Source organism: Somniosus microcephalus, unplaced genomic scaffold (assembly GCF_052327205.1).
Source record: "Somniosus microcephalus isolate GS21.2 unplaced genomic scaffold, FLI_Smic_1.0 unresolved_chr2, whole genome shotgun sequence".
NCBI lineage: Eukaryota > Metazoa > Chordata > Chondrichthyes > Squaliformes > Somniosidae > Somniosus > Somniosus microcephalus.
Genome location: NW_028225180.1, coordinates 54,128,457 through 54,272,635, shown reverse-complemented (window position 1 = coordinate 54,272,635; position 144,179 = coordinate 54,128,457). Strand labels below are relative to the sequence as shown.

The window sequence follows — 144,179 nt, the reverse complement described above, 5'->3', positions numbered from 1 at the left end:
GAGTAGGCCATTCGGACCCCTCGACCCCTACTCCGCCATTCAATGAGATCATGGCTGATCATCCAAATTCAGTACCCCTGTTTGGTTTGGTTGGGTTGGGAATTAAATGGAGAGACAGAACTACAGAATTTGTTCATTCCCAGTTTGGCATAAAAATAAAAATAAACAGGTGACTCAACCGTGGCTAACAAGGGAAATTAGCGATAGCATAAGATCCAAGGAGAAGACATATCAATTGGCCAGAAAAAGCAGTACACCTGAGGATTGGGAGCAGTTTAGGATTCAACAAAGGATGACAAAGGGATTAATTAAGAGGGAGGAAATAGAGTATAAGAGTAAGCTTGCAGGGAACATAAAAACTGACTGTAAAAGCTTTTATAGATAGGTGAAGAGAAAAAGAGTGGTGAAGTCAAGCGTAGGACCCTTGTAGTCAGAATCAGGGGAATTTATAATGGGGAACAAAGAAGGAAGTAGAGGCCAACTCATTAAATATATTCAAGAAGGAGTTAGATATATTTCTTAAGGCTAAAGAGATCAAGGGATATGGAGAGAAGGCAGGAACAGGGTACTGAATTTGGATGATCAACCATGATCTCATTGAATGGCGGAGCAGGCTCGAGGGGCCAAATGGCCTACCCCCTGCTATCTTCTATGTTACTATGATTCTATGAGAGAAATGTCCCACAGCAGGAGATGCTCTGAAACACCCCACAAACTTTACCCGATAAAGTCCAGTCCAGTATAAAATCAAATGGCTTGATGCATATATGTAGCTTTGATTTTTACAAAAGTCTTGTTAAAAGGCAAAGTAAGATCCCACAGCAGCACGGCCTGGATTGAAATCAGTATTATCTAATGGTGTTTACTTTCTGCTTTTTTCAGGCATGAGATGCAGTACCAATGCACACGGCAGGTAACTTGATATCAGACAAGCCCTGCATACACAGCAGCTTTTGCTGTCTCTCTCTCTCTCTCACACACACACACAGGCCAGACTGCAGAATTGCCACACAACACTGTCAGCAATGAAAGAAAGTTTATTCCTCTTATTTTCCTGCTGTGTTTGGCAGATTAAAAGCAAAACAGACACTTTTGCGTAACTGGGCCTTTCATTTTGCGGCCTACAGGAACAGGCTTTCTATTCTGCATCATAACCAAAACACTGAGGATGTGGGGAATCTGAAATAAAATCAAAAAATGCTGGAAATACTCAGCAGGTCGGGCAGCATCTGTGGAGAGAGAGAAACAGAGTTGGGCTAGATTTTCGGGGAGCCGTCAGGTGGGGTTTCAGGCATGTGGAGGGGGGGAAATCCCAACTTTGGGGGTCCTGCCACCATCCCACCCAAAACCCCGGCCCACGTAATTTTCAGAGGCGGCGGGTACCCACCCCACACTGGGACCCGCCAAAACCAGGTGGGAAGGGATTAGTGCCAATTAACTGCCTGTTAACAGGTAGCTAACAGTCAGTTTTTAGCCTAATCCCCATTTTGAGGGGTTTCGTATGGGTTTCCCGACGGCTCCAAAACACGCCAGGTTGGAGCGGCCGGCCGTCGGGTTGAATGAGTTGGAGGGGTCACGATGTCGGCGCTCAGGTGAGTGATGGGTGCATGAGTGTAAAGGTAAGTGCGTTTGGTGTGTCTAAAGTATGTAAAGAACTTTTACTTACCTATACTTACCTTCACAGCCTTTCTTCCTCTAGGCATCGGGAGCGCATCAGTCAGCCGGAACGTAAAGCTGAACGGCTGCAATCTGTCAAAAGTGACAGCCTGCAGCTTTTAGTGCTGCTGAGATTTCTAACTGAGTCTGCGTATAAGGACTCAGCTTAGATCTCAGAGTGTCAGTGTTTCACAGCTTCAATCATCTTGACAGATGAAATTGCAGTCTGTGACGTCACCTGTTGCCGGGTGGCCCATAATTGGCCTGCTGAGCCCGCTGGGCAGGCTCAACAAGGTCAATCAAGGGACAATCGCGCGGATTGGCTGGACATCAAATTAGGCGGGTCAGAAACCCGAAAGGGGAAGTCCCGCCTTCTTCCCGACAGGTTCCACAAGATCGACCCCAATGTTTCAGCTCAATGACCTTTCATGAGATTCTGGCAAGCTTCTGATGAAAGGTCATCGAGCTGAAACAATAACTCTCTTTCTCTCTCTCTCCACAGATGCTGCCTAACCTACTGAGTATTTCCAGCATTTTCTGTTTTGATTTCTATTCCGCATGTTGTCTTGATTTCATGTAACTCTCTCACTGCCTGCCAGGCTGCCTGCCTTGTCTTGATTTGAGTGGCGTGGAATAAAAAGAATGGAAAATCCCAGAATAGCTTTTACTGTCAGACAGTCCACAAAGACATTTTTCAGTATCTCACTGACTGGCTCTCTGTCTTGAAGTGATGTGAAATGAAATAAAGTGCAATAAAGTGATACACAACAGCATTACAGGTGGACCAGGCCAGAATGAAATCAATAGGGTTTAATACAACAACTGCAGGTAATAAGGTACCACACCACATCTCACACAAACACCTGCTATTGCTAACTCTCTCTCTCTCCCTCAAACAGACACACAGCCTGCAGAGGGATCACTTCCGTGTTGGAAAAATAAAATCAAAATTATACTTTTCAGTATCTTATCTTTTCACTTTGTGGCTCGCAGAAACATACTTTCTATTCAGCATCTTGCCATTGATTTCATGTCTCTCTCTCACTGACTTTCTGTCAGTCTCTCACACACTCAGTCTGCCTCCCACCTTACAGTGACAGGACACACAGACTCAAACAATCACTGAAATTTGCAGAATCACAGATATACCCACGCAATTACAGACACTCACACAGACTCTGCAATTTGCAGAAACAAAGACACACACGCACATACCGACACATTCACAAAGTCCCTGCAATTTGCAGAAACACAGACACCCACACACATACAGACACACTCACACAGACCCTGCAATTTGCAGAAACACAGACACCCATTCACATGCAGACGCACTCTCACAGCCCCTGCAATTTGCAGAAATTCACACTCGCACACGCACATCCACTTTGAAAGGGGTGCAGCCTGGAAGTGCCAATTTTTGATTATGTGCCTTCCTGACTGGGCGGCCATGTATGATGAGGGCAATCCAACAGGAAGAAGTGAAGCCAAGGCCCCAGGAACCCGGGCCCCCGCGAGCAAATGAAAGCCCGGGAGGGTGAAAATAAGTAAATACAATAAGGAATGAATTATATATCTACTTTACTTTTGTTAACTAAATGTCTGTCTGTCTGTGATTTGCATGGAGTGGAATAAAATGAATGGAAAGATCCCACAGCAGCTTTTGCTCTGAAAACACCCCAAGCACATTTCACAATAAAGCCGAGTGAAGAAAAAAATCAGTTGGATTATTCTGAAAATATTTTTTTTTATATTATAATTGTACTTTGTTTTTATAAAAGTCTTGCCTTGTATGGGTTGGGCTGAAGGGGCGAGAAAGATCCCACAGCAAGACATGCCATGAAACACTCCACAAACATTCCCCAATGAAGTCCAGTCCAGAAATATATCAAATGACTTGATGTACAAAATTCTTGAAAGTAAGGCAAAGTACGATCCTACAGCAATGCAGTCTGGAATGAAATCAATATGATCTAATGGTGCATACTTTCTGTTTTTGTCAGACTTGAGATGCAATACCATTGTAGGTAACTAAAACTCAGTCAAGCCCTGCATACACACCAGCTTTTGCTGTCTGTCTGTCTCTCTCTCTCTCTCACACACACACACACACACACACACACATACACATACATATACTCACACAGAGACCAGCCTACAAAATTGCCACACCACATCGTTAGCAATGAAAGAAAGTTGATTTCTCTCATTGCTCAGCTGTGTTTGGCAGTTTCAAAGCAAAAAGACGCTTTTAAGTATCTTATCTTTTCATTTTGCGGCCTACAGATAGAGGCTTTCTATTCTGCATCAAAAGCAAAATGCTGCTGATGCTGGAACTGGGAAATAAAAAGAGAAAATGCTGGAAATACTCAGTAGGTCAGGCAGCATCTGCGGAGAGAGAGAGAAACAGAGTTAATGCTTCATCTCAATGACCTTTCGTCATATTCTGGCGAGGTTCCCAGGAAAGGTCATTGACCTGAAACATTAACTCTCTTTCTCTCTCTCTCCACAGATGCTGCCTGACCTGCTGAGTATTTCCAGCATTTTCTGTTTTGTTTTCTGTTCTGCATATTGTCTTGATTTCATGTGTCTCTCTCATTGCCTACCTGCCTTGTCTTGATTTGAGTGGAGTGGAATAAAAAGAATGCCAAGATCCCAGAGCAGCTTTTACTGTCAGAAAGCCCACAAAGACATTTTTCAGTATCTCACTGACTGACTGTCTGTCTTGAAGTGAAGTGAAAGTAACTAAAGTGCAATAAAGTGATGCACAACAGAATTACATCTGGACCAGGCCAGAATGAAATGACTAGGGTTTAATACAACAACAACAGTTAATAAGACTCCAGACTGCATCTCACAGAAACATCAGCTTTAGCTCCCTCTCTCTCTCTCACACACACACACACCCTGGCCAGCCTGCAGAGGGATGATTGCCGTGTTGGAAGATTAAAACCAAAAAGACACTATTCAGTAGGCTATCTTTTCACTTTGTGGCCTACAGAAACAGGCTTTCTATTCTTTTTTTTTAATTCGTTTATGATATCAGAGCAGCGCTGGCAAGGGCAAAATTTATTGCCCATCCCCAGTTGCCCTTGAAAAGGTGGTGGTGAGCCTCCTTCTTGAACCGCTGCAGTCCGTGTGGTGATGTTACTCCCACAGTGCTGTTAGGTAGGGAGTTTCAGGATTTTGACACAGCGACAATGAAGTATCGGCGAAATACTTCTAAGTCAGGATGGTGCGTGACTTGGTGGGAAACTTGGACGTGGTGGTGTTCCCATGTTCCTGCTGCCCTTGTCATTCTAGGTGGAAGAGATCGTCGGTTTGGGAGTTGCGGGTGAGCAAGCCTTGGCGAGTTGCTGCAGTGCATCTTGTAGATGGTACACACTGCAGCCACGGTGCACCAGTGGTGGAGGAAGTAAATGTTTAAGGTGCTGGATGTGGTGCCAACCAAGCGGGCTGCTTTGTCCTGGATGGTGTCGAGCTTCTTGAGTGTTGTTGGAGCTGCACTCATCCAGGCAAGTGGAGAGTATTCCATCACACTCCTTACTTGAGCCTTGTTGATGGTGGAAAGGCTTTGGGGAGTCAGCAGGTGAGACACTCGCCGCAGAATACCTGGCCTCTGACTTGTTCTTGTTGCCACAGTATTTATGTGGCTGGTCCAGTTAAGTTTCTGGTTAAAGGTGACGCCCAGGATGTTGATAGTGGGGGATTCGGTGATGGTTATGCCATTGAATGAAAAGGAGAGGTGGTTAGACTCTCGCTTGTTGGAGTAGTCATTACCTGGCACTTCTGTGGGGCGAATGTTACCTGCCACTCATCAGACCATGCCTGAACGTCGTCCAGGTCTTGTTGCATGCGGGCATGGACTGCTTCATTATCTGTGGTTTTGCAAATGACGCTGAAAACTGTGCAGTCATCAGCGACCATCCCCTATTCTGACCTTATGTTGGAGGGAAGTGTAGGGGGTGGTGTGTGTGGTCAGCTTTGCCACTGACTCGTGAGTGGTTATAATCACTCCCACTCCCTTGGTTCTAAACCTTGGGCTTATTTGGGGGTTGTAATGAAATTGCAGCAGACAACTGAGTTGGTGATGAACTTGGATTTTATTTGAGACAAGAAAATATACACAACACAACAATCTTATCACTCTAAAAGGGGGAACACTTTGGAATATATGAGAGAGAATAACAATAGACAGAATACTTTACCCCTCCCAATCCCACTACACTAACTTAGTTGGACGCCAGTGAACCAGGGATAATGCTCAACAAACGACTTCTTTTGACAGTTGTAGATGTTCGTGATTTTGGGGTTCTATAGATGTGGTGGTTGGGGCCTGCCGTACCCCGGATGTGGTAGAAGACTTCACCTGCATTGCTGTTTCAGTCTCTGCGTGTCCACTGATGCAGTCGGGTGTGTATTGGATCTATCAGGTAAGTACCCAATTTCTTTTGGTCAGAAATAGAGTTTAGAGTCTTTCCATCAAATCTTACCCAGGGGTAAGTCAGAATAGCTTGTAGAGTGGAAACAAACTTGCGAATCTTCGGTTTCTTCCAGGTTGGTTTCTTGTCGGTCACGGTGGCCCAATATTACCTAGTTTCTGGTAATATTTTCGGCTGTTTGTTTCTTCGGGCCTTTGGTTGCCGTGAGGCATTCGATGATGTCTTCTCCTGGCTCGGACTCCTGATACTTTTGTGACTTGACGTGATTTTTGAAGTCTTCTTCTTCTTCTCTTCTACACGAGCCGTGCTGTATCGAATGGGCCGAAACCGGACTGCTCTCTTCTCCCGGACTGTACAGAACCGAACTCCTGGACCGAACGAACCGACTCACTAACCAACTGTAAAAGTAGGCCCCAATTATACCATTTGTGGCCTTGCTTATCTGCACGCCAAATCTTCTCTGGCCCATTGTCTTTTTTGGTGGGCTCGTTAACATTAATAGTTTTTGAATTCTTTAACGGGTTTCGAGCTGGTCCCATCTATCTTAATTGGTTTATGTTGGTGTGAATTAGTTTTGGAATGGTCCATCGAAACCTAAATTGGCTTTATATGACTGTTTAATCTCTGTTTTGATGGGTAAGATTTGTCTTTTCCTGCTGGGGTCAGGGTCCCTTTTGTTGACCAATGGCATGTTCTGCATTATGCATACTTTGGATGGCTCTCTAGTTTTTGGTGGGAATGGCTCTTCCGCTGGTCTTTTATCATTATGTAAAATGACTGAGACAGTCCAGAATGTTCCCAGACAGTTTGGCTTATGCCAATATCCAAACTGCTCGTTTTACAGAGGCCCTCCCCAATCCCTTTGTCACAGCCTTTCACAGGCTTGAACATGCCTTTTAAAATAACCAAAATCCTGGTGTTTTGATTTAAGCCCCTTTTAGGCCCAATATTCTTATACCATTCTGACATGGTTTATTAACAGTCCAAAAATTCCTTCTTTAGGGTAATCTTCTTGGTTTTGGGGGATCTGCTGAATTTTGAGAATCTTACATTCCCCCCTGTGATACTCTATTCGCTAGAGTATCATACTGGGTGAGCAAAATTTCTGAGCCCTGAGAGTCAACCTTCCCCTGTATTATCTAAACTAAAACGGCAAACAAAACACTCTCCCGTTCCTCTTTAGGTGTAGTGTTTAACAGATATACATACAAGGCAAGGTTACATTCACATCCAAGCACGGAGGGGGTCCAACAGACCTGCAGCACTTGAACAAAAAATTACACACACATAGGCAAAATAACAACACACAGTCACCAAACTTTATTTTTAATACCGGTTAAGTTTTGTTTTTTACCTGGTCATAGATTTTATTTTGATGCTGGCCCCATGCTCTCTCATGTTGAGATTGGAGCATCCTGTCCCTCCCCTTGCACTTTGTGCACAATCAGTAGAAAACTATACTGAGCTGGCAGACCACTAAATTTTGGGAAGCCATTCTGCTCCAAGAAGGGACCTCTATATTTTCAAAAATGTCCCACCAATGTGGAACTATGATATCCAAGATCTTGTCCCCTAACTCGACTGTCTCCTGCTCTAATGTGTAGAAATGTTTCTGTGAGATCACAGCTGTTTTTAATAGGTGGTAAGATGCTCCAGTAGAGGGGGAATTTCATAGCTGTAATTTTGCAGGTTGGTAATATTTTCCCTGACAATGAGGGAACAGTTGAGGGTTCAGGGATGGGGACAACCCGTTCCTGGGCCACTTGAACTTCTGCCTCGGGTTTAAAGCAGAAACTGCTGTCACTCACCAGACAACAGATGTACTGTCCATGCTGGTAGTGGGGCGCACTTGTGATGACACAATATGTCCCACCCGCTATGAATGCTACCTGTGGGGGAACATGGCCTTGTGCTATTACCTCCATTGTACAGTTAAGAGATCGTGCGCCAGCAGCTTTAAACCTGCGCTGTGGTCTCAAATAGGTGTTCAAGTGCTGGGGACACAGTACTTTGTGTGCTCCCCGGCTCCGGCACCCGGAGACGTCTGTACCTGTCATAGCGTACTCCCACTTTATGACATAAGGTGGGACCTCTGCGAAACGGACGTGGGAACCCCCTTGAATGACTCCAATGTTCTCCACCCTGTATACCGGTGCGGGTCAGACCTTCACACCCATGACCAGCATCCTCCTACTATCCCCATGAGAGTATGGTTGGAACCTCCACAGTTTACTGTGACAGGGTAGGCTTCAGAGGCTAGGCGGAGCTGACATGGGCTCAGCGAATTACTAAATGGGTGGAGGGCTGTGAGGTGCTTGTTGCTAATCCAGGAGGGGATGAAATCTTGTTTTAAATCCTCCAGGTTGCTACGGCCCTCGCCTAGCAACCATGGCACGTATAGCATGCACACCTCATTCTGTGCAGCCTGATCCGAAGCATTCCTGTCTTCCCATATGAGTGCATTTACTGTTTTGGCGTATCTCTCCAGCTCAGTAATCCTCTCTTTTAAATGGACTGTCATAGCTTGGTCCTCGTGTAGCTCTGAGCCTACCACTGTGTTCTCCACTGTTAGGATTTTTCTTAATTGGGTCTTTACACCATTTATCTGTGTTTGTAACTCTATATCATCCAGGCTATTTATTACCGAGGATCCTGTACTATAGGCAGTGAAAATATCATTCCAGGTTCCCCTTCTTTGTCTCCCCACACCCATATTATGCTCAGGGTGTAAACTGTACATTTTCGCTTTGTCTATGGTGGCAAAGTCGAATTCATAAAACTTCCTAAACATTTCTTTCAGCAGGGCCTGATATAGCTGCTCTGTCTCCTTAGGACACCATTCAGGTAAGTGTTCCTCGGTCAGGATCAGGATCACTGAGGCCACGGCACAGTGTACCCCCTGGTACAGAAACTTGTCGGTTGGCACTAGGACTAACCCATTCCCTGGTCCCTTGGTGGTGGTAGGACACCTCTGTACTATAGTTTGTGATGTCGTGGTCGTGGGCAGGAGCTTTCTGGTGCATACTACTAGTTCGGTGGCATTGACTGGGATCGGGGAGTGTGGGACCACGCACGCATGCAAGCTAAAATCCCACCGCATCCCCTCCCTAGCATCTTGCCATTGTCTGTGGAAGATGATGGATATGCCTGCGGGACAGACTTTATCTGACTCCCACATACAGACATAAATTCCCTGTACCGACTCCCACCACTTATCCCAACATACACACACTCCCCCTCGGGTCCCTGTAATCGTCCGATGGGTGTTGTTCCCCAATCGTTGCCAGTCGACTGCAGGGTTTCCTATGTCCCTGCTCAGCTTTCTGAGCCACCACCACCTCTCCAAAGGAATCTGTCCCTTACATGTCAAACACACACGTTTCCCCTTGGTGACGCTGACCCTTGTAGCAACGATCTGTACCCTGGGGCACGAGATGGAGGCCTCCCCGTATGTGAACCCGGTCTGGCTGGAGTACTGAGTGGAGTTTGACCCCAGCCACCCTGGCCACCTTCACTCATGGAAGTAGATAGTGAGCTCCTCCGCACCCCATTCACCACCCGCAGTGGTAACGATCAGTGCTCTCTCTCCCGAGCACCCGTTGATGCGGGAATTCTCCACGTCGCCTCGGTGACCGATGCTCACCCCTACCAGGGCGAGCAGGAGCAGAACCCTTCTCATGCCAATTTCCTCTCTGCAGGGGCACATAAAACAGATAGCCATGTTCTGAGAAGGTTCTCTGGCCTGACACAGTTAAAGAAATTTTCAAAAACTGAAACTTATCATAAACTAAAATTAGACTATTAAAATTCCAAAACCTAAGAAACTGTAAAGCACTCTTAAACTAAAAGCTATATACATCTGCCGCTTGGCTCCAGATGGCCAGGCTAATCCCTGTTAGGCCTCTGCATTTTGTGGAATCTGCCCAGCTTTTACGGTTGGGCATAAGGTGACCTGTGCCACCAGACCCAGAGAGTCCTTCTTAAAAGAACTGTTTCTTTTTCCATTTCCCAACTGATTGGGGGAGTATGCCCTCCTGTGCTGCAACACACTACCCTCTTCTGTGTGGCTGCTGAGTCCCTATCCTGTCCTGTGGGTTCCGCACAACCTGATGCCGCAGGCTGGGGACCCTTCTCTCTCTCTCTGCCCAACGCTACCTCTCCTGTGTGTCTCTCACCTTTGGATGTGGCAGGCTGGGGATCTGTGTCCTTAGACTGGTCCCTGACCTTGGTTTTTCCCTTTCTGATACTCGGGTGTCCACGGTAGTTTAGTTTGTGGTATGCAAGGAGACCTTCTTAAGGTCTCTTACTGGGGGTGTACCTGAATCCCACATAATCGGTGGGAGGGCCTCTCCAGTCACACACATCACTGCCCCCACCTTTGCGGTCTGTGAGTCTGTCACAACTGCAGGCTGATGCTCTCTACCTTTAACACGGTTCGCCCTCGCTGGCCGTTCTCCACTCTCAGTTTTGAACAGCTTGCACTGGTTAATGTGGAACCACTTTGTGCGGCGAGGCATCTTTATTGCATAGACCATGGGGCTTGCCTTATCCACAATGCTGTACGGCCCCATATACAATGGTTCAAAACTTCCCAACTGGGCAAAGTTCCTCACCATGACCTGATCCCCTATCTCCCACTCGTGGTGCCTGTTGGGTTCTAGCAGCAGTCGGTTACTCCAGTGCTGATTTCCCATGTTGCTAGCAGCCTGCCAGTGAATCTGTTTAAGGTGTTCAAACAGATTCCTGACGAAGCTGTCCCAGTTCACCTCTCTGAGCTGACCTTCCGTGAACACTGGGGCTAGTACATGGGTGGGGGTCCGCATAACCCTGCCAGTCATCAACTCGTGTGGGGAATACCCCATGCTTTTTGACTGGTTGACTCGGATCCCCATTAGTACCAATGTTAAGACTTCTACCCACTTCTTGTGTGAGTCTGCCGTCTCCTTGCACAGCCTTTCTTTAATGGTGCGGTATAAATGCTCCACAGGACCCGATGACTGCGGGTTGTAGGCGACGTGCCATTTCCCCTCGATGTCGAGTACTATGAGGGCCTTTTGCATGAACTGTCCGGTAAAGTGACTCCCTTGGTCAGATTCCACAGACGGTGGGAGCCCCCATCATGAGAACACTTCCCTCACTAGGACCTTAGCTGTACCCAATACAGTAGCTGTATGGCAGGGGAAAACTTCCAACCACTTTGAAAACACATCCACCAGGACTAGGCAATGCTTTTAGCCTCCCTGGGCGGTGGGTAGGGGCCCAATGTAATCGATCTGGATCGACTGCCATGTTCCCTCTACCCTCCTGGTGTGTCCCAAAGATACCTTCCTTTTCTGGGGGTCAGGGTTATTGGCAGCAGACACCAGACAGCCGGCACAGAACTCGCGGACATGCTCCCTCAGTCCTGGCCAACATCCTGCCTGTTCCACCCGCTGCCATGTAGCCTCAGGCCCGGGATGCCCCGCTCCTGGAGCCTCATGGGCCAGTTGGAGAAATTACCTTTGGTGCTGCTGCGGCACTACCCATTGCTCCCCCCCTGAACATCATGCCTTCCTTGACGGTGATGGCTGCTGTAAAGTATGGGCCCTCTACTTTATCCCATTTTGTGAGAGCATTCAGGGCGGCTCTGAGGACAGGATTCCATACGTGGGCCTGCTTTAGATCCGGGACCAAAGCTACACCTTGTGTACCTCCCTTGTCCTGGATTGCGGCTACCGAACCTGTCTGGTAGGGGTCTCTAAACTCTCCTTCCCTAGCTCCCTGCTTGGCCAATTCATCTGCCTTTTGGTTGCCCTCCCGCATGGGTTCTGTCTTCGAATGGCCTTTGCCCTTATGGATATAGACCTTCACTTCCTCCCCTACGGCTGTCATGATTTTCTCCAGCAGAGGCTTGATTGCCAGGGGTCTGCCGTCAGTGGATGTGTACCCTTGGTGGGACCAGATGGTTAGGTATTCCATACACGAATTGCATGTGATCATGCTGTCCGAGCAAATCGTGTATGGGGTAGGGAATTTCTCTGGGTGTGTAACCACGTACAGTACCGCGGAGAGTTCAGCCTGCTCGGCGCTCAAGATGCTGGGGAGTTTAATTGCCAGGGCAATGTCCGCCACTGGGTCATAAACTCCACACCCTGTGAGTCGTTCCCCAGCAGATACTGTGCTCGATCCGTCTACATAGATCTCGTGGCCTGTGGGGTGTATCCCGGCCTGAAAACCAATGTTGACGTCCCATACTCCTTCAATGGAACACCGGTGGGCCGTCCCTGGATAACTCATGTTGGCTGCGAGCTTCGGCTCTCAGAGACCTATCACCCTTAGATCCATCTGGGAGAGAAGCAGGGTCCAGTGAGCAATGCGGGCACTGCACACTGTTCCACCTTTAATTCTCCCATCTAGAAGCATTTGGGTGGGCGTGTGATAGGTGAGGATGGTGATGGGCGAGGTGCCTGTGAAAATCAATGATCTTTTCACAGCCCACAGTTGGAATAGCCCTTCTCCACATCCATGAGTATCCTGGAGGAGTAGACCACCGGTCTCAGCTGACTGTGCCGCTCCTGGAGCAGCACTGCATTCAGACTGTCCCCGCTGGCTGCTTCCTCCAAGAAAAACTATTTTACCCCATCAATAGCCCCTAGAGCTGGCGCAGTCTGCAGATTTTGCCTGAGTTTAACAAATGCTGCCATGCAACCCTCATCCCAAACCCACTCCACTCCCTTGTGTAGGAGTCAGGGCAGAGGGGCTGCTGATATGGCGTAATCCTCAATAAAATCTCTGCAGTAACCGGTTAGCCATAGAAAAGATCTCACTCCTGTCACTGTATTGGGGGCTGGTAACTCCTGTACTGCCTCCCTTCTGGCTTTGTCGATGGCCCTTTCCCCTGTGCGCACAACCAGCCCTAGGAATTTCACTTCCTGCTGGCCGATCTGGGGATTTACTTTAAAGCATTCCTGCCTGAGCAACTCCAGCAGTTCAGCCAGTAGTGGACCGTGTTCCTCTCCATCATCGGTGAATAGGAGCAGGTCATCCACATACTGAACTAACTGTCGGGGCCGGCTGAAGCCCTTTAAACAATCTGACATACATTGGTGGAAAATACTGGGGCTATTGTGGAACCTCTGAGGTAGGCATTTCCAGGTGTACTGTTGGCCTTTAAACGTGAAGGCGAACTTGTACTGCTCCTCTCTCCGTAGAGGGATGGACCAAAACCCATTGGAAATATCCAGCACCGTGAAGCTGGTCGCGGAGGCTGGAATACTTCCAATGAGGTTGGTGACAACTGCGACCGTGGGGATGGTGGGGATGTATTGATTGAGTACCCGATAGTCCACTGTGGCTCTCCAGGAGTTGTACGGTTTTCTAACCGGCCACAGTGGAGAGTTTACGTGGGTGGCTATCGGTCTCAAAGCCCCCTGTTTGACCAGAGGGGTCATGGCCATTTCCATGTCTGCCTCCACGTCTTTGTGGAAATTATACTGCTTTTGTGGTCGGGTCATGGGGTCCCCATCTACACTTCCTTCGACCCCGTTCACCCTCCCACAATCATGCTTGTGAGTGGCCAATGCGCCGAGGTGTGCTCGCACAAATACCCGGTACTCCACTGGAGTGTTACTGATCATTTGTTCGAGGTCGTAACCCTCCTTGGGTTTTAAGGTACACAAGGTCCCCTTGCCCTGTTTCTCTGGGATGACTGCCACTTCACTTTCTTTCCCGGTGCATGCTCCCCACAGACAGTGGTTCCTAAGATCCACTGAAATCCTGTGGCCTATGATAAAATCAGCCCCCAGGATCCCTTTCCTTTCCTGCTCCCACTTCATTAAAGCACATGTCCACTTGGTGTGGAGTGCTCCTCAATGAATGGACAGCAGGATAGAGAACGAGCCAGCCTGCTCTTTACCTGTAAACCCCACTAAGCTGTATGGGACCCCATTAGACAGAGGTGAGGTGGCTGGGTTATCTGAATAGACTATGGTGCTCGATGCTCCTGTGTCCAACAGATAGGTCCCTTTCACCTTTTCCACCTCCATCTTAACAAGCGGTCTTTTCCATACATTGCACTCAATGGGACACAGATAAACAGGCTGTGCTGGCTCTAGTCATAAGTCTGTGTTAGGTGGGGCAGATGGAGTTAAAGCACCCGTGGCTGTGGCTACCCTCCCTGTGCTAGCCAACAAAACTCAAAGTGCAGCTACTATCGAATCTACGGTAGGGGGAGAGATCAGTGTTTCTGTCTTTGGGGCAGGAGCTGGGGAGTTTTTCCCTACACTATCCTTGCAAGGATTTCTACAGTCCCTTCTCCAGTGCCCACTTTTCCTACACCCGAAGCAGTTACGCTTCGTATCGGAAGGGTTACCCCCTTCCCGGTGCCACTCCTTCTTACTCTGGCTTGGTTTTAATTCGTGAACCTTTCCTTTTGTTTGTGCTTCTCCTGCCCCTCTACCGTTGCGGTAAGCCAGGGTCAGTTGTCTGACCACTGTCTCCTCGGTGACTTGGGGGCCTTTTGGGTCAAACCATAGCTTGGCCTTGGCTCTGATCCATGGCAAGCTGTTTGCCACCAGACTCCAGAGCCAGTGGGCCAGCTCGTCCTGCTTCACATTAGTGCAGTCGAGATCCCCATTGCAGGCACTCCTGTACACAGGCCACCGCCTGTCTGCGAAAGCCTGTGGGGTCTCCCCTGCTAATTGTGTAGTCTTCTCCACCCGGGAGAAAGGGCGACCATCGTTCATCCCCATCGCTTCAAGAACTTGCTCCCGGATGGCAGCGTACCTGCCCTGTCCCTTCTTGCTCTCAGCAGAGACTGGTACAGCTTGCCATCCAAAGAGAACCGAAGCATTTTGGCCATTTCAGAGTTGTCGCACTCATTGATGCCTGCTGCTTGTTCCACTTCCATGAAGTGGACTGAGGGGTCTCCCTTGTGCGTGAGTCTGTTCAGGTGGCTTACCATAGCCCTAAGCTGTTGGGTACTGTGGGGAATCACGAATTGGCTTTCAAGGGGCCCCTGGCCCCCACCACCACCGGGTGGGCCAAACTTTTGCTGCCGAGCCGGGCCCATCGGCCCTGGCTCCGACCTTTCCTGCATTGGCTTGCCCACTTCTCCCTGCTGCCAAACCGAGTTAAAACCCGGTGACACAGGTGGTAGTGTGCACTCCTCCCTGCCCTCCCTACAGATTGCCTGTCCTTCCTGCTGCCCAACCTAGTCATTCCCCAGCGCCACAAGTGACGTCTGAACAGTTTCCCCTTCTACTTCCAGGTCCACCCGGGCCGCACCCGTGCTCACTAGGCATACCATGCCTTTGGCCCTGGACAGAGCAAGTTTTAAAATGTCGATCTGCTTTTGGCAGGGGCCTTGATCTCCCACTTCAGAATCCCTAGTGCTTGCTACATTATAAGCTTCCTGCATGTCTCTTAACCTTTCCTCCTGTTCTTTTAACTGTCTGGTTAGGCGAGCATTCTCCTCTCTTAACACTAACTCATTGCTTTCAGCCTTGGTGACTTGACACCGAAAATATTCTTGTCTGTTCCTGTGTTTTTCCGCTATCTGTAACTTCTCCTGACTTTGGGCCTGTAATTCCTGCAGTAATCCCTCCCCTGCTATAGCTCTTGCTTGAGACAGTTTGGCTGCCTCCTGCAGCTCTTCTGTTAACACCTTAATGTGCTGATCTAAAAGCTGGATCTGTCGTTGGGCGCAGACCAACCAGATGGCCTTTTCCACTGACTTCTTATGATCCTTGCTCTCAGTCCATTCGGCTGCAGCGTCCATGGAACTGTCAGTGCACAGCAGACTGGTCACCCATTTCTTGGTGATATTCACCTTTTCAAACACATAAGAGGAAATCCTCTTTTCTATCTTCGTTCTTTCGTCAAACACATGGTCTATTGCATTACGTCCCTTTTGCTTAAGTCCTGTCACGGTCGCCATTTTCTGCAGGGGTTGGTGTTTGTGGTCAGCTTTTCCTCTGACTCCCTGAGCAGTTCGAATCGCTCCCACTCATTTGGTTCTAGACTTTGGATTTATTTGGGGGTTGTAATGAAATTGCAACAGACAACAGAGTTGGTTAAAAAAACTTGGATTTTATTTGAGATAAGAAAATATACACAACACAATAATCTTTTCACTCTAAAAGGGGGAACACTTCGGAATATACGAGGGAGAATAACAATAGACAAAATAATTCACCCCTCCCAATCCCACTACACTAACTAGGTTGAATTCCAGAGGACCAGGGAAATACTTACCAAACGACTTTCTTGACAGTTGTAGACATTCACAATTTTGGGGTTCTCTTTAGGTGTAGCGGTTGGGGCCTGCTGTACCCCGGACGTGGTGGAAGACTTCACCTGCATTGGTTTTTCAGTCTTCGCATGTCCGCTGATGCGGTCGGGTACGTATTGGATCTATCGGGTAAGTACCCAATTTCCTTTGGTTAGGTATAGGGTTTAGAGTCTTTTTCATCTATTCTTACCCAGGAGTAAGTCAGGATAGCTTGTAGAGTGGAAACAAACTTGCAAATTTTCGGTTTCTTCCAGGTTGGTTTTTTGTTCGTCACGGTGGCCCAATATTAGCTAGTTGTTGGTATTATCGTTGGTTGTTTGTTTCTTGAGGCCCTTGGTTGCTGCGATTCCTTTCCGTTCTCCTTCAGTTGTTTGTCCCGAGGCTGAATGAAACTGCTTCTTCAATTCACTGACTGTCCGAATGACTCTCTGTCTGAACAACTCATCTGTGTGTAAAAGCAGGCCTCAATTATACCATTTCACGCCTTGCTCATCTGCCCACCAAATCTTCTCTGGCCCATTGTCAATTTTGACGGGCTCATTAACTTTAATAGTTTAAATATCTTTACCGAGTTTCGAGTTGCTCCCATCCTTTTTTAATTGATTTTAAACTAGTTTCCGGAATGCTTCAAAATTGGTTTAAGTGTGTGAAGTGGTTTTGGATGTCTCTCTGAGTGCTTAAACTGTTGTTCGATTGTCTTCTCCTGCTGGGGTCAGGGTCCCTTTTGTTGATCAGTGGCATGTGCTGTATTATTCATATTCTTGATGGCTCTGTAATTTTGGCGGGAACTGTCCTTCCGGAGGCCTATTGTCTTTATGTGGAATGACTGAGATGGTCTGTAACATTCCCAGACAATCTGACCTATGCCAATAATCAAATTGTTTGTTTTACAGGGGCGCATCCCAACTCCTTTGTCGCAGCCTTCCACAGGCCTGGACATGCCTTTTTAAAATAACCAAAATCCTGGGGTTTTAAACTTTAAGCCCCTTTTCGGCCTAATATTCTTTAAAACAGTAACCTTCTTGGTTTGGGGGGAATCTGTAGAATTTTGCAAACCTAACAGTGGCCATGTTTGATGAGGACAATCCAAAGGAAGACTTGAAGCCGAGGCCCCAGAAATCCAGGTCTCCGATAGGAAATGAAAGCCCGGAAGGGTGAAAATAAGTAAATACAATCAGGGATAAATACTAATATATATACTTTACTTTTGTAAATGAAATGGCTGTCTTTCTGTGATTTGTGAGGAGTGGAATAAAATGAATGGAAAGATCCCACAGCAGCTTTTGCTCATAAAAAATACCAAGCACATTCCCCAATAAAGCCCAGTCCCAAAAACATCAAATGGATTATTCTGAAAATAATTTAGAAATATATAATATATATATACTGTTTTTACAAAAAGCTTGTCTTGGGTTTGTTGGGTTGGTAATTAAAGGGAGAATAAGATCCCACAGCAGGATATGCTCTGAAAAAACCCACAAATATTCCCCGATTAAGACCAGTCCACAATATAAATCAATTGGGTTGATGTATATAGGCAGCTTTGACTTTTTCAAGTCTTCAAAGAAAGGCAAAGTAAGTTCCCACAGCAGTGCAGTCTGGAATGAAATAAGCATGATCTAATGGTCTATACTTTCTGTTTTTTTCAGGCATAAGATGCAGTACCAATGCACACGACAGATAACTTGAACACAGACAAGTCCTGCATACACACCAGCTTGTGCTGTCTCTCTCTCTCTCTCTCTCTCTCTCTCTCACACACACACACACACACACACACAAACACACTCAGGCCAACCTGCAACATTGCCACACTATCAGCATTGAAAGAATGTTGATTTGAGTGGAGTGGAATAAAAAGAAAGGAAATATCTCAGTGCAGCTTTTACTGACAGACAGTCCACAAAGACATTTTTCAGTATCTCACTGACTGTCTGTCTGTCTTGAAGTGAATTAAATAAAGTGCAATAAAGTGACACACAGCATCATTAAATGTGGACCAGGCCAGAATGAAATCAACAGGGTTTAATACAAAAACAGCAGGTAATAAGACACCAGACCACATCTCACACAAACACCAGCTTTTGCTCTCCCTCACTCTCTCACACACACACACCCTGGCCAGCCTACATAGGGATGACTGCTGTGTTGGAAGATTAAAATCAAAGACACTTTTGAATATCTTATCTTTTCAATTTGTGGCCGACAGAAACAGGCTTTCTATTCTTCAACTTGCCTTTTGATTTCATGTCTCTCTCACAGTCTCCCTGTCTGTCTCTCACTCACACAGTCTCCCTCACACCCACATTGAACTAAAATTTACAGTAACATGACACACACTCACACACACTCTGCAATTTGCAGACACACAAGACACCCACGCACATACATACACACTCACTTAGGCCCTGCAATTTGCAGAAACACAGACACCCATGCACATATAGACACACTTACACATACTCTGCAATTTGCAGACACCCACACACAGACACACTCACACAGACTGCAATTTGCAGATACAGACACCCATGCACATACAGACACGCTCAAACAGACTCTGCAATTTGCAGACACACAGACACCCACTCACATAAAGACATAATCACACAGACCCTGCAATTTGCAGACAGACACCCACGCAGACACACTCACACAGACCCTGCAATTTGCAGACAGACACCCACGCACATACACACTCACACAGACACTGCAATTTGCAGACACAGACACCCACGCAGATGCTCACACAGACCCTGCAATTTGCAGACACAGACACCCACGCAGACACACTCACACAGACCCTACAATTTGCAGACAGACACCCACGCATATACACACACTCACACAGACCCTGCAATTTGCAGACACAGACACCCACGCAGACACACTCACACAGACCCTGCAATTTGCAGACACAGACACCCACGCACATACACTCACACAGGCCCTGCAAATTGCAGACACAGACACACACGCACATACAGACACACTCACACATACTCTGCAATTTGCAGACACCCACGCACAGACACTCACACAGACTGCAATTTGCAGACACACAGACACCCACGCACTTAAAGACCCACTCACAGACTCTGCAATTTGCAGAAACAGACACCCACGCACATACAGACACACTCACACAGACTGCAATTTACAGACACCCACGCACATACACACACTCACACAGACTCTGCAATTTGCAGACACCCACGCACATACAGACACACTCACACAGACTCTGCAATTTGCAGACACCCACGCATATACACACACTCACATAGACCCAGCAATTTGCAGACACAGACACCCACGCACATATAGACACACTCACACATACTCTGCAATTTTCAGACACCCTCGCACAGACACACTCACACAGACTGCAATTTACAGACACAGACACCCATGCACATACAGACACACTCACACAGACTCTGAAATTTGCAGACACACAGACACCCACGCAGATACATACACTCACAGACTCTGCAATTTGCAGAAACAGACACCCACGCACATAGAGACTCACTCACACATACTTTGCAATTTGCAGACAGACACCCAAGCACATACAGACACTCACACATACTTTGCAATTTGCAGACAGACACCCATGCACATAGACACACTCACACAGACTGTAATTTGCAGACACCCACGCACATAAATACACACTCACACAGACTCTGCAATTTGCAGAAACACAGACACCCACTCACATACACATACTCACACAGACTGCAATTTGCAGAAACTCACACTCACACACATACAGATACACTCACACAGACTCTGCAATTTGCAGAAGCTCACACACACATCCATTTTGAAAGGGGAGCAGCCCTGGGAGAGGCAATTTTTGATGATGTCCCTTCCTGGCTGGGCGACCATGTTTGATGAAGACAATCCAACAGGAAAAGGTGAAGTGGAGGCCCCAGAACTCCGGGTCCCCGAGAGGAAATGAAAGCCAGGGAGGATGAAAAGAAGGAAGAACAATCAGGAATAAATAATAAATATACTTCACATTTGTTATCAAAATGGCTGCCTCTCTGTGATTTGAGTGGAGTAGAATAAAATGAATGGAATTATCCCACAGCAGCTTTTGCACTGAAAAAACCACGGTGGCATAGTGGTTAGCACTGTTGCCTCACAGCGCCAGGGACCCGGGTTCGAATTCAGCCTTGGGCGACTGTCTGTGTGGAGTTTGCACATTCTCCCCGTGTTTGCGTGGGTTTCCTCTGGGTGCTCCGGTTTCCTCCCACAGTCCAAAGATGTGCGGGTTAGGTTGATTGGCTGTGATAAATTAACCCTTAGTGTTAGGGGGATTAAATACGTGGGGTTACAGGGATAGGGTGGGATATGTGTTGGTGTAGGGGTTACGGGGATCGGGTGGGATATGTGTCGGTGCAGGCTCGATAGGCCGAAATGGCCTCTATCTGCACTGTGGGGTTTCTGTGATTCTGTGATTCTGTGAACACCCCAAGCACATTCCCCACTAAAGCCCAGTCCGAAAAAACATCAAATGGATTATTTTGAAAATAATTTTTAAAGATATAATATATATATTTTATTGTTACAAAAATCTTGTCTTGGGTGGGTTGGGTTGGGAATTAAAGGGAGATTAAGATCCCAAAGCAAGATATGCACTGAAACATCCCACAACCATTCGCCGATAAAGTCCAGTCCAGAAAAAAATCAAATGGGTTGATGTATATATGTAGCTTTTAGTTTTTCAAGTCTTGAAAGGCAAAGTAAGATTCCATAGCAGTGCGTTCTGAAATGAAATCAGTATGATCCAATGTTATATACCTTTTGTTTTTTTCAGACATGACATGCAGCACCAATGCACACGGCAGGTAACTTGAACTCAGTCAAGCCCTGCATACACACCAGCTTCTGCTGTCTCTCTCTCTCTCACTCACACACACACACACACAGGCCTTCCTGCAAAATTGCCACACAACACTGTCAGCAATGAAAGAAAGTTGATTACTCTCATTGTTCTGCTGTGTTTGGCTGTTTAAAAGCAAAAATACACATTTCCATACTATATCTTTTGATTTTGCGGCCTACAGAAACAGGCTCTCTATTCTACATCAAAAGTAAAAGACTGCGGATGCTGGAAATCTGAAATAAAAACAGATAATGCTAGAAATACTCAACAGGTCAGGCAGCAACTGTGGAAAGAGAAACAGAGTTAATGTTTCAACTCGATGGCCTTTCGTCAGATTCTGGCAAGGTATTTCCTGCATTTTCTGCTTTGATTTCTATTCTGCTTGTTGTCTTGATTTCATGAGTCTCTCTCTCTGCCAGCCTGCCTGTCCTGTTTTGATTTGATTTGAGTGGAGTGGAATTAGAAGAATTCAAAGATCCCATAGCAGCATTGACTGTCAGACCTCTTCCAGCGGAGCCTGACCGAGACCTCCTCCAGAGGAGACCGACCGAGACCTTCTCCAGAGGGGACTGGTTGAGACCTCCTCCAGAGGAGACTGACCGAGCCCTCCTCCAGAGGAGACTGGCCAAGGCCTCCTCCAGAGGAGACTGGCCGAGGCCATCTCCTGAGGGGACTGACAGAGACCTCCTCCAGGGGGGACTGACTGAGACCTCCTCCAGAGGGAATTCATCGAAACCTCACCAGAGGGGACTGACCAAGACTTCCTCCAGAGGAGACTGACCGAGGCCTCCTCCAGAGGGGACTGACCGAGACCTCCTCCAGAGGGGTCCGACTGAGATCTCCTCCAGAGGGGACTGACCGAGACCTCCTCTAGAGGGGACCGACCGAGATCTCCTCCAGAGGGGACTGACCAAGACCTCCTCCAGAGGGGCCTGGCCGAGTCCTTCTCCAGAAGGGACTGACCAAGACCTCCTCCAGAGACTGACCGAGGTCTCCTCCAGAGGGGCCTGACCAAGTCCTTCTCCAGGAGGGACTGACCGAGATCCCCTGCAGAGAGAACTGATCGAGACCTCCTCCACAGCTTGTACCCAGTGGGCCCACGTGTGTTCTGTCTATTTATTACCTGCGGTTCAATTTCCTTTCTGGGCCCTGGTTTTGTGGCCTCAGGTTAACAAGTTGCTGTTCGATTGTGGCCCTTGTGTTTTAAAGAGGTTAAAACCTGAGGTTAAAGCGGCCCGACCTGCAATGTTATAAATACACGTTCACTCGGTGTGTGATGAACAGGGGCTAAGAGGAAATTAAAGCCGGAAACGTGACCCCAAGGATAGACATTTCAAAATAATGCTTGTGTTTTGGAGCGATGCAACAACTTTGAGCGGACATGGAGGCTATTTGAGGGGTTTTGATGGAGTAAATAGGGAGAAACTATTTCCAGTGGCAAGAGGGTGGGTAACCAAAGGACACAGGTTTAAAATAATTGGCAAAGAACCAGAGCAGAGATGAGGATTTTTTCTGCAGCGAGTTGTTCTGATCTGGAATGCACTGCCTGAAAGGGTGGTGGAGGCAGATTGTACTTGTATACTTGCAAAGACAGTCTGCAGAGCTATGGGGAGGGAGAGAGACTAATTGGTTTGCTCTTTCAAAGAGCTGGCACAGGCAGGATGGGCCGAATGGGCTCTATGATTCTATGATTTGTTGCAGATTGATCGAGGCCATTTTGCTGCAGAGTGATGTTGACCATTTTGCGACAGGTTCATGGCGGCCATTTCCCGTTGCCTGCGGGGTCCCAGCTGCACTCTTTTGCTGACACTCAGTCTCACCATCTTGTGTAAATTGTATATCCAGCCTCCCGAGTAAGACCCACCCACTTCAATAGACCGACAGGTCACATCTACAGTCATACTGTAATCCTCTGTCATCGAATTACAATATGCAGACGATGCTTGCACCTGCGCACACTCGGAGGCCGAACTCCAAACCACCGTCAACACCTTCACCAAAGTGTATGAGAGCATGGGCCTTACACTAACCATCCGTAAGACAAAGGTCCTCTACCAACCTGCCCCCGCCACACAGTACTGCTCCCCGATTATCAAAATCCATGACTAGGCCTTGGACAACGTGGACCACTTTCCATACCTTGGGAGCCTACCGTCAACAAGGGCAGACATCGATGACAAAGTCCAACACTGCTTTCAGTGTGCCAGTGCAGCCTTCAGTTGCCTGAGGAAGAGAGTGTTTGAAGACCAGGACCTCAAACCCGGCACCAAGCTCATGGGCTACAGAGCAGTAGTAATATCCATCCTCCTGCATGCCTCAGAGACATGGACCATGTACAGCAGGCACCTCAAAGCACTGTTGAGGTACCACCAATGATGCCTCCGCAAGATCCTGCAACTCCATTGGCAGGATAGGTGCAGCAATGTCAGAGTTCTCACTCAGGCCAACATCCTCAGCATCGAAGCTTTGATCACGCTCGAGCTGCTCCGATGGGTGGGTCACATCGTCAACATGCCCAATACGAGACTCCCAAAACAAGTGCTCTACTCGGAGCTCCGACACAGCAAGAGAGCCCCAGGTGGGCAGAGGAAATGCTTCAAGGACATCATCAAACACTTCGACACCTGGGAATCCCTGGTCCAAGAGCGCACAAAGTGGAGGAGAAGCATCCGGGAAGGCGCCGAACACCTCGATTCTCTTCGCCGGGAGCAAGCGGAAGACAAGCGCAGGCAGCGCAAGGGGCGCATGTCAACCTGAGCACCCCGCCCACCTGCCCCTTCAACCAGCGTCTGCCCCACCTCTGACAGAGACTGTAGGCCCCGCATTGGAATCATCAGTCACCTGAGAACTCATTTTTAGTGTGCAAGCAAGTCATCCTTGGTTCCGAGGGACTGTCTAAGAAGGAAAGAAGTGTCGTTTGGAGAAAGTGGGATGAACATTTGAGGAACCTTTATTTAATATATTGAAAGAATGAAGCCAGTTTGAATGAAGCCAGTTTTTATGAAAATAACGAGGAGGCCAGGCACGAGCTGAAGTAAGCGGTGGAGTTTTAGTAACACAACACAGGGATAACAAAAATAACTTGCATTTATATAGCGGCTTTAAAGTAATGAAACGTCACAGGGCAATTAGCAGACACAATTTGACACTGAGCCGCTGGTAGGTTTTAAGAAGCATCTAAAGGAGGAGGAGAGGTAGAGCTACACAGAGGTTTAGGGAGGGAATTCCAGAGTTTAGGGCCTTGGCAGCTGAAGTCATGGCACCAATGTAGAGCAACGAAAATCGAGGATGTGCAAAAGGTCAGAGGAGTGAAGAGATCTCGGAGGGTTATAGGGACACTTGAGTCCGACTCCTCACTGGGAGAGACACAGACTGTACACTGTGACACTTGTTACAGAGTCTGACTCCTCGCTGGGAGAGACACACACTGTACACAGGGACACTTGTTACAGAGCCTGACACCTCGCTGGGAGAGACACACACTGTACACAGGGACACTTGTTACAGAGCCTGACACCTCGCTGGGAGAGACACACACTGTACACAGGGACAATTGTTACAGATTCCGACTCCTCACTGGGAGAGACACACTGTACACAGGGACACTTGTTACAGAGAGCGACTCCTCACTGGGAGAGACACACACTGTACACAGGGACACTTGTTACAGAGTCAGACTCCTCACTGGGCGAGACACCCACTGTACACAGGGACACTTGTTACAGAGTCAGACTCCTCACTGGGAGAGACACACACTGTGCACAGGGACACTTGTTACAGAGTCCGACTCCTCACTGGGAGAGACACCCACTGTACACAGGGACACTTGTACAGAGTCCGACTCCTCACTGGGAGAGACACCCACTGTACACAGGGGCACTTGTTATAGAGTCTGACTCCTCACTGGGAGATACACACACTGTGCACAGGGACACTTGTTACAGAGTCCGACTCCTCACTGGGAGAGACACCCACTGTACACAGGGACACTTGTTATAGAGTCTGACTCCTCACTGGGAGAGACACATACTGTACACAGGGACACTTGTTACAGACTCCGACTCCACACTGGGAGAGACACCCAGGAATACTCAGTGCAATTGTCAGTGTCCCACTGCAGCCCACACTGAGCCCCACCCTGGGTCCTTCCTGTCTGTTAATTTCCCCAGTGCCCCATTGGGGAACATTCAGCCCCGGATATTCTGCAGGGTCTCGTGACCCTGTGGCTGGGCCTCTGACCTCACAATGGGAGATGACGCTCGCTCAGCTCGAGCTGGAAACCGTTAAAGGGGCTGAAAGGATTTAAACATGAAGCGCGACCGCTTAAAGGGGAAGAGCAGAAAATCTGCCAAGAATGGTCATATAATGAGACCAGTGATGGTCATCAATTGAAATGTTCACACATCCACACGCAATCTGGGTCTTGTTCCCTGCAGCGACTTCAGCTGTTTCTCTCCGGTTGAACTGAGCTGATTCCTCCCCAGCCTGAAACAGATTAAAGAGGAAATAAACAGATTGAACATCAGTGTATATAACAGGGAGAGTGGGGTTATTGTTTCAATAATAATTACAGACAAATATTACCCATAAAAGTGACTGAATCACATTTAAATTTCATTTATTACATTAAACATTAACAAAAGCACTCACTCGATCCGCTCCAGAATCCTGCAGGTTAGTATTAGGTGGCGGAGAGTGGGGACAGATCGGTCTGTGAAGGAGTTTGAACCCAGGGTTAGAACCGTCAGTGACCGGTTTGTACTGAGAGCAGAGGCGAGATCCTCGGCACAAGAATCTGTGAGACCGACACCACCCAGCCTAGGGATCAGAGAGAGAAATAACAGGAATCAGAGTAAATACCCAGTGTTTATCAATTTCAATATTACTGATACTAATAATAATGTACAGTGTTAGACATCCAGTTATTATAAACACAATCTCACACAGTCTGGTACTTACCCCAGTTCCTGCAGTTTACATTCTGGGTTCCTCAGAGCCGCAAACAGTTGTTTCACTCCTGAATCTCCCGATTTATTATTACCCAGGTTCAGAACCATCAGAACCACAAGAATCTGTGAGACCGACAGAATTCATCCTGGGGATCAGAAATAACAGGAATCAGTGTATCTACCCACAGTTTATAAATAACACTATTACTGATACTAATAATAAAGTACAGTGTCAGACATCCAGTTATTATAAACACAATCTCAGAGTCTGATGTTTACTGCAGTTCCTGTATTTTACATTCCGGGTTCCTCAGAGCCACAGACAGTAGCTTCACTCCTGAATCTCCCAGTTTTTTACCACCCAGGGTCAGAACCATCAGTGAGCGGTTTGTAGTGAGAGCGGATGCGAGATCCTCGGCACAAGAATCTGTGAGACAGACATCATCCAACCTGGGGATCAGAGAGAGAAATAATAGGAATCAGACTAAATCCCCAGTGTTTATTAATAACACTATTACTGATACTAATAATAATATACAGTGTCAGGCATCCAGTTATGATAAACACAATCTCTCACAGTCTGGTACTTACCCCAGTTTCTGTATTTTACAGTCCGGGTTCCTCAGAGACGCAGACAGTAGTTTCACTCCTGAATCTCCCAGTTTATTTTTACTCAGGGTCAGAGCCATCAGTGACCGGTTTGTACTGAGAGCGGAGGCGAGATCCCCGGCACAAGTATCTGAGAAGACCGACAGCTTCCAGCCTGGGGATCAGAGAGAGAAATAACAGGAATCAAAGTAAATCCCCAGTGTTTATTAATAACACTGTTACTGATACTATTAATAATGTACAGTGTCAGACATCCAGCTATTATAACCACAATCTCAAACAGTCTGTTACTTACTCCAGTTTCTGTATTTTACAGTCTGGCTTCCTCAGAGCTGCAGACACTAGTTTCACTCCTGAATCTCCCAGTTTATTGCCACTCAGTCTAAACACAAACTGAATCAAAGCCCAGGTCTGATATATTTTTCTCTCTGGGATATTACAGCAATCACTGAAAGTACTTCAGGAAATTAATAACCCGGTTCCCCCCCGCGATTTCCCTGCCTCGGTGGGTTGGGTGCGGCCGGGGGTCGGTGGTGGAACGCGGCCCCGCTGTGTAGAAGGACTTCCACCTGGTTGGCTTGTTAAGCCCCGCCCAGCGCGTTTCCCGGCCAATTAGAGGAAGCGGGTCTGGTGACGTCACTGGATGATGCGTTAGCAGCCAGTTTCCTTCAAGGGCCCATGCGCAAATTGATTTTGACAGTTGTGCTGTCAGAGTTCTACAGTATTGATGTGCTGCAAACACTGACAACCTCTGCACAGAGGAGCACGGCTGCACCCAGGTTCTCCCATAACACCCTCCATATGGTTATGGAGGGAGCCACAGCACGCAGGGAGGTTCTCTTTACTTCCAATGGGCGGAAGAGACCAACACAGCCTGGTTGAACATTGCACAGTGGGGCTCAAGCAGGGATGTCGTCAGGAGGACCAGGCTGCAGTGGCACAAACCTTTCAATGATCTCCGTAGATCACGAAACGTTACTGCAAAGCCACCCTCAACCTCATCCTGCTGTGCCACTCATCACATCCCCAACACTCTGCCTTCCCTAACTAACCTGCACATTCTTACTCACACCAACTTACCTCCACACATCCCTCTCTATCTATGTTATCACATCCCCATCTCACTAGCCACCCCTCACACTCACCCTCATCCTCGTCAAATCATACCAACTAACAACATACAAGGGTAGGCAATTGTGTGTTTTAGCCAATGTTCATGTGAAGTTTCTGTTAATGTGGTGTCAAACATTGAACTCTTTATTTTCAACGCTTTTCGTTCTTGGACAGATTTGTGTGCACCTTTGGAAGTGGCTGAGTGAGTTGCAGTGAATGGTGAGACATAACGTCCACCCCCACCACCCCCCCCCCCACAACGGTGATGAATGTGAAAGGAATGGCTTGGCCATTGTAGGGAGATGCTTTATGTTGTTGGTGTGGGGTGGTGCCAACCTGGCACATCAGGTGTCAGCCAGGATGTGCAGCGTCAAGTGAAGAAAATCTGGCCATGGTGAGGCCATCCCTGGCGTCCCGGGCAGCAATGTGCTCAGGTGCTGATGCCCATTGTTTTGTGCAGCTTCAGGAGTTGCGGAGAAGGTTGGTGTTGTTGTGGGTGCTGCTGGTGCCTGGTGCTGATGATGTTGGGGCTGATCATGGTCAGAATCTGATGTAATAAACGGCAGCTGAACTTGAGATGACAGAAACAATCTGTCAATGGTGAGAGAGGTTGTTCCAATGAGGTGACAGTGGATAGAGAGTTTACTCCAAACAGTTGCAACAATCTCAATCTGTCATCCAAATGCAGGAAGCAACAGTTTCTGAGGTTGGAGAGTGAACGGCTGTGGTATGGGAGCTTTTATGCAGGTACTGCAAGCAATTAGGAAAGCAAATGGTATGTTGGCCTTTATTACAAGAGGTTTCATTATAAGAGTAAAGACGTCTTACTGCAATTATATAGGGCCCTGCTGAGACCACAACTGGAGTATTGTGTACAGTTTTGGTCTCCTTACCCAAGGAAGGATATACTTGCCATAGAGAGAGTGCAACAAAGAGTCAGCAGACTGGATCCTGGGATGGGGGGATTGTTCTATGAGGAGAGATTGCGTAAACTAGGCCTATATTCTCTAGAGTTTAGAAGAATGAGAGGTGATCTCATTGAAACATGTAAAATTCTTGCAGGGCTTGACAAGGTAGATGCAGGGAGGATGTTACCCCTGGCTGGGGACTTTCGAACCAGGGATCACAGTCTCTGAATAAGGGGTCGGCCATTTAGGACTGAGATGAGGAGACATTTCTTCACTCAGAGGGATGTGAATCTTTGGAATTGTCAACCCCAGAGGGCTGTGGAGGTTCAGTCGTTGAGCATATGCAAAACAGAGATCGATAGATTTTTGAATATTAAGGGCATGAAGGGATATGGGGATAGTACAGGAAAGTGGAGATGAGGTAGAAGATCAGCCATGATCTTATTGAATGGCGGAGCAAGCTCAAAGGGCCAAATGGCCCACGCCAGCTCCTATTTCTTATGTTATCATTTCCAGCTCTCAAGTAAGGTGATGATTCCATGGCCATTAAGCTCCCAGCCTACTTACCTGACGTGATCCCCGAGCAGCGTGGACCCCGTGCGCAACCTGGTTGTGGTGATTATTCTTTATGTTTAGTAAGAAGTATTGTGATTGGTTGTTTGTTTCCTGCCTTGGGATATGTGCTGTAACCTCATTGGTAGTTGATGTCATGTGATTTGTGGTGGTCATCTTAAATTCAGTTCTTTCCAGCCTTTAGTTGGGACTGGGTGTTGAAGATGTGCTACAGGATTTTTAAGTTAATAAAGCCTAGATTAGAAAGGCAAATCTATTCTTTATTTCAATTTATTAACTTTATGTCAGAATGGAGTGATATCTTCAACCAGAAGGATTCAATGCTGACCCCAATTCTGCAGGAGTGGATGATAAATGGAAACATTGGTATTGTACATTTAAAAACGTTTTGGGCGTGTTGGATCAAGAGTCTCTAAATAAGCTGAATATGCTGATCAACTACATTGCTCCAGATGTGTATAAGTACATTTTGGACTGTAAAACTTACGAAGTGGCTATTTCTACATTGGAAAAGATTTTTGTTAAACCAAAGGATGAGGTATTTGCACGTCACCTTCTATCTGCCCGTAGGCAGCAGGTGGGAGAATCTTCGGATACTTATTTACAAGCACTCGGAGCGTTAGTGTTAACTGTAATTATAAGGCCGTGACGGCTGAAGAATATAAGGAATAATCGGTACGGGATGCTTTTATTAATGGATTACTGTCCAGATCAATTCGTCAGCGGTTGTTAGAAAATAAGACTTTGGATCTTAAGAGTGCTTTGAGCAAGCTTCTACATTGGATGTGGCTCAGAGAAGTTCGGATTCTTATGCTCTTTTTAATCGGCCTGTGACTGTGGTTTCGGCAGTTCCGGATGAAAAGGAATTATGTGGACTTAATAGGAGTGGTTTACTAGATTCTGAAACAGTTTCTACTTCAGCGGCTGTTGCCTTTAGGATTCAGAAGTGTTATTTTTGTGGGAACGTCCGGCACCCTCGTCTGAAGTGTCCTGCTTGGGAGGCTGTGTGTAGTAAATGCGGCAAGAGAGGTCATTACGCACGTGTGTGTAAGTCATTAGGTTAAATTACCTCCTCTGTGACAATTCAGCCTTTAGATAGGGTGTTTATTGCATCAATTTCTGCTGCATTTGCTCATGGCCTAAACAAAGCTATAGTTACGGCCCAATTAATGGGTTGGAAGTGAAGGCCCTTATAGATACGGGCAGTACCGAGTGTTTTATGAGTCTTCAGTTTGTAAAGGAGAAGCATTTGAAAATTTCGCCTGTTTCCTATCAGGTGTGTATGGCTCAGACGACTCTCACTTCACAAGTAGCTGGTTGTTGCCTTGTGAAATTGATTCTTCTAGGTAATACATATACTGATATACGCCTATCTGTTTTGCCTAATCTCTGTGCGGAAATTTTGATTGGTCATGATGTGCTTCAGTTACATGAGTCTCTCAGTCTTTCATTTGGCGGGACTAAGCCACCTTTATCTATTTGTGGATTAACCTCTTTATCCATTTCTCCATTATCACTTTTTTCCAGTTTGATGCCGGATTGTAAGCCAATTGCTACCAAGTCAAGAAGGTATAGCAGTCAGGATAGAGAATTTATTAATTCTGAAGTTCAACGTCTCTTATTGGAAGGAATCATTGAACCTAGTTGTTCGCCTTGGTGGGCACAGGTAGTTGGCACGACTAACGAGAGACGTAAGAAACGAATGATGATAGACTATTCCCAAACTATTAATAGGTATACTCAATTCGATGCATACCCTTTGCCTAAGATTGATGAGCTTATCAATAAAGTATCTCAGTATAAGGTTTTTAGCACTATTGACCTAAAGAGTGCTTATCATCAGATTCCTATTGTTAAGAAGGATCAACCATATACGGCCTTTGAGGCTGGTGGAAAGCTGTATCAGTTTTGCCGAATACCATTTGGTGTTACGAATAGTGTTGCTTGTTTTCAACGGGCAATGGATGCTTTTATAAGAGATAACTCTCTCTCTGACACCTTTTCATACTTGGATGACATCACGGTGTGTGGCAAATCAAGGGTGGAGCATGATTCTAATTTAGAAAGATTCCTTCAAGCTGCGGAAAAAGTTGGTTTAACTTTCAATAAAGAGAAGTGTACCTTTTTGACCACTGAGGTAAATCTACTGGGGTACATTATCTCGGGAAACAAGATTAAACCAGACCCAGAACGTCTGTGACCATCGATTGATTTACCTTGTCCTACTAATTCTAAGGCTTTGCAACGAGTTGTTGGACTGTTTTCTTACTATTCTAATTGGATTGCAAATTTTTCACAGAAGATCCGGCCTCTTATTCGGGTTACGACATATCCTCTATCATGGGAGGCCAGGACGTGTTTTGATAATTTTAAAAGGATATCCTTGGAGCAGTTGTGCATTCTATTGATGAGCAGCTTCCTTTTGTGGTTGAGACGGATGCTTCTGGTTTTGCAATTGGGGCTACACTGAACCAAAATGGAAGACCTGTGGACTTTTTCTCACGTTCCTTGAACAATAGCGAAAAAAGGCATTCTTCAATAGAGAAAGAGGTGTATGCAATAGTAGAAGCACTGCGTAAATGGAGGCATTATTTATCGGGGCGACATTTTACGTTGGTAACTGATCAAAAGTCTGTGTCCTTTATGTTTGATGTCAAACATTTTGGAAAGATTAAGAATGATAAAATAATGAGGTGGAGGATTGAGTTGGCATGTTACCATTTTGATATAGTTTATTGTCCGGGGAAGGATAATGTTGCTGCTGATGCGCTGTCGAGTGCTTATTGTTCTGCGATTCACAGAGATACGCTTATTAATCTTCACAATGCCTTATGCCATCCTGGGGTTACAAGGATGATACACTTCGTACGCAGTAAGAATTTGCCCTTTTCAGTTGAAGACGTCAAGTGGATGACTTCATCATGTTCTATCTGTGCTCGGTGTAAACCGAATTTCTTTAAGCCTCAACGAGCTCATCTTATAAAGGCTACTTCTCCTTTTGAACGTTTGAGCGTCGATTTCAAGGGGCCTCTTCCTTCAACTACTCAAAACCGATATATATTTACTGTTGTGGATGAGTTTTCAAGGTTCCCTTTTGCTTTTCCTTGCGCAGATGTATCAGCTGCTACAGTTATCAAATGCCTGACTCAACTTTTTGTCATCTTTGGGATGCCTGCGTATATCCATTCGGATCAGGGAACTTCTTTATGTCTTCCCAGTTGAAGGAATACCTTCAGAGTCGGGGAATTTCTACTAGCAGAACTACCCCGTATAATCCCCTGGGTAATGGACAGTGCGAACGATACAATGGGGTGATCTGGGAGGCAGTTATGTTGGCTTTGACATCCCGGAACCTTAAGAATACACAGTGGGAAATGGTACTGCCTGATGCCCTGCATTCCACTAGATCATTGCTTTCAACGGCTACTAATGTGACCCCCCATGAAAGGCTCTTTAACTATCCACGGAGATCTACTACGGGATATTCGGTACCTTCATGGCTTACTACGCAGGGACCTGTGCTGCTTCGACGCCATGTTAGATTGTCAAAATATGATCCTTTAGTGGAGGAGGTGGATCTGTTGGAGGCAAATTCCCAATATGCTCATATTCGATTCCAAGATGGGAAAGAAAGTACCGTTTCAATTAAAGACTTGGCTCCTTGTGGTGGCCAGCCCTCTTCTGAGGATATTAACAATAGTCATGATTCAGATAATGTGGATGCTGTTACAGATACTACGAATATTTCCAACCTGACTGCAGATAATTATACTTCTATTAGTCAGCCGTCGATGGATGTTCATGACCATCCCAGTTTACCTCCTGATGGGATTTCTAATCTGGAAACCGTTGAAAACCGGGATATGGATAGCCTTCCTGCAGAAGATACTTCTGTGTCTCCTGGTGTGGGAGGGCAAGGAATTTCACCAAGGTTGAGAAGGTCGACACGAACAAGATATCCGGTCGACCGATTGAAAATGGACTTTTAAATTGATAGTAATGTTTTAAAATTGTTGAAATATTATATTATATTGTTTTAGTTGAGAGATACTTAATACTTATGTGCAATGTTACTAATTGTTGTTGCTCACTTAGTATTGTGTCATGTTGAATAGTTTTATTTTGTCTGTGCATAGTTTTAGTTGTAAATAATTAATTATAAATTGTAAAGGTTATTTAGGTTGGAGTATATTTTAAAGGGAGGGGTGAATGTGGTGATTATTCTTTATGTTTAGTAAGAAGTATTGTGATTGGTTGTTTGTTTCCTGCCTTGGGATATATGCTGTAATCTCATTGGTAGTTGATGTCATGTGATTTGTGGTGTCCATCTTAAATTCAGTTCTTTCCAGCCTTTAGTTGGGACTGGGTGTTGAAGATGAGCTACAGGATTTTTAAGTTAATAAAGTCTAGATTAGAAAGGCAAATCTATTCTTTATTTCACTGGTAAACTCTGAAGTTGAGCTGAAAATAGCTGTTAATGCTTTGTTAACAAGGACATAATGACCTGAATTGCCTCCCCTGCCGCTGCATGTCGGATCTGCTCAGCGCTTACAGACTCCACATTTGGGAAAGGTGCGAGGCGGGGGGTTGACAGCGGGGTCCCGACCCGCTGGGGAAAAAATCAATTTTCCCTCCCGACCCGCCACCGACTGCGCTCGCTAACCCCTCGCAAAATTCCCCCTTCCTGTCACTGGGAATGATTCTCACTCTGTCCAACTCCCCATATATTCAGGGACTGTCAGTAAATGTATTTATTAAATAAACTGCTGTCTGTGTGAAGCCTTTAAATGTCCCTCAGTCCAGTCTCATTCCCTGATGATCAGAATTACCCTCGTGGAGCTCAGGGACCGGCCCCGTCATCTTTGGTAAAACTTGTATCATTTCTGCTGCTCCTCAAATCCCGAATTTTAATTGCATGGGGCAATATTCCCCAAATTAAATGATGAAGCTGTGATTCCCTGTCCTTTATACTCTGTGCATTATATTAATCTGTATAATAACTCGGGGTGAGTTATATTGTGAAACGGCACCAACTGCTGCTGTAAAATCCGCCCCCAGGATTTTATGTAACAAGGAGAGTTTATTCTGTCCCGTTACAAGTTTTAAATGTCCTTGTGCGCCTAGCTTATAGGAGAGGGGAGTCTCTCACTTTATTCCCATTAAACAGGCTCTACATTTATTTCAGGTGTAACTGGCCCAACAGTTTTTGGGTAATTTTCGGAAGTTCCCTCCCCGAGCGGGGCCTCACACACAGGGGGCGGATTATGGGGAATTCCCAGGTTCACTGCCCCCGGTTTACCCAGGAGCCACCCGCTGTGTGCGAGGCCCCACCGCTGACTGGTGTGTGTCTGCACTACGGGGCTCATACCCCACAACACGTTAGATTATGTGCGAGGCCCCACCGCTGGCCGGTGTGTGTCTGTACTCTGGGCTCACACCCCACAACACATTAGATTGGAACCTTTTTACCGGCAGGTTTAAGAACCTGAATGTCAATCTTCACTCAATGTTCAGGACTGTGTACAGTTGTAAACATTTACAGCTGAAAGAATTCCCGATTCCCCAATATTCTCAACCCAGGACAACTCTCCCTTGAGAAGACACACCCTGCACGGTACTGGAGTAAATATCAAACTGTGATTTGAACTCGGGTTTCTTTTCTGTTTCTAGTTGAAATAATGTATGTGGAAAACATTTTGAATTAATTTTATCTTTACTGCTGTATTATATTTTATGTTTACATTCCGCTGCCCAGCCTTATTAAATATGATTTATTGCAATTAAATTATCAGACTCTAAGTGACCTGTATTTGCTGATCCGATAAAGACTGTAAAATCCCTACTTGTTCACAAGGATCCATTTTAGATTCTCCAGTCCTTAGGGAATTACAAACCGAGCCTCTTATTATTGGTCATATGTGCGTTGAAACTGCTTTTCTCTGGTTTAACTGAATGTTTGTTTCCCTTCATTACGGAGCAACAACACAATCCGTGACTGTTCTACAATTCTCCCAACAGTTAGAGACAAATAAACAGTTACCTCAACACCCGGCATTTGTGCAGTACGGGTCCCAGCCGCTGGAGTCCTTCACACTGAATGGAGCAGTCCTGTAGATCGAGGTGTTTTACTGTATCACAGAGTCCAATGACATGAGACAGGACAGCACAGTCAATCGGGGTCAATGTCAATCCGCTAAATGTAAGTGTTTCCACTGATCCCACTGTGGCCCGAGCCAGTGCATAATTTGGAGACTCAAACAGGTAGTGCAATGTGTTCAGGAGGTTCCTTTTACCAGTTTCACTCCCTGTGTTTGCAATCTGTCCTTCAAACGTCTCCTTCATCCAGTCTATGACTCGGCAGGTGGCTTGATGAAGAAATGGACCGAGAAACTCCTCCAGGGTCCGAGCTGACTGTGGGGAGGAGAGACCAGCAACAAAACGGAGAAATATCTCAAATCGTCCATCTTCCTTGCTGTGCGCTTCACTGAGGAGTTTCCGGATGTCCCCGGGATCTGGAGTCAGGAATTGTGCGAGTGCGGCTACAAACTCTTGGATGGTGAGATGCAGAAATGTGTACACCACGCTCTGGGCAGAATCATCTCACTCCAAAAGTTCCATCATGAACCCAGACAGGAACTGGGAAGGTTGCACATTATACTTGATCAAATCTCCATTTCTAAACACAATCTTCTTCTCGGAGACTCCTGTGAAGGCCATCTCACCAAGCTTCAGTAACACATCACGGGGGCTTTCAATCTTTCGGCCGTGGTTTTTCAGAATGTTGTAAATATATTTGGGTGATGGTCTTGGCAACTCGCTGCTGTTTCCGGTCTCTTTGTGTAAAGAAGGGGCCCAGTGACAGCCCGAGGATCCAGCAGTAGGACGGGTTGGAGCACATGGTGTACAGGATCTTGTTCTCCTCCACATGTTTGAAAACAGCTTCTGCCACCGTCTGATCTTCAAAAAACTTCGTGACATATTCCTTCCGTTCTTCACCAACAAATCCCAGGAATTCAGCCCAGACACTGATCTCAGCCTTTTCCAATAAATGTAATGCAGTGGGGCGGCGAGTCACTAGCACTGAACATCCTGGGAGCAGCTTGTGCTGTATTAAACTGTACACAATGTCAGACACTTCACACCAGTCTTCGGGATCTGTGCACATGTGCTGAGGTTCTGTATTACTCCGATTGTCAGTAAAATCGATCCCGTCCTTGAATTCATCCAAACCATCGAAAATAAACAGCAATCCCTCTGGGTTCTTCCAGAGCTCTCCCAGAATATTCCCAAAGTAAGGATACGGATCCAATATCAGATTCCTCAGGTTTCTTTTACAACTAATAGCGTTCAAATCCTGGAATTTGAAACTGAAAACAAATTGAAAATGTGTGTATATTTTCTCACTGGCCCAGTCATGAACAATCTTTTGTACCATTGTTGTTTTTCCAATCCCCAGAACTCCACTCACTGCTGCTGAACACCCAGATTTGGATTTTCTCCGGGAAAAACTGCTCTGGAACAATTGATCAGTTCGGATTTTTTCCAGCTCTCTCCGGAGATGTTTCTCTCTCCACTCTTCATGGTCTCAGCCTTTTGCCAGCAGTTCATGTTTTACAAGTGTCCGATCTCGAACAGTTGAAATGACCGTTAGCTCAGCGTATCGATCAACCAGCTGGAAAATCTTAACCTTCTCCTTTATTAGGATAGTGTTCACTCTCAGTGTTTCAGTTTGTACCCGCAGTGTTTCCTTGTGTTTCTGTTGGACATCTTTAATTAGAACAGACAGAAAGTGGTTCTCAGTGTATAAGGGGTTTCACAGTGTATCAGGATCCTGCCAGGTGTGTATGGGGTTTCGCAGTGTATCAGGATCCTGCCAGGTGTGTATGGGGTTTCACAGTGTATCAGGATCCTGCCAGGTGCGTATGGGGTTTCACAGTGTATCAGGATCCTGTCAGGTGTGTATGGGGTTTCTCAGTGAATCAAATCCTGCCAGGTGTGTCTGGGGTTTCACAGTGTATCAGGATCGTGCCAGGTGTGTATCGGATTTCACAGTGTATCAGGATCCTGCAAGGTGTGTATGGAGTTTCACAGTGTATCAGGATCCTGCCAGCTGTGTATGGGCTTTACAACTGATCACAATCTGCACCTGGATCAACTGGAGTAATTAAAATCTGCAAATTTACAAATACATCTGAGCGAATAGTAACTGCAATTGCTGCAGAAGATTTGAATGTTGAAAATCCAAATAAACATTTACTGTTTCTGCAGCCATTGAAATTCTGATTCCCAGATACTGACAACCTCTAAAAAAATTGGCAAAGTCAATCATTCTGATTCTCAGTGTGAAATAAACGGTTTGAAATTTCCATGTCATCACTTACCTTTCAGGTGACTGGGTATTTCGGATAAACCTTGTGCGATGTTCATGTAATCAAATGGATCAGAACCTGTTTAAATCAATTAACCTTTATGGAATCAGATCTGTTTAATATTATAGTAAAATTTGCAGTGTTTAAATCTGAATTTGACTTCAGTGTGATTTTACCGTACCAATTTCCTGTATTTCTTTCAGTATTTTGTCCAGCTTTGGTACCCCATGGCGCATTTTCACAAAGGATTCCCACATCACCCTTCGGGCCCCACAGCCTTTCTCCATCACCAGATTTAGGAGAAGTTTGGAACTGTCCGCCCGGTTTCCCTGCTCCACGAGATCAGTGACTTTCTGTAAAGAATAATAATGAATGTATTGAGGAGTGGAGTGAAAGACAAACACTGAGAATGAAAATGAGAAGGAAATGATCTGCTCAGTGATGGGATCTCCCAGTTGCTTTGAGCACAGAACACAGTCACTGGGCCGGGTACTGCTCTATTCTGAAATTGACCTGAAAATTCTGCAAGCGCCTTGATTCAAGGCAGTAATGGAAAGTAAATGTGATGGAGCTAAAGCAAAAGGATGCGATACAGGTAGACTAACTTTTATCCGAACTTCCGAAGACCGAAACCCTCTAAAAACTGAAGGTTTTTTCTTTCAGCGTAAGTTGTGCGCACGACATGACCAGAGTGGCGCACGACTTACGCTGAGCAGAGGGTCAGCATAAGTCATGCGCACGGCCCCCCGAGGACCCCCCCGCGGAGCCCCCCGCGGACCCCCGCCGACCCTGATCCCCGCGTACCCCCGCCGACCCCGACCCCCACTGACTTACGCTGAGCAGAGGGTCTGCATAAGTCGTGCGCACGACCCCCCACCGACCCCTCCACGGAACCACCTGACTCTCTTCCAAAGGCTCGAAAGCAACGAGAGGTCTGAGCCCGCGGCGGGGCCGGCCCCTGTTCCGACCGAGCACGATGACCTGTTGGTGGAAATGCGGAACTTCATTGCATTCCAGGCTAGCAGCGACGGACAAGCCACGACTGCGAACCCCCCGCGGACCCCCCGTGTACCCCCGCCGACCCCGACACCCGCCGACCCCCCCGCGGACCCCCCGCGGACCCCGCCGAACCCCCCCGCGGACCCCCGCCGACCCACCTTCCGAAATCCGAAATTTTCCGAAAACCGAAACACGGCTGGTCCCGAGGTTTTCGGATAAAGGATAGTCTACCTGTATTAACAGAAAATGCTGGAAATGCTCAGCAGGTCAGGCAGTATCTGTGGAGAGAGAAACTGAGTTAACATTTCATTTCGCTGACCTTTCGTCAGCAACTGAATGCTCGGCCAACACTGGCAAAGCCGGGGTGGTGTTGCTGGCGGGTTGTACCAGAGGGCAGAGTTAGAGGAACAGATAATTGTAGGGTTGTGGGACTGCTGTAGGTGTGCAGGAGGTTACAGAGATAGGGAAGGACGAGGGCATGCGTGGATTTGAATTGGAGATTGGGAATTTTATATTAGAGGCATTCAAGGACCAGGATCCGCAACAGGTGAGTGAAACATAGAAACATAGAAGATAGGAGCAGGAGTAGGCCATTCCTCTCCTTGAGCCTGTCCTGCCATTTAATGAGATCATGGTTTATCATCCAAATTCAGTACCCTGTCCCTGCTTTCTCCCCATATCACTTGATCCCTTTAGTCTTAAGAAATATATCTAACTCCTCTTGAATATATTTAATTAATTGGCCTCAACTGCCTTGTGTGGTAGAGAATTCCACAGGTTCACCACTCTCTGGGTGAAGAAATTCCTCCTCATCTCTGTCCTAAATGGCTTACCCCTTACCCTTAGACTGTGACCCCTGGTTCTGGACTCCCTCGCCATCGGGAGCATCCTTCCTGCATCAAGTCTGTCCAGTCCTGTTGAATTGTATAAGTTTCAATGAGATCCCCTCTCTTTATTCTAAACTCTAGGAAATATAAGCCTAATCGACCCAATCCCTCCTCACACGTCATTCCTGCCATGCCAGGTATCAGTCTGGTGAATCTTCGCTGCACTCTCTCCATGGCAAGAACATCCTTCCTCAGATAAGCTGACTAAACCTGCACACAATACTCAAGGTGTGGTCTCACCAAGACCCTGTACAAGTGCAGCTTGCTCCTGTACTCGAATCCACTCTCTATGAAGGCCAACATACCATTTGCCTTCTTAACCTCCTGCTGCACCTGCATGCTTACCTTCAGCGACTGGTGCACAAGGACACCCAGATCACGTTGCCCTTCCCCTTTTCCCAATCTACTGCCGTTCAGATAATAATCTGTCTTCCTGTTTTTGCCACTGAAGTGGATAATCTTGCATTCATCCACATTATACTGCATTATGCCATGCATCTGCCCAATCAACCAATCTGTCCAAATCATACTGGAGTTCCTCTGCATCCTCCTCACAGCACACACGCCCACCCAGCTTTGTGTCGTCTGCAAACTTGGAGATTATTACATCTAGTTCCCTCGTCTAGAACATTTATATATATTGTGAGTAGCTGGGGCCCTAGCACCGATCCCTGCGGTATCCCACTAGTCACTGCCTGCCACTCAAAAAAAGACCCATTTATTCCAACTCTTTGTTTCCTGTCTGCCAACCAGTTCTCTATCCAAGACAGTACCTTAGCCCCAATCCCATGTACTTTAACTTCGCACGCTAATCTCTTATGCGGGACCTTATCGAAAACCTTCTGAAAGTCCATATACACCATCTCCACTGGTTCTCACTTACCTATTCTACCAGTTACATCCTCAAAAAATTACATTAGATTAGTCAAGCATGATTTACCTTTTGTAAATCCATGTTGACTTTGTTCGATCCTGTCACTGTTTCCCAAGTGCTCTGCTATTACATCTTTTATAATGGGCTCTAGCATTTTCCCCACTACCAATGTCAGATTTAATGGTCCATAATTTCCCGTTTTCTCTCTACCACCTTTTTTAAATAGTGGGGTTACGTTAGCTATCCTCCAATCCATGGGAACTGTTCCACAGTCTATAGAATGTTGGAAGATGAGCAGCAATGCATCTACTATTTCTAAGGCCACTTCCATAAGTACCCTAGTATGTAGATTATCAGGCCCTGGGGATTTATCGGCCTTCAAGCCCGTCAATTTCCCTAACATCATTTCTCTACAAATACTGATTTCATTCAATTCCTCCCTCTCATTAGACCCTATGTTCCCCGACATCTCTGGGAGGTTATTTGTGTCCTCCTTTGTGAAGACAGAACTAAAGTATGTATTTAATTGTTCGCCATTTCTTTGTTCCCCATTATAAATTCCCCTGATTCTTACTGCAAGGGACCTACACTTGACTTCACCAGTCTTTTTCTCTTCACATATCTATAGAAGCTTTTACAGTCAGTTTTTATTTTCCCTGCAAGCTTCCTTTCATAATCTAATTTCCCCCTTTTAATTAACCCCTTTGTCCTCCTTTGCTGAATCCTAAACTGCTCCCAATCCTCAGGTTTGCTGCTTTTTCTGGCCAAATTATATGTCCTCTCCTTGGATCTTATGCTATCCCTAATTTCCCTTGTTAGCCACAGTTGAGCCACCTTTTTTGTTTTAGTTTTGAGCCAAACTGGGATGAACATTTTCTCTAATTCCTCCATGCGGTCTTTGAATGTTTGCCATTGCCTATCCACCGTCAACCTTTTAAGTAATGTTCCCCAATCCATCCTAGCTAACTCGTGCCTCATACCATCGTAGTTTCCTTTATTTAAATTCGGGACCCTAGACTCTGAGTCAACTACTTCACTCTCCATTTTAATGAAGAATTCTATCATATTATAATCGCTCCTCCCCAAGGGACCTTGCACATCAAGACTGCTAATTAATCCTTTCTCATAACATAATACCCAGTCTAAGATGGCCTAATCTCTAGTTGGTTCCTCGACATATTAGTCCAGGAAACCATCCCGTATACATTCTAGGAATTCCTCCTCCACAGTTTTGTTACTAATTTGGTTAGCCCAATCTATATGTAGATTAAAGTCACCCATGATAACTGCTGTGCCCTTATTGCATGCATCTCTAATTTCCCGTTTAATGCCATTCCCAACCTCAGCATTACTGTTTGAGGGTCTGTATACAACTCCCACTAATGTTTTCTGCCCCTTGGTATTTCTCAGCTCTGCCCATAGATTCCACATCATCAGAGCTAATATCCTTCCTTACTATTGTGTTAATCTCCTCTTTAACCAGCAATGCTACCCCTCCTCCTTTTCCTTTTTTCCTGTCCTTCCTGAATATTGAATACCCCTGGATGCTGAATTCCCAGTCTTGGTCACCCTGGAGCCATGTCTCCATAATCCCAATTAGATAATATCCGTTTACATCTATTTGCGCAGCTAATTCATTCACCTTATTACGAATGCTCCTCGCATTAAGACACAAAGGCCTAGAAATTCGGTGGGCTGCAACACCAGTTAGCGCCTAAAGAGGGCACTCAGTGGCTTTAGCACTACTGGCCGTGCCTCCCACAATATTTAGCGGGGCGCTAATGGCGGCGTTAGCCTGTTGCGCTGCGCCACCACCGATGATGTCATCGGTGTGCGCAGTGCCCCACTACTGCCCCGATCACAATATTTGGTCACGCCCGCCTCTGTAACGCTGATCGCAAATTGCACCCAGTTCACGGGGCCTACCTGTGGCGGTAGTAGCGCAAATTAAGGTGGAGTTGCGGGGCAGCCATTTTTTCAGTGGCCGCCTGCCAGCACCTCCATCCCCGGCCTCCTGATCACCCCCCCCGGGCAGTGCTGGCTGTGTCCCGAGATCCCGGCACTTCTCTTCGGTGCCGGGCTCTTTTGCCGGCACGCGCGATCGGTCATCGCGCTGGTGCAGGCCCCTCCCCCTTAAGAAGGGGAGGAGGGCCTGCAGTACTGCAGTGCGCCGTGCCGCAGTGTGTGCCGCTGCGGCACGTTGTGCTGCGATATTCAGTTTCAGCACCCCAAGAGGGATGCGGGGCGCCTCGAGCAGCACCCCACGTCCCTCATGGGGCGCTCCCACTGAATTTCTGGCGGGCACAACTGTTCCTTTCGCAGCGGTAATTCCGGCGCCCAGGCGAGCTTGGCGCCCCATTTGGGGCTCCACTGAATTTCTAGGCCAAAGCCTTCGGGCTAGATTTTTTAACACTCTGAGACATTTTAGAAATATTACTTACTGCGGCCCTGTTTGATTTACACCCTTGATTTCTCTGCCTTCCACTTTTGTTTTCCTCCTTCCTGTCTTTTGTTTCTATCCTTGCTTCCCTTTCCTTTGTCTCCCTGCACGGGTTCCCATCCCCTTGCCATTTTAGTTTAAACCCTCCCCAACAGCACTAGCAAACACTCCCCCTAGGACTTCAGTTCCAGTCCCGCCCAGGTGCAAACTGTCCAGTTTGTACTGGTCCCACCTCCCCCAGAGCCGGTTCCAATGTCGCAGGAATTTGAATTCCTCCCACTTGCACCATTCCTCTAGCCACATATTCATATGAAATACCCTTCTATTTCTACTCTGACTAGCACGTGGCACTGGTAGCCAAGGTAGTAACCTAATCCTGAGTTTACTACCTTTGAGGTCCTATTTTTAATCTTCCACCTAACTCCCTATATTCAGCTTTTAGGTCCTCATCCCATTTTTTACCTATGTCGTTGGTACCTATATGAACCACGACAACTGGCTGTTCACCCTCCCCCTCCAGAATGCCCTGCAGCTGCCCCGAGACATCCTTGACCCTTGCACCAGGGAGGCAACATAACATCCTGGAGTATTGTTTGCGGCCGCAGAAACACCTATCTATTCCCCTTACTATAGAATCCCCTATCACTATAGCTCTCCTGCTCTTTTTCCTCCCGCCCTGTGCAGCAGAACCACCCATGGTGCCAGGAAGTCGGCTGCTGCTGCCTTTCCCGATACGCCATCCCCCTCAACAATATCCAAAGTGGTATATCTGTTTGAAAGGGGGATGGCCACAGGGGACCCCTGCACTACCTGCCTGCGCCTACTCCTCTGCCTGGTAGTCATCCATTCCCTTCCTGCCTTTGCAGATTTTACCTGCGGTGTGACCAACTCCCTAAACATGTTATCCACGATGTGCTCAGCATCGCAAATACTCCAGTATATATCCATTCGCATCTCCAGCGTTACAATGCGGTCAGTCCATAGCTGCAGCTGGATACACTTCCCGCACACATGGTCATCAGGGACACTTGAATTGTCCCTGATTTCCTAAATAGTGCAGGAGGAGCATGTCACGGGGCCGAGCTGTGCTGCCATGACTTACCCTTTAATTAATTCAACTTAAATTAAATCAAATCAATACCACTAATTACACTACAATTAAATGATATACTCAAGGGCCCTTGTTTACCAGCACTCCCTGCTACACAACAGAGACCTTAGAAAGTATAAACCACAAAAATTAAGTTGGGAAAAAAGCGAAAGAGAAATACTCACCTACCAATCACTTACCTGCTTTCTGGTGACGGCACACTTCGATTACTTTTTACTTCTCTCTCTCCTCTCGCTGACTCTGTGCCTCTCACAGGTCCGTCGCTCAGCTCCAGTGAGGACACGAGCAATTGCTGAGTGGGCCCTGGGCAGGACAGGGTACATGCAGCAGAGATTTGGATGAGCTGAAGTTTACAGTGGGCAGAATGCCGGCCACTGGAGCATTGGAATAATTGAGTTTAAAGGCGACAAAGGCACGGATGAGGTTTTCAGCAGTAGATGGGCTGAGATAGGAGTGGAGGCGGGTAATGTTATGGAGATGGAAGCCTGCTGTATATGTCATGGAGAATATGGTGTTGGAAGCTCAGCTCGAGAGCAAATAGGACGGCGGGGTTGAGAACAGTCAGGTTCAGCCTCACAGAGTGGCCGGGGAGGGGAATGAAATTAAGTGGTGAGATGGTGTTTGTGGTGGGGGCGGAATACAATTCTTCAATCTTCCCAATGTTTAACTGAAGGAAAATTCAAACTAAATAAATGGCAGCATCTATTTAAAAGATTTTAAACAATGAAAGAGTATAAAAATATTCAACTTCCAATATTTCATCCCCTAGTCATGCTCTCCTTGACCAAGATGGAGTAGAAACCCATCCATTAAAGTTAGCAGGCAGGAAATTACAGACTGAATGAGCTCAATTTCCTGAGGTTCCACTGGGGAGTGACGTTCCACATCAAGAGCACAGGGGCAGAACATTTTCTCTGTTGTGTGCAGTTTGGGGTAATCCATTATAGGAATGAAGGAAAATCAATGGAAAAGCTGTGTGCAGATTCACTAGGATGTTAGATGGGATGTGGAGTTACTGTTATAGAGAGGGATTTGAGAACTTTGGGCTCATCCCACTAGAGGTGAGCTGAATAAGTGAAAAGTTGCTGCACGTCTTCAGATTCTGAAGAGTTATGATCAAATAAATAATTACTGATTGGCCAGCGGGCAAATGTGTATGCTATTTCAAAGCAATCGGTTAAAATTGGATAAATGTATTTATGCATGAGGTGGTTAGAAAGCATAATTCACTCCCATTAACTGTTGTGAAAGTAAGTCGATTCTTTTTTTTTTATAATAGATAATTCTATTGTGTGGATAAAAGGAAAGATAAGAGTATGGGGAGCGAACAGAAGATTGGAACTAGGCTCTATGGGATAATAACCATAATGGGTAGTGAGCAGGAGGTTGGGATTAGACTAGATGGGATATTAACGGTAATGGGTAGTGAGCAGGACGTTGGGATTAGACTAGATGGAATATTAACGGGAATGGGTAGTGAGCAGGAGGTTGGGATTAGACTAGGTGAGATATTAATGGTAATGGGCAGCGAACAGGTTGGGATTAGACTTGGTTGCCTAGCTTTTCAACCTGTACAACCGGTAGCAGATCAACCATCCATTATATACCCTGCCCGAGTATCATTTGCATTTAGTGCTATTCCATTAAAGGTAACTGACAGAACAGTATAGGCTGCCTGAATGTAATTTCCTAAAGTGCTGACCCGGGGAATGATGCTCCACAACAGGTTCTACCTCCTGGATTGCGTCTCTGCCCCGAAGTTGGAATTGACCCCCGGTGATGCAGGGGGAGGAAATACTTGCACGGCATCAGGTTTTAAACCGCCAGTTTTGGGTTAGTTTCCTTGTTTGGGTTTCATACATTTTAATGATATTAACCTTTTTGGGCTGTTCTTGAAATGCTTCTCCTTTATTCATTGTCATCGCTCAGTTTACTTTAAGTAATTCTCTGGTCAGTAAACTCATGACCCTCCCTCTAACTCCTGTCTGTTGCCTCTGGTCTCTCCTTTTCCCAGTCCCACTAAAACCATTCCCTTTGTTTTCAGTCCACACAAGAGTTGTACCCAAGCCGTTCCCCTGTCCTTTGTACAGATACTGTCGGATCCGCTGAGTATTTTCATCTCTTCATATCATTGTTTCAGATTCATAATATTTTCAGTTTTATCTATTTCTTTCCTATTTGGCCGGCTTCTCTTCTGATTTCCTGTCAGTTTTGTGATATTTAAATAACCCAAACTCATTCTGTGTGCCTGCCTCTTACCCGATGTTCTTGTCCAGTGAAATGCCTCTCGTATGTTAACAACGAGCTGACTCCAACCACCCCTCCTTCAATCGCCTGTTCCAGTCTGTCCCGGTAGAATTTCTTGAACTGGAACAGCTGGTAATCGTTGCACTTTGTCAAAAACTCAATGATTGTAGAGTTCGGATCTGTGAACACAAATGGAGAAAACTAAACACATTATCCACTTTCTATCCAGGCTGCTATATTTCCTCTTATATCAAGCGACTGAAACCTCCTGTGAACCATATTATCAAACATCTCCTGAAAACCCATTCACACCACATGGGCAACATTCCATCGATCTATAAATTATTACAAGGTATTTACAGCACAGAAACAGACCATTTCACCCAACAGGTCCATGCTCCACTTGATCCTCCTCCCACCCCTCTTCATCTAACCCCATCAACATATTCTCTATTCCTTTCTCTCTCATATGTTTATCCAGCTTCCCCTTAAATACATCTATGCTATTCCCCTCAACTACTCCTTGTGGTAACAAGCTCCACATGCTAACCATTATCTGGGTAAAGATATTTCTCTGAATTGCCTATTGGATTTATTAATAACTCTCTTATATTGATTGCCCTTAGTTCTTGTCTCTCCCGCAAGTGGAAACGTCTTCTCGATGCCTACCTATCAAAACCGTTCATAATCTTGAAGACCTCTATCTGGTAACCCCTCAGTCTTCACTTTTCAAAAGAGAGCACCGGCCTGTTCAATCTTTCCTGATATGTATGTCTCAGTTCTGGTATCATTCTAGGAAATCTTTTTTGCACCTTCTCCAGTGCCCCTATGTCCTTTTTATAATATGGAGAGGAGAACTGTTCACAGTACTCCAAGTGTGGTCTAACCAAGGTTGTATACACTTTTAACACAACTTCTCTGGATTATAATTGTGTCCCTCTGGAATCAAACACCAGTGTTTTTTTGCTTTATGTATGGCCTTATTAAAATGCGTTGCCATTTCTATTTAACTATACAGACACGTCTCAGAAAAGCTGCATCAAATTCGTCAAATATAATTTATTTACAGCTAATCTGTTCCAGCATCCCCTTTATCTCTAAATATTCACTAATTCAACCTGGAATTAAAGATTCGAATAGCTTGCTCACAAATAACGGAATAATTAGTCTCTGGTTACCCGCTGATCATCTCTTCCCATTTTAACAGAGACACTGTTTGGTCTCTTTCAGTGCACCTGCATATTTCTGATATATGAGGATTGAAAAATTGTAGTCAGAGTCCCTTCCATCTGCCCTCTGATTTCCTTTAACAGCCTGGGGTGCATTATCTCTGGGCCCAGTGACTTATCCACCTCAGCCTTTTTTCTCAGATACAAATCCTTCTCTATAGTGATCTCTAACTATGGACCCACATCCTCCTCCTTACATCAACATTTCCACTTTCACCATCAAAGGAAATATTTTGAATCTCCCTAAACCTTCACCCTCCACGAGTTATCCCCAGCTCCCCCTCTATCTCACCTCCACTGCACGACTACGCAGCTATCTGTGGATCCTGCACAGGCCGCTTACCGGATTTTCTGTGGTAGATTTGGCACATGCGCAAAATTGTGAATGTGCCCCACAGCTCGATAAAGGGAGCCGCACCCAAAAAAAAATTAGGGAGAACATTGCCATTTCCCTTCTTATTGCTTAACTGTGTACATATGGATTACAGGAAACTTTGTGCTATCCTGCACCGACGGGACCGAGCTGTTGCCATTCCCTCAAAACTGCCGGACACACCAGTGCTAATGTTGAAACATACGGAAGCTTTTGAGCTCCGTATCTGTCAACAAACCCTGTTGCTTAGCAACGGCTTCTAAACAGTCCAAGCCTCTCTGTAGTGTCTCTGTAGCTTAGCAACAGCTTCAGCGAGACCTAGCAGAGCTTGACTGTTGAGAAAAAAGCAACGAGAAGAAAAAAAACCTAACGAAACGGCTCCTGATTTTGCCGGTGGCTCGAACATTCCGGACAGTTAGCCTCCGAATAACACAGTTTCCTGTACATAGAATTGCAAACAATATACAGCACAGAAACAGGCCATTCGGCCCAACCAGTCCATTTATGCTCCACTCAAGCCTCCTCCCATCCTTCCTCATCTGACTATCAGCATAACCCTCGATTCCCTTCTCCCTTATAGGCTTATCAATCCGCCCCTTAAATGAATTTATACTGTTCGCTTCAACCACTCCCTGTTGTAGTGAGTTCCACATTCTCACCACTCTCTGGCTAAAGATGTTTCTTCTGAATTCTCTATTTGATTTCTTGGTGACTATCTTATATTGATAGTCTCTAGTTTTGCTCTTCCCCACAAGTGGAATCAAAACCTTTCATAATTTTAAAGATTCTATCAGGTCACCCCTCAACCTCTCTTTTCAGATGAAAAGAGACCCAGCCTGTTCAAACTTTCCTGATAGGTCTAACCTCGCAGTTTTGGCATCATCTTTGTAAATCATTTTTGCACCTCCTCCAGTGCCTCTATGTGCTTTGTCTATAATATGGCGACCAGAACTATACACAGTACTATAATTTGTTCTAACCAAGGTTCGATACAAGTTTAGCATAACTTCTCTACTGTTCAGTTCTATCCCTCTACAAATAAACCCTAGTGCTTCGTTTGCTTTTGTTATGGCCTTATTGAGCTGTGTCTTTACTTTTAATGATGTGTATTTGTACTCCGAGATCCCTTTCATAAGAACATAAGAACATAAGAAATAGGAGCAGGAGTAGGACAATCAGCCCCTCGAGCCTGCTCCGCCATTTAATAAGATCATGGCTGATCTGATCCTAACCGCCAATTTACTATCACAGAACCATCTCCTGAATCTAACAGAATTAGACACACGAAATAGGAGCAGGATCAGGCAACACGGCCCCTGGGCCCGCTCCGCTACCCACAGGGCCATGTCCGATCCGAACCCAGACTCATGTCCAAATTCCTGCCCACTCCCTGTAACCCTTAATTCCCTTTACTTCTGGGAAACTGTCTATTTCTGTTTTAAATTAATGTAATGATGTAGCTTCTACAGCTTTTTGGGGCAGCATATTCCATGGACCTACCACCCTCAGAGTGAAGTCGTTCCTCCTCATCTCAGTTTTGAAAGAGCAGCCCCTTATTCTAAGACTATGCCCCCTAGTTCTAGATTCACCCATCATCGGGAACATCCTCCCCGCATCCACCCAATCCAACCCCTTCACAATCTTATATGTTTCAATAAGATCGCCTCTCATTCTTCTGAACTCCAATGAGTAGAGTCCCAATCTACTCAACCTCTCCTCATATGTCCATCACCTCATCCCCGGGTTTAACCGAGTGAACGTTCTTTGTACTGACTCGAGAGCAAGTATGTCTTTTCTTAAGTATGGACACCAAAACTGTATGCAGTATTCCAGGTGCGGTCTCACCAATACCTTGTACAACTGAAGCAACACCTCCCTATTTTTATATTCTATCCCCCTAGCAATGAAAGCCAACATTCCATTGGCCTTCTTAATCACTTGCTGCACCTGCATACTAACCTTTTGAGTTTCTTGCACCAGAACCCCCAGATCCCTTTGTACTTTAATACTTTCCAGTTTCTTGCTATTAAGATAATAACTTGCTCTACGATTTTTCCTGCCAAAGTGCATAACCTCACGCTTCCCAGTATTGTATTCCATCTGCCAAATCTCTACCCACTTACTTAGCCTGTCTATGTCCCCTTGAAGGTTTTTTATGTCCTCCTCACTCACTACTTTCCCTCCCATCTTTGTATCATCTGCAAACTTTGATATGTTACACTCGGTCCCCTCCTCCAAATCGTTAATATAGATTGTAAAGAGTTGGGGACCCAGCACTGACCCCTGCTGAACACCACTAGTTACTGATCGCCAGTCTGAGAATGAACCATTTATCCCAACTCTCTGCCTTCTGTTAGATAGCCAATCCTCTATCCATGCCAGAATATTACCCCCAATCCCGTGATTTTTTATCTTAAGCAATAATCTTTTGTGTGGCACCTTGTCAAAAGCCTTTTGGAAGTCTAAATACACTACATCCATTGGTTCCCCTTTATCCACCCTATTTGTTACTTCCTCAAAGAACTCCAGCAAATTTGTCAAACATGACTTCCCCTTCATAAAACCATGCTGACTTTGTCCTATTAAATTATGATTATCCAAATGTCCTGTTATTGTCTCCTTAATAATGGACTCCAAAATGTTACCTACCGCAGATATTAGGCTAACCGGTCTATAGTTTCCAGCCTTCTGTCTACTGCCCTTTTTAAATAACAGTGTTACATTAGCAGTTTTCCAGTCTGCCGGGACCTTTGCTGAGTCCAGGGAATTTTGGAAAATTATTACTAATGCATCCACAATCCCTACCGCCACTTCCCTCAAGACCCTAGGATGTAAGCCATCAGGTCCAGGTGATTTATCCGCCTTGAGTCCCATTATTTTACCGAGTACCACTTCTTTAGTAATTTTGATCGTGTTTAGCTCCCACCCCCATATAGCCCCCTGTTTGTCCAGTGTTGTGATATTCTTAGTGTCTTCTACTGTAAAGACTGATACAAAATATTCATTCAGTGTTTTTGCCATCTCCATATTTCCCACCATTAATTTCCCGGTCTCATCCTCTAAGGGACCAACATTTGCTTTAGCCACCCTTTTTCTTTTTATATAACTATAAAATCTCTTACCTGTTTTTATATTTTTTGCTAATTTACTTTCATAATCTATCTTCCCTTTCTTAATCAATCTTTTTGTTATTGTTTGCTGTCTTTTAAAGTTTTCCCAACCCTCTATCCTCCCACTAGATTTGGCTACCTTATGTGCCCTTGTTTTTAGTCGAATACTATCCTTAATTTCTTTACTTAGCCACGGATGGCTGTCTTTTCTTTTCCACCCTTTTCTTCTCAGTGGGATATATATTTTTTGGAAGTTGTAAAATAACTCCTTAAATGTACACCACTGAGCATGTATCGTCTTATCCTTTAATCTATTTTCCCAATCCACTCTACTCAATTCCGCTCCCATACCTTCATAGTCTCCTTTAATCAAGCTTAGCACGCTTGTTTGAGATGCAACCTTCTCACCTTCTAATTGACTATGGAATTCAACCATGTTATGGTCACTCATTCCAAGGGGATCCTTTACTAGGACATTTTTAATTAATCCTGTCTCGTTACACAGGACCAGATCTAAGGTTGCTTGCCCCGTGGTCGGTTCAGTTACATACTGCTCAAGAAACCCATCCCTAATACACTCAATGAACTCATCCTCAAGGCATCCCTGCCCAATTTGATTTGTCCAATTAATATGATAGTTAAAATCCCCCATAATTATAGATGTTCCCTTATTACAAGCCTCAACTATTTCCTGATTGATACTCCGTCCAACAGAGTTGCAACTGTTTGGAGGCCTATAGACTATGCCCACTAGTGTTTTTTTCCACTTATTATTCCTTATCTCCACCCAAACTGTTTCATTATCCTGATCTTTTGACCCAATATCATTTCTCTGTATTACAGTGATTCCTTCCTTTATTAACATAGCCACCCCACCTCCCCTTCCTTCCTGCCTGTCCTTCCTGATCGTTAAATAACCTGGTATGTTTAATTCGCAGGCATTGTCACCCTGCAGCCATGTTTCTGTAATGGCCACAAGATCATACCCATATGTAGTTATTTGTGCCATTAACTCGTCTATTTTGTTACGAATGCTACGTGCATTCAGATAGAGAACTTTCAAATATGTTTTCTGACACTTAGTTCCTGCTTTTGCCCTTATTATTACTTTACCTTTTACTCCATACCTTCTGCCCCTTCCTGGCACGCTCTGGTTTTTAATTTCCCCGCTGCTACCTAAGTCTATGACCTTCTCTGTTGTCATTTTTATTATTTGCTCTCTCGGAACCTCCCCCCCACTCGTTAGTTTAAAGCCCTCTCTACTGCCCTAGTTATATGATCCGCCAGGACTCTAGACCCAGCACTGGCCAAGTGAAGCCCGTCCCAACGGAACAGCTCCCTCCTGCCCCAGTATTGGTGCCAGTGCCCCAGGAAGCAAAACCCATTTCTCCCACACCAGTCTTTGAGCCACGCATTTAACTCTCTAATTTTATTTGTCCTAGCCAAATTCGCTCGTGGCTCAGGTAATAATCCACAGATTGCGGTTCTGTTTTTTAATTTGACCCCTAGCTGCTCATACTCCTATAAAAGAACCGGCTTCCTCTACCCCATATAGTTTCTTATTTTCGAAATAATATGTGACCTCCTTACTTTTCTTACCAAAATGTAATACATCACTTATCAATTTTGAAATTAATTTGCCACTTACATGCCCATTCTGCATGTTTATTAATGTCTTCATGTAATTTATTGCAGTCCTCCTCAATAGTGACAATCCCTCCCAATTTGATGTTGTCCACAAACTTAGAAATTGTGTTTTAGATTCCAAACTCTAAATCGTTAAATTAAATTGTGAACAACAGTGGTCCCAGCACTGATCCTTGAGGAACACCACTATCCACCTTCTGCCACACTGAAGAGCTACCCTTTATCCCTACTCTCTGAATTCTGTCTTGCGGCCATCTCGCTATTCATTCTGCTACTTGTCCCCCAAATCCGCATGCTCTCACTGTATTCATTAGTTTATTATGTGGTACCTTAACAAAGGCATTTTAGAAATCTAGCTATATTACATATACTGTACATTACCCCTGTCTACTCTCTCTGTTCCCTCTTCAAAAATTCAATGAAGCTGGTCAAGCAAGATTTTCCCATTTGATATCCATGGTTACTATTCATTATTGTATATTTGGTTTTCAGATGATTTTCTGTTTTCTCTTTTAGTGCGGATTCCATTATTTTTCCTACTACTGAGTTTAAGCTGACTGGTTTATAGTTTCCTAGATATGTTCTATCTCCGTTCTTAAATATATGTATAATGTTAAGCATCCACTAGTCCTCTGGCATGACACCTTTTTTGAACGAATTATTCAATACATGTAATAGTTCCAGTTCCCTATTTTCATTTAAAATGCGTGGATTCTATCTTAATATAGCTCCCAGGAACATCCTTGTGTTCAAAACATCTCTTTCCTTCTTTGAGATACTCCTTAAAACCTACCTCTTTGAAGAGTCTTTTGTTCACCTGTCCTAATATCTCATGTTGCTCGCTGTCACTTTTTGTTTGATAACGCTCCTGTGAAGCGCCTTGGGACGTTTTACTACGTTAAAGCTGCTATAGAAATGCAAGTGTTTTGTTGTTCTAGCGCTGTCCATCAAGCCTTTATTAATTCTGACATCCACAATTATTTTTCTCTCTCCTCAAAATGTTATGACCAGGAACATTTCTCTTAGTGCAGTGAAATCCCAGGCCCTGTCCAATAGACAGTAAATCACTTATCATGCCTCTGACTTTCCAAATGTCTTTGGAATGATTTGTTCATTTACGGTCATAACAGTCAATCCTAAATCCAATTTTTTGGAATGTTGACGGTTTTTTATTTTACATTAATTTTTGACACCGGGTCACTTCATCTCTCACGACTCGAAAACAATCTTCCTTTATACTGCTAATAATTTTTCAATATTTCATAATAATTCTGTTTCCGCTCCAACAGTTTCATTAATTCTGCTCTCTAGTCTCAGAAGCGGATATTTTCCACCCTACAGTCATATCAGCTGAAACCCTTCCCACTGCTCCATTCACCTATTCTGTAAAACCATTGTTGTTGTTGGGTTCAGATCGCGGCCGACCCTTCCCTTCTCGCTGAACTCTCTCTAGAGCCCCAAGAACGTGAACCCTTCCCTCCTGCTCCAGTCAAGCATCCCCACATTGACCTGCCTCATATTTCCCTCATTAAGCAGCCAAGTGCAAAACAATCCAGAGATCACCACCTTGAGGCCTTGTCTTTAGTCTAGTGCCTCAGTCTCAATATTCCCTGTATAAACGTATTTCTATTTGTGTTACTGATTCTGACCATGGGTAATTTCTGCTCTCCTTTCCTTCTCAGAGTTGTTTCCACCTGTTCCAGGCTGTTCTTTCCTCTGGCACCAGGGAGGCATCTTACCATTCGGCACGTGCTCAGGGCTGCAGACAAATCTGTCTATTCCCCTGACTATAGAATCTCCCACCACTACTCATCTCCTTTTCCTGTGTCCCACCTGCCTCACCCCCACCACACTCGGGGTGGCCTCCTGCTCACTGGTGCCACTGTTGCTCACGGAGACCCTCCTCTGAGTCACTGCCTCGATCCAACTTACAGTCCCCAATACCAGGTATCTGTTGGGTAGTTCCAGTACTTCGGGGCTCCCTCCAGCTCTGACTGTGATGCCCCTCTAGATGGTCACTTACTTCCCTCTTTCTACTGAGCACCTGTCCTGTTCCCTCTTCCTTTGTGAGCTGCAGCTTCTTGCACGAGATCTGGACCCTTTGTCAGGACAGAAATTACATTTTAAAGTATTTTCTGAACCTACCTGTGTCCATGCTTCTGATCATGGGCATGCTCCTGCTCCTGCTCCTGCTCCTCATCGGGCTCACTGAAAAGTCTTCCTCCCAGTCTGGACCTTCAGCCATGGTGGTGACAGGCGTTCCAAGGTTCTGATGATCTGTAAGAAATATAATATTAATGGGAGGGTTAGATGGAAATATTAAAATAAGGAGAACACTGCCTTATTAAGCATGATAGTAAGTCCCTCCTCCCCCATCAGTACAACAGCTGTTCGCTCTGGGTACCAGCATTTCATAAGAACATAAGAAATAGGAGCAGGAGTAGGCCAATCGGCCCCTCGAGCCTGCTCCACCATTCAATAAGATCATGGCTGATCTGATCCTAACCTCAAATCTACTATCACTCTCCATCCCACCCGAACCCATGTGATCTCCCGGGAGAGGCCAAAAACCAGATAAAAAATCCCAATGGCCAATTTGGGAGAAAAAATCTGGGAAATTCCTCTCTGACCCATCTAGGCGTTCGAAACTCGTCCAGGAGATCACTCTGTCCCTATATTTTCTACAGTACTTACCTTCTGTAAAGGCGATCTCCACCCCAGCCAGGAACAGGAATAAAACCATCTCCTGAAATCTAACACAGAATTAGAACAAAAGAAGTAGGAGCAGAACCAGGCTACACGGCCCATGGGCCCGCTCCACTAACCACAGGGCCATGACCATTCCGAACCGAGGCTCAAGTCCAATTTCCTGCCCGCTCCCCGTAACCCTTAATTCCCTTTACTTCTAGGAAACTGTCTATTTTTGTTTTAAATTTATTTAATGATGTAGCTTCCACAGCTTTCTGGGGCAGCAAATTCCACAAACCTACCACACTCTGAGTGATGAAGTTTCTCCTCATCTCAGTTTTGAAAGAGCAGCCCCTTATTCCAAGATTATGCCCCCTAGTTCCAGTTTCACCCATCATTGGGAACATCCTCACCGCATCCACTCGATCAAGCCCCTTCACAATCTTATATGTTTCGATAAGTTCGCCTCTCATTCTTCTGAACTCCAATGAGTAGAGTCCCAATCTACTCAACCTCTCATCATATGTCCACCCCCTCATCCCCGGAATTAACCGAGTGGATCTTCTTTGTACTGACTCGAAAGTATGGACACCAAAGCTTTATGCAGTATTCCAGGTGCAGTCTCACCAATACCTTGTACAACTGCAGCAATACCTCCCCGTTTTTATATTCTATCCCCCTAGCAATAAAAGCCAACATTCCATTGGCCTTCTTGATCACTTGCTGCACCTGCATACCAACCTTTTGAGTTTCTTGCATCAGGACCCCCAGATCCCTTTGTAATACAGTACTTTCCAGTTTCTTGCCATTAAGATAATAACTTGCTCTATGATTTTTCCTGCCAAAGTGCATAACCTCACACTTTCCAGGATTGTATTCCATCTGCCAAATCTCTGCCCACTTACTTAGCCTGTCTATGTCCCTTTGCAGGTTTTTTATGTCCTCCTCACTCACTACTTTCCCTCCCATCTTTGTATCATCTGCATACTTTGATATGTTACACTCGGTCCCCTCCTCCAAATCGTTAATATAGGTTGTAAAGAGTTGGGGACCCAGTACTGACCCCTGCTGAACACCACTAGTTACTGATTGCCAGTCTGAGAATGAACCATTTATCCCAACTCTCTGCTTTCTGTTAGAGAGCCAATCCTCCACCCGAGTATTACGATTAGCACATCAGGTGTGACACAGACAGCAGCTGCCCAGTAAAATCCTGAGAGTCCTGCTGATCTTGCGTGTGTATTTTGGATGCCACTCCGCACCCAAGCCATTCATTTCTATTGCCACTTTTTTCGCGCATCTTTTCCTTTTCTCTCTATCCCCCCCTGATCGCTCTCTCGTCATCATGCCTCCATGAACATAAAAGCAGACTGTAAAAGCTTCTACAAGTATGTAAAAAGAAAAAGATTAGTGAAGAAAAATGTAATTCCCTTACAGACAGAAACGGGAGAAATTATAATGGGGAACAAGAAAGTGGTAGAGCAATTAAACTGAGACTTTGGTTCTGTCTTCACGGAAGAGGACACAAATAACTTCCCAGAAATGCTAGGCAACCAAGGGTCTAGTGAGAAGGAGGAATTAAAGGAAATTAATATTAGTAAAAACATAATGCTGGAGAAATTAATGGGACTGAAAGCCAATAAATCCCCAGGGATTGATAATGTGCATCCCAGAGTACTTAAAGACGTAGCCATGGAAATAGTGGATGCATTGGTTGTCATCTTCCAAAATTCTATAGATTATGGAACAGTTCCTGCAGATTGGAGAGTGGCAAATGTAACCCTACAAAAAAGGGAGAGAGAAAGCAGGGAACAACAGACCAGTTAGCCTAAACTTAATAGTGGTGAAAATGCTAGAGTCTATTATAAATATCGTGATAACAGGACACTTAGAAAATATTAATGGGATTAGACATAGTCATCATGGATTTATGAATGGGAAATCGTGCTTGACAAACCTTCTGGAGTTTTTTGAGGATGTAACTGGTAGAATAGATAAGGGAGAACCAGTGGATGTGCTGTATTTGGATTTTCAGAAGGCCTTTGATAAACTCCCACATAAGAGGTTAGTGTGCAAAATTAAAGCACATGGGATTGGGTGTAATATACTGGCATGGATTGAAAATTGGTTACCAGACAGCAGAGAGTAGGAATGGCAGGCGGTGACTAGTGGGGTACCGCAGGGATCAGTGCTTGGGTCACAGCTATTCAAAATATATATCAATGATTTGGATGAGGGAACCAACTGTAAGATTTCCAAGTTTGCTGACGACACGAAACTAGGTGGGATTGTGAGTTGTGAGGAGGATGCAAAGAGGCTTCAAGGCGATTTGGACAAGTTGAGTGAGTGAGTACAAACGTGGCTGATGCAGTATAACGTGCATAACTGTGAAGTTATCCACTTCGGCAGAAAAAGCAGAAAGGCAGAGTATTATTTAAATGGTGATAGATTGGGAAATGTTGATATGCAAAGGGACCTGGGTGTCCTTGAACACCAGTCACTGAAATGAAACATGCAAGTGCAGCATGCAGTTAGGGAGGCAAATGGTTTGTTGGCCTTCACTGCAAGAGGATTTGAGTACAGGAGCAATGATGTCTTACTACAGTTATACAGGGCCTTGGTGAGACCACACCTAGAGTACTGTGTGCAGTTTTGGTCTCCAGGCCCAAGAAAGGATATAATTGCCATAGAGGGAGTGCAGCGAAGGTTCACCAGACTGATTCCTGGGTTAGGAGGACTGTCATATGAGGAGAGATTGGGTCGACTAGGCCTGTATTCACTAGAGTTTAAAAGAATGCGAGGGGATCTCATTGAAACGTATACATTTATGACAGGGCTAGACAGACTGAATGCAGCGAGGATGTTTCCCCTGGCTGGGGGTCCAGAACGAGGGGTCACAGTCTCAGGATACAGGGTAGGACATTTAGGACAGAGATAAGACATTTCTTCACTCAGAGGGTGGTGAACCTATGGAATTCTCTACCACAGAAGGCTGTGGAGGTCAAGTCACTGAATATATATGTAAGGAGATAGATAGATTTCTAGACACAAAAGGCATCAAGTGGTATGGGGAGAGAGGGGGAATATCGTATTGAGATAGAGGATCAGCCATGATCATCTTGAATGGCCTACTCCTACTCCTATTTTTCTATGTTTCTATCTCTCTTCCCTCGGATACATTGCATTCCAAATCCCTACAATTACCCTTCATTACTCTTCGAACATCCTACTCTCCTGCTGCCGTCCCAGGCTTGACTCCCTCTTAGATAAGTCTACAGCTTCACTCTGTGCCTCTCTTGGCATCCTCCAAAAGGCCCAACGTGGCACTCGTTGCTGCCTCCTCATGAGCATCAACCCCAACTCTATTCTCGCCGACCTTCCCGCCCAGCCCACCCGCTGGGGGCTAATCTTGCCAATCCCCTCCCCGTCCAACTCACCCCCCAGCGCTGGCCCTGTGCTCACTGGCAGTGGGTTAGCCATCACTGAACCTCTCCCCATCTCCCTCCAGAATGTGATTTTTTTCTGCTGCGAACAAGGTACTTGCCATCAATGACCTTATCGTGGATGATTGCATCGGCATCATGGCCCTGAGGAAAAGTTGACGAGTGGTGATGATGCCTTATCCTTAAGTGAAGCCTCCCGGCCTGGCAATACCTTCCACCACTTGCCCCGCCCAGACTGCCATGGTGGCAGTGTGGCTCTCATCACCAAATTACACCTTGGTCTGTCCCCCTACTCTTCCACCACTTTCTCCTCCTTTGAGCATCTCACCTTATTCCGCCACTCTCGCCTCCAGTTGCTCTCCGATCTCCGCTCCTGACCTCCTCGCACTCATCTTGTCCAACGAGACCCACTTCCTGCTCCCTCGATCCTATTCCCACCAAACTGCTGACCACCCAACTTCCTTTTCTGGTTCGTTTGTTAGCTGACATTGTTAACAGCTCTCTCTCCTCCGGTACTGCCCCCCGCTCCTTCAAATCTGCCGTCATCACCACTCTCCTCAAAAAAATAACACTTGACTCCTCCGTCCTTGAAACTACCGCCCCATCTCCGACCTCCCTTTCCGCTCCAAAGTCCTTGAACGTGTTGTCGCCTCCCAAATCCATGCCCATCTTTCCTGGAACTCCATGTTTGTATCCCTCCAATCAGGTTTCCGTCCATGCCACAGTACAGAAATGGCTTTCATCGAAGTCACAAATCACATCCTTAGTGACTACGACAAAGACACATTATCCCTCCTTGTCCTTCTCAACAGCCTTTGACACGGTTGACCATTCTGCACTCCTCCAACACCTTTCCACCATTGTCCAGCTGGATGGGACTGCACTTACCTGGTTCCATTCTTATCTATTGTAGCTAGAGAATCACCTGCAATGGCTTCTCGTCCCACTTCCGACCAGAGCATCGGACCTGTGTGGGAACAGCGACCGGCGGCAGTTTAAAACCGGCGGCAGTGAGCGAGGTGAGGCCCGACCAGAGCATCGGACCTGTGTGGGAACAGCGACCGGTGGCAGTTTAAAACCGGTGGCAGTGAGCGAGGCGAGGCCCGACCAGAGCATCGGACTTGTGTGGGAACAGCGACCGGCGGCATTTTAAAAACAGCAGCAGTGAACGAGGTGAGGCCCGACCAGAGCATCGGATATGTGTGGGAACAGCGACCGGCGGCAGATTAAAACCGGCGGCAGTGAGCGAGGTGAGGCCAGACCAGAGCATCGGACCTGTGTGGGAACAGCGACCGGCGGCAGTTTAAAACCGGCGGCAGTGAGCGAGGTGAGGGCCGACCAGAGCATCGGACCAGTGTGGGAACAGCGACCGGCACAGTTTAAAACCGGCGGCAGTGAGCGAGGTGAGGCCCGACCAGAGCATCGGACCTGTGTGGGAACAGCGACCGGCGGCAGTTTAAAACCAGCTTCAGTGAGCGAGGTGAGGCCCGACCAGAGCATCGGACCTGTGTGGGAACAGCGACCGGCGGCAGGTTAAAACCAGCGGCAGTGAGCGAGGTGAGGCCCGACCAATTCAACACCGGGGGATAGAGGTAAAAAGTAATCAAGGTGTGACATCACCAGGAAGCAGGGAAGTGATTGGTTGCTGAGTATTTTTCTCTTATTTAAACTTTAACTCTGGTTCATAGTTACTAAGGTCTCTGAGGTGTAGCGGGGACTGTTGGTAAACCATTTAACTGTAGTGTAATTAGTGGGATTGATTGATTTAATTTAAATTCAATTAATTAAGGGTACGTCATGGCAGGAGAGCCCGGCCCCGTTGTATGTTCCTCCTGCGATATGTGGGAACTCAGGGACACTTCCTGTGTCCCTGACAACTACATGTGCAGGAAGTGCATCCAGCTGCAGCTACTGACAGACCGCATTACGGCACGGGAGCTGCGATTGGATGCATACTGGAGCGTTCACGATGCTCAGGACATCGTGAATAGCACGTTTACAGAGTTGGACACACCGCAGGTAGAGGTTGGACAGGAAGAAAGGGAACGGGTGACCAACAGGCAGACTACTAGGCGCAGGCAGGTAGTGCAGGGATCCCCTGTGGCCATTCTCCTCTCCAACAGATACACCACTTTGAGTACTGTTGGGGGGGATGGCTTATCAGAGGAAGGCAGCAGCAGCCAACTTCCTGGCACCAGTGGTGGCTCTGCTGCACAGAATGGCAGGAAAAAGAGGGGTAGAGCTATAGTAATAGGGGATTCAATTGTAATGGGAATAGATAGGCATTTCTGTGGCCGCAAATAAGAACATAAGAAATAGGAGCAGGAGTAGGCCAATCGGCCCCTCGAGCCTGCTCCGCCATTCAATAAGATCATGGCTGATCTGACCCTAACCGCCAATCCACGATCACAGAACCATCTCCTGAATCTAACAGAATTAGACACATGAAATAGGAGCAGGATCAGGCTACATGGCCCCTGGCCCCGCTCCGCTACACACAGGGCCATGACCGATCCGAACCTAGACTCATGTCCAAAATCCTGCCCGCTCCCCATAACCCTTAATTCCCTTTCCCTCTAGGAAACTGTCTATTTCTGTTTTAAATTTATGTAATGATGTAGCTTCTACAGCTTTTTGGGGCAGCATATTCCATGGACCTACCACCCTCTGAGTGAAGTAGTTCCTCCTCATCTCAGTTTTGAAAGAGTGAATGAGACTCCAGGATGGTGTGTTGCCTCCCTGGTGCAAGGGTCAAGGATGTCTCCGAGCAGTTGCAGAACATCTTGGAAGGGGAGGGTGAACAGCCCGTTGTCGTGGTGCATATAGGCACCAACGATATAGGTAAAAAGCGGGATGAGGTCCTAAAAGCGGAATACAGGGAGTTAGGCGATAAATTAAAAAACAGGACCTCAAAGGTAGTAATCTCAGGAATGCTACCTGTGCCTCGTGCTAGTCAGAATAGAAATAGAAGGATACTTCAGATGAATACATGGCTAGCGGAATGGTGCCAGGGGGAGGGATTCAAGATCCTGGGATTTTGGAACCAGTTCTGGGGGAGGTGGGACCAGTTCAAGCCGGATGGTTTGCACCTGGGCAGGGCTGGAACCAATGTCCTAGGGGGAGTGTTTGCTAGTGCTGTGGGGGAGGGCTTCAACTAAAATGGCAGGGGGTTGGGAACCTGAGCAGGGAGACAGAGGAAGGGGAAACAAGGATAAAAGCAAAAGATAGGAAGGAGAAAAACAAAAGTGGCAGTCAGAGCAATCAACGGTTTAAATCAAACATGACCACAGAAAAAAATAATTCTAATAGGTCTAAGAGCGTTAAAAAAACAAGCCTGAAGGCTTTGTGTCTTAATGCGAGGAGCAATTGTAATAGGGTGGATGAATTGGCTGCACAAATACAGGTAAACGAATATGATTTGGTTGGGATTACGGAAACGTGGCTGAAGGATGGCCAAGACTGGGAAATCAACATTCAGGGGTAGTCGATATTCAGGAAAGATAGGCAAAAAGAAAAGGGAGGTGGGTAGCATTACTGGTTAAAGAAGGGATTAACACAATTGTAATGAAGGATATTAGCTCTGATGATGTGGAATCTGTATGGGTAGAATTGAGGAATGCTAAGGGGAAAAAAATGTTAGTGGGAGTGGTATATAGACCTCCAAACAGTAAGGCGGAGGTTGGGGATGGCATTAAAAGGGAAATTAAAGAAGCGTGCAATAAGGGCACAGCAGTCATCATGGGTGACTTTAATCTACATATAGATTGGGCCAACCAAATTAGTAACAATACTGTGGAGGAGGAATTCCTGGAGTGTTTACGGGATGGTTTTCTGGACCAATATGTCGAGGAACCAATCAGAGATCAGGCCATCTTAGACTGGGTATTATGTAACGAGAAAGGATTAATTAACAACCTTGTTGTACGAGGCCCCTTGGGTCGGAGCGATCATAATATGATCGAATTCTTCATTAATATGGAGAATGAAGTAATTGATTCAGAGACTAGTGTCCTCAATTTAAATAAAGGAAACTACGATGGTCTGAGGAGCGAGTTGGGTGGGATTGATTGGGGAATGGCACTCAAAGGGTTGACGGTGGATAGGCAATCGCAATCATTCAAAGACCGAATGGAAGAGCTACAGAATTTTTTCATCCCAGTTTGGCATAAAAGAAAAAAAAAAAGGTGACTCAACCGTGGCTAACAAGGAAAATTAGAGATAGCATAAGAACCAAAGAGAGGACATATAAATTGGGCAGAAAAAGCAATAATCCTGAGGATTGGGATCAGTTTAGGATTCAACAAAGGAGGACAAAGGGATTAATTAAGAAAGGGAAAATAGAATATGAGAGTAAGCTTGACGGGAACATAAAAACTGACTGTAAAAGCTTTTATAGATATGTGAAGAGAAAAAGATTGGTGAAGTCAAGCCTAGGTCCCTTGCAGTCAGAATCAGGGGAATTTATAATGGGGAACAAAGAAATGGCTGACCAACTAAATACCTATTTTGGTCCTGTCTTCACAATGGAGGACACAAATAACCTCCCAGAGATGCTGGGGAACATAAGGTCTGATGAAAGGGTGGAACTGAAAGAAATCAGTATTTGTAGGGAAATGGTGTTCGGAAAATTGATGGGACTGAAGGCCGATAAATCCCCAGGGCCTGATAATCTACATCCCGGGGTATTTAAGGAAGGGGCCCTGGAAATAGTAAATGCATTGCTGGTCATCTTCCAGAACTCGATAGACTCTGCAACAGTACCCATGGATTGGAGGGTAGCTAATGTTACCCCACTATTCAAAAAAGGTGGCAGAGAAAAAGCGGGGAATTATAGACCGGTAAGCCTGACATCGGTAGTGGGGAAAATGCTAGAGTCCATTATAAAAGATGTAATAGCAGAGCACTTGGAAAGCAGTGACAGGATCAGGCAAAGTCAACATGGATTTACAAAAGGTAAATCATGCTTGACTAATCTACTGGATTTTTTTAAGGATGTAACTGGTAAAATAGATAAAGGAGAACCAGTGGATGTGGTGTATTTGGACTTTCAGAAGGCTTTCGATAAGGTCCCACATAAGAGATTAGCGTGAAAAATTAAGGCACATGGGATTGGGGGCAAGGTATTGATTTGGATAGAGAACTGGTTGACGGACAGAAAACAAAGAGTTGGAATAAACGGGTCGTTTTCTGAGTGGCAGGCAGTGACTAGTGGGGTACCGTAAGGATCGGTCCTAGGACCCCAGCTGTTCACAATGTATATTAATGATCTGGACGAGGGAATTGGATGTAATATCTCCAAATTTGCAGACGACACAAAGCTGGGTGGGAGGGTATGCTGTGAGGAGGATGTTGTGAAACGCCAGTACGATTTGGACAGGTTGGGTGATTGGGCAGAAACATGGCAAATGCAGTATAATGTGGATAAATGTGAGGTTATCCACTTTGGTGACAAAAACAGGAAGGCAGATTATTATTTGAATGGCAATAGATTGGGAGAAGGGGAAGTGCAAAGAGACCTGCGTGTTCTTGTGCACTAGCCACTGAAGGTAAGCATGCAGGTGCAGCAGGCGGTTAAGAAGGCAAATGGTATGTTGGCCTTCGTAGCAAGAGGGTTCGAGTACAGGAACAAGGATGTCTTGCTACAGTTGTACAGGGCTTTGGTGAGACAGCACCTTGAGTATTGTGTGCAGTTTTGGTCGCCTTACCTGAGGAAGGATGTTCTTGCCATGGAAGGAGTGCAGCGAAGATTCACCAGGCCGATACCTGGGATGGCAGGAATGACGTATGAGGAGAGATTGTGTTGATTGGGCTTATACTCACTGGAGTTTAGAAGATTGAGAGGGGATCTCATCGAAACCTATAAAATTCTGTCAGGCCTGGACAGACTAGGTGCAGGAAGGATGTTTCTGATGGCCAGGGAGTCCAGAACCAGGGGTCATAGTCTAAGGATAAGGGGTAAGCCATTTAGGACTGAAATGAGGAGGAATTTCTTCACCCAGAGAGTGGTGAACCTGTGGAATTCTCTGCCACAGAGGGCGGTGGAGGCCATTTCATTAAATATTTTCAAGAAAGAGTTGGATATATTTCTTAAGGCTAAAGGGATCAGGGGATATGGGGAGAAGGCAGGGACAGGGTACTGAATTTGGATGATCAGCCATGATCTCATTGAATGGCGGAGCAGGCTCGAAGGGCCGAATGGCCTACTCCTGCTCCTATCTTCTATGTTTCTATGTTTCCACATCGTTACCTCTGGTGTTCACCAAAAATCTATCCTTGGCCCCCTGCTATTTCTCATCTACATGCTGCCCCTTGACGACATCATCGGAAGACACAGCGTCAGTTTCCACATGTACGCTGACGACACCCAGCTCTACATCACCACCACTTCTCTCGAACCCTCCACTGTCTCTAAATTGTCAGACTGCTTGTCCGACATCCAGCTCTGGAAGAGCAGAAATTTTCTCCAGTTAAATATTGGAAGACATTATTTTTGTTCCCAACACTGAATCCACCCCTCTCCCTAACATCTGTTTGAGGCTGAACCACACTGTTCACAACCTTGGTGTCATATTTGACCCTGAAACCAACTTCCGACCATATACCTGTGGCATAACTAAGGCCGCCTATTTCAACCTCCATAACATCACCCGTCTCGGCCCCTGCCTCAGCTCCTCCGCTGCAGAAATCTTCATACATGCCTTTGTTACCTCTAGACTTGACTATTCCAACACACTCCTGGCTGGCCACCCACGTTCTACCCTATGTAAACTAGAGGTCATCCAAAACTCGAGTGAGTGTCCTAACTCACCCCAAGACTTGTTCACCCATCACCCCTGTGCTCGCTGACCTACATGCGCTCCTATAATTCTGCCCTCTTGTGCATCCCTGATTAGAATCGCTCAGCCATTGGTGGCTGTGCCTTCAGTTGCCAAGGCCCGAAACTCTAGAATTCACTCCCTAAACCTCTCCGCCTCTCTAACTCTTTCCTCATTTAAGTCGCTCCATAAAACCTACCTCTTTGGCCAACCTTTTAGTCATCTGCCCTAATTTCTCCTTACTGTATTTGGCATGGTGTCAAATATTTGTCTTATAACAACAACTTGTATTTGTATCGCGCCTATAACGTAGTAAAACGTCCGAAGACACTGCACAGCAGAACTGTAAGACAAAAAAATTGACATCGAGCCACATAAGGATAAATTAGAGTACGTGACCAAAAGCTTGGTCAAAAAGGTAGGTTTTAAGGAGCATCTTAATGGAGGAAAGAGAGTTAGCGAGGCGGAGAGGTGTAGGGAGGGAATTCCAGAGCTTAGGGCCTAGGCAACAGTGAACGATTATAAACAGGCTTGTTCAAGAGGGCAGAATTAAAGGAGTGCGGATATCTGGGGGGTGGAGGGGGGGTTGTGGGGCTGAAGGAGATTACAGAGATAGGAAGGGACATGGCCATGGAGGGATTTGAAAACAAGGATGTTTAACCGAGAGCCAATGTAAGTAAGCGAGCACAGGTGAGATGGGCGAACGGGACTTGGTGCAAGTTAGAACAATCCTGTCAAGCGCATTGGGATGCTTTACTAAGTTAGAAATGCTATATAAATACAAGTTGTTGTTGTTGATCTCCACAACCGAGTTCCAGATGGTTTCCCATCGGTCGAGACTCCGCACTGGGAGTGCCCGTTGGTAAGGTTTATTCACAGTGCAGGCCAAAACCAGCTTTATTGCTGGTAGAGAATATTCTGCAGGGAAATCTGGAGCGGGCGATCACTGATGAATTAAACGATCCTTCACTCAGTTTTACACAGTCTGGCGATATATTCTTTTTATTCACAGATTATTGTTTAATATTTTGGATTTGCTGAGTTTTGACATTAAATTCTGGTACATTATGAATAAAATATCTATCCACATAAACAATGTACAGCTGGGTGTGATCATCTGGTCTCTATGGGCAGTCACATTGTCTGAGTGTTCATGGAGATGTGTCCTGGTTGGTGTTTCTAATTGGATATATTGACCATATCTCTCATGGTGTCAGCACCTGACCAATGAGCACTGTAGGAGGCGAGGACATTTACCACTGGTCCACGAATATTCACAGTAATGTATAATGTCACTTCCCTTTAAACAGTGAGGTGATGCACAGCATTGATTTGTGGAATATATTTAGAGGTCTGACAATATCAGAAATGGCCATATATATATAAGTGGTAGATTTGCCTGCTATATTACAATCACAATTCTCCACTGTGCACGTGTCTCGCTGTGTGTGTGTCCAATCAAACTCTCAGTCAGCATCCTTTCCTTCCCCACCGGGGAAATGTAAAAGTGATCCAGTCACGGATCAGTAATTTCTCTAAATTAAGGGCAAAGTTATTTTCCGGAATTAATTTCGAACTAAGTTTGAGATCTTGTAAATCTCAGTTATCAGCTGTTTCATAGCTAGTATAATAAATACATAAATCACAAAAACCATTTGCATTTCCACAGCACTTTAAACATCGACAAACATCCCAAGGCCCTTCACAGGAGCCGAATCAGACAAAAGATGGGCGCTGAATAAAGGAGGTAGAACGAGGAGTGGACCAAAAGGTTGGTCAAAGAAGACAGTTTTAGGAGCATCTTAAAAGGAGAGGAGGAAGTGGAGAGGTTCGGGGGGGAATTTCAGAGCAGAGAATAGGAACAGCCGAAGGCAGAGCTGCCATAGATGGGCTGAGGAGAGGGTGAAATGCACTCGAGCCCAGAGCTGGAGAACAGAGAGATCTTGGTGGTGGGGCTTGTAGGGCTTGAGGAGGTTACAGAGACAGGGAGGGACAAGGCCATGAAGGGATACAAAGGAGGATGAGAATTTTAATTTGGAGGTGCTGGGGGACCGGGAGCCAATGTAGGTTCGCAAGGACAGGGGTGATCAGTGAGCAGGGTTCTGGATCAACCCAAGTTTACGGTGGGTGAAAGGAGCAAAGCCGACCCGGAGAGCACTGAATAAATTGAGCCTACAGGAGATAAAAGCATGGATTAGGATTTCTGCAGCAGATGGGCTGAAGCAGGGATAAAGATGGACGGTTATGGAGGTGGATGCAGACGGTCTCTGTGATGGAGAGAATATCGGGTCAGAAGCTCAGCTTGGCATCATACAGAACACTCAGGTTGTAAACAGTCTGGTTCAATCCGAGGCACTGGCTAGGACGGGGATGGAGTCACCAACAAGGGAAGAAAATTTGCGGCGGGGGTTGAAGACCATGCATACATGTGAAAGCTTGACACTTGCCACTGGATAATGTCTCCAAGGGGCAGCACGTAGATGAGAAATAGGAGAGGGTGAGAGAGGGATCTATGTGGTACTCCAGGGTAAAAGTGCGGGAAAGGGAAGAGGAACTGTTGATGGAGATTCTCTGGCTACTATCGGAGGGGTAAAAGTTGAGCCAAGTGAGGACAGTCCCACTGAGCTGGACAACGGAGGAGAGATGTTGGAGGATGTTGTGCTCGACCATGTCAAAGAATGTAGAGGTCAGGAACAATGAGGGGGGATAGGTTACCACGGTCACAGTCATAGAACGTTTCATTTGTGACTCAGATTATTGTCATTTCAGCGTGTGGCAGGAGCAGAAACCCGATTGGAGAGATTCAAACATGGAGTTGTGAGAACGATTCAGGAGGCAACAAAACATTGATGGGAAAGGGAGGCTCGAGATGGAGATAAACTTGTCTAACTCTTCACCCACGGTACAATCTGGGCCCATCCCTTTGATCAAAGTCTATCCTCTGAAATACACAAGCCTCATTTGTGGTTTAATGTTACAGGGACTGTTAAACGCATGTCACTTTACAAAACATTCCACGTGCTCTGGCAGGGCGACTGGAATCTCCCAGCTCCACCAGAGGGGTTTGCTTGTTGCAGGCTACAGAATTAGAGCAAAGCTTCCGATATTCTCCTTTTACAAAACTGCTTCAGAAAATACAGCGCCGTCACTTCCATTTTTTAATACAGAAAATTACACAATGTGGAGCTCAGAAAGAGGACATTCGTCTCAACTGGTCCATGCCTGTGTTTATACTCCACATGAACCTCCTCCCATCCCTCTTCATCTAAGCCTATCAGCAGAATCTTCCAAATCCTTTCTCCCTCTTGATTACCGAGATTACCCCCAAATACATCTTTTCTTTGCAGTGAGGCTCTGTAACCTGGAGCTTGGTCTCTCATCGACCCTGTATAGTTCACGTGCTGTTGATCATCCGACCCACTGACCCAGCCAAACAGCGAAACCCCACCGACCCAGCACCAAAGCAACACCACATTGACCCAGCGCAAACCCGCACTCCACCGAGCTGGCCTCGCACCCCACTGACACGGCCCTGACACCCCCGCCGACACGGCCCCGACACCCCCGCCGACACGGCCCCGACACCCCCGCCGACACGACCCCGACACCCCCGCAAACACGGCCCCGACAACCCCGCTGACACGGCCCCGACACCCCCGCCGACACGGCCCCCACACCCCCGCCGACACGGCCCCGACACCCCCGCCGACACGGCCCCGACACCCCCGCTGACACGGCCCCGACACCCCCGCCGACACGGCCCCGACACCCCCGCTGACACGGCCCCGACACCCCCGCCGACACGGCCCCGACACCCCCACTGAGACGGCCCCGACACCCCCGCTGACACGGCCCCGACACCCCCATCGACACGGCCCCGCACCCCCGCTGACACGGCCCCGACATCCCCGCCGACACGGCCCCGACACCCCCACCGACACGGCCCCGACACCCCCATCGACACGGCCCCGACACCCTCGCCGACACGGCCCCGACACCCCCGCCGACACGACCCCGACACCCACACCGACACGGCCCCGACACCCCCGCCGACACGGCCCCGACACCCCCGCTGACACGGCCCCGACACCCCCATCGACACGGCCCCGCACCCCCGCTGACACGGCCCCAACACCCCCGCCGACACGGCCCCGACACCCCCATCGACACGGCCCCGCACCCCCGCTGACACGGCCCCGACACCCCCGCCGACACGGCCCCGACACCCCCACCGACACGGCCCCGACACCCCCCGCCGACACGGCCCCGACACCCCCGCCAACACGGCCCCGACACCCCCGCTGACACGGCCCCGACAGCCCCGCCGACACGGCCCTGACGCCCCCGCTGACACGGCCCCGACACCCCCGCCGACACGGCCCCGACACCCCCACTGACACGGACCCAACACCCCCACTGACACGGCCCCGACACCCCCGCCGACACGGCCCCGACACCCCCACTGACACAGCCCCGACACCCCCGCCAACACGACACTGACAGCCCCACCGAAATGGCCCCGACAGCCCCACTGACACGGCCCCAACACCCCCACCGACACGGCCCCGACAGCCCCACTGACACGGCCCCGACACCCCCGCCGACACGGCCCTGACAGCCCCACCGACACGGCCCCGACAGCCCCACTGACACGGCCCCGACACCCCCGCCGACACGGCCCCGACACCCCCACCGACACGGCCCCGATAGCCCCACTGACACGGCCCCGACACCCCCGCCGACATGGCCCCGACACCCCCACCGACACGGCCCCGACGTCCCACGGCCCCGACGCCCCACTGACATGGCCCCGACACCCCCACCAACACGGCCCCGACAGCCCCACTGACACGGCCCCGACACCCCCGCCGACACGGCCCCGACGCCCCAATGACATGGCCCCGACACCCCACCGACACGGCCCCGACGTCCCACGGCCCCGACGCCCCAATGACATAGCCCCGACAGCCCCACTGACACGGCCCCGACACCCCCACCGACACGGCCCCGACAGCCCCACCGACACGGCCCCGACACCCCCACCGACATGGCCCCAACACCCCCACCGACACGGCCCCGACAGCCCCACCGACACAGCCCCGACGTCCCACGGCCCCGACGCCCCATTGACATGGCCCCGACACCCCACCAACACGGCCCCGACACCAATGCCACACCTGCCCAGCTCGACACTGGCAATACATAGACCCAGCCCCACCCCACAGGATGACAGTGCTCCATGTGTGCCACAGGAGGGCGTGCAGAGTACTCTAGGGCCCCGAGCCCACAGGATGGCACGCCTGGCAAAATGTTGCGAACAAGCTAACTGTCCTTTGAAGTTTCTGCAGCATCCAGGTACTGAATCCGTATGAGATGGCATACAGCAAATATCCTGGCTGGGTAGAATAGCGAAATATCCGACTTATCAGGTTGATGAGGCAAGATTACAGATCTCCACAACAGCAGCTTTCATTTATATAGTGTCTTTAACGTAATAAGATGTTCCAAGGCACTTAAGGAGCATCTTAAAGGAGAGGGGGATTTCCAGACTTTAGTTGCAGTAGAAGGCATGGCCAGCAATGGCAGAGTGATTAAAATCTGGGGTGCGCCAGAGGCCAGAATTGGAGGATCGCAGAGATCGCGAGAGTTTAGGGTTGGAGGAGGTGACAGAGATAGGGAGGGACGAGGCCTTGGAGGGATTTGAAAACAAGGATGTGAACTTTAAAATCGAAGTGTTTCCGGATCGGGAGCCACTGTAGGTCAGAAAGCACACGGGTGATGGATCTCTCTCTATATCAGATCTATACAGACACGTCTCAGAAAACTGCATCAAATTCGCCAAATACAACTGTCTACAGCTAATCTGTTCCAGCCTCCCCTTTATCTCTAACTGTTCACTGATTCAACCTGGAAATATAGATTGGAAGAGCTTGCTCACCAATAACAGGCTAATTGGTCTCTGGTTACCCGCTGATCCTCTCTCCCCATTTTAACAGAGACATTGTTTGGGCTCTTTCAGTCCACCTGTATAGTGTATTTCTGATATTATATGAGGATTGAAAAATTGTGGTCAGAGTCCCTTTTATCTCCCGTCTGATTTCCTTTAACAGCCTGGGTGCATTATCTCTGGGCCCAGTGACTTCCCCACGTTGGCTATTTTACTCAGATCCAAATCCTTCTCTACAGTGATCTCAAACTATGGACCCACATCCTCCTCCTTACATCAACATTTTTACTTCCATCAACAAAGGAAATATTTTGTATCTGCCCAAGCCTTTACCCTCCATGAGTTTCCCCAATTCCCCCTCTATCTCACCTCCACTGCAATGTTCCCGCTAAGCTGCACGACCGCACAGCTATCTGGAGATCCCGCGCAGGCCACTTACCAGCTTTTCAAAATAGATTTGGCACATGTGCAAAATTGTGAATGAGCCCCGCAGCTCATTAAAGGGAGCCGCACCCAAAAAAAATTTAGGGGGAACATTGCTATTTCCCTTCTTATTGCTTAACTGTGTACATGTGGATTACATAGAATTATAAACAATATACATTATAGAAATAGGCCATTTGGTCCAACCAGTCCATTTATGCTCTACCCGAGTCGCCTCCCATCCTTCCTCATCTAACTATCAGCATAACCCTCTATTCCCTTCTCCCTCATAGGCTTATCAAGCCTCCCCTTAGTTGCATCTGTACTGTTCGCTTCAACCACTCCCTGTGGTAGCGAATTCCACATTCTCACCACTCTCTGGTTAAAGATGTTTCTTCTGAATTCCCTATTTGATTTCTTGGCGACTATCTGATATGGATAGCCTCTAGTTTTCCTCTTCCCCACAAGTGGAAACACTCTGTTTACTGTATCAAAACCTTTCATAATTTTAAATACTTCTAATAGGTCAACCTCAACCCTCTCTTTTCAGGAGAAAAGAGACTCAGCCTGTACAACCTTTCCGCATAAGTATAACCTTGCAGTTCTGGTATCATCCTTGTAAATCTTTTTTGCGCCTACTGCAGTGCCTCTATGCTTTTTCTATAATATGGCCAGAACTATACACAGTACTCCAAGTGTGGTGTAATATTCGCAATTTTCAGCAAAAATCACGCAAGAAAACTGTATAAAATAAGACTGTTTATTGACCAAAGTAAGCTTGCACAGAAAAACCTTTGATAAAAGGGCATACAAAATGGCCGCCAGGCCCCGTGATCAGTTTCTGAACCATTTTATTTCTGTTACTGCAAGCCAGACAGGCTTGTGGATTGAAGACAGTGAGCCCGCGAAAGCCAGTATCTGGGAACCGAAACTCAGAGGAACAGCATACATATTCAATGGATTACAAGTACAGGGTGGGGCCCATCAAGATATGGGCGGACAATGCAAAATCACTCATACCCATTTATTGTACAAAGGAAAAACCGTTTAGCAGCCATCAAGGAAAATCTCCGGACCGATCAATATGCGAACCGAGCCGAGGTGACAATGCAAAAGACATTAAAAGACATTATCGGCCAGGAAGGCCAGTTTAAGTTATCACCGGCTCCGTTACAAGACAAAGCGCCCCTGCAGAGATTTCTGCCCACCAAAATTAATACAAAGACAGGACTATGATTTGGCGGGAGATAAGACTGTCCCAAAAGAGTATAACTATGGATTGAAAGTCCATCTAAGTTACTTCGGACTTCGGGTTACTTGAACAACTTCACTTGACTGGACGACGGCTGCTTCTTCTTCTTAGACGACTTCAAATTCTTCGGACGGGGCCAGGATCGGCGCCTCTTCCACTTCGGCAGATGCAGAATCGATGAAAACGTTTTCGTCTTTTTAAAGACGGACGGTTTCGGTAAAAGGACAACGTGGTCGGTGTTCAGCCAAACAAGGCTCGGCCACGACGAGAAGATGACGAGGGTGGCCCGGGTACTGGGGTCGGGAGATCATCGACGACCCAGGCCGATGGAGAAGAAAACATCTGGAGGACTGGCGATCTAGGCCACAAGATTCTCCCATGTGCATAGCCTGCATCTGGGTCTGCTCCATGAACCCGAATCGACTTAGTGGATCTCAACCTTAACGAGCGCTCATCGAGGCTGTGTCTACCCCACCGCTTCGAGAGAGAGAGAATATCGACTGCGCCAGAAGTTTCCAAATCCACGTGACGACGGAAAGCGGTGCCAAAAAGGCTGCAAACCCCCTTTCTCGCGGTTTCGAGAGTGGTGAGCATGATCCCAGGTTCCCCAGGTCGAAACTTAGTTTAGGTATAGGGGAGGGAGTTAAGGGAATTCGTAATGTGTTTCCCCTTTTACGACGTGCCGTGTGTTCCCCATTTCCATAGAGTCAAGTTCATAAATTTGTGCATGATTGTAGTTACTTTAATCTGTGCCTATGACATGTATTTTGTAATGCTTCAAACTGTTTAAAAATAAAAGCATCCATTTCGTGCTATTCAGCCTGGTCCATTGAGTTCTTTTCTCTGCACTACTGTTCTCTGCATCTAAGTCCAAGGTCTAGAACCGTAGGGGGAGTGGGTCGAACCACTCAAGGGTAATTCTTGCACGAAGCCTGGCAGGAGGCCAGAACGGGCAAGAGAGCAGGAAAAAAACCCCTACAGAAATGGCGACCACGGCAGGACCTTGGCAGCAGGAAAGTAGTGTGTTAGATCAAGATCTGAATAAACGAAATGTGATGGATGAAAGAATAGCAGATTATGTTTTTGGAAAAGTCAACCTCACAAAAGAATGGATATCTGATCTATTAAGGGATAGGCGCCCGCTAGACGCAGCCATCAAGTGGACAGCGGGTAGAGAACATAAGAAATCTGTAGAAAAGGCGGTCTGGCTGATGTGCTACAAGAAGCAAGTCCAGCTTTTGGACCAGGTAGTTGCAGCACAGACAGTCCAGATCAACGGCTTGCTTAAAGACGTAGAGGAAAAGGTTGCGGGAGGTCAAAAACTGATTGAATCGCTTGACGCGCTGAATCAGGAATGCCGCTCCGTAATTCGCTGCCACGAAACCCGGGTAGAATATTTAAAATGTCAGGTCGTTGAGGCCAAGGCCAGTGAAGGTAGAATGAGAGAGAGGTGTTTTCCGTCTAGCCAAACAAGTAGATGCCCAAGAGGAAAAGCTCCCGGGAGCCAGGGCAGCATATAAGATGGCCATGGAGGGTAGATCTGAGAACACCGACCACAGCGCTTGCTGCCGCGAGCTAGAGGACCTGAGAAAGGCCCTAGCGAAGGCAAACGGGTTGATGTGTCTCATAAATCCACCAGCGAGTCAGCTGTTGCTAGCCAAGGAATCCAAAAGACCGATTCCACAAGAGTCGGTTGCGGTAACAACCCCCGAACCCTCTGCGCCTCCTGCCTATGAGGAGTCTTGGACTCCGGGACAGGAGACGGAGGCGGTAGAGGAAGCGAGCCCTGAGGTAGAGCAACCCCAGACAGTAGAGTCGGGGCCAGCGCCGTTGTGTCCAACGCGGCAGCGGAAGCTCGGTCCAAATGAAGAAAATGGCGATGACGGACCCCTTGAGAGTCAGATCATAATGCCTCATAGCGCACGACAGCTAAGAGAGATGATAAATCACATCCCAAAACTCTCCGAGTCAGGAGATCCCTCCGTGCATTTCAGGGACGTGGAGCAGTCCGCAGCAGTCAATGACTGCGACGGGGTTGAACAGTCTAAAATGCTGCTGTTCTCCCTGGACAGTTCGCTCCTGCAGTGTCTCCCTGACTGTTGTGTATGTAACCTGTTCCACCTTAAGAGAGCTTAAGCCTGTTCCACCTTAAGAGATGTACTACTTTCTCAGGCTGCTGTAGACGTAATACCGGGGGTGAACACACCGGTATATAAGCACTGTGCAGTAATCTTGTATTCAGTGTAATCCCTACCTCCAACCAGTAAAGACCTGTTTTATTGTTACTGATTAAGTCTGAGTATTAATTACTTGAACAACTCACAGACTTAACACTGGCGACGAGTCAGGTTCTTACCATGCGGCAGTTATTCCATGGTGGCTTCGTCCACAGACAGGACGTTGAAGAGAGGTTTCAAATCTCACCACCCCACTGGAAGCGACAGGCATTAGGACCCTGAAGCCTCCATCAGCGACTGAAAACTGGAGGACAGAAGACATCCTGCAGCTTCTTTTTCAACCTCGGTGGTGGGTAAGCCAAGCAGCGTTGGCTGCAAAGACAGGGCTGGGGGAAGTCCGAGGTATAAGGGCCATCGATCGAAATCCCTGATAAGGGCCGCACTCGGGCTGAAAGGCGCAGCGTCGGCAGAAACTGAAGGCGCGAGAGCCGCGGTGAAAAGCGCGGGCCATCGATCGCGGCGAAGATAAGGGCCGCACTCGGGGGCTGAAGGGAGACGGCGTCGGGGGACGGGTGAAGATCGCCAAGCGCGGGAAAACTGCCATTTTGTGGGCGGAGGACGACGGCAAGAGCGGGAAGCCGCCATCTTGGATAGCAGTAAAAAAAAAAAATCTGAGAAATTGCAAATCTGATAAAGTACTACAATGCCTAAACACGGGAATATTAGCAACTTTGATAGTGACATCGAAGATTGGGCCATATATGTTGAACGAGTTAAATATTATTGTAAGGCCAATAAACTTCGTGAGGCTGATAAAGCACTAACATTATTAAATTTAATGGGTGCGAAGACATACGGGCAATTGAAACACCTGTTATCACCAGATGAACCGGCGGATAAGACGTTCGATGAGATTGTTACTGTCCTGAAAGATCATCTAAACCCCACGCCGCTGATGCTAGCGGAACGATTTAAATTTTACGACAGAAGGCAGCTACAGCATGAAAGCAATGCTGAATATTTGCTGGAATTGCGTAAATTAGCGAAATATTGCCAGTTTGGAACGGGACTGACAGATGCACTACGAGACAAATTTGTGTGTGGTTTATTTAAACAGGATACACAAAAGCGACTGCTCGAGGAGAATGAGCTGACGCTTGAGAAGGCGGTCACTATGGCAGCAGCACACAAAGCCGCAGCGAGAGGCACGGCAGTAATGCAGCTACGGTCACCGGAGCTCAGTTCACACAAATTGGGTGTGAGTTCTGGCAAATGTTATCGTTGTGGAAAGACAACGCATGATCAGAACCAGTGTTGGTTTAAAAACCAAGAATGTAGAACTTGTGGTAGGCTTGGACATATAGCTAGAGTATGCAGGTCAGGGAAGAAGACCAGCAACAAGAAGTCACCGCAAGGAAAATATGCAAAAGTACACAAGGTGGCCGAACAGGAGTCCGATTCAGACGCTAGCAGTAATGAACTGGCTGGCTTAAGCAGTATTGAACTGGCTAGCTTAAGGGTACTCAACGTTGGTAAGGGTGCAGACCTCCAGACAATTTGGGTTACTCTTCAGATAGAAGGAGTCCAAGTAAAAATGGAATTGGACACTGGATCGGCATTGTCGGTCATGAATAAGAAAGATTACAGAAGGTTATTCCAACATATTCCCCTACAGGATACGGAGATTATATTGACAACCTACACGGGGCAGAGAGTGTACCCCATCAGGACAATAAAGGTTGCAGTGGCCAACAAGGGCGAAGGAAGTCAAATAATGGACTTATATGTGCTACCGGAGGGAGGTCCACCACTACTAGGCCGGGAGTGGTTTAGAAACATAAATATGGACTGGCATTTGCTAAAAGCCATAAAGAGTGAGAACTCGGTGCAGATAATCAGCCCAGACTCTAGAACTGATGATGGTAAGAACAACCCATGTGCAAAAGACAAAGTTTCAGCACAGAATTCCACTGAGCAACAACAACATAGTTTAACAGAGAATTCTGAGTCTGTCAAGTCTACTGATATGCACATTCTTGAGGGACACTGGGCTCGAACTCAACTCCATTTCAAACTACAACAGCAATTAGAACAAATGATTCGCCGTTTTGAGCAAGAGATGAATGAAATAAAAAAGTTCTTTGTTACAGAGTGGGAGAATCTGGAAAGGCAACAGAAGCAACTGATGGAGAAAATGGAGCAGGAGCACACCAACCATCTGCGCGAGGAGGCCGAACGAATCAAAGCTGATTCAGGTTCTGAAGGTGCGTGCCATAATCTGGTGTCAGAAGAGTTAACGGTCAGCCAACTCCTTCATATGCTGAGGGACAAGACTCTGAAATGGGAAAAACTTGAACACGAGCTGCGATCTTCAAAGGAAAAGGGTTCGGAGCTCTCAAAAGTCATTGAGATGGCTGATGTGATGACACAGACTGAAACGACTGCAACAGAGCAGCCATTGGATGCCAAAAGTACGCTGACTCATGTCAATGTAGAACAACAGACCGCTGAAACAGCTGCTCCGGTAGAGGGATTGCATAGTCCGATCAATCAATCTCCAAAGGAAGTTGAAGTATTAAAATCACAAATGAGGTCACTAGTAAACGACTTAATGAAAGCCCAGAAAAAACTGGATGCAGAGGTACACATGAAGAAGTCTCTTCAGGAAAGATGTCTGGATTTGGAACAAGAGCTGGCTAACGTCCAGCTGGGTATGGAGGAAATAGACGACCCTCTCGCTGACCTGTCGGACGACTCCGAATATTACTATGTCCTGTCCTGCCCAACTTGTAACTTCGACTCCCACCATACAGGAATCATGGAGGAGCACCGAAAGTCTACGGAACATCGGGAGAAGGTGGCTCTACTACGAAAAAAGGAGGAAGAGAAGGAGGAACTGTGCATGCAGCTGGCAGCTGTAGCAGCTGACAATGGAGCCCAGAGAGTCTCCAAGAAGCAGAAAAGGAAAAGTAAAAACAGAAGATGACCCATCTGAACCATTATCACCTCTACCAGATCACACACGTGGTCCCTCCGAACGGAGCCAAATCAGTTCGGAAGTTCAAGCTGTTAAATCCATGAAAGGACTATTGAATGAGCAACGTGAACCGACTACACCACAGAGATTGAATCTGTGAACTGTTTTCTGCAGAGACTGAATCTGTGATATGTTACGTTAAACATGAAGTTATATATGTATATATGTTATTACGTTATGTTAAATGGGGGGGGGACTATAAAGCTAAGAAGGGAGGAGTGTTGTGTATGTAACCTGTTCCACCTTAAGAGAGCTTAAGCCTGTTCCACCTTAAGAGATGTACAACTTTCTCAGGCTGCTGTAGACGTAATACCGGGGGTGAACACACCGGTATATAAGCACTCTGCAGTAATCTTGTATTCAGTGTAATCCCTACCTCCAACCAGTAAAGACCTGTTTTATTGTTACTGATTAAGTCTGAGTATTAATTACTTGAACAACTCACAGACTTAACACTGACGAGAGCAAGAGAGGGCACAGGGACTATGAGTTGCTACGGGATGAGATTCTGGAGATCATGGGAGAGGGGGACGGAACTCCGTTCCTCCGTTTAGAAAAGACAGTGCAGCTAGAGGGAGAACCCCCACGGGTTTTCGCCGACAGGTTGTGGCCAGTGTATGGACGCAGCTGCCCGGGCGGGCCGGCCCGGGCCGGGCTGGATGGCGAACAAAGGGCTCACTGGCTTCGGTGCCTGGTAGCAGGTTGCCTGCCAGTAGTGAAGGAACAGGCCAAAGCATGGTTTGACCCCACCAACGCCGGCTCCACGGAGGATCTAGTGCTAGATCAGCTCACGATCAGTTATAGGAATAACAAGGGCAAGAAAACGCCTGTTGTAAAAGGAAAGGTGCATGAGGTGAGGCCCGCAGCCTCTGCTAAAAGGGAATGGCGTCAGGAGGGAAATCGCCCTCCTCAAGCCAATAGCAGTTGTTACGGGTGTGGGAAGGAGGGTCATTGGCGGAAGGACTGTAGGAATCCTTGGAAGGATAAGAGGGAGAGAGCGTTCGCCGCAGCCCAAGATCAAGCCCAAGCCCGAGTCGCCAACGGCCCGAGAGTTTACCCAACACCAGCACAACCACAAGTGCAGGCCGCTGCCCCAACACCAGTCCAGAACCCAACCGTAGCCTCTGCCCCGACTAAAGGGGGTGGTGCGGTTGTGGACCCCGCTGCCATCGAGTCAGTCTTGGAGACTATGCGATCTCTGATGACCTGGCAGGGGAAGGTAGTGGTTGCTAACAGCTCTATCGCCCCCGAGACCCCAGCCGAAACACCTAAATGACTGACGCCCGTGCAGCCCATCTACTTGTGTCCGCTCCGCTATGACGCTTGGAGAAGACCTGTGGTGGCGATGGAGGTGGAGAAACAAAGGGATAGCTACCTGTTGGATACGGGAGCTTCGTGTACCGTGATCCACACGGACAAACCTTTTGCCTCACCTCTGTCCGCCCAGGCTCCATATTTAGTAGCGGGTTTCACAGGTAGAGAACAGGCTGGCGCGTACTCCCTCCCGCTCTCCATTCAGTTGGGAGCACTCCACACCACATGGACGTGCATCCTATTGAAGTGGAAAGAGGGGGGGGGAAAGGGCATCCTCGGGGCTGATTTCTTGGTGGAACACGGGATCCTCGTGGACCTGAGAAATCACTATCTCTGGGGAGCCGAGGGCGGTTTAGGAAAGACAGTCGTAATCCCGGGGAAGGAAGAAAAGAGGACCCTGTGCACTATGAAGCCGTCAGGAGGTTACGATCTCGAGCTCATGATAACAAATGTCCCAACGGACTTGCAGGCGTGTGTGTCAGAAAATATGACCGCGTTCGCCACCCACAAGCATGACTGCGGGAGAGTCACTGGGTTCGAAGTCAGCGTAGACGGGGACCCCATGATCCGACCCCAAAAGCAGTATAATTTCCCCAAGGAGGCAGAACCCGACATGGAGACAGCAATATCTTCATTGGTACAGCAGGGCGTGTTAAGGAAGATAGCCACCCACGTAAACTCCCCATTATGGCCGGTAAAGAAACCGGACAATTCGTGGAGAGCCACGGTGGACTTAAGAGTCCTCAATAGTAATATCCCGGCCTGCGCGCCCACGGTAGCAGCAGTTGCAGACTTAATAGGGAGTATTCCAGCATCGGCGATCACATTCACGGTGCTGGACATCTCGAACGGTTTTTGGTCCTTTCCGCTGCGGCGGGAGGACCAGTACAAGTTTGCCTTTACATTCAAAGGGCAACAGTACACTTGGAACTGCTTACCACAGGGTTTTCACAACAGCCCCAGCATTTTCCATCAGTGCATGGCGGGGATTTTGAAAGAGTTCAGCCAGCCCAACCAGATAGTGCAGTATGTGGACGAATTACTCCTGTTCACAGATACAAGGGAGCAGCACGGCCCACTGTTAGCCGAATTGTTGGAACTGTTAGAAAGAAAGGGTTTCAAAGTAAACCCAAAGAAAGCCCAGATCGGCCAGCAGGAAGTCAAATTCCTGGGTCTGGCCATCCGCGGGGGAGAAAGAGCCATAGATAAGGCCAGGCGGGAATCTATACAAGATCTGCCGATTCCCAACACAGTAATGGGTGTAAGGTCCTTTTTGGGATTGACCGGGTACTGCAGAGATTTCATCGAGGACTATGCTGCCACAGCGGCCCCGCTACTTCGACTCTTACACAAGGGAGTCGAGTGGTCTTGGGACAAGGGGTGCCAGGCAGCGTTCGAGAAGTTGAAAAGAGATCTGCAGCCTTAGGGGCCATAGATGGGGGAGAGGAGTTCTTTCTGGAGGTAGCCGCTAGTGGGGACAGCCTGTGCGCAGTGCTGCTCCAAGAGCAGCACGGCAAGCTAAGACCAGTAGTTTATTCCTCCAGGGTGCTCACGGATGTGGAGAGGACTTTCTCCAATTGTGAACGGCATCTCCTGGCCACGCATTGGGCTGTGAACAGATCAGTGATCTTCACCGGGACCTCTCCCATTACGCTCCTCACCCATCACACCCCCACAAGGATGCTTCTGGATGGGAGGTTTAAGGATGGGACCGTAAGCAGCGCTTGGATTGCACGCTGGACCCTCCTTCTTTCCCAGATGGATCTAAAGGTTAAAGGCCACTGTGCGCCAAGGCTCGCAGCCAATATGGCATATCCCGGGACAGCCCATCAATGTTCCGTAGAAGGGGTATGGGAAGTTAACATAGGTTTACGGTCCGGGATACATCCCACAGGCCGCGAGATCTACGTTGACGGTTCTAGCACTGTAGCTGACGGCAAGTGACTCACAGGGTGTGGAGCTTATGACCCTGCGGCAAACATTGCCCTGGCAATTAAGCTCCCCAGCACTATGAGCACGCAGCAGGCTGAACTGTCCGCGGTGGCGTACGTAGTTACCCACCCCGAGATTTTCCCAACCCCATACACGATTTGCTCAGACAGCATGTTCACGTGCAATTCGTGTACAGAGTACCTCGCCATCTGGTCCTGACGCGGGTACACCTCCGCGGACAGGCGGCCTTTATCAGTTAAGCCCTTGCTGGAGAAGATCCTAGCAGCTGTGGGGGAGAAAGGAGAGGTGTTCATCCATAAGGTGAAGGCTCACTCCACCACAGAACCCCACAGTCAGGGCAACCAGCAGGCGGATGCGCTAGCCAGTGAGGGTGCCCACAACGGCATTCTCTGGGACCCATACAAACCCGGACCCGTGGCGGCGATCCAAGGCAGGGAGGGAATTCCCGGGAACACAGGGGAGACACCGCCCCCAGACCTAAAGACCGTCCAAACCCTGGATCCCGCCCTAAAAGCAGTCCTAAAAGCCATCACAGAGGGCAAACAGGTAGAAGGTCCGTACAGTACGGCAGCCCTCACAGTCAAAGAAGGTATGCTGTTCCGAGAGGAGCAGTGGGTTGTGCCGCAGCAGCAGCGGAGGGAATTCCTGCAATTGGCCCACGAGGGTCCAGGAGCGGGACACCCCGGACCTGAGGTCACCTGGCAACGGGTGGGGCAGGCGGGATGGTGGCCGGGACTTCGAGACGATGTCCGCGAGTTCTGCGCAAGCTGTCTTGTGTGTGCTGCTAACAACCCAGACCCCCACAAAAGGAAGGTGCCCATGGGGCACATCAGGAGGGTAGAGGGACCATGGCAGTCGATTCAGGTCGACTACACAGGGCCACTGCCCGCCGCCCAGGGAGGCTATAAGTACTGCCTTGTCCTGGTAGATGTGTTCACCAAATGGGTAGAAGCCTTTCCGTGCAGAGCAGCTACGGCACTGGGTACTGCTAAGATCTTGATTCGGGAAGTGTTCTCACGGTGGGGACTCCCCCGTTTTGTAGAGTCCGACCAGGGGAGTCAGTTCACCGGTCAAGTAATGCAGAACGCCCTCATGCTCTTGGGCATTGAGGGAAAGTGGCACGTAGCATACAATCCCCAGTCATCCGGGATTGTTGAGCGTATGAATCGGACCCTCAAGGAAAAGCTGAGGAAAGAGACAATGGGCTCGCCCCAGAAATGAGCGGAGGTACTGCCTTTAGTCCTCATGGGGATCCGAGCCAGCCAGTCCAAAAGCACGGGGTATTCCCCGCACGAGTTAATGACTGAAAGTATCATGCGAACACCCACCCATGTGCTAGCCCCGGTGCTCACTGAGGGCCAGCTCCGAGAGGTGAAACGGGACAAATTCGCCCAAACCCTCTTGGAGCGCCTGAGACAGATTTATGGGCAGGCGGCTGGGAACATGGGAAGACAGCACCAGGGAAATAAACTGTTGTTGAAACCTCGGAAACAACAAGAGTGGGTAGTCGGAGACCAGGTCATGGTCCGAAACTACGCCAGGGTAGGGAGTTTTGAACCACTGTACATGGGGCCCTACAGCATTGTGGACAAGGCCAGCCCCATGGTTTATGCAGTGAAAACGCCCCGACGTACCAAATGGTTTCACATCAAACGGTGTAAACTATTTAAATCGGGTGCACAAGGGCCATCAAAGGGGACCAGGTCGGAGAACAAAGGTCCTAAGCCTGTAACAGAGTCACAGACCACACAGGCTGGTACCGTAGCCTGCGTAAAGGGAGAGGCCATCCCATTGGAGTGGGAGGTCTCATCTTTTGAATGGGATTTAGGCAGGAGAGAGCACGAACGGCTCGACCCCGCCTTAGATCAGTCATGGAGGAGGAAGAGTCAGAGGGCGACGATCCCGCCCTCGACTCAAGCTTGGGCGAGGTAGGGAATGGGGGCGGAGACCCACTACCTGTAGGGACGGGTGAGGTGGAGTCAGAAGCCACAGATCCCGACCCCGGGGGGCGGAGCCTGAGGAAGGGGAGCTGGAGCCGGCAGCTGTGGAGGAACCACAGGCTGTGACGTTAACAGTCCCAACCCCCGGTCCATCGGCCCCGGGAGCCCGACCCAAAGCAGCCATTCGTAGGTCGGCTCGAGCGCCACAGCCCAGAAAATTTGGGCCAGATTCTCCCCATCCTTCCCAACCACGGTTTAGAGCAGCCCCAGGAAGGCATGATCCCCGTTCAGCAGCGACAGGCTGCGGGGGATCAAAGCCAAAGATCAATGCAGCCCCACTGCAGGGTGTGGCACACGACAGGCCTCACAGGGATTCGGAAAGCCGCCCCATGGAGGGCGGCGCTGTACATAAGTTAAGTTAGGTAATTATGGTCATAGTTTTAAGGAATGTAAAGTATATGGTGTTAAGAGTACAATTTTGAGGTCTGCCCGGTATGTGTGTTTGTTAGGGAGCCGGGTCCAGGAACCCGCGCGTCCAATTAATTTAGGCCAGCACCTATCGGGAGCCCGGCTACATCATTTTGTTGGTTGCAGAAACCTGGGATATGATGGAAAGGATTTTCATCGCGTTCATGACGATCGGGTGCGGGTGGGCCTACCGAGGCCGCACCAAGGACGTCATCATTTTTGGATGCTCCGGGGACACGGCCCCCATCGCAACGGATGGGACGGGGAAGCGAGAGGTTGAGGAAACCGCCACCTACTTCCACCAAGGGAGATGGCCAGGTTGGTTGGGAACAAATTCCACAGAATATTCCAGCAATTTCGGTTTTGCCTACCAAGAGACTTCGTTAACGTGCCCTTGAGTGAGGATCCTTGCGCCCAGAGTCAGCGTCACCGTGGGAAAGAGGATTTGTCTGGTGTGCAATGGGAACGTACCACTAAGGTGATGGTGGTGGCTACGAAACTGGGAAAGGACATGAGAAACTCTACGGTCGAGTGGGAGCGACTGGGTAATAATACCCATCGGACTACTACGGGAACTCACGGACAATTACGTGTGTGTTGGGACAAATGGTGGGAACCAGATGAGGGACTATATGTCTGTATGTGGGGTTCGAGACACGTCTGACCCAAGGGCGTGTCCATCTTCTTCCAGAGGCAGTGGCAGGATGAAGGGAAGGGGATGAGATGGGATGTTAGCACTCGAGCGTGCGGAGCCCCATACTCCCCTATTCCGTTGAACGCCACTGAACTCATCACCCGCCCACGCAAGCCCCTGCCCACGCTTCCGGTAGCACTAGCCCAGAAAGGAGGGTGCCCAACCACCACCAAGGGACCCGGGAACGGTTTAGTATTGGTACCCACCGGTCAGGTGCTGTACCAAGGGGTACACTACGCGGTGGCCTCAGTGATTTTAAATCTCACTGAGGTAAGATTGCCGGAGTGGTGTCCCAAAGAAACGGAACAATTATACCAGGTCCTGTTAACCCGTATGTTTAGACAATTTTACGAATTTGACTTTGCCGACATCGACAGAGACAAATTATACACCACACCGCCAGAAGTTTTGGATCGAGTCGGGAGGCAAAGAAGGGGTACTGTAAATGACATATTCACTGCTTTTAATACCGGGACATCTGTTGTCAATGCTCTAGATAACGTGGAGCTGCAGACACAGATCAACGGTTTAAAAGCCCAGTTAAGGAACATATTGACAGACGAAAATAAGGTAGTGGGTTCTGAGCTACATGAGGACCAGGCCATGACACTACACTTTAAGGACATAATTGCTGAGCTGGAGAAACACGCGAGAGCGGTAAATGCACTCATTAAGGAGGATCGGAATGCGTCCGATCAAGCTGCGCAAAACGAGGCCTGTGTGCTGTACGGAGCGTGGTTACTGGGCGAGGGCCGCAGTAATCTTGAGGATTTAAAACAGGGTTTGGTCCCGTCCTGGATCAGCAACAAGCACTTGCAAGCACTCCACCTTTTTGAGAATGCATGAAGCCCGTGCAAGCTCAGACTAGCCGCAGAAGCATACCCAGTCCCAGTGGACTGCGGACATTCAAATCACACTATTATGGGAATAGTAGTAAGAATGCCGGTGTTGGGTCCCGCAGCAAAGCCCGCCCCGGTGGACAGAGTAGAGAACATTGGAGTCATTTGGGGGGCTGCACACATTCGTTACGCAGCGGTCCCGCCTTACGTCATCAGATGGGAGCGTACGATGACAGGCACTGACCTCTCGGGATGTCGGAGCCGGTGAGCACACATCATCCTGTGTCCCCAGCACTTGAGCGCCTTTCTGAAACCGCAGTGCGGGTTCAGGACTGCTAGCGCAAAGCCAGTGAATTGCACCATGGAGGCAATGGCAGAGGAGCATGTGCCCCCACAGGTAGCATATATCGGGGGTGGGACATATTGCGTCACCACTGCAGCGCCTCAGTACCGATATGGACAACACGAGTGGTGTTCGGTCGGTGATAGCAGTTTCTATTTCAAACCCAGGGCCGAGGTTCAAGTGGCACAACAACGAATTGTCCCCATTCCTGCGCACTCCACCGTTCACATCACTATCAAAGAGAATTTCACAGACTTACAACGATTTGTCGCGCATTTTGGTTATGTCATTCCCCCTCTTCCCGAACACCTCACCAAGATTTTAAAAGCCGTTATAATTTCACAGAAACATTTCTACACACTGGAGCAGAAGACTTTAGAGATAGGAAAAGACATATTGGACATAACCATCCCACCATGGTGGGACTTGTTCACCAACATAGAGGTCCCCACCTGGATTAGAATAGCATCCCATATCCTAGTAGTATGTCAGGTTTTGATTGAGATATTTTTGCTCTTCGTGCATTGCAAAAGAGGCAAAAGCCTCCAGAGGCACGAGAACACAGGAGAATGGAGAGAACGCTATGTGCGAATTGGGGAAACAGACATCCCACTCTAAGCTGCTAGTATAAGATTAAGCGTCCCTCCATTTTAAATTTTTTTGTGATTGTTTTGGGTTATAAGGAAATAAGTATTGTTATGTTATTTGTCGTTCTTAAGTTTTTTTGGATTAATAAAAGATGCATGCAGATCGTGCCAGGGGGTATCAACCCCCGCACATCAGACAAGTGAATGTGTTATAGTTTAAAATACGCTGTCTATTATTGTCCAAATTTACAAAAGGTAATTTTCGTTTTCTGCGGAAATGGGAACTGCATGTGTCGTGAGGGTCATAGATAGCTAAGTGCCAGGAATGTTTGGATGTGGGGAATCAGGGAAAATTTGCTCACCAAGGATTATTGATACTTTAAGCAAGCTATCAGTATCACAGGGGGGCCTGTAAGATTCGCAATTTTCAGCAAAAATCACGCAAGAAAACTGGATAAAATAAGACTGTTTATTGACCAAAGTAAGCTTGCACAGAAAAACCTTTGATAAAAGGGCATACAAAATGGCCGCCAGGCCCCGTGATCAGTTTCTGAACCATTTTATTTCTGTTACTGCAAGCCAGACAGGCTTGTGGATTGAAGACAGTGAGCCCGCGAAAGCCAATATCTGGGAACCGAAACTCAGAGGAACAGCATACATATTCAATGGATTACAAGTACAGGATGGGGCCCATCAAGATATGGGCGGACAATGCAAAATCACTCATACCCATTTATTGTACAATGATAAAACCGTTTAGCAGCCATCAAGGAAAATCTCCGGACCGATCAATATGTGAACCTAGCCGCGGTGACAATGCAAAAGACATTAAAAGACATTATCGGCCAGGAAGGCCAGTTTAAGTTATCACCGGCTCCGTTACAAGACAAAGCGCCCCTGCAGAGATTTCTGCCCGCCAAAATTAATACAAAGACAGGACTATGATTTGGCGGGAGATAAGACTGTCCCAAAAGAGCATAACTATGGATTGAAAGTCCATCTAAGTTACTTCGGACTTCGGGTTACTTGAACAACTTCACTTGACTGGACTTCGGCTGCTTCTTCTTCTTGGACGACTTCAACTTCTTCGGACGGGGCCAGGATCGGCGCCTCTTCCACTTCGGCAGATGCAGAATCGATGAAAACGTTTTCCTCTTTTTAAAGACGGACGGTTTCGGTAAATGGACAACGTGGTCGGTGTTCAGCCAAACAAGGCTCGGCCACGACGAGAAGACGACGAGGGTGGCCCGGGTACTGGGGTCGGGAGATCATCGACGACCCAGGCCGACGGAGAAGAAACCCTCTGGAGGACTGGCGATCTAGGCCACAAGATTCTCCCATGTGCATAGCCTGCATCTGGGTCTGCTCCATGAACCCAAATCGACTTAGTGGATCTCAACCTTAACGAGCGCTCATCGAGGCTGTGTCTACCCCACCGCTTCGAGAGAGAGAGAATATCGACTGCGCCAGAATTTTCCAAATCCACGTGATGACGGAAAGCGGTGACAAAAAGGCTGCGAACCCCCTTTCTCGCGATTTCGAGAGTGGTGAGTATGATCCCAGGTTCCCCAGTTCGAAACTTAGTTTAGGTATAGGGGAGGGAGTTAAGGGAAATCGTAATGTGATTCCCCTTTTATGACGTGCCGTGTGTTCCCCATTTCCATAGAGTCAAGTTCATAAATTTGTGCATGATTGTAGTTACTTTAATCTGTGCCTATGACATGTATTTTGTAATGCTTCAAACTGTTTAAAAATAAAAGCATCCACTTCGTGCTATTCAGCCTGGTCTATTGAGTTCTTTTCTCTGCACTGCTGTTCTCTGCATCTAAGTCCAAGGTCTAGAACCGTAGGGGGAATGGGTCGAACCACTCAAGGGTAATTCTTGCACGAAGCCTGGCAGGAGGCCAGAACAGGCAAGAGAGCAGGAAAAAAACTCCTACAGTGGTCTAACCAAGGTTCAACACAAGTTTAGCAGAACTTCTCTACTTTTCAAGTCTATCCCTCTACAAATAAAACCTAGTGCTTGGTTAGCTTTTGTTATGGCCTTATTGACCTGCGATGTAACTTTTAATGATGTGTATTTGTACTCCGTGATCCCTTTGCTCCTCCACCCCATATAGTTTCTTAATTTCTAAGTAATATGTGACCTCCTTACTTTTCTTACCAAAATGTAATACATCACACTTATCCATGCTGAAATTCATTTGCCAATTATATGCCCATTCGGCAAGTTTATTAATGTCTTCCTGTAATTTGTTGCAGTCCAGCTCAGTATTGAATATCCTTCTCAAGTTGGTGTCATCCACAAATTTAGACATTGGGTTTTAGATGCCAAAGTCAAATCGTTAATATAAATGGTGATCAACAGTGGTCACAGCACTGATCCTTGTGGAACACCACTATCCACCTTCTGCCACTCTGAATAGCTACCCTTTACCCCTACTCTCTTATGTCTGTCTTGAAGCTAGCTAGTAATGCATTGTTACTTTTCTCCTGACTCCTCATGCTCTCACCGTATTCATTAGTTTATTATGTGGTACCTTAACAAAGTCAATTTAAAAATATACATATATTACATCTACTGCATTACCCCTGTCTACTCTCTCTGTTCCCTCTTCAAAGAATTCAATGAAGCTGGTCAAGCAAGACTTTCCAGTTTGAAATCCATGTTGACTATTCGTTATTATATTTTTGGTTCCTAGATGTTTTTCTATTTTCTCTTTTATTAGGGGTTCCAATATTTTTCCTATTACCGATGTTAAGTTGATTGCTCTATAGTTTCCTAGATATGTTCTATCTCCCTTCTTAAATATAGGTATAATGTTAGCCATTCGCATGACACCTTTTTCTAAAGAATTATTAAATATGTGTAATAGTGCCTCTTCCCTATATTCTTTTAAAATTCATGGATTCTATCTTAATATAGCTCCAAGGAACATCCTTGTGTTCAAAATATCTCTTTCCTCCTTTGAGACGCTCCTTAAAACTTACCTCTTTGAAGAAGTGTTTGTTCACCTGTCCTAATATCTCTTTATGTGGCTCGGTGTCACATTGTGTTTGATAACGCTCCTGTGAAGCGCCTTGGGACATTTTACTACGTTAAAGATGCTATAGCAATGCAAGTGTTTTGTTGTTCTAGCGCTGTCCTGGAAGCCTTTATTAATTCTGGGATCCACAATTATTTTTCTCCCTCCTCAAAATGTTATGAACAGGAACATTTTTCTTAGTGCAATGAAATTCCAGGCCCTGTCCTATAGAAAATAAATCACATTTCTCTTACTTCTGACTTTCCAAATGTCTTTAGAATTATTTGTACATTTACAGGCACAACAGTCAATCCTAAATCTAATTCTTTGGAATGTTGACACTTTTTTATTCTACATTTCTATTAACACCAAGTCACTTCAACTCTCACTACTCCAAAACAACCTTCCTTTTTCCTGCTAATAATTTTCCACTACTTTATAAATATTGTTTCAGCTCCAACAGATATATTAATTCCAATCTGTAGCCTCAGCAGATAATTCCCACCCTACAGTCATATCAGTTGATACCCTTCCCACTGCTCCACTCACCTATTTTGTAAAACTATTGTTGTTGGTGGGTTCAGATCACAGCCGTCTCTTCCCTTCTCCCTGAACTCACTCTAGTGTCCCAAGAACGTGAACCCTTCCCTCCTACTCCAGCCCTGCCGCCGCACAATGACCTGCTACACATTTCACTCATTAAGCAGCCAAGTGCAAAACAATCCGCAGTCCACCACCTTGAGGCATTGTCTTTAGTCCAGTGCCTCATTGGCAATATTCCCTCTATAAACGTATTTCTATCCGTGTTACTGGCTCCGACCATGGGTAATTTCTGCTCTCCTTTCCTTCCCAGGATATTCTTCTCTCTGGCACCAGGGAGGGATCTTACCATTCGGCACCTGCTCATGTCTGCAGTCGAGACTATCTATTCCCCTGATTATAGAAACTCCCATCACTATTCATCTCCTTTTCCTGTGCCCCCACCTGCCTCTCACCCCCGCCACACTCGGGGTGGCCTCCTGCTCCCTGGTACCACTGTTGTTTGTCACTGTCTCTATCCACGTTAGAGTCCCCAATTCCAGGTATCTATTGGACAGTTCCATTACTCAGGGGCTCCCTCCACCTGTGACACCTCTCTAGATGGTCACTCACTTCCCTAATTCTACTCAGCCCCTGTCATGTCCAAGAACCTGCAGCTCGCACAGGAAGAGGGAACAAGATCTGAACCCTTTGTCAGGACAGAAATTATATTTTAAAGTATTTACTGAACCTACCTGTGTCCATGCTTCTGATCACGGGCATACTCCTGCTCATGCTCCTGCTACTCATCGTGGTCACTGAAAAATCGGCCTCCCAGTCTGGAGCTTCAGCCATGGTGGTGACAGGCGTTCCAAGGTTCTGATGATCTGTAACAAATATAATATTAATGGGAGGGTTAGGTGGAAATATTAAAATAAAGAGAACGCTGCCTATCAAGTCCCTCCTCTCCTAACAACAGCTGTTAGCTCTGGGATCGATCATTTCCCGAGTGTTAGGATCAACTCTCCACATCACGTGTGACACAGACAGCTGCCCAGTGAAATCCAGCGAGTCCCGCTGATCTTGCGTGTGCATTTTGGCTGGCTGTTGCGGACCCGAGCAGTTCATTTCTATTTCCACTTTTTCTCCTCTTTTCCTTTTCTTTCTATCCCTCCCTGATCTCTCTCTCCAGTCGTCATGCCTCCTTTCATCTCTCCTCTCGGATACACTGCCCTCCCAAATCCCGACCCCAACCTTTCCACATCCCCCTTCCCCCCCAAACCTACTTCATTCTCTGTTCGCCCCTGGAAAAAGCTCTCAACTCTCTTACAACTGCACTTACGAAATCCCAACTGTCCAGTTTTTGTCCCTCCATTCACCACACTTCTGCAGCTACTGCTCTGCTCAACCACACCCTCACCAACACCTTTGATGCCCTAGTCCCTATTAAAACAATCACACTGTCTCACCCTGGCTGTTTCAACTGGTACAGCGCTCAGCTTCGCTCCCTTAAGTCGAAGGGACGCAGTCTTGTACGGATATGGTGGACAACTGGCTGAGCCATTCCCTGCCAGATCTGGTTGGACCACATAAAGCATTATCAAATCCTGCTCTCATCTGCCACAATTGCTCACTATTCCAGAATCATTCTGGAATGCAAAGCTAAACCCTGGCTTCTATTCTCCATGGCTAACCGTCTTCTTAAACCCCTATCACCTGTCTCCTCCACCCTCACCTCCAACATGTGCGAGGAGCTCATGAACTTCTTTGTCTCTAAGATTGAGACCATACGATCAGCTGCCTCTGCACTTCTCTTCCTTCCCCTAGCCCACTGGGCCAAACCTCCCCGAAGGCTTCCCCCTTCCCTAGTCCTGAGCTCGCATCTTTCCCCAGTTTCTCTCCGATCTCCACTCCTGACCTTTCCGCGCTCAACTTGTCCATGGGACACACATCCTGCTCGCTCGACCCTATTCCCACCATACTGCGGACCACCCAACTTCCTTTTCTGGCTCCCATGTCAGCTGACATTGTTAACGGTTCTCTCTCCTCAGGTATTGTCCCCCTCTCCTTCAAAACTGCCGTCATCACCACTCTCCTCAAAAAAAAACCTGACTCGGTCCTTGCAAACTACCGCCCCATCTCCAAACTGCCTTTCCGCTCCAAAGTCCTTGAATGTGTTGTCACCTCCCAAATCCATGCCCATCTTTCCTGGAACTCCATGTTTGAGTCCCTCCAATCAGGTTTCCGTCCCTGCCACAGTACAGAAATGGCTCTCATCGAAGTCACAAATGACAGCCTTTGTGACTTCGACAAAGACAAACTATCCCTCCTCGTCCTTCTCGACTACTCAGCAGCCTTTGACACGGTTGATCATTCTGCACTCCTCCAACCCCTTTCCACTCTCGCCCAGCTGGGTGAGACTGCACTTGCCCGGTTCCATTCTTATCTATTGTAGCCAGAGAATCACCTGCAATAGCTTCTCTTCCCACTCCCGCATCGTTACTTCTGGTGTTCCACAAAAATCTATCCTTGGCCCCCTGCTATTTCTCATCTACATGCTGCCCCTTGACAGCATCATTGGAAAACACAGCGTCAGTTTCCACATGTACGCTGACGACACCCAGCTCTACATCACCACCACTTCTCTCGAACCCTCCATGGTCTCTAAATTGTCAGACTGCTTGTCCGATTTCTATTTCTGGATGAGCAGCAATTTTCCCCAGTTAAATATAGGGAAGACCGAAGCCATTGTTTTTGTTCCCCGCCACAAACTCCATTCCCTAGCCACCGACTCCATCCCTCTCCCTAACATACATCTGAGGCTGAACCACACTGTTTGCAACCTTGGTGTCATATTTGACCTGGAAAGGAGCTTCCAACCACATATCTGCAGCATAACTAAGACCGCTTATTTCCACCTCCGTAACATCGCCCATCTCCTCCCCTACTACTGAAACCTTCATCCATACCTTTGTTAGCTCTTGACTAGACTATTTCAACGCGTTCCTGGCTGGCCTCCCACATTCGACCCTACGTAAACTTGGTCATCCAAAACTCGGCTGCCCGTGTCCTAACTCGCACCAAGTCCTATTCACCCATCTTCCCTGTGCTCACAGACCTACATTGGCTCCCAGTTAAACAACGCCTCGAGTTCAAAATTCACCCCCCTCCCTACCTCTGTAATCTCTTCCCGCCCCACAACTACATCCCCCGAGATAAATGAGCTCCTATAATTCTGCCCTCTTGAGCATCCCTGATTATAATTGCTGAACCATTGGCGGTCTTGCCTTCAGTTGCCCAGGCCCTAAGTTCTGGAATTCCCTCCCTAAACGTCTCCACCTCTTTCCTCCTTTAAGACGCTCCTTAAAACCTACTACTTGACCAAGCTTTTGGTCATCTGCCCTAATTTCTCTTTATGTGGCTCTGTGTCAAATATTTGTCTTATAATACTCCTGTGAAGCGCAAGGAGACATTTTATTATGTTAGGAGCGCTATATAAATACAAGTTGTTGTTGTTGATCTCCAGAACCGAGTTCCAGACGGGCTCCCGTCGGCCGAGACTCCACACTGGGAGCGCCCATTGATGAGATTTACACAGTGCAGGCCAAAACCAGCCTTATTCCTGAGGCAGAGAATATTCTGCAGGGTGATCATTGATGGATTAACTGATCCTTCACTCGGTTTTACAGTCTTGCGGTATAATATATTTATTCACCGAATTTGGATTTGCTGACTTTTGACTTTAAATTCTGTTACTTTATGAATGTGATATCTATCCACATAAACAATGCACAGTTGGTTGTGATTCCCTTGGTCTCTATGGGCAGTGACATTGTCCGTGTGTTCATGGAGATGTGTCCTGGTTGGTGTTTCTATTTGAATGTACTGACCTTATCTCTCATGGTGTCAGCACCTGACTAATGAGCACTGTAGGAGGTGAGGACATTTCCACTAATATTAACACTAATGTATAATGTTATGAACCACATCATTTTAAACAGTGAGATGATGCACAGCATTGATTTGTGGAATATCTTTCGGGGTTTGCAATCGCAGAAATGGCCATAAACATATAAGCGGTAGATTTGCCTGCTGTTTTACAATCATACTTCTCCACTTGTGCACTTGTCTCGCTGTGTGTGTCCACGCACATTTGTCTAATCAAACTCTCAGTCAGCGTCCCTTCCTTCCCCACCGGGGAAATGTAAAAGCGATTCTGTCTCGGATCAGTAATTTCTCCAAACTAAAGTCGAAGTTGCTTTCGGAATTAATTTAGAACTAAGTTTGAGACCTTGCAAAACTCAGTTATCTGCTGTTTCATAGCTAGTATAATAAACACATAAGTCACAACAACAACTTGCATTTCCACAGCACTTTAAACATCGACAAACATCCCAAGGCCCTTCACAGGAGCCGAATCAGACAAAAGGTGGGCGATGAATAAAGGAGGTAGAAGGAGGAGTGGACCAAAAGGTTGGTCAAAGAAGACAGTTTTAGGAGCATCTTAAAAGGAGAGGAGGAAGTGGAGAGGTTCGGGGGGGAGTTTCAGAGCAGAGAATAGGAACAGCCGAAGGCAGAGCCGCCATAGATGGGCTGAGGAGAGGGCGAAATGCACTCGAGCCCAGAGCCGGAGGAACAGAGAGATCTTGGTGGTGGGGCTTGTAGAGCAGGAGGAGGTTACAGAGACAGGGAGGGACAAGACCATGAAGGGATTTAAAGGAGGATGAGAATTTTAATTTGGAGGTGCTGGGGGACCGGGAGCCAATGTAGGTTCACAAGGACAGGGGTGATCAGTGAGCAGGGTTCTGGATCAACCCAAGTTCACGGTGGGTGAAAGGAGCAAAGCCAACCCGCAGAGCACTGAATAAATCGAGTCTACAGGAGATAAAAGCATGGATGAGGATTTCAGCAGCAGATGGGCTGAAGCAGGGATAAAAATGGGCAATGTTATGGAGGTGGAAGCAGACGGTCTCTGTGATGGAGAGAATATAGGGTCGGAAGCCCAGCTTGGCGTCATATAGAACACTCAGGTTGTAAACAGTCTGGTTCAATCCGAGACACTGGCTGGGACGGGGATGGCGTCACTGACAAGGGAAGAAAATTTGCAGCGGGGGTCAAAGGTCATGTCTTCGGTCTTCCCAATGTTTAATTGGAGAAATCAGTACCTCATCTCAGCCTAGATATCGGACAAGCAGCATGAGAAAGCAGAGTCAGTGGAGGGGGCGGGAGAGGTGGTGGAGATGTGGAGCAGAGAATTGTTGGCGTACATGTGAAAGCTGAATACTTGTCATTGGATAATGTCTCCAATGGGCAGCATGTAGATGTGAAATAGGAGGGGGCGAGTGGAAATCTATGGGGGACTCCAGGATAACAGTGCGGGAGAGGGAAGAGAAGCTGTTGATGAAGATTCTCTGGGTACGACTGGATGGGTAAAAGTGGAGCCAAGCAAGGGCAGTCCTACTGAGCTGGACAACGGAGGAGAGGTGTTGGAGGAGGATGTGCTCGACTGTGTCAAGATTGCAGAGGTCGAGAAGAATGAGGAGTGATAATTTACCACAGTCACAGTCATACCAAATTTCATTTGTGACTTTGGCTATTGCCATTTCAGTGCTGTGGCAGGAGCGGAAACCCAATAGGAGAGATTCAAACAAGAAGTTGTGAGAAAGATGGGCAGAGATTCGAGAAATGACAGGGAGGCTGCAGATGGTGATAAACTTGTCTAACTCTTCACCCACGTGTTAAACTGGGCCCATCCCCTTGATCAAACTCTCTCCTCTGAAAGACACAAGTCTCATTGGTGGTTTAATGTTATAGGTTCTGTTAAACGCATGTCACTTTTACAAAACATGTCACGTGCTCTGGCATGGCGAGTGGAATCTCCCAGCTCCACCGGAGGGGTTTGCTTGTTGCAGGCTACAGAATTAGAGCAATGCTTCCGATATTCTCCTTTTACAAAAGTGCTTCAGAAAATGCAGCGCTGTCACTTCCCTTTTTAATACAGAAAATTACATAGAACGTACAGCTCAGAAAGAGGCCATTCGTCTCAACTGGTCCATGCCTGTGTGTATACTCCACATTAACCTCCTCCTGTCCCTCTTCATCTAAGCCTATCAGCAGAATCTTCCAATTCCTTTCTTCTGCTTGTTTATCCAGCTTACCCTAAAATACATATTTTCTTTGCCATGAGGCTCTGTAACCTGGAACTTGCCCTCTCACAGCCCCTGTATAGATCACGTGTTGTTGTTCATCCATCCCATTGACCCAGCCCCACACCCACACCCCAAAGACCCGGCCCAACACTGACACCCCACTGACCCAGCCCCACACCCACACTCCACTGACCCAGCCCCACACCAACACCCGACTGAATCAGCCCCACACCCCACACCACACACCCCACTGACCCAGCCCCACACCCCACTGACCCGGCCCCACACCGACACCCCACTGACCCGGCCCCACACCGACACCTCACTGGCCCAGCCCTACACCAACACCCCACTGAACCAGCCCCACACTGAAACCACACTGATCCAGCCCCACACCCACAACCCACCGACCCAGCCCCACACCCACACCCACACCCGACTGACTCAGCCCCACACCCCACACCCCACTGACCCAGCCCCACACCCCACTGACCCGGCCCCACACCGACCCGGCCCCACACCCACACCCAACTGACCCGGCCCCACACCCACACCCCACTGACCCGGCCCCACACCCACAACCCACTGACCCGGCCCCACACCGACACCCCACTGACCCGGCCCCACACCGACACCTCACTGACCCGGCCCCACACCCACACCCAACTGACCCAGCCCCACACCCACACCCCACTGACCCAGCCCCACACCCACATCCCACTGACCCAGCCCCACACCAACACCCCACTGACCCAGCCCCACACCCACACCCCACTGACCCAGCCCCACACCCAAACCCCACTGACCCAGCCCCAAACCCACACCCCACTGACCCGGCCCCACACCAACACCCCACTGACCCAGCCCCACACTGAAACCACACTGATCCAGCCCCACACCCACACCCCACCGACCCAGCCCCACACCCACACCCCACCGACCCAGCCCCACACCCACCCGACCCAGCCCCACACCCACACCCCACTGACCCAGCCACACACCGATACCCCACTGACCCAGCCCCACATCGACCCAGCCCCACACCCTACTGACCCAGCCCCAAACCCACACCCAACTGACCCAGCCCCACACCGACAGAGGCCGCTAATGAAGGTGGGATTTGGAGTATCAGCGATGCAATGGATGACAGAGCCTCAGATGCACAAAGCCCCTTCCACCAGGTATGTGCACTGATAGGCTGCATGATTCCCATATCCCGTCCCCATTCCAAAGACCTTGCTTGGGAGAGAACTTTGCCCACATCCAGATTGAGGTGGCGTGAGAGGGTAGAAATCACACTGTAAGCAGTGTTGATCTATTCTCCAGAAAGTATTGGTCTCCCAAAATGCTTTGACTCCAGCATGTATGCTGCAGCATGAATCGGCTTGACACAAAATACCTGACACCTCTGCATGAATTGAACAATTGCCTTCTCCTGTGCTTTGAGCAGCAGGGATGTGGGTAGGGCAATGCTGATTTGTTCTTTTAAATCAGCAATAAGCCTGAGAACATCTGACAAAGACAGCGTCATCTCCTTAAATCTGAGCAATTGCAGATGCTACTGGTGAGAGTAGTTTAAGGCTGCTAATCACTCTCTCCCAAAACACATCATTCAGCAGTATTTTCTTGATGGTGGTTTCCATATACCCAGACTGGGGATATTGCCGTTTCTTGCAGCGAATCTTTACCCTCCAGAAGTCTGTTGTACATTATGACAAGGCCACCCCATCTAGTGTTGCTGAGTAGCTTCAGTGTGGTGCTCTTGTTCTTTGTCGTTTGCCTGGAGTTGTAGGTTGCTGCAACTACCTGTTTTCCCCTGACATACTTAACAACTTGCTTGGCTCTCTTGAACAGTGTTTCCATGGTTCTCAAACCCATGATGTCCTTGAGGAGCAGGTTGAGCCCATGAGCTGTGCACCCAATAGATGTAATATGAGGGTAGGCCTCCTCCACTTGAGCACAAGCAGCCTTCATATTCGCAGCATTATCAGTTACGACTGCAAAGACCTTTTCTGATCCAAGATCGTTGATGACTGCTTTCAGCTCATCAGCAATGTATGTGCCTGTGTGCCTGTTTTCCTTCATGTCTGTGCTCTTGAAGAACACTGGGAGAGGAGTGGAGATGATGTAGTTTATGATACCCTCCCCTCGTACATTTGATCACCCATCTGAGATAACTGCAACACAGTCTGCCATCTCAATCGTTTCTTGGAGCTTTCCTTGGACTCTGTTATACTCAGCCTCCAGCAATAAGTAGACAAAGCATGTCTGGTGGGAGGACGGTATGCAGGGCGAATAACATTGAATCATCTCTCCCAGTATACATTGGCTGTGAGCATGAGGGGTGAGCCTGTCGCATATACAGCTCGAGCAAGGCACTCAGCTGCATTCTACTGGCTATAGTTATCTATTGTATCAAAGAACCTTCCAAGTGGGCCAGGAGTTGCTGATGATAAGGAGCCTGATGCTGAATGTGAACCATCATCTCCTTAGTGGTGAATATGCCAGAGTCCATTATAAAATATGTAATAGCAGAGCACTTGGAAAACAGTGACAGGATTGGACAAAGTCCACATGGATTTACAAAAGGTAACTTGTGCTTGACTAATCTACTGGAAGTTTTTGAGGATGTAACTGGTAGAATAGATAAGGAAGAACCAGTGGATGTGGTGTATTTGGAATTTCAGAAGGCTTTTGATAAGGTCCCGCATAAGAGATTAGCATGTAAAGTTAAAGCACTAGAGATTGGGGGTAAGGTACTGACTTGGATAGAGAACTGGTTGGCAGACAGGTAGCAAAGAGTTGGAATAAATGGGTCTTTATCCGAGTGGCAGGCAGTGACTAGTGGGGTACCATAGGGATCGGTGCTAGGACCCCAGCTATTCACAATATATATTAATGATCTAGACGAGGGAACTAGATGTAATATCTCCAAGTTTGGAGACGACACAAAGCTGGGTGGGCGTGTGTGCTGTGAGGAGGATGCCGAGAAACTCCAGTATCATTTGGACAGGTTGGGTGATTGGGCAGATGCATGGCAGATGCAGTATAATGTGGATAAATGCGAGGTTATCCACGTTGGAGGCAAAAACAGGAAGGCAGATTATTATCTTAACAGCAATAGATTGGGAGAAGGGGGAAGTGCAACGAGACATGGGTGTCCTTGTGCACCAGCCGCTGAAGGTAAGCATACAGGTGCAGCAGGCGGTTAAGAAGGCAAATGGTATGTTGGCCTTTGTAGCGAGAGGATTCGAGTACAGGAACAAGGATGTCTTGCTGCCGTTGTACAGGGCCTTGGTGAGACCACACCTTGAGTATTGTGTGCAGTTTTGGTCGCCCTATCTGAGGAAGGATGTTCTTGCCAGGTAGGGAGTGCAGCGAAGATTCACCAGACTGATACATGGGATGGCAGGAATGACGTGGTCAAATTGCAAGAAATCAGCCGGTTCATGGCCATTGTCAATGCTCAGGTAAGAAAATGCAGTTTTGGTCGACTTATCTGAGGAAGGATGTTCTTGCCATGGAAGGAATGCAGCAAAGATTCACCAGGCTGATACCAGGAATGGCATGAATGACGTATGATTAGAGTTTGGTTCGACTGGGCTTGTACTCGCTGGAGTTTAGAAGAATGAGAGGGGATCTAATTGAAAATTATAAAATTCTTACAGGACTAGACAGACTAGATGCAGGAAGGATGTTCCCGATGGCTGGAGAGTCCGGAGCCAAGGGTCACAGTCTAAAGATAAGGGGAAAGACATGTCGGACAGAGATGAGAAGGAATTTCTTCACCCAGAATTCTCTACCATAGAAGGCAGTTGAGGCCAATTCATTAAATAAAATCAAGAAGAAGTTAGATATATTTCTTAAGGCTAAAGGGATCAAGGGATATGGGGAGAAGGCAGGGACAGGGCACTGAGTTTGGATGATCAGCCATGATCTCATTGAATGGCAGAGCAGTCTCGAGGGGCTGAATGGCCTACTCCTGCTCCTATCTTCTATGTTTCTTGAATGGAAACAGAGGAACTCTGGGCTGACTGCTGTGAGCTTTGAGTGAAGTTGTTACGTTTGGATAAATGCTGCTACATCTTTGTGGCATTCTTTACATATGGCTTTGTACCATGTTTGCACATGTACACAGTCTTTCCATTTTAATGCCTGGAGTAAAATGCTTCCACACATCCGACAGTAAACATGGCATTGTTCTATGCAGAGAAATAAAGGGCATTCGTCTCTGTGTCGAACTGCGGTCGATTTGCACGATTGCAACAGGGTGAGTAAATTTTCCATAATGCTCCATGTGATGGAAGCATGACCTGTGCACGCACGATGTTACATCACCCATAGAGGGAGCTAATCGCTCATCCAACCAATCAGGACACATTTGTTCACAGTCACACACAAAACTTGTAATTATTAAAACAAGCCAAGTAAGAAGATACACATATATTAATTAAGAAATTCGTTAATAATTAAGGTTCCATCTCAGTTAGTAATTTTAAGCGGACGACCTGTGAAAAAAAATGAAAGAAATATGAAAAAAAAATTACGCTAGCATGTGCTTTTTTGGGCAAAATTCCCAAAATTTCCAAGCTATACTTCCCGTGAAAAATTTCCGGAAATTTACCGGAAGCATTCCACCCCTTCGCATCCCTGGTCCTCTGGCAGGACACCTTTTTCGAATGAATTATTCAAAATGTGTAATGGTGCCTTTTCACTATTTTCTTTTAAAATGCATGGATTCTGTCTTAATATTGCCACAGGAACATCCTTGAGTTCAAAATATCTCTTTCATCCTTTGAGACACTCCTTAAATCTTACCTCTTTGAAGATGCTTTTGGTCACCTGCCCTAATGTCTCTTAATAAGAGCAGAAAATGCTGGAAAAACTCAGCAGGCCAGGCAGCATCCGTGGAGAGAGAGACAGAGTTAACGTTTCAGGTCGAAGCCCTTTCATCAGAACTGAATTTTTCGACCGTTTTCTGTTGTTATTTCGGATTTCCAGCATCCACAGTACAGGTAGACTATCACTTATCCGAAAACCTTGGGACCAGCTGTGTTTCGGAATTCGGAATTTTTCGGATTTCAGAACGGTATTACGGGGTAGCACCCCGTAAGCAATCACATTAATATTTCTGCAGCGAACCTTATGAATATTCACACTGAGTGGGATAAATAAAGACAATAAATAGTATTAGTTTATTTATACAGTAATACTTTGGAAAATTAAATAGTGGGAGAAATGTAGACCATAAATACTCTAGTACAGGTTATTTGTAAGGAAATCATTCGGTAAAACTTCAAACATATAGAGGTACAAACTAAGTTAAATACCTGTACATATACATGCAGTAACGGTACATTACATCTGGCTTGAGGATCTTGGAGAAGAGGGTACATCAGTGTTGTCATCGTCGTCATCAGGTTGGAGTCGGACATCTGAAGATGGGCCAGGAACAGGATTCTCAAGTGATGAAGCAGCACTACGACAGACGGCCTTTTTAAAGGTTTCTTCCAGTGTCATCTGTCTCATTAACATTGGTTTCTGTCTAAGCAGTCTCTCTTTAATTGAGTAAACTTGCATAATTTGTTGCTCACTGATAAATGCACGTTGTTCAAGGCCAGCAATTAACTGATCACACATTTTCACCATATCGTCTATGGGGATTTTTTCACCTCTGTTCACAATGTCATCATCATCTACTATCCTCATGCTTGTCTTTATTTAACACCATTTCAGCAATTTCCCCATCACTCAACGAATGCACAACAGGTGCATCATTGTCAATGTTCAGCACTTCTTCGATGTCAGCTTCCTCTATCTTATTTACACTTGTGGATGATAAACCTTTGGCGTAAGTAAAGAGGTTTGATATCATCATCTTCTCCTTACTGACAGGAAATCCTTCAAAATCTTCATCTGCAGGTCCATCTTCATCAAACATCGTTGTAGGCCAAAGTCTGTGCCAAGCATTTGTTAATGTTGGTTTATCAACATCGTTCCAAGCATTAGCAACTGTGTAAATGGCATCCTTAACATTGAACTCTTTCAGGAAGCTTTGGATTCCTATGCCTCTGTTGAATGCATCAAGCATACGGTTCAAAAAAAGTCTTTAAACTTGCTCTTCATGGAGCGTAAAATTCGTTGGTCACAAGGCTGTATTAAAGATGTCACATTAGGGGGAATGTTAATGCCGAAAACATTACTTTTCACAAGACGTTCAGGAGGGGGATGTGGGGAGCAATTGCCCAGGAACAATAACATTTTGGAGTTTTCTTCCAGTCCAACTTGCCTGCAATGAGCTCGTATCACTGGTACGAAGTGGTTATTGAACCAGTCAGAAAATATTCCTCTGGTTACCCATGCTTTCTTGCTCGCATAATAATGCACAGGTAAATTGCATACACCTTTCAAACATTGCCTGCAGCAATGGCACACCCAAGAACAGTCAACTTGTCCTTAGCATTCTTAAAATCTGCTGGTGCACTCTCATCAGCCGTTGTTAATGTTTTTCTAGGAATGTAGCGCCAGAACAGAGCTGTTTCATCAGCATTGTAAATTTGTTCAGGACCGAGGTTTTAATCAGATATTATTTTGGCAAATTCGCCTATGTAATTTTCAGCTGCTTCATGATCAGCAGAAGCTTTTTCACCACAGATTTTCAGATATTTTATACCATGACGCTTCTTAAATTTATGCAGCTAACCTTCTGAATATTCACACTCAACTTCAATGTTCAGTTCTTCGTGGTATATTCTAGCGTGTTTCATGACCTTCAAACCAGTCAGTGGCACACGTTCACTTCTTCGTTGTCGAATCCACTCAATCAGCACACTGTCAAGATCTTCATTTTTTGCCCTATGCAATGTTTTCCTACTTTAGATTAGGTTATTGTCATCACTGTCAGTGTAAAATTTCAACAACTCGTCTTTCTCTTTCATGAAGTCATATCCGGTGGTAAACCCTACACCATATTTTTCAGTAAGATGCCGCACAGACACACCACGATCAAGCTTCTGCAATAACTCCACTTTCTGCGATATCGATAATGAGGTGCTTCCTTTTCTACTTCTCACTGTTACCCATAGGGGTATCTGCAGCTCTTTTTAACATTTTCACAAATCACAAAAAAACAACAAATATCAAAGAGAGCAGCAGACGCACGTGTGACAGCACTGAGACACAACTGATGCCTCACACCTGCATGGGTCAAGCATCGGCCGCATCGGGTCATGTTTTGCGCCACTCGGGTCATGCCGTGTGCACGAGTTACGCTCCATGAAAAAACCTTCGGTTTTCAGAGGTTTTCGAATTTTGGAAGTGCGGATAAGGGATAGTCTACCTGTATTTTGCTGTCCTAATATTTCTTTGTGTGGCTCGGTGTCACATTGTGTTTGATAACGCTCCTGTGAAGCGCCTAGGGACGTTTTACTATGTTAAAGATGATATAGAAATGAAAGTGTTTTGTTGTTCTTCTAGTGCTGTCCTTTATTAATTCTGGCATCCACAATTACTTTTCTCTCCTGAAAATGTTATGACCAGGAACAAGTCTGAGTCCAGCGAAATCCCTGGTCCTGTCCTATCGATACTAAATCACGTCTCTCATGCGTCGGACTTTCCAAATGTCTTTGGAATGATTTGTACATTTACAGGCACAACACTCAATCCAAAATCCATTCTTTGGAATGTTCATCCATTTTTATTTTACATTATCTTTTTAACACCAAGTCACTTCATCTCTCACTACTTGAAAACAACTTTCCTTTTTCCTGCTAATAATTTTTCACTATTTCATAAATATTCTGTTTCAGCTCCAACAGTTTTATTAATACCGCTCTCTAGTCTCAGATGCGGATAATTCCCACCCTACAGTCATATCAGTTGATACTTCCCACTGCCCCATTCACCTATTCTGTAAAACTGATGTTGGTGGTGGTTTCAGACTGCGGCTGACCCTTCCCTTCTCCCTGAACTCACTCTAGTGCCCCAAGAACGTGGACCCTTCCCTCCTGCTCCAGCCAAGCAGTCTCAGATTGACCAGCCTCATATTTCCGTCATTAAGCGGCCCAGTGCAAAACAATCCAGAGATCACCACCTTGAGGCCTTGTCTTTAGTCTCGTGCCTCAGTCTCAATATTCCCTCTAAATGTATTTCTATCCGTGGAACTGATTCTGACATGAGTAATTTCTGTTGTCCTTCCCTTCCCAGAGATGTTCCCATCTTTTCCAGGATGTTCTTCTCTCTGGCACCAGGGAGGCATCCTACCATTCGGAACCTGCTCCGGGCCACAGATGGTTCTGTCCGTGCCCCTGACTATAGAGTCTCCCACCACTATCGCTATTCTATTGTTGTTCCCCACCAGCCTCTCACCCCCACCCCACTGGGTGGTCCCCTGCTCCCTGGTTTCAAACTGTTACTCAGGAAGACCCTCCTCTGAGTCACTGTCTCCGTCCACCTTACGGCCCTCAATATCAGGCATCTATTGGACAGTTCCAGTACTCAGGGTCTCCCTCTACCCGTGACTCTGATGCCTCTCCAGATGGTCACTCACATCCCTCTTTGTACTCAGCCCCTGTCCTGTTCCCTTTTCCTGTGTGAGATGCAAGTTCAGAAGCTTGATCTGGATCTTTTATCGAGACAGAAATTGTACTTTAAAGTATTTTGTGAACCTACCTGTGTCTATGCTCAGGCTCCTGATCGTTAAAATATCTTCCTCCCAGCCTGGACCTTCAGCCATGGTGTTGACAGGCGTTCACGGATTCTGATGCTCTGTAATAAATATAATATTAACAGGAGGGTTGGATGGAAACATTAAAATGAGAAGGAGAACGCTGCCTTGTTAAACATGATGGGCCAGAAATTCGGGTCCCCACAGGTGTACTCACGCATAGGGCCAACGAAAGTGCCGGTTTCGTGCATGCACTGCGCATGCGCTGGAAACCGGAACTTCCATTCCCTTGAAGGAAGGGGTTCGGAAGTCAAACACGTGTGCCGAAGAGGAAGCACGTAGACCTGGAACGTACAATTTTTTTTTTTACAGGTTTCTTCATGCGGGTATGTCCCTCGCAGCTGCGCATGAAAAAAGCAGTTGCAAGGCCTGCTTTTAACAAGGTAGGAGGTTAATTAAGTACAATTAAAACATTTTTCCACAGGTTTATCATTTCAAAATACTTTAAAGAAACATAAGTTTATTTTTAGCCCCGTTAAAAACTTTAATTATTTCTTTCAAAAATTTTAATTTTTGTTTAAAATAGTTAATTTATGTAATGTGATTTTTAAAAAATTCATTTGAAGTTTTACTTAGGTTTTGGGGCTGATCTCTATTCATAGATTTGAAAGGTCTTCCTACAAATCTATGAATAGAGATTCCCTGGGCTCCCCATGGCCCACGGGATCCCAGGGGATGCTGCAAACTAATTTTGCCACTGGGATACGCGAGCACTGCACACCGGCAGCTGGAGGAGGCCCAGGATCGGAATCCTACATGGGCCCACAGTACAACAGCAGGCGCGCGGTATTTAAGGGCAGGTCGGGGGATTGTGCCCGCGGGAAGCCTCCAACCCAAAGTTCCGGCCCGATATCAAGTTCCCCCTCCCCCATCAGTACACCAGCTGTTAGCTCCGGGATCGAGTATTTCCCGAGTGTTACGATCAACTCTCCACAGCAGGTGTGACACAGAGATGCCCAGTGAAATCCAGTGAGTTCCGCTGATCTTGAGTGTGCATGTTGGCTGGCACTGCGGACCCAAGCAGTTCATTTCTATTGTCACTTGTTTCTCCCCTTTTCCTTTTCAGTCTAACCCTCCCTGATCACTCTCTCCTCTCATTATGCTTCTTTTCATCTCTCCTCTCTGATACACTGCCCTTCCAAATCCCTACACTAACCCTTTAGTACTCTTCGACCATCCTACTCTCCTGCTACCGTCCCAGGCTTGACCCCCTCTTAGATAAGTCTACAGCTTGGCTCTGTGCCTCTCTTGGCATCCTCCGAATGTCCCACCGTGGCACTCGTTGCTGCCTCCTCACGAGCAGCAGCCTCAACTGTATTATCCTACTCTTTCGCCGACCTTCCACCCAGCCCGCCCGCTGGGTGCTAATCTTGTCAATCTCCTTCCCGTCCAACTCACCGCTGATCCCGTGGATGCTGGCAGTGGGTCAGCCATCACTGAACATCTACCCATCTCCCTCCAGAATCTCCATTCTGCTGCGAACAAGGTCCTTGCCATCCATGAGCTTATCGTGGATGACTGCATCGACATCATGGCCCTGATGAAAACTTGGCTGTGAGGTGATGACGCTTTACCCTTAAATGAAGCCTCCCGGCCTGGCTATACGTTCCATCACTTGCCCTGTTCAGACGCCATGGGCAGTCTCATCACCCAATAACACCTTGGTCTGTCCCCCCACTACTCCACCACTTTCTCCTCCTTTGAGCATCTCACTTTATTCCACTACTCTCACCTCCCATTTAAAATTCTCGTTCTCTTCCGCCCACCCAAGTACCATTATAATTTTATCACCGAGATAGCTTCACAGCTTTCCTCCCTCAGCATCTGCACCGAGCGACTTCTCATCCTCGGTGATTTCAACCCCCATCTCAATTCATCATGCTCTGTCCACTTGAACGGATATGGCGGGCAACTGGCTTAGCCATTTGCCACCAGATCTGGCTGGGCCACTTAAAGCGTTATTGAGTCCTGCTCTCGTCTGCCAAAATTGTTCACTATTCCAGAACCATTCAGGAATGCATGGCTAAAACCCAGCTTCTCTTCTCCACTGCTAACAATCTACCTAAACCCGTATCCTGGCTCCTCAACACTCACCTCCTTCGCTTCAACCATTCCCTATTGCAGCGAGTTCCACATTCTCACCACTTTCTGGCTAAAGATCTTTCTTCTGAATTCCTATTTGATTTCTTGGTGACTATCTTATATCTTGCTCATCCACCCCCCACTGACACAGGCAAACAGCGCAACACTCGCATCTGCCGACCGCCTTAGCCCCACCCACAGCCAACCCAGGCCTGCTGCCCCACCCTAGCCCCTCCGACCCAGAGCCGCAACCCCAGCTATTTGTGCTGTAAATCATCTGCTGGATCCAGGGACTGATTCCGAATGACATGGCATGCAGCAAAGATCCTGGCTGGATACGATAGCCAAATACCCGACTTATTGGGTTGATGATGCAAGATTACAGGTCTCCATAATAGCAGCTTTCATTCATATAACTTTTTTAACTTTACAAGGCACTTTGTAGAAGGGCTAACAAAAACACATTGACACCGAGCCACATATTAGGACAGGTGACAAATGCTTGGTGAAAGAGGTAGGTTTTGAGGGGCATCTGAAGGAGAGGTGCAATTCCAGATTTTAGGGTAGTAGAAGGCATGGCCAACAATGGCAGAGTGATTAAAATCGGGTGCGTGCAAGAGGCCAGAATTAGAGGATCGCAGAGATCTCGAGGTTTTAGGGTTGGAGGAGGTGACAGAGATAGGGAGGAGCGAGGCCATGGAGGGATTTCAGAAGAAGGATGAGAATTTATAAATCGAGGCGCTGCTGGATCAGGAGCCAATGTAGGTCAGAAAGCAAATGGGTGATGGGTGGACAGGACTTGGTGCAAGTTTGGGCTGTGTTCAAGCTTATGGAGGGTATGAGATGGGAGACCGACCAGCAGTGCTTTGTCTAGTCTAGAGATAACAAAGGCAGGGATGTGGGTTTCAGCAACAGATGAGCTGAGCAGGGGTGGAGACGGCAATGTTACGGAGGTGCAGGAAGGTGGTTTTGGTGATGGAGTGGATATGCGGATGGATGCTGATCATAGGATCTAATATGACAGCAAGTTTGTGAACGGTCTGATTCAGCCTCAGACAGTGGGCAGTGAGAGGGATGGAGTTGGTGGCTAGGGAACACAGTTCGTGGTGGGGACCGAAGACAATGGCTAATATTACCCATCTACCTGCCACACAGGTGCTGCTCACCCGAGAATCCCTCCCGCTGACACGGCTTGTTGATGCTTTTCTTGCATCTCCACACATCAGCAGGGTGCACAGTCAAGGAAACATTTACTTTGGAAAGCCTGGTCGCAGTCAGATGCCGAGGGGGTGCTCCGGGGATCGGACTGGGAGGCAGGGGCCCGGTGGGCTTTGCGAGGGGGCAGGGAAGGACAGGAACTTATTGCAGTCTTACCCGGAATATAACGGACATTGTAGCTGGGAGGAAACATACATCTCTTCTAATATCAAAACGAACTTCTAATCTTATTACAAAATAGCTAAATACCTGAAATCTGTAATAAAGTCAGAAAATTATGGAAACACTCAACGGGTCAGGCAGTGTCTGTGGGGAGGGGACAGTGTGGTTAACGGTTCAGGTCAATGACCTTTCCTGAGAACAGGTTCAGGATCTGAAACATTAACCCCACCTTCCTCTCCCCACAGTCGCTGCCTGACCCGCTGAGTGTTTCCAGCATTTTCAGCTTTTATTTCTAATATTTTTACTTATCCCCATTTCAGCTAATATTCTGTGTTTTACTTGATTTGGGTTCTTACCATTTCAGAATACACTGGGAATCTGATTCTCGCTGTGTATCTGACATTGATTCTAGAAGCACATTCCCTGCTTGTTGTTGTTGTTCTACTTCTGTATTGTGTGTGTCTGTGACCAATGAAACAGGAGGCAAACACTCACCAGGCATTTAATGTCATTCACCGTCCCCAGTACTAAACACTGAGGATGTCCAAAGGTAATGAAGCTGTGCTCAGCATTCACTATCTGACAATACCCTGTACCTGCTGGTCACAGGCCGCGCTGATCTTTGAGGTTTGTCTCTGCACCCTGTTCAATGAATTGACTATATATAATTAGTTAGTCTTTTCAGTTTTTCCCCTTGATTAGTCACCAGATCTGAGCTATTTTAACAGTGAGATCTGATGGTGTCGGTGGGAGTTCAGCCCCAACTAATAAACAGACATGTGTCCATCTGCTGGGCTCTGCCTCAGACTGGAGTCACCTCTTCGATCAAACCCCTGTACTCTAAAATACACACAAGATTCACTGAGACTGAGTGTTTAGAGACAGAAACTGATCTCACTTCACATTTCATTGCAGGAGCTCATGCTGGATAATTGTGCTCAGTGTTCAGACTCTCCCAGTCTCATTCTCACCAGTTCCTGTCTTACCTTGTAACCTTTGTGGACTGTCTACAGGACCAGTGTGTATCTGAGTCAATGGGACTCTCTCTGACCTTTCTCCCTAGTCCATCTCCAGGACCAGTGTGTATCTGAGTCAATGGGACTCACTCTGACGGTTCTCCCCAGTCGATCTCTGGAAGCCCTTTGAATCGGAAGGGTTCTCTCTGGTTGGCGCTCTCACAATCCGGTGCTGGTTCACCTGCTGCTCTTACTCAATCGAAAGTCTGTTTACTCCAGCTGTGGACCTTCCTCAATCAATCCATCATTCACCAGGAGATCTAATTGTGGCAGAGCAGAAAATTAGAACAAAATTGAGCGCATGAAATAATGTGATGTAGACTTTTCTTCTGCTTGCTAACAATAAAATGTCAAGGCCGAGTATTTGTTTGATTTTGTCCCTTTCCTCAGATCCTCAGTTCCGGGGCTGTGTGTTTAGTTTGGAGATTTTCCTCACAGTAAATTCCGGCCACCTGAGACTCCCCCAGTTTCACTGCTCTGGGCGGAAATGCGCCATTTTGTATCCAAACAGCCTGAATGTGTGCTTTGGCTGCAGGAAAATATTCCGCACACATTGCCAGCTGTGCTGTTATCCAATAAATTCCCACCCGAATACTTTTATGAATACTCATTTCAAATCAAATGATAAAAAAATGGAGATGGGTCATGTTCCTCCATCCAACCCGGTAGCAATATATTAAGTTATTGGGTTCAAATAAACTGATGGGAATTAATTCTGTATCTACATATATAGAACTGGAACACGCCATCGCACTGTGATAGGCTACATTGAATGTATGGCTATTGTACAGCTGATATTAGGGAAAATAATTTAAAACACGCTGGGCCATTTTAGTTATAATTTAGCTGCATCTAATAACTTTATTTTTCAATGTAAAACATTGTAAGACACTTTGGTTTGATAGCAGGCATATGCAAACATGATGTAATATTTGTGTAGGCATCATACTCTGGAGTTCCCTGCCTAAACCCCACGACCTTTACCCCACAGTCACCTCCAATTGGAGAACTCTTTCAAAGAGCTGGCACAGGCAGGATGGGTCAATTGCCTCTTTCTGTGCTGTGTAATTCTATGATTCTAGTACATTCTCTACAGTCTTCCTCAATAGAGCATCGAAATTCTGTTTCTGTAAAAATTACTCCTGAAGTGCAGCACGGCTGGTTATGTTCCTAAAATCAGTCGTGATTTCCGGAGTGCAGTGGTTATCATGTTTGCTTTATACAGGAAAAGTCTCTGTTTCGGAACTGGAGAGAAATATTTTGAGAATTTGTTTAATTACATATTAGGAACATAGAATAATTCACATTTGTGTTTAGGTATTAGCACAATAAAATATCTCATAGCTGTGTTACATTTGCTGTTTCTCAGTTCGGTTCTGTACACATTCAAACTCTACAGTGTCTTTATTTCTGTATGCAGTGTCGCTGCAACTGTAGAAAACCCTGGATAGACCAGGAGTCCTGTGGGCAGTTCTGGGCACCACACCTTAGGAAGGATATATTGGCATGGGAGGGATTGCAGCATAGGTTTACTAGAATTATACCTGGACTTCAAGGGTTAAGTTAAGAGGAGAGATTTCACAAATTAGGGTCGTATTCAATAGAGTTTAGAAGGCTAAGGGGTGACCTGATCGAATTTTCAAGATATTAAGGGGAACAAATAGGGTAGATAGAGAGAAACTATTTCCGCTGGTTGTGGATTCCAGGAGTAGGGGGCATAGTCTAAAAAATAGAGACAGACATTTCAGGAGTCAAATTAGGAAACACTTCTACACAATTTTGGAACTCTCTTCCACAAATGGCAATTGATGCTAGATCAATTGTTAAGTTTAAATAGGAGATTAATAGTTTTTTGTTAACTAAAGGTATGAAGTGATACGAAAGGCGGCTATACGGAGTTAGGTCACAGATCAGCCATGATCTCTTGGAATGGCGGAACAGGCCCGAGTGGCTGAATGGCCTCCTCCTGTTCCTCTGTTCCGATGCTCTCTCACTCGCTCCCGTCAACAGTACTGACGGTGCAGAAAGCCCCTCTCAAAGCTACGCATTCCGGCTGACATCAGTTGAATTGTGAGAGATGATTCAAGGATCCTGCAGCGCTGCCTCGGTCAACAACAGCAGTTCTGAGTCGCATTTCAGACCCGGGAACAAACCCATCAATGATTCGCTCTTCCCCAGCTCCAGAGTGAGTGAGGCCGGGACACACAGCAACATTCCGGCCCCACAATCTGCAATCACCCGCTGCCAGCGGAAAGCGGTGAATACAGCCTCAATCAGCGGGTTACTGAACATCACTGGAATGCAAGCTGCCACAGCCCAGGCCAAATCTCCCCGTACACCCAGCACAGGCTTCCGAAAATGCAGGGCGAGTATATCCAGTTCACTCAGCCTTCTAGCAGCATTTACATACCGGATTGAGGGAAACTTTCTTTGGGCCTCAATCGGGGAAACCCCGGGTGTAAACAATTTGTTGGATCTTGCTCCTCATGAACGTTTCGTCTCGTGTGAAAGGAGTTACAATCATTTTAAATTTAACAACGGCTGCAGCAGATTCCAGGTTTCATACGCACTGAACATTTTTAACCAAACTCTTAAAATACAGTGCATAAAACGGGGAGGTTAAATGTTCAGGACATGCAGAGCAGAAAATCCATTACATGTTCACTGTCACTCGTCAAACATATGAGCATTTCGTTCAGTCTGCACCAAAATGATGGATATGAACATAATTATTCACGGTTTCACAGAGTGGCTCATGATAATGCTTAAAGGCAGACGCAGGTGACATTGTCATTAAAAATAATGCAATGGCAGACATGCTAAGCAATTACATTGTTTGTCTTCAAAGTAGAGAACACGGATAAACTAATAGAGACAAGGAGAATACGAAAACTAAATCATAAAGAGGGATTTACTAGATTTAATATAACGACACCCAGCAGGCATTTGATATGGTTCCACACAAGAGACTGTTTGCAAAAAACAATGCGTATGGAATTTGAGGCAACGTATTGATATGGGTAGGGAATTGGTTAGGAGGTAGGAGACACAGAATATTGATAATAGGTATGTACTCCAATTGGCAGGCTGTGTCTAGTGGTGTCCCCTGGGATCTGTAATGAGGCCTCAGCTTCTCAGTATATTGATAAATGACTTAGGTGATGGAATAGAGAACCGGATATCCAAGTTTGCTGATGGCACTAAGTTGGGGGCACAGTAAGCAGTGTAGGTGGGAGTAGTGTATTTTGAAAGGACATTGATGGATTATGTGAGTGGGCAAAACTGTGAATATTGGATTTCAACGTGGGGAAATTTCTGACCATCCACTTTGGACCTCAGAAAGATAAGTCAGTGTATTTTCTAAAAACATTGTGATAGAGAATGAATTTTTCTGAGAAATAGCCAATCTTGCTAAACTTAACAACTATTGCCCCATATTCCTGGAGTCATAAGCACAGAACATTTCAAAGCAGGATCCAAAATATAGTATTGAAAGGTGATAAGGATAAATGTTCATCACATGCAAAGAGCAAAATAAATTACTGAAGCTGGAATTGTCCCTCAGCAACCATGTTAGCATTTCTTTCATTTTGTTTTAAGAGTTAATCCCATCAACAGTATTAGAGCAGGAGCTGTAACGATAAGAGCCCAGATGATGAACAACTAGACTACCAGGGAACGGTGCAAGGAATAATTAGGATAATTCTAAATATAGTTGAGTCTCTCTGTTTTGGATGCAAATTGATTTTTAAATTGTTTTAACCGTAAATGCCTTTCATGATTCTGCTGTTTGCAAATGTATTTACATATATCTAACATTTATTCATTTATTGGGGGACATCTGTCTTAATTCCAAATGTATTTTTAAGTTGTTGGGATCTGGACGGCTCAACCTGAACAGGTGGTGGAAGCTGTTTCCATCAATAGTTTTACAGGGCGTTTCACAGGTACTTGAGGATGAGGACCGTCCAGGTTTAGGGACAAAAAGCGGGGGGGTGCTCTTGCTAAACCAGCAGAGGCACGACGGGCCGAATGTCCTGAGCTGAGCAATGGACCTGCGAGAGGCACAGAGTCAGCGAGAGCAGGATAAAAAGAGCGCGGAGAGAAGGCCTGGCACTGGAGCTGAGCGGCGGACCTGCGAGAGGCACAGAGTCAGCGAGAGGAGGATAAAAAGAGTGCGAAAAGGAGGCCTGGGACTGGAGCTGAGCGGTGGACCTCCGAGAGGCACAGAGTCAGCGAGAGGAGGGTAAAAAGAGCGCGAAGAGGAGGCCTGGCAACGGAGCTGAGCGGCGGATCACCGAGAGGCACAGAGTCAGCGAGAGGAGGATAAAAAGAGCGTGGAGAGGAGGCCTGGTACCGGAGCTGAGCGGCGGACCTGCGAGAGGGAAAGAATCAGCGAGAGGAGAGAGAGAAGTAAAAAGTAATCGAAGTGTGATGTCACCAGAAAGCATGTAAGTGATTGGTTAGTGAGTATTTCTCTCTTGCTTTTTTCCAAACATTAATTTTGTGATTTATAGTTTCTAGTATCTCTGTTGTGTAGTGAGCAGTGCTGGTAAACAATGGCACTTGAGAATATCGTTTAACTGTAGTGTAATTGGTGGTATTGATTTGATTTAATTTTATTTGAATTAATTAAAGAGTAATTCATGGCAGCACAGTTCAGCCCTAAATTATGCTCCCCCTGCACTATTGGGGAAATCAGGGACACCTTTTAAAAAAGGACCTCAAAGATAGTAATCTCAGGATTGCTAACAGTGCCACGTGCTAGTCAGAGTAGAAATAAAAGGATATTTCAGATGAATACGTGGCTGGAGGAATGGTCCAAGGGGGAGGGATTCAAATTCCTGGGACATTGGAACTGGTTCTGGGGGAGGTGGGACCAGTACAAAGTGGACGTATTGCACCTGGGCAGGACTAGGACCGATGTCCTCGGGGCAGTGTTTGCTAGTGCTGTTGGGAAGGGTTTAAACTAAAATGGCAGGCGGTTTGGAACCTGTGCAGGGATACAGAGGAAAGGGAAGTAAGGATAGAAGCAAAAGACAGGAACGAGAAAATCATAAGTGGCAGTGAGAGAAATGAAAGTTTTAAATCTAACATCAAAAATAAATAATAATTCTAAAATGTCTAAGAGTTTTAATAAAACAAGCCTGAAGGCTTTGTGCCTTAATGTGAGGAGCATTCGTAATAAGGTGGATGAATTAGCTCCGCAAATAGATGTGGGATTATGGAAATATGGCTCCAGGGGGACCAAGGCTGAGCACTCAACATCCAGGGGTATTCAATATTCAGGAAAGACAGGCAACAAGGAAAAGGAAGTGTGGTAGCACTGCTGGTTAAAGAGGAGATTAACACAATTTTAACGAAGGATATAAGAAACATAGAAACATAGAAGTTAGGAGCAGGAGTAGGCCATTTGGCCCCCCGAGCCTGCTCCACCATTCAGTGCGATCATAGCTGATCATCCAAATTCAGTACCAGCTCCCTGCTTCCTCCCCATACCCATTGATCCCTTTAGCCTTAAGAAATATATCCAACTTGTTCTTGAATATTTTTTGTGTATTGGTCTCTACTGCCATCTGTGGCAGAGAATTCCACAGGTTCACCACTCTCTGGGTGAAGAAATTCCTCCTCATTGCTGTCCTAAATCAGCTACCCCTTTTCCTTAGACTGTGACCACTGGTTCTGGACTCCCTGACCATCGGGAACATCCTTCCTGCATCTAGTCTGTCCAGTCCTGTCAGAATTTTACAAGTTTCAATGAGATCCCCTCTTATTCTTCTAAACTCCAGCGAGTACAAGCCCAATAGCTCTGATGATATGAAATCTATATGGGTAGAGCTGAGAAATACCAAGGGGCAGAAAACGTTAGTGGGAGTTGTATACAGACCCCCAAACAGTAATGCAGAGATTGGGGATGGCATTAAATGGGAAATTAGAGACGTGTGCAATAAGGGCACAGCAGTTATCATGGGTGACTTTAATCTACATATAGATTCAGCTAACCAAATTAGTACCAATACTGTGGAGCAGCAATTCCTGGAGTGTGTACGGGATTGTTTGCTGGACCAATCTGTCGAGGAACAAACAAGAGATCAGGCCAACTTAGACTGGGTATTATGTAATGAGAAAGGAAAAATTAGCAATCATGTTGTGCGAGGCTCTTGGGGCGGAGCGATCATAATGAGAGAATTCTTCATTAAGATGGAGAGTGAAGTATTTGACTCAGTGACTAGTGTCCTGAATTTAAATAAAGGAAAGTACGAATGCATGAGGCGTGAGTTGGGTAGGATGGATTGGGGAATGTTACTTAAAAGGTTGACGGTGGATACGCCATGGCAAATATTTAAAGATCGCATGGATGAACTACAGAATTTGTTCATCCCTGTTTGGCATAAAAATAAAACAAAAAAGGAGACTCAACCATGGCTAACGAGCGAAATTAGGGCTAGCATATGATCCAAGATGAGGGCATATAAATTGGCCAGAAAAAGCAGCAAACCTGAGGATTGGGAGCAGTATAGGGTTCAGCAAAGGAGGACTAAAGGATTAATTAAGAGGGGGAAAATAGAGTATGAGAGTAAGCTTGCGGAGAACATATAAACTGTCTGTAAATGCTTCTATAGATATGTGAAGAGAAAAAGATCGGTGAATTCAAGCATAGGTCACTTGCACTCAGAGTCAGGGAAATTTATAATGGGGAACAAAAAATGTCAGGCCAATTAAATACATACTTTGGTTCTGTCTGCACAAAGGAGGACACAAATAACCTCCCAGAGATGTTGGGGAACATAGGGTCTAATGAGGGGGAGGAACTGAATGAAATCAGTATTTGCCCGAGAAAGACTTGCATTTCTATAGCAGCAGGCGGTTAAGAAGGCAAATGGTAGGTTGGCCTTCGTAGCAAGAGGATTGGAGTACAGGAACAAGGATGTCTTGCTGCAGTTGTACAGGGCCTTGGTGAGACTGCACCTTGAGTATTGTGTGCAGTTTTGGTCGCCTTATTTGAGGAAGGACGTTCTTGCCATGCAAGGAGTGCAGCGAAGTTTCACCAGACTGATACCTGGGATGGCAGGAATGACGTATGATGAGAGATTGTGTCGATTGGGCTTTTACTCACTGGAGTTTAGAAGATTGAGAGGGGATCTCATCGAAACCTATAAAATTCTGTCAGGCCTGGACAGACTAGATGCTGGAAGGATGTTCCCGATGGTCGGGGAGTCCAGAACCAGGGGTCATAGTCTAAGGATAAGGGGTAGGACATTTAGGACTGAAATGAGGAGGACTTTCTTCACCGAGAGTGGTGAACCTGTGGAACTCTCTGCCACAGAGGGCGGTGGAGGCCAGTTCATTAAATATATTCAAGAAAGAGTTGGATATATTTCTTGAGGCTAAAGGGATCAAGGGGTATGGGGAGAAGGCAGGGACAGGGTACGGAATTTGAATGATCAGCCATGATCTCATTGAATGGTGGAGCCGGCTCGAAGGGCTAAATGGCCTACTCCTGCTCCGATCTTCTATGTTTCTATATTTCTGTGATCAACCACCCCCTAGACCGAAGGGTTTGATGTTGCGGGAACAGGGGAACACAAGCACAGTCACAAGATTGGTCTATGAAAAACAGCAATTAGCTGTGTTTTATTTTAGCAAATGGGGAAAAAAGGGTCACGTCTGGCAAAAATCGAAAAAACATATGACTTTCAAATAGAATAAATCCTATTTTCTCCAAAAACAATAAGCCAGGGTATCTTTACCACTGGACCTTTCTCAGCCGGTCCGGGGATCACAACAGGCTCTCAGAACCAAACAATATTTCACCCGGGTTCATCAACCCTCTCTGTGGCAGCTTGAAGCCGGTCCTCAACGGCAGTCCTGGCCCTGTTCTGTCTCTCTCCTCTGATACTGGCCTCGGCTAGATAAGCCTTCTCCTCAGACACTGGCCCACAGGCCCCGATCCCCAGCCCTGAATGGATCCACCAGTTTGCCTTTTAAACTAGTGAGCTAATGGGTACATTTGCCGCAGGTGTGTTGGAGGTGGGTGTGGCCTTCCTGAATTGGAGTGAGAGGGGTACTTTATCTCCATCTGGTGGCCACATACCGTCCACCCTCCAGTAAACTGCCCCCCAGCTCATATATACCCCCCCCCCCTCAGCTCCGACCTCCGGGAAGGGGCGACACTATTGAAGCAAACTAAAAGGCCTCACATCAGCACCATTACGTTAATATCAGGTCATCTTCTTCACATTAATATCACTTTATCATCATTACATTAATTTCACATCATAACCTTAATATCCGCATCATATTCCTCCAGATTTGGAGACTCTTCACGATCATACACAACTTCCAGCTCAACAACGTTTGATTTGGTACCTGATTGTAGGGGAGCATCTTTTAACTGGTTTAAGGTAATTTACCTGGTTTTGCAGCCTTTGCCTGCATCTGACCAATTCCAATCTTTTAACTGGTTCACCTGGTCAGGCAGCCTGCTGCTACACTGTAAACCAATTTCCAATAAACCAATTTTCAAACAGCGTTTCGAATCGCTACCCCACCTTCCTGTTCTGACTGAAGCACTTATAATAAATGATATTAAAATGGACACGTGGTTTGGATGAGAGAAAAAATCATGTTTTATTAACTAAATGAACTACAATCAAATTATAAACTATACCACACGAACACAGTAATTACAGTAAAATTGCTTAAATGGGGGAATGCAGATGGTAAAAACGAGGTATTAGATGGCTACAATGTTACTTAAACAATCTTAGCAATATCCCCTTAATTACCATCCACTAACTCCTTACTAGGTTGCTTTGCTGACGAGTCAGACACTCTGCTCACATGTGGTCCAGCGAAGAGAGAGAGAGAGAGAGACAGAGAGAAGCTCACCTGAGGCCCCAGGAAGTAAAGAGAGCGATAGCTTCTCAGGAGCGATCATATATACCTGGTGAGCCCCCAGCCCGCTGTTTGCCTGCCTGGAAAATTCGTGCCCAAAAAGTTCCAACACACAAGAGAAAAGCTGTGATAGGCTAACTCAAAGTGGTTGGACTGGGTTAGTGTGTCTGCACTGTGGGGCCGAAATGTACCCGCCCAAATCCGGAGCTCACCTGGGCTAAAACAAAAGGAAATACAACAGCCCTATTGTCCAGAATGATGGGTGATTTAAACCTCATTCATTCCCAAACTATGCATATGAAAAGTCCTGTCCATGGTTTCGGTGTCTCCATTGAGTGTCTGAGTAGTTATTGAATGTCTGAATGGCTGTGTAAACATAGACGATTGTTTTGCGGTTTCTACTCTCAAGTGGGTAATTGCTTAAGTCAAAAAGCAACTTCAAGTGCTGAGAGGGAAACTCCCTGGATTGATTGACAGGTCTGACTCAGCCACTGCTAGATCCTCCCACTTTATACACACAGACCTCACGGGCTGGTTTTCAAGCCCTAGTATGTTGGCCAATGCTTTCTGTGGCCATTTTAAAACCTTTTGTGATTGCCCAAACTCCAGGGAATGACTTTATTAAGACATACTGTCTCAAGGTGTGTGAATATTTTCTCTGAATTCCTCGACTCCCGTGTTGTCCACGTTCTTTCCATCTCAGAACAGTCTTTTGTGGTTCTCGGCACATTTCAAAACATTGTAGACAAGTCACATCACCCAATTCTTCGTCCATGATGTGGACCAATCTTTTCAATCTTCAGGGAAAAATAGGGGAATTTTGCGAAACCCCTACACTGATACCCTATAAATGCCTTCCGTTTCATTCATTTCTTTCTTGACATCTTTCTCTTTTGTTTCTTTCTAATCCTCCTTTCCTTTTTTGTCTTTTCTTGTTTCTTTTTCTTTTGGCTCTTTTCTCTTGCTCCCAACAAGTGTGTATGGGCCAGATTGGGATCCCGGAGCTGGGCCATCCCAAATTTGTAATTATTATTCATTGATGGGATGTGGGCGTCGCTGGCTGGCTAGGCCTGCATTTAGTGCCCATCCCTAATTGCCATGAGAAGATGGTGGTGAGCCACCTGGAACCGCTGCAGACAATATGGTGTAGGCATATCAACAATGCTGTTAGGAAGGGAGTTCCAGGATTTTGGCCCATAAACAGTGAAGGAACGGCGATACAGGTCCAAGTCAGGATGGTGTGTGGCTTGGAGGGGAACTTCTAGGTGGTGATGTTCCCATGCGTCTGCTGCCCTTGTCCTTCTAAACGGTAGAGGTCGCGGGTTTGGAAGATGTTGTTGAAGGAGCTTTGGCGAGTTGCTGCAGTGCATCTGGTAGATGGTACACACTGCAGCAAAAGTGCACCGGTGGTGGAGTGAGTGAGTGTTGAAGGTGGGTGGAGTGCCAATCAAGCGGGCTGCTTTATCCTGAATGGTGTCGAGCTTCTTGAGTGTTGTTGGAGCTGCACTCATCCAGGCAAGTGGAGAATATTCCATCACACTCCTGACTTGTGCCTTGTAGATGGTGGAAAGGCTTTGGGGAGTCAGGAGGTGAGACACTCGCCGCAGAATTTCCAACCTCTGGCCTGCTCTTGTAGCCACATTATTTATATGGCTGGTCCAGTTCAGTTTCTGATCAATGGTAACCCCCAGGTTGTTGATAGTGGGGGATTCAGCGATGGTAATGCCATTGGTTAGAGTCTCGCTTGGTGGAGATGGTCATTGCCTGGCACTTGGTAGCTGTTCTGGTGGCGGCATCCAATCGTCTTCCAGTGACTCAGTCCGAGGATTGAGGATTATCATCTCCCGAGAAGGCCCAGGGTTGGCCACTTCCTCCTCATCATCTGCCTCTTCATCGGCAGTCTGTGTTTCTGATGCAGTGTCTGACTGTAATACTCGGAAGGGATTTCTGGGCAGCTTATACCCAGCTTTACGGTTAGATACAGTACACTTAGATTTTTGGCTACCTGAGTTCTTGGGGACTGGTGTCTCAGCCTTCCAGAGTTCAGCGTAGAGTCGGCAATCTCGGACAAGGAAAAGAGAGACTGGTAGATTTGGAACCACCCCCACTCGCACCTTGCAAGCTCGTTTATCAGATAATATGGTCACCTCTTCTGTGGGGTACTCTTTGGTATCCCCATGTATACAGGAAACACTAAGGGTACCTAGGGATTTAGCTGGATTTCCTTCCACCCAGTGGGGCTGGACCAAGAAGCCCATGCTTCCTGTGTCGATCATAGCTTGAACTGGCTTCCCATTCAGCTGGACTGAGACCATTAGAGGTGGGTATTATTCTTGTCACCAGCAGGACCGAAGCAAATCACAGGTTCTTCTGCCATCTGCATCTGGATCCCTTCCGTAGGCATGGGCTCATCAGACAGACGACACTGCCAAGACATGTGACCAAATTCACCACAACGCCAACAGCGACGGGTTTCCTGAAGGAACGGGGAACAGATTGTATCTCGGACCTTTGTTACCTCTCCCTGGCGGCCTTCATCTGGGCGGCATGGAGGCCTGAACCTTTCTGGACTCCTTTTCCCGTTGTACTGCGGTCTCCTCTCTGTTCGGCTGTTTCTCAGGAGGGCTCTAGTGACTTGGTGCCGTTACACCACCTCAAAGAGTTGATCAGCTGTTTGGGGGTTAGCCTGACTTGCCACTCTTTTCATTTCATAGGGCAGAGCGCGTAAATAACTATCGACGACCAGCCATTCTATTACTTGGGTCACAGTCAATTGGTTGGGTTGGAGCCATCCTGCTGCAACCCGAATCAGTTCATACATCTGACTTTTTGGGGATTCACTAGGTTGGAACACCCACTCATGGAATTTCTGTGCTTGAACTGGTGGACTCAGTTCATACCGACGAAGTATTACCATAGTTAGTCGCAACATCGCTGTCCAGGTCTAGATATGCTTTTTGGGCAGGACCAATGAGAAAAGGTGCCAAGAGCCCGGCCCATTGCTCCGAAGGCCATTTTTCCCTCTTTGCAGTCCTCTCAAAGGCCTGTAGGTAGGTCTCTATGTTATCCTCCTCTGTCATTTTGGGAATGTAACGCCCAGCTGCATTGGTTGGCATAACGGGTTGGCGGGTGCTGATCAGCTGAGTCGTTTAGCTGCTCCAGTAGGTTTTCCCTCAGCAGCTCATTGCCATGCCACTGTTCCTCAAGAAGTTTTTGTATTTGTTCATGTTGGGCCATTCTGGCCCTGATAAAATTCTGCAAAAGGTTCACGTCTGACAAAAATCCAAAAAACATATGGGCCGAGAAATTAGGTTTGCCTCCGCCAGGGCTTTTGCGCCGGAAATTTTGCGCCCGCGATAATTGCCGCTGCGCCCACCAAAAATTCAGCTGCCCCGCGCCCAGACGGCTGCGGGCGCTAATGGAGGGTTTCAGCGCCTCGCTATGGGTGCTGAATGCAGGTTTGCGGCACTAATCCCCCGCTGTGGCAACCGATGCGGTGCGGCAGGCTGGGGTACTGCAGGCCTCCTCCTTCTGTTAAGGAGGAGCTGCTTGCAGCCGACCGCTGACCGGTCGATTCGCCCGACAAATGAGCCCGGCACCTCGGAGAAGTGCCGGGCTTGCGGGCCACACACATCAGTGCCGCGGGGGGGTGGAGGAGGAGCCCGGGGAGGGAGGTGCGGGCAGGCGGCCGCTGGGAAAGCGGCCGGCCGCCACTCCACATTAATGCGCCGGCGCTACGTGCTGCAACATCCCGTTGAACAATCGTTGGTTGCGGCTGCCACGGCGAGACGGCCGCAACTGTATTTGGGCGTCCGGCCGCATTACCACGGCAACCGGGACGCTGCGCACACCGATGATGTCATCGGTGCCGGCGCAGCGCTACTGGCTAACGCCGATGGTAGGGCCCAACGCAATTTCGATCGCGGCTATAATTCCGGCGCAAGGCCCTCTAACGCCTTTAATTGGGCGCTAACCCCACCGAATTTCTAGGCCATGATGTTCAAATAGAATAAATCCTATTTTCTCCAAAAACAATAAGCCAGGGTTACTTTACCAATGGATCTTTCTCAGCCGGTCCAGGGATCGCACCAGGCTCTCAGAGCCAAACAATATTTCACCCGGGTTCATCAACCCTCTCTGTGGCAGCTTCAAGCCGGTCCTCAATGGCGGTCCTGGTCCTGGCCCTGGCCCTGTCCCTGTCCCTGTCCCTGTCCTGCCTCTCTCTTCCGGTACTGGCCTCAGCTAGAAAAGCCTTCTCCTCAGGCACTGACCCACAGGCCCCGATCCCCAGCCCTGAAAGGATGCACTAGTTTGCCTTTTAAACTAGTGAGCTAATGGGTAGATTTGCCTCAGGTGTGTTGGAGATGGGTGTGGCCTTCCTGAATTGGAGTGAGAGGGGGACTTTGTCTCCATCTGGTGGCCACATACCGTCCATCCACCAGTAAAACCATAGCTCACAGCAGGGAAATGGTGTTAGGGAAATTGACGGGATTGAAGGCCGATAAATCCCCAGGGCCTGATAACCTACATCCTCGGGAGCTTAAGGAAGTGGCCCGAGAAATAGTAGATGCATTGCTGGTCATCTTCCAAAATTCTATAGACCCTGGAACAGTTCCCATGCATTGGAGGGTAGCTAAAGTTACCCCACTATAAAAGTCCATTATAAAAGATGTAATTGCAGAGCACTTGGAAAACAGTAACAGGATCGGACAAAGTCAACATGGGTTTACAAAAGATAAATCCTGCTTGACTAATCTACTGGAATTTTTTGAGGATATAACTGGTAGAATAGATAAGGGAGAACCAGTGGATGTGGTGTATTTTGACTTTCAGAAGGCTTTCGATAAGGTTCTGCATAAGAGATTAGCGTGTAAATTTAAGGCACGTGGGATTGGGGGCAAGGTACTGACTTGGATAGAGAACTGGTTGGCAGACAGGAAGCAAAGAGTTGGAATAAGTGGGTGTTTTTCGGAGTGGCAGGCAGTGACTCGTGGGGTACCGCAGTGATCGGATCTAAGACACCAGCTATTCGGAATATATATTAATGATCTAGACGAGGGAACCAGATGAAATATCTCCAAGTTTTTAGATGACAAAAAGCTGGGTGGGCGTGTGTGCTGTGAGGATGTTGCTGAGAAACTTCAGTATGATTTGGACAGGTTGGGTGATTGAGCAGATGCATGGCAGATACAGTATAATGTGGATAAATGTGAGGTTATCCACATTGGTGGCAAAAACAGGAAGGCAGATTATTATCTGAACGGCAATAGATTGGGAGAAGTGGAAGTGCAACGAGACCTGGGTGTCCTTGTGCAACATTAGCTGAATGTAAGCATGCAGTTGCAGCAGGCAATTAATGAGGCAAATGGTATGTTGGCCTTCGTAGCGAGAAGGTTCGAGTACACGAACAAGGATGTCTTGCTGCAGTTGTACAGGGCCTTGGTAAGACCACACCTTGAGTATTGTGTGCAGTTTCGGTCGCCTTATCTGGGGAAGGATGTTCATGCCATGGAGGGAGTGCAGCGAAGATTGACCAGACTGATACTTGGGGGGGCAGGAATGACGTATGAGGAGAGATTGGGTCGATTGGGCTTATGCTCGCTGGAGGTTAGAAGCATGAGAGGGGATCTCATTGAAACTTAGAAAATTCTAACAGGACTAGACAGACTAGATGCAGGAAGGATTTTCCCGATGGCGGGGGATTCCAGAACCAGGGGTCACAGTCTAAGGATAAGGAGTAAGCCATTTAGGACAGAGATGAGGAGGAATTTCTTCACCCAGAGAGTGGTGAACCTGTGGTATTCTCTACCACAGAAGCCAGTTGAGGCCAGTTAATTAAACATATTCAAGAAGGAGTTAGATATATTTCTTAAGGCTAAAGGGATCAAGGGATATGGTGAGAAGGCAGGGGCACGTTACTGAGCTTGGATGTTCAGCCTTGATCTCATTGAATGGCACAGCAGGCTCGAGGGGCCGAATGGCCTACTCCTGCTCCTACCTTCTATGTTGCTATGTCCTCTGCCTGTGCTGTGAGTTTATTTGATTCTATATACACACCCACAGTTTATATTTTCACACAGCCTTGTCTCTAGTTCTAACTATTGTCTAAACGCCAAAAGTTTAATCGTTTTTCGGAAGCTGCTCGACCTGTTGTGTATTTTGAGCAGGTTCTTGATTTATTTTCCTGTGATGTGGTGATTCTGCGGGAAAATGAAGCCTTGTTTGAGAAACATTGATATATAGAAACATCTCCTACATTCGTCCAAATGGAGGTCTCGTGGTGTAACAGAAGAGTGTCTGACTCAACATCAGAGAAACTGCATGTTCAAATCACATCAGGATCTAAGCTTCCCTTTATTCTCAAAGTATAATTTCTTTGATTTTTGACAATAAACGGAACCTTGTTGTAAAGTCTGTCTCACTGGTTACCCAGTGTCAGGGAGAGAAGTGCCAGATACCCTCATTTATTTACTGTCACAAATAGACAGAAACACACGTGTTCAGTAAAGTGTGGAACACAGCTTGATAAACCCTGGTCCCCTCCCCAAATTTAGGGGATCGCCCAATGCACTACATAGAGGTGTGATCAAAAATATGGAAACCAAATCCAAAGAAGGAGCTAATAAAACATGTGACCAAAAGTCTCCTCAAAGCTAAGTTTTAAGGAGCGTCTTAAAGGAGGAGATGGAAGGGTTCAGTGAGCTAATTCCATAGAGTAGGACAGGTTATGGCAGACTTGTTCTAGTGTGAAGAAAGCGGAGTCATAGAATCATTGAATCTTAGGATCATACAATCTGACCGCAGGGAATGAGGCCATTCGGCCCGTCCTGCCTGTGCCGGCTCTTTGAAATTTCGTCCCACACCCCAGCTTTAACCCCTTGAGCCTACTAATTAGTTATCTTCAAATAAACGTCCAATTACTGTTTGAAATTTCTATGGAATTTGATTCCACGATCCTTTCAGGTAACGCGTTCCAGATCTTAACAGAGAAGAATTCTCCTAAGGTCTCCTCTAGTATTTTTGCCGATTTATTTAAATCTATGACCTCTGGTTGTCGATCCACTCGCCCAAGGGAAGATTTCTCCCTCCTTGCCAAATCACAACCCTCATTATTTTGAATAACTCCATTCGGCCTCTGTGCTCTAAGGAGAACAATGCCAGGCTTAGTTTTCTGATAAGAACAAATCAACCGGGCCGATGAAGCAGTTGCAGCTGATTCCATAAAGTACAATTGCATGGAGAAGTAAAAGGATCTGCATGTCAGAAGTTGGATTCGAACCCACGCCTCCAGTGGAGACCGCTCATACAGCCTGACTCACAGAAAACACAAGAAAAATATTCGCCTAATGTAGGGCTCGTTACACATCTCAGAGATTGAGAATCTAACGATCAACTGGCTGATCGAGGCAGGCCTGTTTTAACTTTGCGGCATTTTCCCTTATTGCAGAGAGGCGGTTGTTTTCTCTGCTCCAGTAGCTCAACTTTTTTGATGAACGGCGAACTAAGTTCTCCTGAATTCCAAGGTGTATAAGGATGTCAACCATCCAACCATTAATTAACCACTGGGGTTCACGTAATTTTCCGATAGCAAAACGCTTTGCCCTTGTCAATATCTCTTGTCTATTGCCCGATGAGTCCCGATAATCTCTGTATCTCTGGCTTTGTTTATATGCGTTAGTGTCTGTTATTGGCCCAAAAGTTCGGGTCGGGGCCTTCCCGCGGGTGTAAGCCCCCGAGCTGCACTTACCTAACACGCCGGCCGTTGAGCTGTGAGCCCTTGTGGAATTGTGATCCTGGGCCTCATCCAACTGCCAGCGCGCAGTGCTTGCGTATCCCTGGGGCGCAGTTAGTTCGATGCGTCCCCTGGGATCACGTGGGCCATGGAGAGCCAATGGTAGCAGGGAATGCTTCATTCATAAGTTTGACAGGAAGACCTGTCAAACCTATAAATATTATAATCCCCAAAACATCACTAAATCTTCAAATAAATTTTAAAAGATATCACATTTTTAAAATAAACTATAAATTACATGAAATAACTATTATAAACAATAATTTACGTTTTTGAAAAAAATAATTTTATTGTCTAACGAGGCTAAAAATAAACTTACCTTTCGTTAACGTATTTAAAAATAATAAACCTGTGGAAAAAATGTTTTAATTTTAATTAAATCACCACTTACCTTTTAAAAAGCCTTCCCTGGAAAACCTGCAAAAAAATGCCAGTTCAATGTACACGCGCAGCCTCTCCTGCACACGTGTTCTACCTCTGAACCCCTTCTTTCAGGGAAACGGAAGTGTCGGTTTCCTGCGCATGCACAGTGCACGCAGGAAACTGGCACTTCCCTTGTGCTTACGGGTGAGTACCCCATGCGCACTCACCTGTGGAGACCCGAATTTCTGGGCCATTAAATAATTGATGGGATCCGGCGCCTCTCTCCATGACACTGGGCAACGAGTAAGACAGACTTTAGAGTAAGAATCTAGTTAATATGAAAAAGCAAAAAAATGTATAATTCTGATCAATCTCAAGTATCCCAAAGATACCTTTTACCACAGTCTCCACAACTGATGATCCATTGTCACAATCAACCATTCAAGGGATCTTCCACAGATAGTATTTGACTAATCTAATGGATTTTTGTCATGAAATAACAGGGAGGATCGATGAAGGGAATGCAAAGAATGTTGTCTAAATGGATTTTAGGAAGGCCTTTGACAAAGTATCACATAGAAGGCTGTTTAACAAAATGGAGGCTCATGGAATAGATGGGTCAGTGGCAGCTTGGATAATGAATTGGCTTAAGGACAGATAATGATGCGGGCAGGAAAAGCCTCTGCCCGCCATGAGAATACATCGACAGCATCCGAAAGATACTCCTCACTCCGTGCGATAGTAGACAAGTGCCTCCATCATCAATCCTGTACAATCAACCTTTTTGTTAAATGGCTGTTTTTCAGACTGGGGGATTGTAGACAGTGGTGTTCCTCAAGGGTCAGTGCTGGGTCCACTTGTTTGTTAGCTATATATATAGATATGACCTGGATATTGGAATTCAGAGTAGAATTTCTAAATTTGCCAATGACACCAAACTTGGTGGTGTGGCAAACATGATAATGATACCAATCGACTGCACCATGACATAGAAAGGTTGCAAAAAGTGCAGACAAGTGACAGATGGAATTTAATACGGAGAAGTGTGTGGTGATGCATTTTGGCAGAAGGAACAGGGAGAGGCAATGTACACTTAATGACACATTTTAAAGAGTGTGCAGTGACAGGGGGATCAGGGAGTTAATGTGCATAGGTCCCTGAAGGTGGCAACACATATTGAGGGAGTGGTTACAAAAAATATGTGAACTTGGGCTTCATAAATAGAGGTTTTGTGTACAAAAGTAGAGAAGTAATGCTGAACCTTTATAAAATGCTGATTATGCCACAACTGGAGTATTGTGTCCAGTGATGGTCACCGTATTTTGGAAGGATGTGAAGGCCCATGAGATGGTGCAGAGGAGATTTACCAGAATGGTTCCAGAGATGGGAGATCTTAGTTACAAGGACAGGTTGGAGAAGCTGGAATTGTTTTCATTAGAGCAAAGCTTGTTGAGGTTGTGATTTGATAGAGGTGTACAAGATTATGATGGGTGTGGATAGTCTAGACGGGAATGGCTGTTCTAACTAGTTGATGGTACAAGGACTACGGGACACAGGTTCAAGGTTTTCGGCTAGAGGTACAGGGAGGATGCGATGAAAAGCATTTTTAAGCAGCGAGTGGAGAGGACCTGGAACTCACTGCCAACGGAAGTGGCAGAAGCGGAGACACTCAATGGTTTCAAGGGGGAACTCGATAGGCACTTGAGGAAAATAAACTTGGGGATAGAGTGGGGGAATGGGACTGACTGGATTGCTCTACAGAGAGCCGGCATGGTCCCGATGGGCCGAATGGACACCTCGTGCCATATGACTCTTTGAATTTATGAGTAAAGGCGTCATAAACAAGTATAGTCACGGTAGTTTCAGCCGTCTGATTGCGGGCAGGCAAAGCCTCTGCCCGCCGTGCGAATACATAAACAGCAACCGAAAGATACTCCTCACCCCGTGTGGTAGTAGACAAGTGCCTGTATCATCAATCGTGTACAATCAACCTTTGTTCCTGTGGGCCTTATTTTCCACAGCGACACCCGCGTGTACTGACGGGCCCGATCATGTATAGCTTGTCACTTGGGACCGAATCCAACCGCACCGTCATCTGTGGCCTTAAAATTGTGATCCGCCCACCATTGCAGCAGCTGCGCACATTCCCGAAACTCATCATCTGAATCGAGCACAATGACCAACTCCTTCTCCCAAGTGCCTTCTTCAAGCACCGTCAACACCGCTGGCAGCCCTGCTTATTCTGCAGATCGAGTGCCACAGCTATATTGAATATTGCGCAGGACCTGACCCTTCGATAATGCGAGTGCAGACAGCCCCGCACCACACTGCCTGCTCACATACTTACCCGAAAACCAAACACTCCATCCTGCTTAATCTGGTCCACTGTCCTTTCCTTAATAATAGTGATTTAATGATGTGCAGGTGCCTTCATACTCGTGGGGCGTTCCCTCGCTGTATATAAAAAAATATTTTCTCATGTGTAATCTGGTTCTTCCCCAACATGGACCGGCTGCTATTGTTCCATTGGGCGTGTCCATTCTAATTCTCTGACTTCGCCATTTTTGTTCGGACAGAGTTTTGACTGGAAAGTCACACATGCCTCGCAAAGGGCAATGAAGCAGGAGAGGTTGTAACCTCTGAGAAAATCTGAGGCCCGTCAGAAATGTTTGTATATGTGAATCGATAACTCATTCAGCTACAAACATTGAAAATATAGACAAATAGGAGCAGGCATTGACCATTCGGCCCTTCCAGCCTGCTCCACCATTCAAAATGATCATGGCTGATCCTCTATCTCAATGCCATATTCCAGCTCTCTCCCCATAACCCTTGATTCCTTCAGTGCCTAGAAATCTATCTATCTGCTTCTTAACTGTATTCAGTGACGTTGCCTTAACAGACGTCTGTGGTAGCGAATTCCACAGGTTCCCTACCCTCTGATTGAAGAGATTTCTCCTCATCTCAGTCCTAAATGACCTACCCCGTATCCTGAGTGAGTGACCCCTCGTCTGGAGCCCCCCGCCAGGGGAAACATCCTCCCTGCATCTAGTCTGACTAGCTCTGTCAGAATTTTAAACGTTTCAATGAGACCCAATCTCTCCTCCAACGACAGTCCTGCCATCCCAGGAATCAGTCTGGTGAACCTTCACTGCACTTCCCCTATGGCAAGTATATCCTTCCTTAGGTAAGGTGACCAAAATGTACACAGTACTCCAGGTGTGGTCTCACCAAGGCCCTGTAGAACTGTAGTAAGACATCGTTGCTCCTGTACTCAAATCCTCTTGCAATGAAGGCCAAAGTACCATCTGCCTTCCTAACTGTTTGCTGCACCTTCTTGTTTGCTTTCAGTGACTGGTGTACAAGGACACCCAGGTCCCTTTTTACAACAAAATTTCCTATCTATCACCATTTAAATAATAAACTGCCTTTCTATTCTTACTACCGAAGTGGATAACTTCAAATTTATCCACGTTATACTGCATCTGCCATGTATTTGCCCACTCACACAACTTGCCTAAATCGCCTTGAAGCCTTTTTGCATCCTCCTCACATTTCACAATCCCACCAAAGGTACGTGTCGTCAGCAACTTGGAAATGTTGCATTAGGTTCCCTCATCCAAATCATTGATATATATTGTGAATGGTTGGGGCCCAAGCACTGATCCCTGCGGTTCCCCACTAGTCATCGCCTGACACCCTGAAAAAAACCCAGTTATTCCTACTCTATGTTTCCTGTCTTTTAACCAATTTTCAATCCATGCCCATAAATAACCCCCATTCCCATGTGCTTTAATTTTGACCTTCCCCCACGCGGACCCATGTTTGGATAGGCTAGACGGGGAAAGGCAGTTCCACTCTTTGATGGTACAAGGAGTAGTTATCACAGATATATGGTTTTGGGCAAGAGGTACATGGGTGATGTGAAGGAAAACAGTTTTTACACTGCGAATGGTGATGACCTGGTGCTCCCTGCCGATGGAAGTGCTGTAAGTGGACACACTCAATGTTTTCAATGGGAGACTGGATAGGCACTTAAGGGAAATAAACCTGCAGGGCTACGGGGATAGAGCAGAGGAATGAGACTGACTGGATTGTTCTAAAGAGAGTAGGCATGGATTCGATTAGCCGAATGGCCTCCATCTGTGCCGTTGTGACGCTATGACTCTATGGGGGAGAAATTTGGTTGTTAGCGCCACTGATTAACGCCTAAAGAGGCCGAGAAGTGGGGCACTAGCCAATTTCCGGGCGGGCGCAAGGGGGCCTAGGTGTTTCATTACACAAAATGTGGTTCCTTCAAGCATGAGATAGCTATGGCAACAGAAAGCAAAAGTAATACACTGACACATAACTGATTCTCACACCCGGGAGATTGTCCAAAACATAATTCGCAATATGACCATATTCCTTGGCCTTGATTCCACTGCACCAACCAAAGCATCCAAAGCCCCATCCATGAGGTGTTCCGCCCTCTGCATCACCCTTTCCATGTCTTGCTTGGCTGGTGCACCACAAATAGGCTCCCACCGCTTTGAAGGCCTACAAGGCAGTGAGTGTGTCTGGTGATGCCAATTGACCTGCCCCTTTAAGAGCTGGCCGGCGCCAGTGTGTCTCAGGGAAAGTGATTATTGAGAGCACCTTCGCTGCGCTAAGCCGCCGCCACGAAATTGGGTTGCGCCGCCGGGTTAGCGCCTTAAGAGTGGCGTGCAGTGCCTGATTTAGTGCCGCAATCACCTTTAGGGGCGCTGCAACCCAATATCGCGCTAGTTGGCGCTAAATTGCGCCTGGCGCTAAAGTGCGCATCGCCAGGACTAGCGCCCCAAACGCGGCTATACCGAATTTCTAGGCCGGATAAATACTCGTTTTCAGCGCTGTGCCACTGCCACGAGAATTCAGAACCAGAATTCGGCTGTGAAAGCAAAATAAAACTTAGCGCAAAGTGGGGCTGGAATCCCGGACACCGAGATAAGAATCTAGCACTCCACCGACGAAGCTGGCCGGGCCTGTTCCAACGTTCCATCATTGTCACTTAATGCAGAGAGATGGCTGTTGGTCCGCCCCAGTGCCGCAATGTCCGCCGTGCTGTTGGCGGCGCCGCTATTTCAAATGAAATGTTAAACCAAAGCAAATATCAGGTCATTTGGTGGTCGGACTGTCGGTTAGTACCCCGGTTCCCATGGGGAATGGTCAATTCCGAAATTAACTTCGGACAATGTTCGATAACTTCAGTGTGACATCTGGAGTATCACCAGCTCTACTCTTGTGGAGGTGGTGCAATGGCCCAATGGTAAGGAGTTGGTCTTGTAAACCAAAATGTTCAATCCCCGTCCGTGCCTATGCTAGTTTTGAATATTTCAGGCGATGTTTTCTGAATGGCTCCTCCAGCCATTTTATTTCTTATGGTCTCAGCTCCTGTGATAACCTCTCTATATAAACTTGCACACGATACACATTGAGAAATTCTACAAGACTTGTCGTTCTTTGATGCACTGGTTTGAAATCGGACGGCGGCTGACATACCCGGACCATTTCCCTTCTTTATCCCTGAGTGTCAGATTTTTGGGTGTGAGAGGTTGAGAGAGACGGCGACCCTCACTCGGAGACACCGTGTCTTACAGTTCCCGGTCTGTAATCTAAACTCCCACATATACAAGGGCAGATGAAGGGTACCGAGGAAAACGGAGCTAACACAATTGAGAAAGAGCTTGAAAAAGACAGAAATAGCGAGGGACAGATACACTTACATTTCCCAGCACAGAGAGTTCCCCACTCACTGATATAGCCTGGAGCGTGACACCCAAACAATCAGCAAGGATTGTGATCAGGGTGTAAGACTTCCACCTACTGAGGCAAAGCAACACCGCCAGTAAAAGCACAGATTGTACTTCAGTCTCTTAATTTCTTTAACTGCTGAATATGGACAGTGAGGACTGAGCCTGCCTATCGCAGTCTTGACTTTTCTGCAGGTGTGTGGATGAACATCCATCAGATGTACCCCAATCTATTGATATTTGCACAACGTTCATCTGTCCCAATCAATTCCTGTCCTAATCCATTGAACCCAATCCATTGATGGTATTCATCCATTCACTTTCTCAATCCATTAATGGTATCTGTCCATTCACTTTCCCAACCCATTGATGGTATCTGTCCATTGAATCATCCAATCCATTGTGGGTATCTTTCCATTCACTTTCCCAATCCATTGATGGTATCTGTCCATTCACTTTCCCAATCCATTGTTCATATTCGTTCATTCATTTTCCCAATCTATTGTTGGTATTCGTCCGTTAACTTTCCCAATCCATTGATGGTATTCGTCCAATCACTTTCCCAATCCATTGATGGTATTTCTCCATTCACTTTCCCAATCCACTGATGGTATCTGTTCTTTCAATTTCCCAATCCATTGATGGTATTTCTCCATTCACTTTTCCAATCCATTGAGAGTATCTGTCCACTCACTTTCCCAATCCACTGATGGTATCTGTTCTTTCAATTTCCCAATCCATTGATGTTATCTGTCCATTCACTTTCCCAATCCATTGATGGAATCCAACCATTTACTTTCCCAATCCAATGATGGTATCTGTCCTTTCACTTTCCCAGTCCAAGTGGAGCGGCGTCGTTTCCATTGAACCCAGGAGGCCCTGTTCGATTCCTGTCTGTACCTGCTTTTAGACTCCAATCATTAATCAAAACATTTTTTCTTGGCTTATTATTCGTGTCCAGCTAAGCTGGAAGGTTAAACTACCCGTGTAAAGTTTGAACCTTTCGCTATTCTGCCGGACAGTTTTCCCAGGAGTAGCGATCTGTATTCATTACACTTTAATTTCCCTTTTCTATTGCAGGGTGACAGCCAAATAGAGAAAGCGTGTTCCAGATGTTAGATATTAAAAAATAAATTAATATACTCAAACATTTCCTCCTTCAGCTAAGTTTCCAAATGATTGGTATTGCTCGATTCATCGATTGCTTCCAATCTATTGATAATCCCCCACATCATTGACAATTTTTAATCGATTGTTGTTTGCCTATCTATAAATGGTTCTCAGTCCTTTTGCTGTGGCCGAGCCATTGAAGATTCCCAATCCATTCATGATTTCCAAAACATTAATGTTTCCCAATCCAATACGTTTCCATTTAAAAGTGAGAAATTGCGATTCCATTTTCATTGGGTTGAAAACAAAGGCCTAGAAATTCAGTTCGGACGCTATTGCGGCGCTAAAGTCGGGCGCTCGTCAAATTTAGCCGCCGCCGGAAAGTGCAGGCGAGCTCGCCGAAATTCAGTAGATTTGGCCAACTTTTTGGCCGAGCGCTGCAAAAGGCGTTGGAACCCTGTGTTCAGGCGCTAATCCGGCGATGCAGCCTAATAACGCCGATTCCGGGCGCAGCGCAGGTGCGATCATGTGGTGAGTGTCAGCAGACACCCTGACGCCGGCCAGCTCTTAAAGGGGGAAGGGTCAACTTTGACTGCAGCCACGCCCTGCATGCTGTAGCCCTGCAACTAGGCCTCAGGACTGGTTGTGTGCCATATCAACGCCTGGAGCTCATGGAGAGGGCCCGTGAAAGAGCCCAGCGGTTCTCTGAGCATGCGTTGCGTGTGCTCCTTCATGGGGTGCGCAAAAGAAGACGGGTCGTGTGCCCGGCTAGTGGCAGGAAGGCTCCCAGGAGCCAGTTCAGGGAGGCGTGGACCAAAATTGCCCGGAGGGTCTCCTCCAACTCCGATGTTCCCAGGAGTGCGGACCAGTGCCGCAAGAAATACAACGACCTATATCGGCTGGTCAAGGTGAGTACCCTTTCCAATGTCCCCCTCATCCTTGCATGTGCACCTCCCATTAGGGCCAAAGGGACATCCAAGGTCTAATGCCCAGCCCTGCTGCCGCTGCAATGGCACTTGCATGTTAATCAATAGCTCTTTCTGCACTTACCACACTGTGCAAGCTATTCCACCATGGGAGGCCTCACACACAGCTACAGGGCACCACACTGTGCAAGCTATTCCACCATGGGAGGCCTCACATACAGCTACAGGGCACCACACTGTGCAAGCTATTCCACCATGGCAGGCCTCACACACAGCTACAGGGCACCACACTGTGCAAGCTATTCCACCATGGCAGGCCTCACACACAGCTACAGGGCACCACACTGTGCAAGCTATTCCACCATGGCAGGCCTCACACACAGCTACAGGGCACCACTCTGTGCAAGCTATTCCACCATGGCAGGCCTCACACACAGCTACAGGGCACCACACTGTGCAAGCTATTCCACCATGGCAGGCCTCACACACAGCTACAGGGCACCACACTGTGCAAGCTATTCCAGCATGGCAGGCCTCACACACAGCTACAGGGCACCACACTGTGCAAGCTTTTCCACCATGGCAGGCCTCACACACAGCAACGGGGCACCACACTGTACTTAGACGCCCTCCTTTCTCTTCCAGGCCAAGCTGGTGAGGAACGCCAGGAGCCAGCGTGCCACTGGTGGAGGCCCTCGCGATTACCAGGAGCTAACGCCTCTGGAAGAGAGGGTGGCCCGACTGCTGCGTCACCCGGTGATTGGGCCTGTGGCGCTCGGCGACGCCGACCCTATACTGGAGCCCACTGGTAAGGACAGGACCGGGTGCACCTCTATCCTTGCCCTCGCGCATCAGATCTACATCCTTCCCCACTGGCCGAAAAATGCGCATAATGCACCAGTGCTGCCTCCCTCGCTGTCGGCCTGTCCTCAGTCTAAAGCTACACTTGTGCCTTCCTGCTTTCAGCTGGTGAGGAGGAGGTGCTCCCTGAAGCCCACACACCCAGGCCCTCGGAGGAGGAGGACGTCGAGGAGCAGCAGGAAGGCGCCACCTCGGGGGAACCCTCCTCCGCTCCAGGACATGGCAATGAAGGGGAGACGTCTGGTGTGCCGGAGAGCCAGGGGGAGGCGGGGGAGGGGAGCCCCGAATCTGGTCCCAGTGGCATGGACGCCCGCGGCATGGCTCCGGCGGCACACCAGCCTTCTGCCCAGAGGGGGGTGGCGGTGAAGGGGAGGGCAGAACCTGGTGCCAGTGGCGTGGCCGCACGCGGCAATGCTCCGGCGGCATGCCAGCCTTCTGGCCAGAGGGTGGAGGCGCCCTCCAGTCCGGACTCGGACATCGCCCAGGAGGTGCGCCTCCTGGACGAGATGTCGGCGGCGTCGGAGCGCCGGCACGTGGAAATCATGGAGGTGGTGGCACAGATGCCTCACGCCATCGAAAGCCTCGCTCAAAGTGTGGTGGCTTTTGGCCAATCCCAGGCCAGGGGCCTAGAGCATTTCGCAGCAGCACACGCCAGGGCGGTGGAGCTCCTTGTGGCAGCGCATGAGAGGGGGGTCGAACAACTCGAGGCAGCGCAGCACGCCAGTCGCCAGCTGAGAGGTGCTGTGCAGACAATGGCACTGCAGATGCGGGGACATGCCGGCGCAGTTGGGGCACTGACTCCGCCACCCTCGCACTGGTGCGGAGTCGTTGCCAGGCCAGCCGCCGCCCTGCTGCCGCACACCGGTCTGGCGAGCAACAGTTTGGCGCGCTTGCTCCCCGGCCAGGCCGGCCGAGTGCACGTGTGTCTGGCGACCAGCGCGCGCCTGGGAGCACCCACCTTGTCCCCATTGGTGCAGGCGAGCCTGCCACTCCCCCAGCCAGGGTGCAAGGAGCTACTGGAGCCAGTGAAGAGGGCCACCCACAGCTGCAGCAGCCACCAGCCGGCCCCTCCCGGGCCCGCCCTCGTGTAGGCCGACCCCCAAGGGCATCTGGCGAGACACCTTGTCGCCCTGAGGATCCTTCCCCCAGCCTCGCCACAGCCTCACGGCCCAGCTTGAGGCGCAGCAGCAGGACGGGCTGGGGCAAAAGACGCCTGTCGACAGACTCGCCCTCTCGCCACACCGAATAGAGTGTGTTGAGCGAGGGTTTGGGTGATGCGGGGGCTTCTGTTCTGGGGGGCATTATGTGTTTTGGTTTTATGGGGGTCTTTGTGTTGTTGGGGGGGCTTGTTTTTGTTAGGCCAGTGACGAAGGCCATTTGGATGGTGATGTTATGTTAGTCCTCCCCAGGTTTTGGGAGTGACAGAAGTTTGTTACTGTTTTTTGGGGGTCTTCTCTGTTTTGCTCTTCCATGTGGGAAGGGCCCTGAGTTTTTGAAATAAAGATGTTTATTTATTAACCATGTGCAGGTGTCATGTTTCAAGTGGTTGTTGGGTTAACCGGCTGAGGGCTTGCGAAGCGGCTGTGTTCAGTGGGCCAGGCCATTCCCTGACAGGGGGCCTAGAAGTGTCGAGCAATAAGCCCCCGGCGGACGGCCCTTGGACCTTATCGCTCCCTCCTGGCCTGGTGCTCCTCCTCCTCAGGGTCCTCCTGCTCGTCCTCCTGAGGTGGTGGGGCAATGTCAGGTGGCAGTGCCTGAGTCCTGCGGATAGCCAGGTTGTGGAGCATGCAGCACACCACGACGAACTGGGAGACTCTATCCGGCGAATACTGAAGAGACCCGCCCAAACGATCCAGGCAACGGAACCGTTGCTTGAGGACACCTATCGTTTGCTCTATTAGGTTCCTTGTGGCTTGATGGATTTCGTTGTATGCCAGCTCCGCTGGGGTCCTGGGCGCGCGGAGTGGGGTCATGAGCCATCTGCACAAAGGGTAGCCCTTGTCCCCGATAAGCCATCCCCTTGGTGGAGGCTGTGCCTGGAACATGTCAGCCACAGTAGTCTGTCGCAGGATAAAGGCATCGTGGCTGCTTCCTGGGAAGCGGGCCTTGACAGCTAGGATGCGCTGCCTGTGGTCACACATCAGCTGCACATTTAGGGAATGGTAGCCCTTCCGGTTGCGGTATTGCTCGGCATTGTGGATAGGTGCCCGCATAGCCACATGCGTGCAGTCAATGGCGCCCTGCACCATGGGGAAGGCCGCGATCCTGGCAAATCCGAATGCACGCTGCTCCTGCTTGTGTTGGGTCATGGGGAAGGAGATGAATTAGTGCCTCCTCGCGAAAAGTGCTTCGGTGACCTGTCGGATGCAGCGATGCGCGGCGAACTGGGAGATGCTCGCGATATCCCCAGCAGCGGCTTGGAAGGAGCCGCTTGCAAAAAAGCTGAGAGCCACCGTCACCTTCACTTCCACCGAGAGAGACGCCCTGGACATGAGCTCTGGCTGCAAATCTGCATGGAGCAGCTGGCAGATCTCTTCAACCACCTCCCTTCTGAAGCGCAGCCTCTTAACACAATGTGCCGCAGTCATGGTGAGATATGAGACCTGCTCCCGGTATTGCCTGACTGGGTAAGGCCTACGTTGGCGACGCCTAATGGCCCCTGTGCGTCTAGGCATGCCTGGCCCTGTCTCAAAGCGTCTGCGAGCCCTTCGCACAAAATGTAGGAACTGAGGGTTGGCCACCCATGCAGCCCCCATTACAAAGTTCCAAACAGCAAACTCACAAGGATGCAAATGTCAAAGCACTGGCTAGAAGCCAAAAATACCTCTCCTATGGTGTCCGAAATCAGTAATCTCTGTGCCTTGCTCTCTGTGCAGAAATCCAAACCAGTCAAGTCATTACAGCGAAATGGCTGGCTTTTATGGGTGAGTGGATGTGCCCTTTAATTAGCGCTCCCCGAATCCCACAGGGCCTCTGTTGAGTTCCATTTCACAGTTCTTAGCAGCGCCACGGCCACATCGGCCGGGCGCCACTGAATTTCCGGTTTGGGGCGCACAAACGGCGTTGCACGACGGAATGACGTCATAAGATGCGCGCGCAGCTGAGCGGGCGCTAACACTTTGCGCCGGCGCTAAAGCCCAGCTGAATTTCGGCGTAGGCGCAGATCCAGCGGTGCCCGGGCGCTAAGTGGATAGCGCCGGAAATCTGGCGCTAACGGCTGGCGCAAACAGCTGAATTTCTAGGCCAAACTCTTTAACTAAGCGGTTGGATCTGCCAGTGCAATAGTAGGGGTGATCTCGGGCTGATTTTCCTTGTATCTACACAGGAAATTCAGCCAGGAAATGGCGCAGGTTCCGTTTCATTCATTTTTGTTGCATTGTTGATTTAGTGGGAAATCCTCCAGATCATCAGCAATAATTGTAAATAATGGACTGTGGGATTGAACATGAAGAGACATTCAGGTAACAATATGGAAGATTCACTTGATTTAAATCATGGGACTATTAAATACGGACTCATTAAACACTCAAACTGCAGAGCCGCATTCAATCGATGATTAGATGTATTAGGAGTGGGGTTCAAATTCATTGGATCTTCAGTCTCACACCATAAACACTCGGACACCTAGTCCGAAGATTAAGCTGTGGGCCTGGTCTCACAGCGTAACATTGTTCAGTATTAATTACTGTTATCGTTCATATTGTACAAAGAGAGAGAAAAAAGATAGACAGATAAGGACAGAGGGACATACATATAGAGATTAAGAAGGAGATATGGAAGAGAATGACAGAAAGAGAGAAGGAGAGAGAGAGATTATGAGGGCCACAGAGACAGACGAAATGAGAGGGATAAAGAGAGCAGAGAGAGACTGATGGAGACATAGAGACCGAGAAAGAGGGATCTACAGACATAGCGAATGGAAGAAAGAATGAGAATTGGAATAAAGAAGAAAGGAGGGAGAAATGGAATGAGGGAGCGATACTACTGCTGAAAAGAGGCAGAATCAAAAGGGGCGAATACTGATTTGGAGGTAAGGGACAGAAGTCCAGATACAGAGGGAGAGTTGGGATAGAAAAATGACAGAAAGTGAGCAGGATAGAAAGAACATGTAACTAAGACAAATTACAACAATGGAAAGCTAAATGGAAAGAGCTGATTGAGTGTAATGTAAACAGAGATCGAGAGCCAGTGAAAGAGAGAGAGAGGAACAGCGAGTCAGAGAAACTTTCATGCCAATAAAGCATTTTAATTGGAAATAATTGGAGTGACAAGAGAGAGAAACAGACAGAGAGGGGGAGAGACAGACAGAAGGAGGGAGGGTCAGAAAGAGACAGGCAGAGACAGAGCGACAGAGAGTCAGAGGTAGACAGGGGTGAAATTTACATATAAACAGGAGTGAGACAGACAAACAGAAAGGGCGAGAGACCGACAGAAGTAGAGAGGGACAGAGAGAGAGAGAGAGAATTGAATTGAATTGAATTGAATTGAATTGAATTGAGAGCCAGAGAGAAACAGGACAGAGACACAACTGCATTGTCCATCTCAGAGTAGAAGTTGTTGGCAAAGAGGTGATGCAGATGCTGCCTGGAACATCGGCCATTCTGTGGCTCATGGCCCAGAAGTGTTCATCGGATCTATATATGTCTTATCACCAATTGAAAATCAGTTGGTTTTGGGGCTTCCCAATGCGTAGTTTACAAATTTCCTGGTAACAACAAAACATGTATTTCCTGCAAGAATTGTGTGATTAGCTAGTTTCATTTTCAACTCCGGAGTTCTCTGTACGGTATTGCCACAGTGTCTGAAAGATACAACAATGGCGCAGGCTTTAAAAGAGAGAACAATATAGTAACATTTATATTTTGATCTAAACTAGGTAGTTAAAATGTTATGATTTCGCATTCAATTTTGCTGTTTCCAAAGCGATGAGCTAGTGACTGGTTCTGGCTATGAGGCGGCTCTGTAAATGGAGTTGCTAATGTCTCCCAGCTCTGTTGTCTTCTGGTATTCAAGGAAACAGCATATCCATTAACTAGAGGTCCAAGGGAAAATTGAATAGTTATTTATTATTTTATTTTTTCACTTCGGATGTGGCCATCACTGGTAAGGAGAGCCATTATTGCCCATCACTAGTTTTCCTTGAAAATGTGGTGGTGACTCATCTTCTTGAAGCGCTCTAATCCGTGAGGTGCAGGTACTCCACAGTGCTGTTGGATGGGGAGTTCCAGAGTTCTGAACCAGCTACGATGTTGAAACGACTATATATTTCCAAGTCAGGATGGTGTGTTCATTGCAGTGGAAATTGGAGATGATGGTGTTCCAATGCGCCTGCTGCCCTGTTCCTCTATGCAAGATGTCACGAGTTGGGGTGGTACTGTCGAATAAGCCTTGGTGTGTTGCTGTTGTGCATCTTGTAGACGGTACATACTGCAGCCTCGGTGCGCCAGTGGTGGACAGAGTGACTGTTTGAGGTTGTGGATGGGGTGCTGATCAAACGGACTGCTTGTCCTGGATTGTGTCGAGTTTCTTCAGTATTGTTGGAGCTGCACCCATGCAGTCTACTGGAGAGTATTCCATCACACTCCTGATTTCTCTCATATGGGTGTTGGATTCGATATTAGGTAGTGAGGAGGTGAGTTATTCGCCACTGAATACCCAGCCTCTGACCTGCTCTTGTAGTCACAGTATTTATCTAGCTGCTCCGGTTTATTTTCTGATCACTTGTGACCCCGAGCATGTTGATTGTGGGGGATTTGACAATGGTAATGCCTTGAATTTCAAAGGGCAGTGGTTTTCCCTCTTGGAGTTAGTCATTGCCTGGCACTTATTTGGAGTGAATGACACATGCCAATTGTCAGCCCATGCTTGGATGTTGTCCGTGGCATGCTGTATGTGGCCAAGAACTGCTTCGTTATCTGAAGAATAGCGAATGCAATACTGTGAAATCTTCAGCAAAAACATCCTCAGTCTGACATTATACCAGAGGAAAGGTCAATGAAGAAGCATCTGAAGGTGCTTGGGCCTAGGACAATGGCCTGAGGAACTTATGCAGCTTCGTCATGGGGCTGAGATTATTGGCCTTCAACAACCATTCTCTGCTAGGCAAGGCTTTAGCCAGTGGAAAGTTTTCACAATGGTCACCATCGAATTCAGTTTTGTTTGGATTTCTTACTGTCACACTCGGCCTAATGCTTCCTTGATGTCAGGAGCAGTCATTCTCACCTCACCTCTGGAATTTATATATTTTATCCACGTTGGGACAAAGGATATAATGAGGTCTGGAGCTGAGTGGTCCTGATGGAACACAAACTGAGCATCGGTGAGCAAGTTATTGGAGATTAAGTGCAGCTTGATGGCACTATCGACATCTTCCATGACTTTGCTGATGATTGAGAGTAGGCTGATATGGCGATAATTAGCCGGATTGGATTTTATAAATGAGAAATAGAAGCAGGCACAGGCCATTCGAGGCTTCTCAGCCATTCAATAAGATCACTGCTTTTGTAGCAGTTTGATGCAACCGAATTGTTCGCTAGACCATTTCTGAATGAGCCAACCAAATTGCTGTGGGTCTGGAGTCACATATAGGCAAGACCAGGAAAGGACGGCAGATTTCCTTCCCTTAAATACATTAGTGATCCAGTTGGGCATTTATAGCAATCTGGTAGCTTTCATGGTCACCATTACGGAAAATAGCTTTTTATTTTGTATTACTTGGGGGGATTTGACCTCACATCTAGCGAGATCATCAGTCGAGGCCTCGGGACTATTACTCCAGTATCATAACCACTATGCTACCATAACCGTAAGCTTAAGGTCAGATTGCCGGTGGTGATCCCAATACTGACATCGCTAGTGGTGATCCCAATAATAACATTGCTGATGGTGATCTCAATACTAACATTGTTGGTGGTGATCCCACTACTAACATTGCTACTGGTGATCCCAATACTAACATTGCTGGTGGTGATCCCACAACTAACATCGCTGGTGATGATCCAAATACTACGATCGCTGGTGGTGATCCCACTACTAGCGATGCTGGTGGTGATCCCACTACTAACATTGCTGGTGATGATCCCACTGCTAACATTGCTGGTGATGATCCCACTACTAACATTGCTGGTGGTGAACCCACTACTAACATTGTTGGTGGTGATCCCACTACCAACATTGCTGGTGGTGAACCCACTACCAACATTGCTGGTGGTGATCCCACTACTAACATTGCTGGTGGTGATCCCACTTCCAACATTGCTGGTGGTGATCCCACTACTAACATTGCTGGTGGTGATCCCACTACTAACATTGCTGGTGGTGATCCCACTACTAACATTGCTGGTGCTGATCCTTATACTAACATTGCTGGTGGTGATCCCAATACTAACATTGTTGGTGGTGATCGCACAACTAATATTGCTGGTGAGAATCCCAAAATTAACATTAGCAGTTGTGTCGCTATTCTAACATTATATGTGGTTGTGGAGTAACACCTCTCAAACCCATGAACTCTACCACCTAGAAGGACAAGCGCAGGTGGCACATGGGACTACAACTCACACACCATCCTGACTGGGAAGTATATCTCTGATCCTTCATCGTCGCTAAGTCAAAATCCTATACTCCCACTCTAACAGCACTGTGGGAGTACCTTCACCGCATGGAGTGCAGCGGTTCAAGGAGATGGCTCACCACCACCGTCTCAGGGGCAACTAGGGATGGGCAATCAGTGCTGATCTTGCCAGTGAAGCCCACATCCCAGGAACGAATTTAAAATACATACCAGGCTGAGTAAAGGCAACATGTTTCCTTCACCGAAGGACATTACTGAACCAGTTAGGTTTATGTGACAATCCAATAGCTTAATGGTCAACATTTATCACAGTAGTTTTTTCAGATTTATTTAATTAACTGAATTCAAATTCATCAAGTTGCCATCTGTGGGATTTGAGCCGTCCTCACAGGATAATTAGCCCATGCTTCTGGATTACTGTATCAAAAACATAACCACCATGCTAACGTAATCTGTTGCTGCTACTGAAAACATTGATGCTTACAATACTTAACTATCCTCAACCATTTATATGACCCAGTCCATCGACTTTCCCAATCATTTATATATCCCAGTCCATTTATTTTCCAATCCACTGACAGATCCGTTTCCATTGACTTTCCCAATCCATTGATATGACCCAGTCCATTGACTTTCCCACTGCATGGAACTGTCCCGATCCACTGAAACTTCAATAGGCCTTTGATACGTTACAAAAGAGTAGACATGTGATTAAAATCATGCCATGTGGAGACAGGGGCAAGCAGCAGAATGGAAAGCAAACTGTCTACAGAGCAGAAAACAGAGAGTGGGGTTAAATTTAGTTACTCAGACTGGCAGCAGGTGGAAAGTGATGTCACACAAGGATCGGTGCTGGGACCACTGCTGTTCAACATTTACGCAGATTGTGTTGACTCGACGATCTGTAGTACTATATCAAAATTCGCATTTAACACCAAATTGGAAGGGAAAGTTAATACTGAGAGGAAGGTTTAGAATGCAGTTAGACAAAGATTACGGGATCTAGGGCTTCATGAATAGAGGAGCAGAGCACAAAACCTTAGAAATGATGATGAACCTGCCTAAAACACAGGTTCGGCCTCAACTGGAGTAGTGTGCCTAATTCTGTGCACCGCACATTAGGAAGGACATGAAGACCTTAGAGAGCGTGCAGAAAAGAATTACGAGAATGATTCCAGGGATGAGGGACTTCAGTTACGTGGATAGACTGGAGAAACTGGGGTTGTTCTCCTTAGAGCAGAGAAGATTAAGAAGAGCTTTGATAGAGGTGTTCAAAATCACGAGGGGTTAGGACAGAGTAGATAGAGTGAAACTGTTCCCATTAGCAGAAGGGTCGAGAACAAGAGGACACAGATTCAATGT

At 47.1% G+C, this 144,179-nt stretch overlaps 1 protein-coding gene and 1 pseudogene across 1 annotated transcript; both read right to left on the bottom strand.

Annotated features, from left to right (window-relative positions):
* Window positions 1-25,665: 25,665 nt before the first annotated feature.
* Window positions 25,666-26,906, bottom strand: LOC147092650 (ribonuclease inhibitor-like). The gene is made up of 3 exons (XM_085975750.1): window positions 26,809-26,906; window positions 25,919-26,086; window positions 25,666-25,753 (listed from the first exon to the last, which is right to left on the bottom strand). Exons 1-3 carry the CDS (start codon window positions 26,904-26,906, stop codon window positions 25,666-25,668), a joined length of 354 nt encoding a protein of 117 aa, XP_085831876.1.
* Window positions 26,907-36,171: 9,265 nt separating this feature from the next.
* Window positions 36,172-105,054, bottom strand: LOC147092649 (NACHT, LRR and PYD domains-containing protein 3-like; annotated as a pseudogene).
* Between the last annotated feature and the right edge of the window lie 39,125 nt (window positions 105,055-144,179).

Excerpts from the sequence above, each read along its gene's own strand:
- LOC147092650 (XM_085975750.1), bottom strand. The coding sequence starts at position 26,906 with ATGGCTCTGACCCTGAGTAAAAATAAACTGGGAGATTCAGGAGTGAAA. Across the intron at positions 26,087-26,808 it reads TGTAAAATACAGAAACTGGG|GCTGGGTGGTGTCGGTCTCA; the intron begins GTAAGTACCAGA and ends TCTGATCCCTAG. Across the intron at positions 25,754-25,918 it reads AGGATTCTGGAGCGGATCGA|GCTGGGGAGGAATCAGCTCA; the intron begins GTGAGTGCTTTT and ends AATCTGTTTCAG.